The sequence below is a fragment of the Acinonyx jubatus genome, chromosome A1 (assembly GCF_027475565.1).
Source record: "Acinonyx jubatus isolate Ajub_Pintada_27869175 chromosome A1, VMU_Ajub_asm_v1.0, whole genome shotgun sequence".
In the NCBI taxonomy this organism is placed as follows: domain Eukaryota; kingdom Metazoa; phylum Chordata; class Mammalia; order Carnivora; family Felidae; genus Acinonyx; species Acinonyx jubatus.
Window position 1 is genome coordinate 81,959,302 of NC_069380.1, and position 144,179 is coordinate 82,103,480.

The following is a 144,179-nucleotide window of genomic DNA, read 5'->3' on the forward strand; positions in this document are numbered from 1 at the left end:
TCCAGGCCTATCTCCAGAAACAAGAAAAATCCCAAATACAAAATCTAACAGCACACCTAAAGGGGAAAGAAGCAGAACAGCAAAGACAGCCTAAAGCCAGCAGAAGAAGAGAAATAATAAACATCATAGCAGAAATAAACAATATAGAATCTAAAAAAGCTGTAGAGCAGATCAACGAAACCACGAGTTGGTTTTTTGAAAAAATAAACAAAATTGATAAACCTCTAGCCAGGCTTCTCAAAAAGAAAAGGGAGATGACCCAAATAGATAAAATCATGAATGAAAATGAAATTATTACAACCAATCCCTCAGAAATACAAGCAATTATCAGGGAATTCTATGAAAAATTATATGCCAACAAATTGGACAACCTGGAATAAATGGACAAATTCCTAAACACCCACATGGGAGGAAATAGAACGCTTGAACAGACCCATAACCAGCGAAGAAATTGAATCAGTTATCAAAAATCTCCCAACAAATCAGAGTCCAGGACCAGATGGCTTCCCAGTGGAGTTCTACCAGACGTTTAAAGCAGAGATAATACCTATCCTTCTCAAGCTATTCCAAGAAATAGGGAAGGAAAACTTCCAGACTCATTCTATGAAGCCAGTATTACTTTGATTCCTAAACCAGACAGAGACCCAGTAACAAAAGAGAACTACAGGCCAATATCCCTGATAAATATGGATGCAAAAATTCTTAATAAGATACTAGCAAATCGAATTCAACAGCATATAAAAAGAATTAATCACCATGATCAAGTGGGATTCATTCCTGGGATGCAGGACCGGTTCAACATTCGCAAATCAATGTGTTTCATCACATTAAGAAAAGAAAAGATAAGAACCATATGATCTTGTCAGTCGATGCAGAAAAGGCCTTTGACAAAATTCAGCAACATTTCTTAATAAAAGCCCTTGAGAAAGTCGGGATAGAAGGAACATACTTAAAGATCATAAAAGCCATTTATGAAAAGCCCACAGCTAACATCATCCTCCATGGGGAAAAACTGAGAGCATTTTCCCTGAGATCAGAAACATGACAGGGATGTTCACTCTCAACGCTGTTATTTAACATAGTGCTGGAAGTTCTAGCATCAGCAATCAGACAACAAAAGGAAATCAAAGGCATTCAAATTGGCAAAGATGAAATTAAGCTTTCACTTTTTGCAGATGACATGATATTATACATGGAAAACCCAATAGACACCACCAGTAGTCTGCTAGAACTGATACATGAATTTAGCAAAGTTGCAGGATACAAAATCAATGTAGAGAAATCAATTGCATTCTTATACACTAATAATGAAGCAACAGAAAGACAAATAAAGAAACTGATCCCATTCACAATTGCACCAAGAAGCATAAAATACCTAGGAATAAATCTAACCAAAGATGTAAAAGATCTGTATGCTGAAAACTATAGAAAGCTTATTAAGGTAATTGAAGAAGATTTAAAGAAATGGAAATACATTCCCTGATCATGGATTGGAAGAATAAATATTGTCAAAGTGTCAATACTACCCAAAGCTATCTACACATTCAAAGCAATCCCAATCAAAATTCCACCAGCATTCTCAAAACTAGAACAAGCAATCCTAAAATTCATATGGAACCACAAAAGGCCCCTAATACCCAAAGTAATTTTGAAGAAGAAGACCAAAGCAGGAGGCATCACAGTCCCAGACTTTAGCCTCTACTACAAAGCTGTAATCATCACGACAGCATGGTATTGGCATAGAAACAGACACATAGACCAATGGAATAGAATAGAAACTCCAGAACTAGACCCACAAACGTATGGCCAACTAATCTTTGACAAAGCAGGAAAGAACATCCAATGGAAAAAAGACAGTGTCTTTAACAAATGGTGCTGGGAGAACTGGACAGCAACATGCAGAAGGTTGGAACTAGACCACTTTCTCACACCATTCTCAAAAATAAACTCAAAATGGAGGAAGGACCTGAATGTGAGACAGGAAACCATCAAAACCTTAGAGGAGAAAGCAGGAAAAGACCTCTCTGACCTCAGCCATAGCAATTTCTTACTTGACACATCCCCAAAGGCAACTGAATTAAAAGCAAAAATGAATTACTGGGACCTTATGAAGATAAAAAGCTTCTGCACAGCCAAGGAAACAACCAACAAAACTAAAAGGCAACCAATGGAATGGGAAAAGATATTTGCAAGTGACATATCAGACAAAGGCTAGTATCCAAAATGTATAAAGATCTCACCAAATTCCACACCCGAAAAACAAATAATGCAGTGAAGAAATGGGGCGAAACACGAATAGACACTTCTCTAAAGAAGACATCCTGATGGCCAACAGGCACATGAAAAGATGGTCAACGTTGCTCCTCATCAGGGAAATAGAAATCAAAACCACACTCAGATATCACCTCATGCCAGTCAGAGTGGCCAAAATGACCAAATCAGGAGACTATAGATGCTGGAGAGGATGTGGAGAAACGGGAACCCTCTTGCACTGTTGGTGGGAATGCAAATTGGTGCAGCCACTCTGGACAACAGTGTGGAGGTTCCTCAGAAAATTAAAAATAGACCTACCCTATGACCCAGCAATAGCACTGCTAGGAATTTACCCAAGGGATACAGGAGTACTGATGCATAGGGGCCCTTGTACCCCAATGTTTATAACAGCACTCTCAACAATAGCCAAATTATGAAAGGAGCCTAAATGTCCATCAACTGATGAATGGATAAAAAATTGTGGTTTATATATACAATGGAGTACTATGTGGCATTGAGAAAGAATGAAATATGGCCCTTTGTAGCAACGTGGATGGAACTGGATAGTGGTGATGCTAAGTGAAATAAGCCATACAGAGAAATACAGATACCATATGGTTTCACTCTTATGTGGATCCTGAGAAACTTAACAGAAACCCATGGGAAGGGGAAGGAAAAAAAAAAGAGGTTAGAGTGGAAGAGAGCAAAAGCATAAGTGAGTCTTTAAAACAGAACAAACTGAGGGTTTATTGGGGGTGGGAGGGAGGGGAGGGTGGGTGATGGGTATTGAGGAGGGCACATGTTGGGATGAGCACTGGGTGTTGTATGGAAACCAATTTGACAATAAACTTCATATACTGAAAAAAAAATAAACCCTTATTTTGGGACAGAGAAAAAAAAAAACTATATGTGATCCAGTAATCTAACTCATGAGTATATATCCAAGGAATTTAAATCATGATCCCAAAGAGATATCTGCATGTTTATCACAGTATTAGTCACAACAGCAAACACTTGAAGAAACCTAACTTTCTCTCCATGGATCAATGAATTTAAGAATGTGATTATCTATCTATCTATATATCTATCTATCTATGTATCTAATATAAGAAGAAATCCATAACTTTTGTGACACTGACTTTGTGGGAATTATACTAAATGAAAAGTCACACCAAATAAGAAAACTTATATAAGGAATGTCAAAAAGAAAAACTCATTGAATGAGAAAGTAGATTGGTAGTTATCAGTGGCTGAGGAGAGGAGAAATGTGGAGATGTTGGTCAAAGGGTACAAACTTCCAGTTATTATATGAATAAGTTTTTGGGATCCAATGATATTATTGTAGCTGTACTTAACAGCATAGTATTGTATACTTGAAGGTTTTTAGAGTAAATGTTAAATGTTCTCACCACACACACACACACACACACACACACTCATACACAAGCATGAACACAAAAGGTAACTATGTAAGGTGATGCATGTTTTAGCTAACCTTATTATGTTATCATTTCACAATATACAAATAAGCATATCAAATAATCTTGTGTTACACCTTAAATTTACACAATGTTATATGTCAAGCATATCTCAATTAATACAGGGAAACTAAATGAAATTTATACAGTAATGCAAAATACCAAATATAGTCAGGAAAACAATGAAGACAAAAATAAAAAACAGATTATTATCAAAACCTGTTTTAAGGTTACAAAAATCAGCACAATGCGTTATTTTTGCAAAAATAGAAAAATAGACAAAGAGAAGAATATCACCAGTCCATTAATTGTCCCACACAGATACCTGATTTATAAAATGCCACCACTGGAAGTTTTATCAATAAATAGTTCTAGATCAATTGCAATGATTTTACACAACATGTGCAAAAATAATTTTAAAGGAAATATAAAGCTAACATGGCATAATATCTTCATGCATTTGTATAGGCAAATATTTCTTATGGAAGACCAAAAGTAAAGCTATGAAATAAAGGATTGAGAAATTTGTCTTTATAAGAGAGAAAAATTTTGGCTTACCAGCAAAAAGGAAAATACTATCTGCACACAGGTAGATGTTTGCATTACGTGTTTTGGGAAAATGGTATCCAAAATATGCAAATAATTCCTAGCAAATCAATAAGTAAAGAATGATCTCTGCCTTCTCACCCTAAAAATTATTGTCAAACACTTGATTATACAATATCCAATGTCTGATAAACATTAAAAACATGGTACAGATCACACTTTCTAATACAGATACATTAAAACTACAATGGAAACACATTGCAGTGGCTAAAATTAAAATTTCTGCTAATATCAATGTTGGCAAGAATGTTGAACAACTGGCATTCTCAACTCTCAACTAAACACCACAATAGAGTATAAGCAGGCATAAAAATTCTGGGTAGGTTTGGCATAATTTAGTACCATCCATCAAATTACAACCCATGAACCAATAATTCCACTGTGTTTTATTTACCAAAAAGAAATGGAAGATGAGTCCCTAAGGTAACAAGTAGAGAAATGTTAACAAGCAGTTTAATTCACAATAGTTCCAAACAGGAAGTAAATCAAATGGCCATCAAGAAAAGAAGTGATAAATGTAGTATAGTAATATAATGAAATACAACATAATATTGAACAGGAAGTTTCAATAAAGGACAGGCACAACAATGTGAGTGAATCTCCAAAACTGGTGTCAGCAAAAGAAACATGGCAGATTTAACAATGATATGTTAGAATAGTGGTTGCCTTTTTGGAGGTATTAATTCAAAGGAAGCAAAAAGGAGAATCTAAGTGTATTATAAATATTCTAAATCTTGATCTTTATTGTAGTTACACAGGCATACACATATATAAAATTCATCAAGCTATGAACTTGAATTTTGTGTTAACTTCATTAACTAAAATTTGTATTAACTGTAAGTAAATTATTCTTTGAAAATAATATATTTCAGCTAATCTTCCATTTCAAATTTTCTTACTATTCATGACCTTTTACACACTTTATTTACATTTCACTCCTTGATATTTAGATGCTGGTGTATTAGTTGCAGGTATACAAAATTATGATTCAACAATTCTGTATATTTCATGTTGCTCCTCAAGAGAAGTGTACTCTTTTTAAAGTTTTAATTTAAATACGAGTTAGTGAATAGTGAGTTTTGTTTCAGGTTTACAATATAATGATTCAACATTTATGAACAACACCCAGTGTTCATCACAGTGAGTGAACTCCTTAATTCTATGGCCTATTTATCCCAACCCCCTACCCACCACCATTCTGGTAACACTGAGTTTGTTCTCTGTAATTAAGAGTCTGTTTCTCTTGTGCTTTTTTACTCCTTTGCTTCTTTGTTTTGTTTCTTCAACTCCACACATGAGTGAAATCATATGTTATTTGTCTTTTACTGACTATTTTGCTTAGCACGGTACTCTCTAGCTGTCTCCATGTTGTGGCAAATTTGGCTGAGTAATATTTCATTGTATATATGTACCACACCTTCTTTATATATTCATCAGCTGATGAACACTTGGTCTGCTCCATAATTTGGCCATCATATATAAATTGCTATAAATATCAGTGTGCACGTACTCTTTTGAATTCGTATTTTTTATTCATTGGGTAAATATCTACTAGTGCAAATGCTGGATCTAGGTTAGTTCTATTTTTATCTTTTTGAAGGAATCTCCACATGGTTTTCCAGAGTTGCTGCACCAGGTTGCATTCCCACCAACAGAGAGACAGTGTTCCTCTTTCTTCACATCCCTGCCAATACTTATTTATTGTGTTCTTTTAAGGACTAGCCTTTTTTTAATGTTTATTTATTTTGGGGAGAGAGAGAGAGAGCAAGTGGTGGAGGGGCAGAGAGCTAGGGAGACATAGAATCTGGAGCAGGCTCCAGGTTCTGAGCTGTAGGCACAGAGCCCAACGTGGCGCTTGAACTCACCAGCTATGAGATCATGACCTGAACTGGAAGTTGGACACTTAACTGACTGAGCCACCCTATTGTGTCCTTGATTGTAGCCATTCTGATGGCTGTGAGGTAATATTTCATAGCAGTTTTGCTTTGTATATTCCTAATGATCAGTTAGGTTGAGCATCTTTTCATTTGTCTGCTGGCCATTTGTATGTCTTCTTTGAGAAAAAATGTTTATTCTTGTATTCTGTACATTTTTAAATTGGATTATTCATTTTGGATGTTGAATGTCATTAGATATTTATGTATTTTATATTAATCATGTATCAGATATATCATTTGCAAACATCTTCTCCCCTTCCATAGGTTACTTTCAATTTTGTTGTTTCCTTCCCTATGCAGAAAGTTTTAATTTTTATGAAGTCTGAATATTTTATTTTTGCTTTAGTTTCTCTTGCCTCAGGAGACATATCTGTAAGAAGTTGAGATGACCAATATCAAAGAGGTTACTGCTTGTGTTATCTAGGATTTCTAGGATTTCATGTCCCATATTTAGCTCTTTAATCCATTTTGAGTTGATTTTGTGTATGGTGTAAGAAAGCTTTCCAGATTCATTTATTTGCATGCTGCTATCCAGGTTTCCAAGCATATTTGTTGAAGAGACTGTCTTTATCCCCTTGAATATTCTTTCCAGTTTTGTCAAACATTAATTAACCATATAATTGTTGGTTCACTTCTGGGTTATATATTCTACTCCAACAATCTCTGTGTTTATTTTTTGCCAGTATCATACTGTATTTTTTAAGTTTAATTTATTTATGAAAGACAAAATATGTCAATTCAAATTACTTAAAAAAATTTTTTTTAAAGTTTATTTACTTTTGAGACAGAGAGAGACAGAGCATGAATGGGGGAGGGTCAGAGAGAGAGGGAGACACAGAATCTGAAACAGGCTCCAGGCTCTGAGCGGTCAGCACAGAGCCTGACGCGGGGGTCGAACTCACAGACCACGAGATCATGACCTGAGCCGAAGTCGGACGCTCAACTGACTGAGCCACCCAGGCGCCCCTCAATTTACTTTTAAAAAAACTATTTGTATTTCCTTATTATTTTCAGCTTAATTATTTTCCATAACTTTATGTTCTCTGTCAACTACTATCTTCTCTGCTTCTTTAATTCTTGTTGTTACTATACACAGTTTTGCATCTCAGTTACAGCACTTTTTATTTCATATTGACCAGTATTTCTGTCTTTTATCTCTGTAGCAAGGGTTTCTATGTTATTTTCTATGTTTTTTCCCAAGTCAAGTTAGTAGCCTTATAATTATTGTTGTAAATTCTTGTTCAGATATATAACATATCAGGTTTGAGTAAGTCCCTGGCTGTGATTTCTTCTTGACCTTTCTTTTGGGGAGAATTCCTCCATCTTGTGATTTTTACTAAGCATCTGTCTTCTGCAAGCATTGAAAGCTTGCTATGTTTCCTGAATCTGAGAGTGATGCTATATTAAAAAGGTATCATATACTGTCCAGGACCTGGAACTTCAGGAAGTGTTACTGGTGTAGGTTGTGTGCACTTTTCTGTTGTGTTTTGGCTACTCTTTACCACTAGCCAGTCCCCTACAAATTTCTCCTTGCTTGCAGTGGGGAGTGTTAGGAACTTTAACTATGTGTGCTTATTCATGTTTCTTAAAATAAGTCTTGAACTTTCCATTCTGTTTCAACTCTAATCATGCAGATTCTGTTACCAGTCCCCATATCAATTTCTTGGGTGTTCCAAATGTTCTCACCTCACTACAGTTGTGCTTGAGTTTTCAATAATTATCCAGAGGTATAAATAAGTGGTATAGAATATAAAATTGTGGAAAATAATGAAGTAGAAATCAGAAGGAAATAAAGGTGATGGTTCATGAAGGGAGACTGAGGGAACTCAGTGACTCCAAAACCCAAAACAATATCTCTGTCATTGGAGTCCCAAGAGAAGAATAGTGGTAAAAAAGAAGATTTATTTGAAAAAATTAGAGCTGAGAACTCCCCTAATCTAGGAAAGAAAACAGGCATTTAAGTCCAAGAGACACAGAGAACACCCCTCAAAATCTACAAAAAAAAAAAAAAAAAGGTCAACACCAAGGCATATCACAGTAAAACTTGCAAAATACAAAGATAGAGAGATTTCTGAAAGAAACTAGTGACAAAATGTCCTTAACCCACAAGGTTAGACACATAAGTTTAGTAGCCGATCTGTCTACTGAAACTTGGCAGTCCAGAAGGGAGTGGCAGGAAATATTCAATGTGATGGATAGGAAAATATGAAGCCAAGAATCCTTTATACAGCAAGGCTGTCATTAAAAATAGAAAGTGAAATAAAGGCTTTCTCATAAAAAAAACAGTCTGTGAACACTAAGCCAGTTTTGTAAGAATTTTTATTGGGACCCTCTGATTAGAGGAGAAAAAAAAAGACCAAAGCAACAAAGATTACAAGTGAACAGAAAACATCACCAAAACCACCAACTCTACAGTTAACACAATAACACTAAATTCATATCTTTTGAAAATTACTCAATGTAAATGGATCAAATGCTCCAATAAAAGACATAGGGTATCAGAATGGAAAAAAAAAAATATATATATATATATATATATATATATATATATATATATATATATATTCTGCCTACAAGAGACCAATTTTAGACCCAACGATACATACAGATTGAAAATTAAAGGATGAAGAACCATCTATCATGCTAGGGACATCAAAAGAAAGATGAAGTAACCATACTTATATCAGAAAAACTATATTTTAAAACCGAGACTGTAACAAGATATGAAGAATGGCATTTCATCATAATTAAGGGGGTTATCCATCAAGAACAGCTAACAATTATAAATATTTATGGACCTAACTTTGAGGAACCCAAATATATAAATCAACTAATAACAAGCATAAGTAAACTTATTGATAATAATACCATAATATTGGGGGACTTTAATACTTTACTTACAACAATGGAGAGATCTTCTAAGCAGAAAAGCAATGAGGAAACAATGGCTTTGAATGACACATTGGACTGGATGGACTTAAGAGATAGGTTCAGAGCATTCCTGCCTAAAGCAGTGAGATACAGTTTCTTTTCTACTGCATAAGGCACATTCTATAGAATAAATCACATACTGGGTCACAAATCAGCCCTCAACAGCTGTAAAACTAGCAAGGTCATACCATGCATATTTTGGGATCACAACACTGTGAAACTTGGAAGTCAACCAGAAAAAAAAAATTGGAAATCCCTGCAATACATGGAATTTAAATAACATCCTACTAAAGAAATAATTGTTTAACGAGTAAGTTAAGGAAAAAAATAAAACTACATTGAAGCAAATGAAAATGAAAACATTACAGCCAAAATCTTTAGTATGCAACAAAGGCAGGCATAAGAGAAAAGTATACTGCAATCAGGCCTATCTCAAGGTACAGGAAAGGTCCATAACACAAAATCTAACCTTACATCTAAAGGAACTATAAAAGGAAAAGCAAGTAAAGACTAAAGTCAGCAAAATAAGACATTAGATTAAAGATTAGAGTAGAAATAAATGATATAGAAGCAAACAAATGAACAAAAAAACCAAAAACAAACAAACAAAAAAAAACCAGTAGGACATATCAACAAAATGAAGAGCCGGTTCTTTGAAAGAATTTAAAAAAAATTGTAGATGACACGACACCCTATGTAGGACCACCCCCCGCCAAAAAAACACACACAGAAAATTTCTAGAAATGATACATGAATTTAACAAAGTCACAAGATATAAAATCAACACGCACAAATCTGGAACAGATCCATGTGCAAATGCACCCAAGAAAAAAAAGTACATAGGAATAAACTAACTAAAGAGGTAAAAGATCTATACTCTGAAAACTATAGAATAGTTACAAAAGAAAATGAAGAGGACACAAAGACATGGAAAAGCATTCCATGTTTTTGGATTGGAAGAACAAATATTGTTAAAATATCTATACTACCCAAAGCAATATACATATTGAATGCAATACCTATCAAAATACCACCAACATTTTTCACAGAGCTAAAACAAACAATACCAAAATTGTATGGAACTCAAAAAACATCCTGAATATCCAAAGCAATCTTGAAAATGAAAAACAAAACAAAACTGGAGGCATAATGATTCCATATTTTAAGATATAGTACCAAGCTGTGGACATTAAGACAGTATGATACTAGCACAGAAACAGACATATAGGTCAATGGAATAGAATAGAAAATCCAGAAATGAGCCCACAGCTATATGGTCAACTCATCTTACACAAATCAAGAAAGAATATCAAATGTAAAAAGACAGTCTCTTCAACAAATTGTGTTGGGAAAATTTGACAGCAACATGTAGAATAAATCTGGACCACTTTCTTACATCATACACAGAAATAAATTCAAAATGCATGATAAACCTAAATGTGGGACAGGAAACCATCAAAATCCTAGAGGACAACAAAGGCAGTCATCATTTTGATCTTGGGTGTAGCAGCAACTTCCTAGACAGGTCGTGAAAGGCAAGGAAAGCAAAAGTGAACATGATCTATTGGGACTTCATCAAAATAAAAAGCCTCTGCACAATGATGGAAAAATCAACAAAACTAATAGGCAGCCTATAGAATGGGAGAAGATATTTGCAAATGACATATCTGATAAAGGGTTAGTATTAAAAATCTAGAAACAATATATCACACTCAACACCCCCCAAAAATAATAATCCAATGAAAAAATGGGGAGAAGACATGAATATGCCCTTTTCCAAAGAAGACATCCAGATGTCTAACAGACACATGAAAGATGTTCAACGTCACTCATCATCAAGAAAATGCAAATCAAACCCATGGTGAGATGTCACCTCACACCTGTCAAAATCATTAAAGTTAACAACACAAGAAACTAAGCATTTGGCATGGATGTGTAGAAAGAGGAACTCTCTTGCACTATTTGTGATAATGCAAACTAGTGCACCCAATTTGGAGAACTGTATGGAGGTTTCTCGAGAAACTAAATATAGAACTACCATATGATCCAGTAATTGCTGTATTAGGTATTTAAGCAAATAAAACAAAAATGCAGATTCAGATGTATACAAGCACCCTATATTTACAGCAACATTATCAACAATAGCAAAGATATGAAGACAGCCCAAGTGTCCATCAACCTTTGAATAGATAAATATATGTTGTATATATACTATGGGATATTACTCAGCCATCAAAAGAATGAAATCCTGCCATTTGTAATGACATTGATGGGACTAGAATGTATTATGATAAGTGAAATAAATCAGAGAAAGACAAATACCATATTATTATACTCATAGGTAGAATTTAAGAAACAATACAGATGAACATATGGGAAGGGGGAGAAAAGAGGGAAACAAACCACAAGAGACTCTTAATGATAGAGAAGAAACTATGGGTTGATGGAGGGAGGTTGGTGGGAAATGGGCTAGATGGCTGATGTAGGCTAAGTAGGGCACTTGTGATGAGCACTGGGTTCTGTATGCAAGAGAAGAATCATTGAATTCTACTCCTGAATCAATATTGCACTGTAAGTTAAGTAACTAAAATTTAAATTTTAAAAACCTAAAAAAATAATAAACAAAATTGATAAAACCCTAGCCAGATTTATCAAAAAGAGAAAAGAAAGGATCCAAATAGATAAAATTATGAATGAAAGAGGAGAGATCACAGCCAACACCACAGAAATGTAAACAATTATAAAATAATACTATGAAAAGCTATATGCCAACAAGCTGGGCAATCTGAAAGAAATGGACAAATTCCTAGAAACCCACAAACTACAAAAACTGACACAGGGAGAAATAGAAATTTTGACCAGACCTATAACCAGCAAAGGAATTGAATCAGTAATCAAAAATCTACCCACAAACAAGAGTCCTGGGCCAGATGACTTTCCAGGAGAATTATGCCAGACATTTAAAGAAGAGCTATACCTATTTTTCTCAATCTGTTCCAAAAAATAAAAATGGAAATAAAACTTCCAAACGCATTCTATGAAGCCAGAATTACCTTGATTCCAAAACCAAAGACCACAGTTAAAAGGAGAATAAGGCCAATATCCCTGATGAACCTGGATGCACAAATTCTCAACAAGTTACTGGCAAAACAAACAGTACAGGAAAATAATTATTCACAACAATCAAGTGGGATTTATTCCTGGACTGCAGTGCTGGTTCAATATTTGTAAATAAATCAACATGTGACAACGCATTAATAAAAGAAAAGATAAGAACCATATGATACTGTCAAACAGATGCAGAAAATGTATTTGAAAAAATACAGTATTCATTCTTGATAAAAACTCTCAACGAAGTAATCATTATGGAACATACTTCAACATCATAAGGCCATATACAAAAGACCCACAGCTAATATCTGATTAACTGATAGCCTTTTCCCTTTGGTCAGGATAAGGGTGTCAACTTTTACCATTATGGTTTGACAAAGTACTGGAATCAGCCTCAGCAATCAGAAAACAAAAAGAAATAAAGGACATCCAAATCAGGAAGAAATCAAACTTGCACTATTTGTAGAAGACATGATACTTTATGTAGAAAGCCCAAAAGACTCTACCGAAAATTTTCTAGAACTAATGCATGATGAATTCAGCAAAGTCACAGGATGTAAAATCAAGTGCAGAAATCTGTTGTATTTATATACATCAATAACTAAACAGTAGAGACAGAAATCAAGGAATCTATCTCATTTACAACTGAACCAAAAACAATGATATACCTAGAAATAAATTTAACCAGAGAGGTAAAAGATTTGTATCCTGAAAAGTATAGAACACTTATGAAAGAAATTGAAAAGGACACAAAGAAATGGAAAAACATTCCATGTTCATAGATTGGAAGAACAAACATTGTTAAAATGTATGTACTACCAAATCAGTCTGCATTTTTAATTCAATCTTTATCTAAATACCAACATTTTTCACAAGGCTAAAATAACAACCATAAAACTTGTATGGAACTACAGAGATGTTAAATAGCCAAAACAATCTTAAAAAAGAAAAGTAAAGCTGGAGGCATCATAATTCCAGACTTCAAGTTACATTACAAAACTGTAGTCTCAAGATAGTATGGTGCTCACATGAAAATAGACATATAGATCAATGGAAGAGTTCAGAAACTCCAGCAATGAACCCATACTATATCAACTAATCTTTAACAGAGTAGTAAAGAATATCAAATGGAAAAAATACAGTCTTCTCAACAAATAATGGTGTGAAACCTGTACTACAACATGTAAAAGAATGAAACTGGACGTCTTTCTTACACCACACACAAAAATTTATTCAAATGGATGAAAGACCTAACTCTGAGACCTGAAACCATAAAAATCATAGAAGAGTACACAGGTAATAACTTCTTTGACATTGGCTGTAGCCATATTTTTCTGGATATGTCCACTGAGGCAAAGAAAACAAAACCAAAATAAACTATTGGGACTACCTCAAAATAAAAAGCATCTGAACATCAACAGAAAAGTTCAATGAAATTCAAAGCAAACTAGGATAGGAGATGTTTGCAAATGATATATTTCATAAAGTGTTAGTATCCAAAATATATAAAGAAGTTCAACAACTCTCACCCCCCTAAATCCATTGTAAAAATGGGCAAAAGACTTGAACATTTCCCCAAAGAGTACATGCAGATGGCCAATAGACATACAAATAAATGTTCACTATCAATTTGTCATTTGTGAAATGTAAATCAAAACTACAATGAGATATCACTTCAAATATTTTAGAATGACTAAAATCAAAGACACAAAATTCAACAAGTGTTTTTGAAGATGTTGAAAAAAGGAATCATTTTAGACTGTTGGTGGTAATGCAAACTGGTGCAGCAACTGTGCATAAAATTATGGAGGCTCATCAAAAAGCTAAAAATAAAATTGATCCAGTGATCACACCTCTATGTATTTTCCTCCAAAATACACAAACACTAATTCAATGGGATCCATGCACCTCTATATTTATGGCAGCTTTATCTACAATTGATAAATGGATAAATAATAAGTGTGGGATATCTATATCATCTATCTATCTATCTATCTATCTATCTATCTATCATCTATATATATCTATGTATCCATATAATGGAATGTTATTCAGCCATAAAAGGGAATGAAATCTTGCCATTTGCAATGACATGGATGGAACTATAAAGTATAATGCTTAATGAAATAAATAAGTCAGAGAACAACAAATCTATCATTTCACTCATGTGTGGAATTTAAGAAACAAAATGTATAAGCAAGGGGGGTGGCCAAAAGAGAGAGAGGGAGATAAATCAAGTAAAGGACTAAATTATAGAGAACAAATAGATGGTTACCAGAGGGGAAGGAGTGGGAGTTTGGGTACATAGGTGATGGGGATTAAGGAGTGCATTTGTCTTGATGAGCACTGTGTAATAAATGGAATGGTTGAATCACTGTATTGTACACCTGAAATTAATATAACAATGCATGTTAATTAACTTTAATTAAAATAAAATGGGAAAAAAGATATAATTCTAAATTTCTTTTGAGAATTAATAATAATGTAATTAGGGTCATATTTTCAGTAACAACCAGTAAAATAGCATCAAGATTTACAATAATGCTGGGTTTTTTTTCACATAAAACCAATAAATTCCAAAAGATGAAACAATGCCATCAGTTCATGTCCCCAAACCAAAAGTAGGATGTAACTGTTTTGAGAGAATGAAAAGAGAATAAAAGGATGAAGGTGACAATGTAGAAAGGGTCAGCATTCCATGCACATTAGCCTGATTTACAAATCATACACTGGTATTTGGGATTGAGGAATCAAGCATTAGGAGATAAGTATACTGTTTACAATATAAAGAAACTATTCAGACAAACTCAAAAATTTGAGTATTTGTCTTGAGTGTCAGGAAGAATGAATTATGGAACCATCATTTTCCCCTGTTGTTTTTTGATGCCATGCCTATGCATTATATAAATGAAATATTAAAGTAATATACACATTATTGTACAGTTAATAATTTACATATACTCAAATTTCCCCCTATGTAAATCTCCAAATCCGTTTTAAAAAAAATACAGCAGGGTCCTGGGTCTATATGGAGCAATTGATTTTCAAATTTTTGGGTGGCTATTGACAAATTGCAAGTGAAAAACTCTTTTCTTAAATTGGTGTTTGGATAAGTATGAGACCAGCATACCAGGCAGATATAGGAAATAATTTAATTTCAGAATTTCAATTACTGACAAAATTGATAATGTATTATTTGCAATTAACCATTGAATTAACATTGCTAGTACTCTTATCATTTGTATTTTATATAGGGCTTACATAATAAATATTCCATTAGGTAGTTAATATTATAACAGTTTAAACATGAGAAAAAAACGCAGCATGAAATAATAAAATGTAAGTCATATTTGTGCTTTGATGCCATCCCACATGACTTTCAATGCAGCATCTTTTTGATTATCTATATTTTCCTGTTTTTGTGCTAATAACCTATATCTGATATCATTAAATAAGCATTGCATCTGAAATGGAAGCAATAGCAGAAATTGAATGTCTGTTTCAAGGTCTAAAATACTAAGATCTTTTTTATTTGTAAAAATAAATTAGAGAGATGCCCAGTGGGTGGTTTGGTCGAGTGTCCAACTCTTGATGTTGGCTCAGGTCATGATCCCAAGGTTCTGGGATCGAGCCCTGCATCAAGCTCCATGATGAACATGGAGTCTGTTTGGGATTCTCTCTCTCTCTCTCTCTCTCTCTCTCTCTCTCTGTCAAAATAAACTAACTAGATGTTTTCCCTTTCATTTTCCTTTTGTTCAGTGAAATAACAATGAGTAATCTATTCAGAGACCATTTACAAAAAGATTTTCACTTATCTTGATTTTTTAATTACATTAAACATACACTGACAAATAAACTAATTAATTAATTAATCAGGTGATTTCTTACTAAGTTGGAGAAAAAAATCTTGAACCTGAACAATGTCCATACATGGCAAAGGAATGAGGCACTATCAACTTTTACTGGCTATCTCCACTGGATGAAACCTGACTTGTGACAAGATCTGTGCCAGGATTAAATTAAAGTGTATTTTATCCTGACCAATGATTCTTGATGTTAAAGTAACCTCAACATTTTATGATGTTAATCTTGATGATAAATCAAGATTCAGATTTGAAATGACTTTCCCTGGTTCCCCTGCTAGTAACTTAGGTTCTAAATGAATAGATATTGATATTTATATGTTAAAAGTGCATTTAGAGAAACTGTCTTATCCTTCAAAATGTAATTCTAAAGTTACTGGATATCCCTTTTAACTGCTCAAAACTTAAATAAATAAATAAATAAATACACAGATAAGATGAGCGCTATTAAAATGGAAATTCACTATAGATAAAAGAGGGTCAAGAATGTATATGAGAAGTCCTTTATGCACAAATAAATTGCTTTAGTATTTAAATTTTGGTTATTTTAACATCTTCTGTTTCCTCTTATTCTGTGGATACCTCATTGCCACTTGTTCCCTGCCAATATCCAACTCTAATAAATGGTTTAGAAAAATACAGACATCATTTCCAGATCCTCTGAGTGAACTGAGATTCATGCTTGCTCCTTTACCAGTGTCCCTAGGTGATTTTGATTATTCAAAAAAAGACCAATATATTGTTTCCTCTGTAAACTGAGCTGTAAAATATATATTTGAGATATATAGTTTTCCCTACATCATGATAAGGAAATTTTTCCAATTATTGTCCAATATCAAAGTAATGTGCAAATTACCATCACAGAAATTCAATATCCATTATTTTATCTGCATAAATATCTTTTCTTTATGATTTTATTCAGTTGAAAACAAAAACTGAAAAAAGCCTCACATTATCACTTTATATATTTATAGAAGAAATAGAATTTTAAAACTATCATTATTATAGTGATGAAAAGCTGATTCCTACAGATTTTAAGTGAATTATTTAAGACTGTGTGATAATACAGTGGTAGATCTTGTGGGGTGACCTTTAGAAGCTTGAAAATGCAGTTTTACCCTGAAGCACATGTATTTTTTTTCTAGACCACTTTTCCTTTGGTCAAAATCAATCCCAAATAAATATCTTTCTGATTTGTAAATAAGTTTGGTCACTTTTGATCTGATCATTTGCAAAGGAATAGAAAGAATGTAAAGTTACCAAAGAAGCCTTGAGTTGGATTTCTTGGAAATTTTGTAAGGAATCTCATATTAAAGATTTTAATACCATCTAGTTGTGAAAACTCTCCACTGGATTTCCAATCAATTTGGGTCACTCCCTCTATTCTCAAGATCCTACATAAAATTGCACATCCCTGCAAGTGTTTTTAGTCTAGATTCTACTAAAAACAGACAGGCTAATTCTCAGTTTCTTTCATCAGTGTTTTATAGTTTTCAGAATACAGGTATTTTACCTCTTTGGTTAGGTTTATTCCTAGGTATCTTATAGTGTTGATGCAATTGTAAATAGGATCCCTTTCTGCTGCTTCATTATTTAAGTGAAATGCTACAGATTTCTGTACTTCGATTTTGTATCCTGTGACTTTACTGAATCTGTGTATCAGTTCTAGCGATTGTTTTGAGTGGAGTCTTCTGGGTTTTTTAATATAGAATTATGTCATCTGCAAATAATGAAAAACTTGATTTCTTCCTTGCTGATTTGGTTGTCTTTTATTTCTTTATGTTGTCTGATTTATAGGCTAGGAACTCTGGTACTGTGTTAAATGAGAGTTCTGGGAGTGGACACCTCTGTTTTGTTCCTCTCTGTAGAAGAAAATCTCTCAGTTTTTTAACATTGAGAATGATGTCATCTGTGGATTTCTCATATAGGGCATTTATTATATTGAGGTATGTTCCTGCTACACCTATTTTGTTGAGAGTTTATGTCAAGAATGGATGCTGTACTTTGTCACAATGTACTGCTGAATTTAATTTTCTAGTATTTTATTGAGAATTTTTGCATCCCTGTTCATCAGTTTAATTGGCCGGTAATTCTCTTTTTTTAGCAGTATTTCTGTCTGGTTTTGTAATCAAAGCAATGCTGGCCCCATAGAATGAGTTTGGAAGTTTTCCTTCTATTTCTAGTTTTTTGGAATTAATTCAAAAGAATGAGTATTAACTCTTCTTTAAATGTTTGGTAGACTTCTCCTGTAAAGCCCTGGATTTTTGTTTGTTGGGAGATTTTTGGTTAGTGATTCAATTTCTTTACTGGTTATTGGTATGTTCAAGTTTTCTATTTATTCCTGTTTCAGTTTTGTTAGTTTATGTTTCTTGGAATGTATCCATTTATTCCAAGTTGTCCAATTTTTTGGCATCTGGTTTATTATAATATTCTCTCATAATCATATTTATTTCTGTGATTTTGGTTGTTATTTCTCCTCTCCAATTTGTGATTTTAGTTATTCTGGTATTTTTTACTTTTTGATACATATTCTTATATATCACTTTTGCTGCATCCCAAAGGTTTTTGGCAGTGTGTTTTCATTTTTATTTTTTCCATGCATTTTAAAAAAATTTCTTCTTGATTTCCTAGTTGATCCACTCGTTTAATAGCATATTGTTTAACCGCCATGTGTTAGTTGTCTTTCCAAATTTTTTTCTCATGATTGACTTCAAGTTTCATGGTGTTGTGGTCAGAAATTATGCATGATATGATCCTAATCTTTTGGTAATTGTTGAATTATGTTTTGTGACCTAGTAGTGATCTATTATGGAGAATGTCTCATGTGCACTTGAAAAGAATGCATATTCTTCTGCTTCAAGATGTAATGTTCTTAATATATATGTAAAGTCCATCTTGTACTGCATGTCATTCAAAGTCATTATTTCCTTGTTGATTTGCTGTTTATATGATCTGTCCATTGATGTAAGTGGGGTATAAAAGTCCCCTATTATTATTATCAATAGGTTTCTTTATGTTTGTTATTAATAGTTTTATATATTTGGGTGTTCATGTTGAGGGTATAAATATTTACAGTTGTTAGATCTTGTTGAATATTCCCCTTTATTATGATATAACCCCTTCTTCATCTTTTGTTACTTTCTTTGGTTAAAAATCTAGTTTGTCTGATATAGGTATGGCTACTCCAGCTTTCTTTTGATATCCATTTGCATGATACACATTTCTTCATCCCCTCACTTTCAATCTGCAGATGTCATTAGGTCTAAAATGAGACCTTTTTGGCAGTGTAAGATGGATCTTATTTTAAGTCCATTCTGAAACTCTGTCTTTTGATTGGAATACTTAGCCCATGTACATTCAGAGTGATTATATATATGAGTTAAGTGCCATTTTATTACTTGTTTTTTTTTCTGTAGATTTTCTCTGTTTGTTTTGTTTTGTTTTATTTTTTTTCTACTCTCTCACAGTTAGTCTCTCCTGTGCACTACAAGTTCCTTTTAATATTTCCTGCAGGAGTGGTTTAGTGATCATGAACCACTTTAGGTTGGTTTGTCTGGAAAACTATAACTCCTTCTATTCTGAATGATAGACTTGCTAGATATTGTATTCTTGGCTGCAGGTATTTCCTATTCAACATGTTGAATATATTGTGCCAATTCCATCTGTTTTGCCAAGTTCCTGTGGAGACATCTGCAACTAACCATATACGTCTTCCCTTGTAAGTTAGGAAATTGTTTTGTCTTGCTGCTTTTACGATTGTTTCTTTATCACTATATTTTGCAAATTCAATTACAACATGTCTCGACATTGGCCTCCTTCTTTTGCTCTTGATGGGAGTTCTCTGTGTCTCTTGGATCTGGATGTTTATTTCCTTTCTCATTTTAGGAACGTTTTCAGCAATTATTTTCTCAAATAAGTTTTCTGCCCACTCTTCAGTCCTCAGCTTCTTTGGGAATCCTATAATAAGGATATTAGTAGGTTTGAGTCATTGAAGTCCCTAAGTTTATTCTCATGTTCCATAATTCCCGTTTCTCTCTTTTGTTCTGCTTCATTATTTTCCATTATTTTATGTTTTATATCACTTATTTGTTTTTCTGCTTCTTCCATCCTTTTTACTTTTTTTATGTTTATTTACTATTGAGAAACAGAGAGAGACAGAGCACGAGCAGGGAGGGGTAGAGAGAAGGGGAGACACAGAATTTGAAGCAGGCTCCAGACTCTGAGCCATCAGCACAGAGCTCGAAGCAGGGCTCGAACTCACAAACTGCGAGATCATGATTTGAGCCAAAGCCGGATGCTTAACTGACTGAGTCACCCAGGCGCCCCTCTGCTTCTTCGATCCTTATGTGCACTGCATCCAGTCTGTTTTGAATCTCTCTTATTGGATTTTTCATTTCTGACTATTTGTTTTAACATTTTTGTTTGTTTCTGCTGTAAGAACCTCCCTGAAGCCTTCCATTTTTTTATCTCAGGTCCAGTGACTATCTTTATTATTGTTTTAAATTGTCCATCAGATATATTACTTGTATCTGTTTCATTTAGTCTCTGGTTGTGACCTTACCTTATTTTATTTAGGATGAAATCCTCTCTCTTGGCACTTTGCATAAGTCTCTGTCTTTATTTCTGTGTTGGAAGACTGTTCTGTTTCCTGCCCCTGAGAGAGATGACCTAATGAAGAAGAGGTTGTATAGTGTCTAGGTCCTCATGCTTCAGGGACTCTCTGGTGTATGCTTCATGCACTCTGCTGCTGTTTTTGCTGCTCTATCTCTCAGGTCAGTCATCTGTGGAAGTTCTCCCTGCCTGCAATGGGTAGTATTTCATCCTTGGCCAGAGTTGGGAGGTTTACTACATGGGCTCTGATCTGCTTTTTAAATGAGACCTAATGCTATTTCTATTAGAATTGGAGCCTTATAGATCTCTCTGGTAAGTATACTTGGTGTGGGCAAGATCTTACACTCTGGTCTTGTGAAGGAGGGGCCACCATGCTGTGACTGAGGCAAATTTGACAAGAAAGGGCAGTAGCATCAGAGCATAGGAGTGTGGGACCCAGCGTGAGAAGCTTAAGCAGCCAGTGTAGGCCTTGTACTGTTTATCTCAGGTTGTTTACACTAGGGGTGGAGAGGGAAATTGCTCCAGCCAGCACCTTTGTCTCTGGAGGAGGATCTCCCTGCTTGCTGCTATCAGGGAAGTACTCCAAGAAGTGTGAATAACCTCCCCCTTGTGTGTCCCAGGCATTTTGTCAGTCACTGTTTTCATCCTGTCTTACACCAGGTTGGTTGCCTGTCTTTTCTCCATGAGAAGTGTAGTGCACTCAGGCTCTATCTCAGCTAAGCCTGCTGACTTTTAAAACTCCAGGATCTGGGGACATGTAGACATGGTGCACCAGATCTCTTAGAGGGGAAGATATCCCTGCACTGGGATTGAATCAGGTTTGACCCAAAAAGTGCAGTTGTGCCAGAGTGCAGCGGCATAGGATTTAGAGCATCAGGCTAGGCAGCCAGTGTTGGGGTGAAGTTGCCCTGATCAGGTGGCTCTCCATTTTTGCTGAGAGGCAGTGGAGGGAAATGGCACCTGCTGGCTCCTTGGTCCCCAGAGAGATGTCTCCATGAACTCTACCTGTCATGGACATGCTCCAATAAGAGTGAATAATCTACACACACACACACACACACACACACACACACACACACACAAACACACACACACCACTGTGTGTCTCTAATCAGTCTTCAGATACTGCTGTCTGTCAATGGGTTGCTTACCTGCCTTTTCTCCAGCAAAGCAGTGCTATCAGGGCTTTATCTCAGCCAAGCCTGCACACCTTAAAAACGTCAGTGTTCAAGCACCACTAGTTGCAAAAACTTGTGAAAATCAGTCCCTCTCATTTTCCTAGCTAGTGATTTTGGGAAAGTGTTCTCTTTGTGCTTTGCCCTGTGTGCTCCTTTCTCTCTCTTTCCTTTCTCTGTGACCAGGGCTCCCTCACCTCTGCAACACCTGTTTCTCCCCCAAACCAAGTCTCTGCACTTCCTATTTTCTCTTCTCTTCTCTCTCTTTGGCCTCTTCTCTCCTTCTATGTGTGATATTTGTTATATCAGTCCTCATCTTGATTTATTGGGTATTCAGAAAGATTTGATAGATATCTAGTTGTGTTCAAGGAATGAGGCCAGCCTAGGGTTCTCCTACTATGTTGCCATCTTAGCTCCTCCCTCAGTCTTTTTAATGTAGTATTTTCTGCTTAACTTAGACTGAATTTATTTTTGTTAAGAAATAAATTCCCTTCAGTTTAGAACCTTAGGTAATCACATTTTAAATCCAACTTATTTCAATTGTAAACTTTTCCTGTAAAGACAAAGACTAAATGCTTAATGATAATTTGGCCACTGAAGCAGTGAATGTCTTCCTTTTATTCCAAATTTGAAAATTCAGTTACGTGATATGTGGTAAATCTTTCATCTTAAGCAAATGCTTCCTTTTAAAAAGTATTACTATATTATTGTAGTTTCTTGTGATGAGAATATTTTCCACTGTATATTTGAAGAAAAGCCATACTTTTGTCATTCCCAAATCAAGTTCTTAATCAAGTTCTTAATAGTCTATAAATCTCTAAAAGCTCACTTAGATTAAGTATAAAAATATACAAACTTATATGATACCTTCTGAAGTGCAGATCTTTTATTTTGGAAAAAAATAACTATTTCCCTTCAAATGCATCAGTCATCTATTACTATCATGCTTGGGGTAATACTTCTTATATGTTTATTCTAGCCTCCGTATTTACATCTGATTTCAGAAAATAAAGATTATAACTGAATTATCCCATAAACAAACACTGATGACCATTCATTGATAGCGTTCAGGAGTAGAGTTAAGCTGGATATAATGGTAGGACTTTTGTAGTCTAGTGACTAAACAGATATATCTATTTTAAAATGTGGTAGAGAAAGGCTAACTAAAATCAATCCCTCAATCCTGGTTTAGTAGAATTATGACAATGCTAAATGTATAATGAAATGTCCATAACAGAAATTATCATATAAAACAGTAATAATGGCTTGGCTTTTGGGAATGTAAAATTTGAATGTTTTGAGGAATGATTTGCAATTGGCTCAGATTGATTACTCATCACTTAATAGTGTGTAATTCCCATCAATATTTTTTATAAAATGGCTCTGATTCTTTAATTTGCCTCTCTCCAGTCATAATTATTTTTCCTGGGATAGACCTGTAATAAAATTGTTTTCTTTTGATTCATCTAGATACTTTCAGGCTCCCTCTCATAAAAGATATAAAATTTCCTCTCTAACGGTGTGAAGGCTTCTAATTCCATGCAGATTTTTATGCCTAGTCTCTACATCTATCACCTTCCCTGAAAATTGGGAAACAGAAAAACCAGTATTCACTATTTTAGAGTATATATATATATATATATATATATATATATATATATATATATGTATATATATATATATATATATATATATATATATATATATACATATAATCAGTAAAATCTTGGTTTGTGAGTACAATGTGTTCTGGAAACATGCTTATAATCCAAAGCACTTGTATATCACAGCGAATTTCAGGAACCATTGCCTCAGTTGTGATCATGCAACATTCAGAGTCATGTACTACTCGTATTGCAAGACATTGCTCATTTATCAAGTTAAAGTTTATTTGAAATCTTTGCTTCTCTTTGTTTATTCAAATATACATTTATTTAAAAACATTTATTTAAATAAACAGAACAGGTATTGCATTTATTGTACTTTTGTCCTTTGTCTTGTTTTCCCATTTTGGGGATGTATCTAAGCATTAAAACTATTATACTGAATAATTCCATTAAATTTGACTGTTTCCAGTATCATTTCTACATATCAGTAAAGCCTTATTGGGGGTTCTTGGATGGTGCAGTAGGTTAAGCATCTGACTTCAGCCCAGTCATGATCTCAAGGTTTATGGGTTTAAGCCCCACATTGGGCTCTGTGCTGACAGCTCAGAGACTGGAGCCTGCTTCAGATTCTGTGTCTCCCTCTCCATGCCCCTCCCCCACTCACACTCTGAGGGTCTCTTAAAAATAAATAAAACATTTAAAAAATTAGAAAAAAAACTTTATTGCCCACAAATTAGGATAAAATATATGGCCTTTATCTTTATTGAAAAAATTACCGCAAAGAAAACAAAAAGAGTGATCAGTAATATACAATTGTTTGGTCAAATCTCAATTATTTTAATCTTCTAGGTTATTTTAGTCCTTGTCTTCAATCCTGAAATAATATTGCCCTTAAGGTGTAAAAAAGGTGAAATTGGTCTTCTTATGAGACTGCAGGACTGAGAGTTTCCTCTATATTTTTGCAGAACAGATCCTCTCAATTACTCTTCCCATGGTCCCTATCACCTCTTTTTTTCTTTTTCAAGGCTGTAGATTGAGCATTTGGGTTGAACATTTGGGTAAGCATGGTGTAGAAGACAACAAGAACCTTGTTGTCTCTTGGAGATTGGAGAGATCTTGGGTATAGATAAGTGTAAACAAAAGGTGCATATTAGAAAGTCACCACAACGAAGTGGGTGCGGTGTGTCAAATAGGCCTTCTTCCTCCCTTCTGCTGAGTGCATGCTGTAGATGTCAAGGAGAATGTGGCCATAGGAACATGTAATGCCAATTAAAGGAAACACAATCAATAGTGTGGTGCTTCCAAACACTGTATTCTCAGGCTGAGATGCCCATGCAGGCCAGTACCATTGGCCGGGCTCATGCAGGCCAATATGTCCAGTACATCAAAGAAGAAATGGTTGCCAGTTCTGGATTGACAGTAAGGTAAATGGAGGGCATATACAGTGTGGGCACAACAGTTGATTGAGCCCATTATCCAGGATCCCATTATCATCAACACACAGACTCTTTTACTCATATGAACGGGATAGTGGAGAAGAAAGCAAATAGCCACCTAGTTATCATATGCCATAGTGGTCAATAGTAATCCTTTTGCACCTACTAAAGTCAAGATAAAGAAGCTCTGAATCCCTCACCCAATGAAAGAAATAGACTTGTTTTGAAAGAGATAATTGGACACCATCCTGGGGACAATGGTGGAGATGTAGTTCAGGTCCACGAGGGAGAACTAAGTACAAAATGCATGCATGCATGGAGATAGGTGTCCAGGAGGATGAGGATGATCATGGACAGGTTGTCAAAAAGAGAAAATAAGAGAATGAGAAAAATTAGAATGAATAACTGTTCAATTCTTCCTATATTACTATAATTTATCTCAAGAATATTTTAAGATCTCTTGTTTAGGTGATAGTGAGAATTATCAAATAAACTAACACCATGTTTTATAGTACCATTATATATTATATATGTAACCAATAAATTCTAATGATGGAACAATGCATGTCCCCAAACATAAAACATAACTATGTTGAATGGGGAGAGAGGGAAAGAGGAAAAAGTCGGTGATGTAGTGAGGGGCAACATTCCATCCACAGTGGCCTAAGGTACAAATTATGGTCTCATATTTGGATTTATGAGTCAACCATTAGAAGATAAGCATATTGTTTACAATATCAAGAAAGTACTGGGAAAAATTATGAAATAATTTGAAGTATTTTCCTTAGGGGTCTGGAGGTGTGGGTTATGGGAATACCAGTTTACCCTGTAGTTGGTTGATGCCCTGTCAATGCATTATTTGAATAAAATATGGAAGTTATATAAAAAGTCTTTCCATTAATAAATTGCATGTACTCAGATTATTGGATATGTCAATGCCCAAATCCACTGTGAAAAAACCTACAGCATTTCCCTGGGTCTATTAGGAGCAATTAATTTTCAATTGTTGTGCAATAATTGTCAACATTCAGAGGAAAAATTGAGAGTGCTAGTTTTGTTTATAAGTTGTCATTTGGATGAGCATAAAATCAGCATATTAGACTAGTATCATAAAGTAATTTACATTATTAGTTTCAGTTATTGACAAGATTAAAAATGTAATATCTGTAATTACCAAGGAAATTAAAATTGCTAGTACTTATATCATTTTGATTATTTTTTTAATTTGTTTATTTAAATTCATGTTAATTGATATACAGTGTAGTATTGGTTTCAGGAGTTGAATGTAGTGATTCATAATTTCCATATAACACCCAGTGCTCATCCCAAAAAGTGCCCTCCCTAATGCCCATCACCCATTTACCATATATACCACTGACCTCCCTCCAGCAACTCTCAGGTTGTTCTCTGTATTTGAGTTTTTTATGGTTTGTCTCCTTATTTGTTTTTATCGTATTTCTCCTTCCCTTCCCCTATGTTCATCTGTTTTGTTTCTTAAATCCCACCTATGTGTGAAATCATAGGATATTATGTCTTTCTCTGACTGACTTACTTTGCTTAGCATATTACACTCTAGTTCCATCCACATTGTTACAAATGGCAAGATGTCATTCTTTTTGATCACCAAGTAGTACTCCATTGTACGTATATACCACTATACTTTATCCATTCATCAGTTACTGGATGGCTCTTTCCAGTGGGCTCTTTCCATTTGGGCTCTTTTGACAATATGCCTATTGTTGATAGTGATGCTATAAACAATGGGGTGAGTGTGCCCCTTCGAATCAGCATTTCTGTATCCCTTGGATAAATACCTAGTAGTGAAATTCCTGAATCATAGGGTAGTTCTATTTTTAATTTTTTGAGGAACCTCCATACTGTTTACCAGAGTGGATGCACCAGTTGACATTCCCAATAACAGTGCAAAGGGTTCCTCTTTCTCCACTTCTTTGCCAACATCTGTTGTTTCCTGAGTTGTTAATTTTAGCCGTTACGACAGGTATGATGTGGTATATCATTGTAGTTTTGATTTCTATTTTCTTGAATTTGAGCTGATGTTGAGTATCTTCTCATGTGTTTGTTAGTCATCTGGATGTCTTCTTTGGAAAAGTGTTTATTCAAGTCTTCTGCCTATTTCTTCACTGGATTATTTGTTTTTTGGGTATTGAGTTTGATAAGTTATTGATAGATTTTGGATACTAATCCTTTATCTGATATGTCGTTTGCAAATATCCTCTGTCATTCCATTGGTTACCTTAATTTTATTGATTGTTTCATTCACTTTGCATAAGCCTTTTTATCTTAATGATGTCACAATATTTCATTTTGCTTTTACTTCCCTTGCCTACAGAAATGTGGCTAGTAAGAGGTTGCAGCAGCCAAGGTCAAAGAAGTTGCTATCTGCTTTATCTTCTAGAATTTTGATGGTTTCCTGTCTCACGTTTAGATCTTTCATCCATTTTGAATTTCTTTTTGTGTATGGTGTAAGAGAGTAGTCCAGTTTCTTTCTTCTATCTGTCGTTGTCCAGTTTATTCGTGTATGGAAATGCAACTAATTTCTGTATTTAATTTTATACCCTGTGACTTTGCTGAAATCAAAATCAGTTCTAGCAGTTTTTTTGTTTTTTTTTTTTGGTGGAGTGTTTCAAATTTTCCATGTAGATTACCATGCCATCTGTGAAGATTTAATGTTTTATCTCTTCTTTGCTAATTTGTGTACATTTTATTTCTTTTTGTTGTCTGATTGCAAAGGCTAGAACTTCCAGGACTATGTTGAACAACAGTGGTGTGAGTGGACATCCCTTGTGCTCCTGACATTACAGAGACAGCTGTCAATTTTTCCCCATTGAAGATGATATTAGCTGTGGGCCTTTATTCTATGGCTTTTATGATGCTGAGGTATGTTTCTCCAATCCCAAATGTCTTAAGGTTTTTTATCAAGAAATAGTGCTGTATTTTGTCAAATGCCTTGTATGCACCTGTTGTAAGGATCATATGGTTCTTATCCTTTCTTTTATTATTGATTGATTGATTGATTTTCTATTATTGAACCAGCCCTGCAGCCTAGGAATAAATCCCACTTGATCATGGTGAATAATTCTTTGGATGTACTGTTGAATTTGATTTTCTAGTATTTGTTAGGAATTTGTGAATCCAGGGACATCAGGAATACCTGTCTGGTGTCTTTATTGGGTTTTGGAATCAAGATAAGTCCCTCTTCATAGAATGATTTTGGAAGTTTTCCTTCTCTATTTTTTGGAATAGTTTGAGAATAATAGACATGAAGTCTTCTTTAATGTCTGGTAGAATTCCCCCAGAAAGCCATCTGGTCCAGGACTCTAGTTTAGAGATTTATTATTACTGATTAAATTTCTTTCCTGGTTATGGGACTGTTCCAATTTTCTACTTCTTCCTGTTTGAATTTTGGTTTTGTGTGAGCTTCTAGGAATTTGTCCATTTTTTCCAGGTTGTCCAGTGGGTTGGCATATAATTTTTCATAATATAATTTCTCTTATAATTGTTTGTATTTCTGTGGTGTTTATCTCTACTCTTTCATTTGTGATTTTATTTATTTGGGTCCTCTCTCTTTTCTTTTTGAGATGTCTGGCTAGGGGTTTATCAACCTTTGTATTCTTTCAAAAACCCATGTTTTGTTTCATTGATCCTACTTTTTTTTGTGTATATATATATATATATATATATATATATATATATAATTTATTTCATTTCTAATCTTTATTGTTTCATTTTTGCTGGCTTTGTGCTTTATTGTCTGCTCCTTTTGTAGCCCCTTTAAGTGTAAGTTTAGGTTTTGTTTCAGACCTTTCTGCCTTCTTGAGATAGGCCTGAATTGAGTTGCAATGTAATTTCTTCCAGGACTGTTTTTGCTGCATCCCAAAGGTTTTGGACTGTCGTGTTTTCATCTACATTTGCTTCTTTGTATTTTATCTTTATTTCTTATTTACTTTGTTTGTTAAACCATTAATTCTTTAGTGGGATGTTCTTTAACCTCACTGTATTTGAGCCCTTTCCATTTTTTTTCCTGGTTTATTTCTAGTTTCATAAATTTGTAATCTGAAATTTTTCATGGTATGATCTCTATTTTCATATATTGAGGGCTAATTTCTGACCTAGTATGCAATCTATTCTGGAGAATGTTCTATTTTCCCTTTAAAGGAATGTTTATTCTGCAGCTTTGGGATGAAATGTTCTAAAAAATAAGTTAAGTCCATCAGGTACAGTGTGTTATTCAAAGCCATTTTTTCCATTGTTTCTTTGTTGATTTTCTGCTTAGATGATCTGTCCATTGTTGTATGTGGGGCATTAAAATCTTGTACTCCTATGCCCATGAATTTCTTTATGCTTGTGCTTGGTCGATTTGTATATTTTAGTTCTCCAAGTTGAGGCATAAATATTTACAGTTGTTAGATCTTTTTGATAAATAGACTACTTAATTACGATATAATGCCCCTCATTATCTCGTTACAGTCTTTGTTTTATTTTTTTAAGTTCATTTATTTTAAGAGAAACAAAAATAGTGAGAGTGGGGGAGGGACATAAAGAGAGAGAAAGTTAGAATCACAAGCAGGCTGCACACTGCCAGTGCAAGAAGCCACAAACCATGACCTAAGCCAAAATCAAGAGCTGGACACCTAACCAAATGAGCCACCCAGGTGGCTCTACAGTCTTTGTTTTAAAATATACTTTGTCTGATATAAGTATAGATGCCCCAGCTTTCTTTTGATGCTCACTATCATGACAGATGTTTCTCCATCCCCTCACTTTCAATCTGAAGATGTCTGTAAGCCTATATTGAGTCTCTTATAGGTATCTTGCAGATGGATCTTTTCCATTCTGATACCCTATGTCTTTGGATTGGAGCATTTAGACCATTTACATTCAGAGTGATTACTGAAAGGTATGAATTTAGTGTCACTGTGTTACCTGTAGAGTTGGTGGTTTTGGTAATATTCTCTGATCCTTAGTAATCTTTGTTGCTTTGGGTTTTTGTTTTTGTTTTTTCCCCCACTGGAGGGTCCCCATTAAAATTTCTTGCAAAGCTGGTTTAGTGGTCATTAACTCCTTTAGATTTTGTTTTTCTGGGAAAGTCTTTGTTTCTCCTATTCTGAATGACAACCTTGCTGGATAAGGAATTCTTAGTTGCACATTGCTGCACATTAGCTGCACATTAGCTGTTCAGCACGTTGAATATGTCCTGCTACTCTTTTCTGACCTGACAAGTTTCAGAACTTGTCTACCCTCACCCTTATATGTGTAACCTTGCAGGTTAAGGACATTTTGTCCCCAGATGCTTTCAGAATTCTCTCTTTATGTTTGTATTTTGAAAATTTCCTTATGACATGTCACTATGCACTCTGAGGCCAGCCTCCCAGGAGTACACACCACAGCTCTGATATAGAGAAGGTTGCAGAGTTCCAAAATCTCAGCGTTCAAGCTCCAAACAGCATTTGAAAAAACAAAACAAAACTGGAACACTCAGTACTCCTCACTCCCCAGTCCATGGTCCAGAAAGGATTTCCTCTTGTGCTAACAATGCAACATAATTGCAACCCCTCTCTCTTTCTCCCTCTTTTGTCTCTCTACAGAAAGGGTTCCTTCCTCTCTGCAGTGCTACCATTTTTTTTCTCTCCTGGAATTCACATCTACACACCTTGCACTGCCAAGCTGTTTCCCCCTGTCAGACTCTAAGTCTAGAGTTCTTTCTTGTCTAGCAAGAGAGCGGGACGCAGGATTAAAATGCAAGAGATGACTAATGTCTGGGAAAAGACAAGAACACCAAATAAGGGTCTTTGCCCCATTTTTATTAGGAGCAGAAGTCTTACAAACATGGTGATGGACTTATACAAAGACACAATGAATCTGTGAACATTAACTCACGGACATGAGGGAAAGGGGATCTTGAAGATATTCAGGGTTAGGGTTTTGGGTTAATACAAAAAAAATCCTGCTGCCATGCAACTGGGCAGAAGGTTGTTTACAGGGGACATGAGGCACCACCTCTGTTTATCTTAGCTAGCCTAAGGAATAAGACAGATAGGACACTTGATCTCAGGGTTAACAAGGCACCTTTGTCGTGTTAATCATCTTCTCTCTGGGCAGCTTCACCAGCAGTGCAGTGCAGCCGTCTATAGCTCAGGCTACCTGCTTACCTAACTTGGTCCTCCCTTCCTGAGAAAGTAGCTTTCTGCTATAGTACTAAATGGTGGGGGGCACTTCCTCCCTGAATTCCTAATCTTGTTTATTTCATATACCTATATTCTATATTGGGGCTTCTGCCCTCCCTTCTCTATACTTATTTACCTAACCTTGTTTATCCAAACTTGGGTGTGAGCATCCCACCCATTGCAATTCTTTATGCCTTGTTAACCCATTGGTGTAAGCCCAGGAAATTTCTAAGCTTATTCCCCACACTTCTCCATTGTGTAGTCTTGGCTCCTATGCTAGACAATTGACAATATATGTAGGGTTTTATTTCTGGACTATTCTGCTCTATTGTTCTGTGTCACTTCATGCCAATACCATAACTCTTTTGATTACTGTAACTTTATAATATAGTTTGAAAGCAAGGGTTGTTATGACTTCAATGTTGTTCTGTTTTCTCAAGATTATTTTGCCTATAAGGAATTTTTTGTGGTTTCCTAATTTTAAAATTATCTGTTCTAATTCTGTGAAAAATGACATTGGAAGTTTTATAGGGATTTATTTGAGTCCATACATTGCTTTGGGTAATATGGATATTTTAACAACATTAATTCCTCCAATTCATGAGCATGAAATATGTTTTCATTTATTTGCATTTTCTTGAATTTATTTTACCACTGTCTCATAGTTTTCACTGCACATGTCTTTCATTTCCTTGGTTAAATTCATTATTAGGTTTTTTTTTCTTCTTTTTGAAAAAATTTAAAAATATTCTTTTTGACAGTCTGTAGTTAGTGCATTAAATGAAACTAATTTTTGTACATTGATTTTGGTAACTTTAACTTTATTATATCTAAGTTTTTTTTTTTAGAGTCTTTAGGATCTTCTATATATAAAATTATATCATCTATAAATAGTGACAATTTTATTTCTTTCCTTCCAATTTGGATGTCTTTTATTTATTCTTATCTAATTACTCTGGCTAGGTCTTCTAATACTATGTTGAATAAAACTGGTAAGATTGGCCATCTTTGTTTTGTTCCTGAACTTAAAGGAAAAACTTTCAGCTTTTTGTTGGGTATGATGTTAGACGTGGGCTTATCATATATGGTATTTCTAATATTGAGGTATGTTACATGTATATCCACTTTGTTAAGAGTTTTTTATCATATATATATGTATATGTATATATATATATAACATATATATTGTTATCATATATTTTATCATATATATGTATATATGTATATATATGTATATGTATATATATATGTATATATGTGTGTGTGTGTATGTGTGTGTGTTAATTTGTTTTTTACTTCTTTCTTGTCATCTACTAAGATAACCATATACATTTTATTCTTCATTTTGTTAATGTGGTGTATCATGCTGATTGATTTACAAATGTTGAAACATCCTACGTTCCTGTAATCAATGCCACTTGGTCATGGTGTATGAATATTTTAAGGTATTGTTGAATTCAGTTTGCTAATATTTTGTTGATGATATTTTGTACCTATATTCATCAGAGATATTGATCCCTAATTTTCTTTTCCTATGACATCCTCGTGTGTGTGTGTGGGTGTGTGTGTGTGTGTTTTAACAAGGTAATACAGTCTTACATAAGATGGGTTTGGAAATATTTTTCCTTTTTCAATTTTTGGAAGAGTGTGAAAGGGATTAGTATTTAACCTTTAAATGTTTGGTAGAATTCACCAGTGAAGATTGCTGGTCCTAGGCATTTGTTTTCTGAGGTTTACATTAAAAAAAATTATTACTGATTTAATCTCCTTCCTAGTGATCAGTAGATTCAGATTTTCTACTTTTTCATGGTTCAGCTTTGGAAGATTCCATGCTTTTAAAATATATCAATTTCTTTTAGATTGATAAATGTGTTGATGTATAATTATTTATACTAATATTTTATAAAATTTTGTATGTCTTTGTTATCAGTTGCAAATTTTCCTCTTCTCATTTCTACTTATTACAACCCTCTCTCTTTCTATCTTAGTGAGTCTAACTAAAGGTTTGTCAATTTTGTTTATCCTTCCAAAGAACAGCTCTTGGTTTCATTGCTCTTTGAAACTTTTCTTTTTTTACTCTTTATTTTATTTACTTCTCTGATCTTTGTTATTCCCTTCCTTCTCCTCATTTAGGCTTTGTTTGTTCTACTCTTTCTAGTTACTTTGGATGCAAAGTTTGATTGTTTATTTCAGTTTTTTCATGTTTCTTGAGGTAGGCCTGTATCTCTATAAATTTCTCCCATAGAATTGATTTTGTTACATTCTATAGATTTTGATATGTTTTATTTTATTTTCATTTGTTTCAAAGTAAAGTTTGATTTCTTCTGTGATTTATTTGTTGTCTCATTGTTCTGTGGCATGATTTCCAATCTCCACATATTTGTGTTTTTCAACTTTTCATCTTGTGATTGCTTTCTATTTTCAAATCATTCTGGTAGAAAAAAATATTTCAATAACCTTAAATCTATTGAGGCTTATTTTTTGGCCAAATATAATGTATACTGGAGAATGATTCATGTGCACTTGAAAAGAATATGTATCAAGTTTTTGGGGAGGGAATGTTCTGTGTATATTTATTAAGTCCATCTGCTTTAATGTATTTCCTATGGTCACTTTGTATTTAATTTCTGTCTGGATGGTTGATTAATGGAAGTAAGTGGGGTATTAAATTCCCTGCTATTTGTTGTATTTTTCTCATTAAGCTTCTTAATATTTGCCTTATATATTTAAGTGTTCCTATGTTGGGTGCAGAAAATTTAGAAATATTAAATATTTTTGTTGGATTGACCTCTTTTTCAGTGTGTAGGGAACATCTTTGTTATTGTAATCTTTGTTTAAGGTCTGTGATGTCTAAAAAATAAATAAGTAAAATCTATGTGGTCTGATATAAATATAGGTACCCAGGATTTTTGGTTTTTCATTTGCATGAAACTTTTTAGCTATCCCTTCACTTTCAGCATATATATATATATATATATATATATATATATATTCTTTTCAGAAATATAAAAGTGAAAGAAGTCACCACCGCCAAACTGGTCAAAAAAGAAATGTTAAAGGTATTTCTTTAAAGTGAAAAGAAAAGTACTAGTTAGTAGGAATAAAGTATATGAGAGTAACATTTCACTTGTAAAACTACATACATAGTAAATGTAGTGGGTCAATTACTTATAAAGCTAGTTTAAAAGTTTAAAGGCAAAGTAATAAAAATAACTTTAACTGCAAAAATTAGCTAAGGAATACACAAAATAAAGAGATGTAAAATATGATGGCCAAATTAAATATTGACAAGGAAAAATGTTCAGTTTTAGGGACACCTGGGTGCCTCAGTCAGTTGGGCATCCACCTTTTGGGTTTGGCTCAGGTCATGATCTCACAAGTTCATCGGATCAAGCCCCATGATAGATTCAGTGCTGACACTGTGGAACTTGCTTGGGATTCTCTCTCTCCCTCTCTATCTTTCCCTACCCACTCATTCTCTGTATCTGTCTAAAAATAAATAAACATTTTAAAGATGTTAAGTTTTAGAATGAACTCACACTTATCTTGCTATCAACTTAAATTAGGGTTTTATATGTGAGCCTCATTATGGCCACAAAGAAAATTCCTATTGTAGATACACAAAAACCTATGCATCACATTAGAGAAAGCCATCAAACCGAAAGAGAGGAAAACTAGACAAGAAGAAAGGAAAATAGAGGAACTAAAAACAGTCAGAAAATTGTTTGTAATTCATAAAATGACAATAGTTACACAAATATCAATAATTACTTTAAATGTAAATGAACTAAATTCTCTAATCAAAAGACACCAAATGGCTAAATAGGTATGCTGCCCAAAGCAACTCACTAATATTTAAGGATCTTAATGAAGCCTTCAGTTTTACTGAATTGATTTATTTGATATAAGATTTTTTTTGGTTGAATCTTTAGGATTTCTGTGTATAAGATTATGCCATCTAAAACACAGAAAATTTTACTTCCTTTATGATTTAGATGCCTTTCTTATTTTTTTTCTGACCAGATTGCTTTGGCTAGGATAAGAATAAGAATGATAAACTGTTGAATAAGAATAATAAACAGTATTATATCGAGAATTTTTGCATTTATATGATGTTTTTAAATGATTCTGTTCAAATCCCAGTTAGTTAAAATATAGTGTAATATTACTGTCAGGTGTACAATCAACATTGAATCAATACTGAGTCAGCACTTCCATTCAACATCCTGTGCTAATCACAGCAATTGCTCTCCTTAATCTCCATCATCTAGTTAATAGACACCCCCAACCACCAACTCCTCTTTGGTAGCCATCAGTTTTTTCTCTAAAGTTAAGAGACTGTTTCTTGGTTTTCCTCTCTCCATATATTTTGCCATATTATCATTAGTTTTGCTTCTTAAGTTACATAGATAAATGAAATGATCTGGTATTTCTGTTTCTCAGATTGACTTATTTTTGTAGACTCTGGGTCTGGAGTTCTTTCTTGTCCAGCAAGAAAGCAGGATGCAAGATTAAAAATACAAGAGATGGTTAATGTCTGGGAGAAGACAAGAACCCTGATTAAGGGTTCTTCCTACGTTTTTATTAGGATCAGAAAGCGTAAAAACATGATGATGGACGTGCACAAAGATATAATGAAACTTTGAACATTAACTCATGGGCATGAGGGAAAGGGGGTTTTGAAAGTATGCGGTGTTAGAGGTTTGGGTTAATACAAACAAAACCCTGGCCCTGGGCAGAAGATTGTTTACAGCAGATGTGAGGAACCACCTCTGTTTACCTAAACTGGTCTAGTGGGCAAGAAAGACAGAGCATGTTACCTCAGGGTCAACAAGGCACCTTTCTTTTACTGATTAGCTCTGCTCTGGACAACTTTAAACCACAGCGGTCTATAGCCTTATTTACCTGTTTACCTAATTTGGTCCTTCTTTCCTGTGAAAGCAGTTTTCTGGTATAGTACTAAGTTGGGGGACGTTTCCACCCTGAATACCTAATCTTGTTTACCTCATATACCTTTGTCCTATACTGTAGTTTTTGCCCCACCCTATCTATACTGGGGCTTCTGCCCCACCTTACCTATATGTATTTACCTAATCTTGTTTACCCAAACTTGAGTGAGAATATCCTATGACTTTTTAATTCTTTATGCCTTGTTAGCCCATCAGGGCAGGCTCAGGGAATTTCTAAGCTTATTCCCCACAACTTATTTCACTTAGCATAATACTCTCTAGCTCCACCTTTGTCATTGCAAATGACAAGATTTCATTCCTTTCATGGCTGAGTAATATTCCAATGTATAGACATAAATAACATTTATTTATTCATTCATCAGTTGATGGACATTTGGACTGTTTGCATCATTTTGCTCTTGTAGATAACACAGCTATAAACATTGGGATGTGTGTACCTCCTTTGAATTACTAGTTTTATATTATTTGGGTAAATTCTTAGTAGTGTCATTGCTGTATGGTAGGGTAGTAGTGATTTAACTTTCTGAAGAAACCCCATAATGATTTCCAGAGTGGCTGCACAAGTTTGCATTCCCACCAATAGTTCAAGAGGGTTTCCTTCTGTCCACATCCTCACAATCACCTGTTATTTCTCTGATTTTAGCTATTCTAACAGGTGCGAGGTGATATTTCATTGGAGTTTTTATTTGAATTTCCCTGATGATGAATTATGTTGAGCATCTTTTCATGCATCAGTTGGCCATCTGTATGTCTTCTTTGGAAAAATGTCTATTCGTGACTTCTGCCCATGTATTAACTAGAATATTTGGTTTTTCTGGATGTTGAATTGTATAATTTATTCATATATTTTATTGGATATATCATTCAGAAACATCTCCTCCCACTCTGTTGCCTCTTAGTTTTGCTGACTGTTTCTTTTGCTGTGCAGAAGCTTTATATTTTGATATCCCAATAGTTTATTGTTTGCTTTGCTTCCCTTTCCTCAGGAGACATGTCTAGAAAAAACTTGCTCCAGCTGATGTCATAAGAGCTATTGCCTATGTTCTCTTCAAGTATTTTAATGGTTTCAGGTCTCATATTTAGATCTGTAACCAATTTTGAATTTATTTTGTGTTTGGTGTAAGAATGTGGTCCAGTTTCTTTTACATGAAGCTGTCCAGTTTTCCCAACACCATTCATTGAAGAGACTATCTTTTTCACACTGACAATTCTTTCCTGCTTTATCAAAGTTTAATTCACCATGTAGTTGTGTATTAATTTCTGGGTTTTCCATTCTGCTTCATTGATCCGTGTGTCTATATTTGTGACAGTACCATAGTGCTTTGACCACTACAGCTTTGAAAGAAAGGGTAATATTCATATGATCATTTCAATAGACACAGAAAAAGTATTTATTATGAACATCCATTCATAATAAAAAATCTCAACACAGTAGATTTAGAGGGAACACATCTCAACATGATAAAAATCATATATAAAAAACAAAAGTAAAGTTAATATCATCATCAATAGGGACAAACTGAGAGCTTTTCCTATATGACCAGGAAAGGGACAGGGATATTCACTTTGACCACTGTTATTAAACATATTACTGGAAATCTTAGCCACATCAATCAAACGACACAAAGAAATAAAAGACATCCAAGTTGGCATGGAAGCAGTCGACTTTAACTCTTTGCAAATCACATGATATTCTATATAGGAAACCAGAAAGATTCCACCAAAAACCTGCTAGAACTGGTAAATAAATTTAGCAATGTCACAGGATACACAAAGCACAGGGGCCCCTGGGTGGCTCAGTCGGCTGAATGACTGACTTCATCTCATGGCATGATCTTGTGGTTCATGAGTTCAAGCCCCACATCAGGCTCACTGCTGTCAGTTTCTCCACTCAGAGCCCCCTTTTATCCTCTGTCCCTCTTTCTTCCCCTTCTCCAAATAAATACATATAAAAAAAACAATTAAACACAGAATGTTATTTCATTTTTAAACACCAATAATGACAGAACATAAAGAGAAATGAGAAAACCAATCCCATTTACAACTACAAAAAAACAGTAAGATACCTATAAATAAACTTATCTAAATATGTGAAAAAACTATCCTTTGAAAATTGTAAAACACTGATGAAACAAATTAAAAATGACACACACACAAATTTCAAGATATGCCATCCTCATGGATTGCATGCACAAATATTGTTAAAATGTCTATACTACCCAAAAAAATCTACACATTTAATGCAATCTATATAAAAATAACAACAATTTTCACAGAGTTAGAACAAACAATACTAAAATTTGTATGGAACCACAAAAGACCCTGAAAAGCCAAACAACCTTGAAAAAGCAAAGCAAAGCTGGGGTCATAAGAATTATGGACTTAAAGTTTTATTATATAGCTGTAGTGATCAAAACAGTATGATAATTGCATTTATATTCATCAATGATATTTGTACTTGCTTTTATTGTTTTTCAATGTCCTTATACGACTTAGTGCCAGAGGAATACTGGCCTCATAAAAATAGGTTTTGTGATTTCCCCTTTTCTGCAATTTTTGAGAAAAGTTTGAGAAAGAGCAATGTTAATTCTATTATTATTTACTTGTGGGTTTTTTTGTTTTCTGGTTTTTTTTTTAGAATTCAAAAATGATATCATCTGCTCCAGGCCTTTGTTGTGTTGTTTCTTTAGATGTTAGGTAAAATATTCTATCTTTTTGCTCATTATTAGTCTGCTCAGAAATTTGATTATTGTATGATTCAGTTTTGGTATGTGTATATACCTAGGAATTTATCTATTTATTCTACGATATCTGTTTTTTGTCATGTAAATAAATTGTTAATAGTAGTCTTTTATAATCTCTTGTATTTCTCTGGTATCAAATATAATATTCCTTCTTTTGTTTATAATTTATCTGTTTACTGAATCTCTTTTTTTCTTGATCAATCAAGCTAGATCTCTTCAGTTAAGATGGTAGAGGAGTAGGACAACCCTAAGCTTGCCTAGCATTTTGAACACAAATGGATACATATCAAATGATTCTGAATACACAAGAAGTCTCTCTGAGTACTGAGAGAAAAAATTACACATCTAGAGGCAGACAAAAGGCCACATCATGGAAGGTAGGAAGTGTGGAGTTGTTTTGGGGGAGAAAAGAACTACAGGTGCTGCCAAGAGGAGTAATACTTGATCATGAAGAAAGAAGAATATGAGAGAGAGAGAGAGAGAGAGAGAGAGAATTATGCTGGGGCTCACACAAGAAAACACTTTCCTCAAAATGCCTGAATGGCTCAGGCTATTGAGTGTCACACTCTTGATTTTGGTTCAGGACATGATCCCAGGTTCATGGGATTAAGCCCTGTGTTGGGCTCTGTGCTGAGCATAGAGGCTGCTTAAGTTTCTCTCTCCCTCTGCCCCTCTCCCCCACTCACTCATGCTCTATCTCTCTCTCAAATTAAAAAAGAAAGAAGAAAGAAAGGAAAAGAGAAGGGTAGAAAGGAAGAAAGAAAATTTCCCTAAAACCATTAACTGAGAAAAAGAGGGGGACTGAATACTGTAAATTTTTTTATGCAGTAGAGTTCAATGTCTGAAATTTTAGGAGTCTGCGTCATCACCAGGGCCATGCCTAGCAGCTTAGTGGTACTTCTTTGGGGAAGGAGGTCAGAGGCCCAGGATGAGACAGCATTGGCTCAGGATCTTCTAGATTACATGTTGATAAATGTTTCCCATTCCTGGAGTGCATTTAAGACTCATGGCTTGGCATCTCTGGGGACAAAAGTGTCGGTGGTCTCCAACATGTTGCCTGGTTCACCAACATAGTACAGAGATAACTATTGAGGGCTGTAAACCTTGGTGCCAGCTTTTTGCTATGCTTTACCACAAACTCTTAACTTGTGCATGGTTGGATGACCATCTTCTGGGACAAACTGACACCTGACACAGCATGGTGAGACCCTCCTCCAGAGGATCAGAGTGGGTCTGAGCTGTGCCAGGTTCCTAAAATTTATGGTTTTTAAAAACACAGCTATATCCCTGAGATTAAAAAAAGGAGTACTGTGCTGCCTGGCATCCAGAAACCTCAGACATAGACAGGGTGGAGGCAGGAATCTGACAGAAGCTGGGAAAACAAGAGGAGGGAGTGTTTGCTCTTCTGTGAAGTCTTACTAAAGAAGGAGGGTGTAAAATATCTGCTCTGGGGATGAGAGACTGACGCAATGTCATTACCTTCCACACACCAGGACTGACCAACTTCCATGAGCAATAGATTGCACACTAGTGGAGGCTAGAGCTGTTTACAACAATCACCAAACCCTGACATCTTGCAGGTGTATCTTTATTATGCCAAGTTTACCTGAGAATCAGTGCAACAGGCACCTCACCCAGAAGACCAACACAAGCCCTTCAACTCACAAAGTTCACTGATCATAGAGTGCTGCAGTTTCAGCTCTAGGCAGAACTGGATCTAGCTTCATGTGGGTTTTTTGTTTGTTTCTATGTTTGTTTGCTTTTTATTTTGTTTTGTTTTGTTAGCTTCTGGTTTTCTTGTTGTTGTGGTTGTTGTTGTTTTCCTTTTCTTGGATACAGAAAGAGCAAATTTATTTTATTATTTTATTTATTTTATTTTATTTTTGTTTTATTTATCTTTTCTCTTCTTTTTTTCCAACAAGCTTCTTTTAACACCAGACTGAATCAAAACTAGGATCTATCTTCCTTTATTTGATGTTTTTAATTGTTTAAAAATTTGTAAATATTATGTTATTTTCTTCCTCCTAAAAGAAGAGAAAGAGGGATTAACTCCACAAAAAAAAAGAAATTAGGAATAAATAAAGTCTATGAATTTAATCAATAAGTCAGATGTCTAAATTAGAATTAAAAAAAACTATTATAAGAATTCTATCTGGGCTTGAAGAAAGCATAGAAGGCACTAGAGAATCCCTTACTGCAGAGATAAAAGAGACAAAATCTAGTCAGGCCAAGTTTAAAAATGCTATAACAAAGATACCAACTTGAATGGATGATAGTGAGGATGGACAAAGTAGAGGAACATAGTAGTGATGTAGAACATAATATTATGGAAAATAGTGAAGCTGAAAAGAAGAGGGGAAAAAAAAGTAATGGATGAGGAAGATAGACTTAGGGAACTAGGCAACTTATTAAACTGGAAAGCATTTGTATCATAAGAGTCCCAGAAGATGAAGGCAGTGGAAAAGAGGCAGGTTTATGTGAGAAAATAATAGTTGGAACATTTCCCTAATCTGGTAAAGGGAACAGACAAAAAAAAACCAAGAAGCACAGAGAACTCCCATTATATTCAACAAAAGCTGGCCATAACCAAGACATATCATAGTCAAATTCACAAAAAACACAGACAAAGAAAGAATCCTGAAAGTAGCAAAACACAAAAAGTCCTTAACCTACATAGGGAGACAGATCAGATTCACAACATATCTATGCATAAAAACTTTCCAGTCCAGAAGGGAATGGCAGGCTATCTTAAATGTTCTAATGGGGAAAATATGCAACCAATAATACTCTACCCTACAAAACTGTCATTCAGAATAGGAAAGATAAGGAGTTTTCCAGACAAACAAAAACTAAAGGAATTAGTGACCACTAAAATAGCTCTGCAAGCAATATTAAGGGGGACTCTATGAGTGGGAAGGAAAGACCAAAAGTGACAAAGACTATAGGGGAATATTATCAGAAACACCAACTTTACAGGTAACTTAATGGCACTAAACTCATGTCATTCAAAAATCACCCTGAAAACAAAAGGAATAAATTCTCTAATTACAAGACACAGGTTATCAGAAGGAATTAAAAAAAAAACACACACACACACGACTTAGCTATATGCTGCCTACAGGAGACTCATTTTAGACTTAAAGACATTGGCAGATTGAAAGTGAGAGGATGGAGAAAAATCTATAATGCTAATGAATTCCAAAAGAAAGCCAGTGTAGCCATACTTATATTGGACAAGTAGATTTTAAACAAAAGCCTGCCACAGAAGATGATGGCAGACATTATATCATAATTAAGGGGCCTATCCATCAAGAAGAGCTAAGAGTTGTAAATATTTATGCCACCTCCTTGGGGCCCTCAATACATGAAACAATAAGAAACTCATTGAAAATAATACAATAATTGTAGGGAATTTGACATGTCACTTACAGCCATGGACAGATCATCTAAGCAGAAAATAAACAAGGAAACAATAGCTTTGAATGAAACATTTGCCCAGATGGAATATATATATATATATATATATATATATATATATATATATATAAAACATTTCATCCTAAAGCAGCAGAATACATATTCTTTTCAAATGCACATGGAGCATTCTCCAAAATAGATCATACGTGAGGTCGCAAATCAGCCCTCAACAAGTACAAATAGATTAAGATCACAGCATGCGTATTTCCACACCAAAATGTTATGAACTTGAAGTCAATCACAAGAAATTCAGAAAGACCACAAAGGAGGTTATAGTTAAAGAACATCATTCTAGAGAATGAGTATGTTAAACAAGAAATTAAAGAGGAAATAAAAATTATCATGGAAATAAATAAAAATGAAAATACAACAATCCAAACGCTTTTGGATATAGCAAAGCAGTTCTAAGAGGGAAGTGTATTGCAATAAAGGTCTACATCAAAAAGCAAGAAATGTTTCAAAAGACATAACATAATCTTAAACCTAAAGGAGCTAGAAAAGGAACAGCAAAAAAAAGCCTGAAGTCAGCAGAGGAGAGAAAATAATAAAGAATAGGGCAGGTATAAATGATATAGAAACATAGAAACAAAAATTGGTAGGACAGATGAATGAAACTAAGAATGGTTCTTCAGGAGAATCAATAAAATGATAAACCCTTAGCCAGACTTACGAAAGTGAAAAGGGAAAAGATCCAAATAAATAAAGCCACAAATGAAATGGGAGAGAGCACAACCAACAACACAAGAATACAAAAAAAAAAAAAAAAAACTATAAGAGAATATTACAAAAACTATATTCCAACAAACTAGGCAACCTAGAAGAAAGTGATTAATTACTAGAAATAGTCAAACAACCAAAACTGAAACAGGAAGAAATAGAAAATTTAAACAGACCGATAACCAGAAAAAAAAATTGAAACAGACATAAAAAATCTCCCAAAAGGAGCCAAGATGGTGGAACAGCATGGAATTTTGGTGTGTGTGTGTCTCACAACCATGAAATACAGCCAGAGCAACACTAAAACATCCTGCACACCTACAAAACTGATTAGAGGATTAACACAATGATATGCACAACTTGAACCACAGAACTCAGTGGGTTTGTGGTGCGGAAAGGGGAACTGGGGGAAAGAGAAGCCATGGAGGGCAGGGAGCTGTTTTGCTTTCAGAGAAAAGATGGAGATGGGGGGAATAATATGGGAAAAACATCCCCCCAAAAGCAGCAGGAGAGACAGTGGAAAAGTGGAAACAGCCATAGGGACTGAACTAAAAAGAAAGAAAGGAAAGGGTTTAAATTCCATTAAGACTCTATAAACGGGGAGTGCAGAGTCTGAAACTCCACAGCTCAATACCTGGTGGTGCTCTGGTGGGAAGGGCAAAGCCCCAAGAGCAGAGTGAAGTCCAGGGGTCTCTGGACCACACAGGGAGAGGTGGTTCCCCTGCTGGGAGAATATCTTGTAGAGGCTGTGTGACTCCCCCAAAGGAAAAGGCCCCAGTGGACTCAGGAGAACAACCACATTCACTGGTGTTGGAACAAGGTCATTGGGGGTGAAGTCTGGTGCCAGGTGCGTGTTGTGATTTGCCATAATACATAAAATACTGCTGCTACATGATCACGTAAACTTTTTCTGGGGTGGTCTGGCACCCAGCTGCAGTCTCTGGGCATTGGCAGCAGCACCTTCCCGTGAACATTCCTGGGTGCAGCCAGCACCTGGCCATTGCTCAGTGAGACCTTCCGGCATATGGGCAGAGCAGCTCAAAGCTTCAGTCCCTCAGAAGTACAGGGTCAGGAAACACAGCCACATCTTAGATAAAACTCAGGAAGGAGGTGCTATCTGGGAACCTGACGGCTTGGTCATGGACAATGTAAATGCAAGGAGTGCATGGAAGCTGAAGACAAAGGATGGGTGGGAGATTACTATAGGGGAGAACAGAGTTCTGAAACTAGAGACTGGGTAGCTGGGTGACACCATTTACACCGCTCCCGTGCATGCACATACACACCTACAAGGGCCATAACAATCCACCCCACTAAGCTAAGCAGCACCATCTAGTGGAGAACAGACTCATTACACCAAGCCCCACCCAATTGGGCTAACCTCACTCTTCAGGAACACAAGTCTCACCACCTGGTTAGTTTACCGACTATAAAGCACTTCACATTTTGACTTCTAGGGGAAAACGAAGTCATTTCAATCGAATTTCAGTCTGTTCCCTGGTCGATATATTCAATTTTTGTTTTTAATTTCCCTTTTTTTCTCTTTTTCACTTATTTTCTTTTTCTTGAATACAAAAAGAGAAAAAATATTTTTACTTTCAATTCTTATTAAAATATTTTTCTTTAATTTTTTCTAATATATTTTTTACTTTTGTGTATTTTTTCAAATTCTATTTTACTTCCATCATTTCCTTTTATTTTATTTCAGTGCATTCATTTTTTAAAATTTTCCAATGATATTCTCTCTTTTTTTTTCTTTCCCCTTTTTTCTCTCTTCTATCAAGCCCCTTTCAACACCCAGACCAAAAACAACCTAGGACCTACATCATTTATTTGATTTTTTAATGCTTGTTGTTTTAAATTTTATTTTCTTTTTCAATTTTACTTTCTTTAATTTTTTTAAACTCATTAAGTCATTTTCTCACTTGAAAATAACAAAATGAAGGAATTCACCCCAAAAGAAAGAGCAGAAAGAAACAACGGCCAGGGACTTAACTACCACAGATACAAGCAAGGCTTCTGAACCTGAATTTAGAATCACGATAGTAAGAATACTAGTTGGAATTGAAAATAGATTAGAATCCTTTTTGTGGAGATAATAGAAGTAAACACTAGTTAGAATGAAATAAAAAAATGCTATAACTGAGCTGCAATCTTGAATGAATGCTGCAGTGGCAAGGAAGGATGAGGCAGAACAGAGAATCAGTGATATAGATTATAAACTTATGGAGAATAATGAAGCTAAAAAAATAGGGAGACTAAGGCAAAAGAACATGATTTAAGAATTAGAGACCAGTGACTCATTAAAAACTAACATCACAATAACAGGGGTCCCAGAAGACAAAGAAAGAAAAAAAAAAAAAGGAGGGTAGAAGGGTTATGTGAGAAAATCATAGTGGAAAAATTTCCTAACCTGGGGAAGGACACATATACCAAACTCCAGGAAGCACAGAGGACTCCCATTAGATTCAACAAAAACAGCCATCAACAGGGCATTTCATAGTCAAAATCACAAAATAATCAAGCAAGGAAAGAATCATGAAAGCAGCAAGGGAGAAAAAAAGTACTTAACCTAGAAGGGAAGACAGATCAGGTTTGCAGCAGACCAAACCACAGAAACTGGCTTTGCAGGCCAGAAAGGAGTAACAGAATATATTCAATGTGCTGAATCAGAAAAATATGCAGCCAAGAATCCTTTATCCAGAAAGTCTGTCATTCAACATAGGAGAGACTAAAAGTTTCTGAGAAAAAACAAAATTAGAGTTCGTGTCCACTAAACCAGCACTGCAAGAAATTTTAAGGTATACTCTCTGAGGGGAGAAAAGATTAAATAAATAAATAAACAAATAAATAAGTACCAAAAGTAACAAAGACAATAAAGGGTCAGAGAAAACCACCAGAAACTCCAACTCTACCATAAACATAATCGCAGTAAATTAATATCGTTCACTACTCAGTCTAAATGTCAATGGAATAAATGCTCCAATAAAAAGACACAATATAATGGAGAAGAAAACAAGACCCATCTATATGCTGTTTACAAGAGACCCACTCTAGATCTAAAGACACCTTTGGATTGAAAGTAAGGGGATAGAGATTTATCTATCATGCTAATGGTCAACAAAAGAATGCCAGGGTAACCATACTTATAACAGACAATCTATACTTTAAAATAAAGTCTGTAACAAGAGATGAAGAAGGGCATTATACCATAATTAAGGGGCCTATCCACCAAGAAGACCTAACAATAGTAAACATTTATGCTACAAATGTGATAATACCCAAATATATAAATCAATTATTCACAAACATAAAGAAAGCCATTGATAATAATAGCATAATAGCAGGGGACTTAAACACCACACTTAAAGCAATGGACATATCATCTGAACAGAAACAAAACAAAACAAAACAAAACAAAACAGACAAGGAAACAATAGCTTTGAATGACACACTGGACCAGATCAACTTAACAGATATATCCAGAACATTTCATCCGAAAGCAGCAGAATATGCTTTCTTCTCCAGTGCACATGGAACATTGTCCAGAATAGACCACATACTAGGACACACATCATCCCTCAACAAGTACAAAAAGATTGAGATCATACTGTGCATATTTTCTGACTGCAACGCTATGAAACTTGAAATCAATCACAAGAAAGAAAAATTGGGTAGGTAACAAGTACTTAGAGACTAAAAAAATCCTACTAAAGAATGAATGGGCTATCTAAGAAGTTAAAGAGGAAATTAAGAAGTAAATTAAGAAATAAAAACAAGAGAATATTATGAGCAATTATAAACCAATAAAATGAGCAATCTGGAAGAAATGGAAAATTTCCTAGAAACATATTCACTACGAAAACTGAAGCAAGAAGAAATAGAAAGTTTTAACAGACCCATTGCCAGTAAAGAAATTGAATTAGTAATAATAATAATAATAAAAAAAAACCTCCCAAAACAAGAGTCCAGGGCCAGATGGTTTTCCAGGGAACTCTACTAAACATTTAATGGGGAGTTAACACCTATTCTCTTGAACCTGTTTCAAAAAATAGAAATGGAAGAAAACTTCCAAACTCTTTCTATGAGGCCAGCCAGCATTACCTTCATTCCAACACCAGACAGACACCATACTAAAAAGGAGAAATACAGACCAATTCTCCTGATAAACATGCATACAAAAATCCTCAACAAGATATTAGCCAACGGGATCCAACAATATGTTAAAAAAATTATTCACCACCACCAAGTGGGATTTATACCTGGGATGCAGGGGTGGTTCAATATCTGCAAAACAATCAATGTGATTCATCACATCAATACAAGAAATGACAAGAACCACTTGAGCCTTTCAATAGATACAGAGAAAGAATTTGACAAAATACAACACCCTTTCTTGATAAAATCTCTCAATAAAGTAGGTATAGACAGATCATACCTCAAGATCATAAAAGCCATATATGAAAGACACAATGCTATTATCATCCTCAATGGGGAAAAAACTGAGAGCTTTCCCCCTGAAGTCAGGAACAAGAGAAAGATGTCCACTATTCCCACTGCTATTCAACGTAGTACTGGAAGTCTTAGCTTCAACAATCAGAAAACACAAAGAAATAAAACGCATCCAAATCAGCCAGGAAGAGGTCAAACTTTCACTCTTCGCAAATGACTTGATACTCTATATGGAAAACCTTAAAGATTCCACCAGAAAACTGCTCGAACTGATTCATGAATTCAGCAAAGTTATAGGATTAAAATTAATGCACAGACATCCGTTGCATTCATATACACTAACAATGAAGGAACAGAAAAAGAAATCAAGGAATCGATCCCATTTACAATTGCACCTAAAAGCATAAAATACCTAGGAATAAATCTAACCGAAGAGGTGAAAAATCTATACACTGAAAACTATAGAAAGCTTCTGAAAGAAATTGGAGAAGACACAAAAAAAGGAAAAAAAAAACATTTCTTGCTCCTAGGTGGGAAGAACAAATATTGTCAAAATGTCAATACTACCCAAAGCAATCTATATATTCAATGCAATACCTATCAAAATTACACCAGCATTCTTCACAGACCTAGAACAAACCCTGCTAAATTTTGTGTGGAAGCAGAAAATAACCAGAATAGCCAAAGCAATCTTGAAAAAGAAAACCAAACAGGAGGCATCACAATCCCGGATTCAAGCTGTATTACAAAGTTGTAATAATCTAGATAGTATAGTATTGGCACAAGAAAAGATACTCAGATCAATAGAACAGAATAGAGAATCCAGAATGGACCCAGAAACATATGGCCAACTGATCTTTGACAAAACAGGAAAGAATATTCGTGGAATAAAGACAGTGTCTTCAGCAATTGGTGCTGGAAAAACTGGACAGCAACATGCAGAAAAATGAACCTGGCCACTTTCTTACACCATACACAAAAATAAACTCAAAATGGATGAAAGAGCTCAATGTAAGACAGGAAGCCATCAAAATCCTCAAGGAGAAAGCAGGCAAAAACCTCTTTGATTTTTGCCATGCCAACTTCTTACTCAACATATCTCCAGAGGCAAGGGAAACAAAAGCAAAAATGAACTATTGGGACCTCATCAAAATAAAAAGCTTCTGCACAGTGAAAGAAATAATTAGCAAAACTAAAAGGCATGTGGCAGAATGGGAGAAGATATTTGCAAATGACATATCAGCCAAAGGGTTAGTATCCAAAATCTATAAAGAACTTATCAAACTCAACACCCAGAAAACAAATAATCCAGTGAAGAAATTGGTAAATGATATGAGTAGACACTTCTCCAAAGAAGACGTCCAGATGGCCAACTGACACATGAAAAAATACTCAACATCACTTGTCAGGGAAATTCAAATCAAAACCACAAAGAGATACCACCTCACGCCTGTCAAAATGGGTAGCAGTAACAACTCAGGCAACAACAGATGCTGGCGAGGATGTGGATTAGAGGATCTCTTTTGCACTTCTGGTAAGAATGCAAACTGGTGCAGCCACTCTGGAAAATAGTATGGAGGTTCTTCAAAAACCTAAAAATAGAACTACCCTATGATCCAGCAATTGCACTACTAGGTATTTATCCAACGGATACAGGTATGGTGTTTCAAAGGGGCACATGCACCCCAATGTTCATAGCAGAACTATCAAGAATAGCCAAAGTATGGGAAGAGCCCAAATGTCCATCGATGGATGAATAGATAAAGAAGATGTGTCATACACACACACACACACACACACACACACACACACACACAGTGGAGTATTACTTGGAAATCACAAAAATGAAATCTTGCCATTTGCAACTACATGGATGGAACTGTAGGGTATTATACTAAGCAAAATTAGTCAGTCAGAGAAAGACAAATATCATATGACTTCACTCATATGAAGACTTTAAGACATAGAACATATGAACACAAGGGATGAGAAGCAAAAATCATATAAAAAGAGGGAGGGGGACAAAACATAAGAGACTCTTAAATATGGATGGAGAACCGAGGGTTACTGGAAGGGCTGTAGGAAGTCGGATGGGCTAAATGGGTAGGGGGAATCAAGGAATCTACCCCTGAAATCATTGTGGCACTATATGCTAACTTGAATGTAAATGAAAAATTAATTAATTAATTAATTAAAAAAATCTCCAACAAACAAAAGTCCAGGGACAAATGGCTTCCCAAGACTTTCCCAAGGAAATTCTATCAGATATTTAAGAAGCATAATACCTATTTTCCTCAAACTATTCAAAAAAGAAACAGAAACGGAAAGAAAACTTCCAAACTCACTATGCAAGGTCAGCATTACATTTATTCCAAACCACACAATGATCCGACTACAAAGGATGACTACAAGCCAATATCCCTGATGAACACAAATGCAAAAATTCTCAGGAATACACTAACAAATTTAATTCAACATTACATTAAAATGATTATTCACCACAATTAAGTGGTATTTATCCCTGGAATGCAGGGCTGGTTCAATATTCACACATCAATCAACGTGATACACCACTAATAAAAGAAAGGATAAGAACCATATGGTCTTGTCAATAAATGCAGAAAAAGCATTTAACGAAGTACAGCATCCATTCTTGATAAAAGCTCTCAATAAAGTAGAGATAGATGAAACATACCTCAACATTTAAATGCCATATACGAAAGACATATAGCTAATATCATTCTCAATGGGAAAAAATAAAACCGGAAAGCCCTTTTCCCATAGCTAAGAACAAGACAAGGATGCCTATACTTACTATTGCTTCTTAGCATAGTACTGGAAATATTAGCCTCTGCAATCAGACACAAAGAAATAAATGGCATACAAATTGGCAAGGAAGACGTCAAACTCAAATTTGCAGATTACATGATACTTTGTGTAGAAAACCTGAAAGATTCCACCAAAATATTGCTAGAACCAATGCGTGAATTCAGTAGAGTCACAAAAAGTAAAATAAATGTGCAGAAATCTGTTGCATTTCTATATGCAAAGAACAAAGCAGCGAAAAAAGAAATCAAGGAATCATCCTATTTACAATTGTACCAAAACCAACATACTTAGGAATAAACCTAACCAAAAAGATAAAAATATTGTACTCTGAAAACTATAGAAGACTTATAAAATAAATTAAAGAGGACACAAAGAAATGGAAAGCATCCCATGCTCTTTGATTAGAAGAACAAACTTTGTTAAAATGTCTATAGTACTTAAAGCAATCTACACATTTAATACAATTACAACCAAAATACCACCAGCATTTATTTTCTCAGAGATAGAACAAACTATCCAAAAATGTGTAAGGAACCACAAAATACCCCAAATATCTGAAACAATCCTGAAAAATAAAAACAAAACTGGAGGCATAACTGTTCTGGATTTCAAGCTATATTATAAAGCTCACAAAGTGTGAGATGAAGTCCTGCATTGGGCATTATGCTGAGCATGGAGTCTGCTTGGGATTCTCTCTCTTTCTCTCTCTCTGCTCCTCCCTTGCTCGAACTCTCTCTCTTTCTCTCTCAAAATAAATAAATAAACAAACATTAAAAAAAACAAAAGGAATTAACATTGGGGAATTAAAAGAGGCAAATCAAGAAACACTCTTAAATGTACTGAGCAAACTGATGATTACTGGAAGGAAGGTGGGCAGGGGGACGGGTTAAATATGTGATGGGTATTAAGGAGGGCACGTGTGATGAACACTGGCTTTTGTATATAAGTGATGAATCAGTAAATTCTACACTTGAAACTAATATTACACTGTAGTTAACTAATTTAAATTAAAATTTGTAAGAAAAATGTTAATCAAAATGTAAGATTTGTTACTAATATAGGCCTCAGTCTTATATGAGCCTGAAGTAAATAGTGAATGTGTAGACTAACCATCCTTAAATACCAATGGTAAGTTACCAAATGACTAGATTTATTAATAAAATCCCGTCACATGACAGAACCTGTGAACATTATAATAAAAACTCGCTAATTCAAACTGTGGGAGAACATTAATCTAACGGAGGAAAAAGTTCCAATTCTGTTGTATTTAAGAAGAAATATCATTTTATCTTTTTCAAGCACAATGAATTGCCATTTAGTTAAAATAATTAAGGAGTTTCTGGATTTGCTTAATTAAGAGTTGTGTAACATGTATGAATTTGTCAGCTTTCGTGGAATTAAATAAAATGATATGTATTTAAAACTAATTTAATTAATTAAAATTTGGGGAAAAATTTTAAAAATTTAAAAATAAATAAATCAGGAAAATAAAGAGTAAAAAGGAAAAAAAAAAGATTCCCCAATGATTATAAGCTATATAACCAAAGTACATTATCCAACTCAGAAAACTGACTTTGGTAGTACACTATTATACCTCATTTGAGTATCACCACTTCTCTTATGCAATTGTGTGTGTGTGTGTGTGTGTGTGTGTGTATAATATAGAGTTCTATAAAATTTTGCCACATTGTTAATGCATATAAAGATTACTGCAATCATGATAAAGACTTTTCACGACAAAAATACTCTTTTGTATTACTTCCTAATAGTCACACCCTTTCCTTAGTGCTAATCACTAATCACAGGAGACCTCTGATCTATTTTTCATTATTATAATTTCATCTCTCTCTCTCTTTCTCTCTTTCTCTTTCTCATACATATGTGTATACATATACACACACACATATATGTGCATCTATATACATGTATAAATATATACATATGGATACACTATATATATGCATATACTTTATAGTCTGAGATAGTCTTGTTAACTTAGCACAATGCCCTTAAGAGATCTACCAAGTCAATAGCATGTATCAAAAATTTGTTTACTTTACTTCTGAGAACCATTATATTGTATGGTTGAGTGAAGGTTTTAAAATATATATATTAACATTCAATAATTTTTAATATTATGCTAACAATCATCTTTATCATCATTATCATCACCATCATTGTTATCATCATCATTTGTATAACATGTTTATATTGGCTTTTAACATTTAGGGAGAAATTTGCTGCACTGTTCATTAATATTTTCATTTTACCTTTTTTCCTTACATTTTGATTATGTTTAATCATTTTTTCCACCCCCCCCCCCATCCCCTGCTTCAGGCAACCGCCAATCTGTTCTATTTGTAAGCTTGTTTTACCTGGTTTTTAAATTCCACCTACAAGAAAGATCATATGGAATTTGTCTTCCTCCAAATGGCCTGTTTCTCATGCATAATAACTTCAAGTTCCATCCATATTGTCTCAAATAGCAAAATATCATTTTTATGGCTGAATAGTATTCCATTGTATAGATATACCCATTAATGGACACTTAGGTTATTTCCATATCTTGACTATTGTAAATAATGCTGCAATGAATATAAAAGTGCATATGTCATTTCCAGTCAGTGTTTTTTATTTTATTTGGATAAATACCCAGAAATGGAACAATAGGGTAGTTTTACTTTTTGCTTTTTTTGAATAACTTCCATACTCTTCCATAGTGACTGCACCAATTTACATTTCCACCAATAGTGCAGAAGTGTTTCCTTTTCTCCACATCCTAATCAACTCCTGTTATTTCTTGTCTTTTTGGTAATAGCCATTCTGAGAGATGTGAGTTCATATCTCATTGTGGTTTCTATTTAAATTTCCCTGATGAAAATACTTTAAGCATCACTTCATGACTATGGGCCATATGTGTGTCTTCTTTGGAAATTTTCTATTCAGATCTTCCTTTTTTTAAATCAAACAGTTAATTTGCTTTTGAGTTTAATGAGTTCTTTATATATTTTGTGTATTAAACTCTTATCATGTACATGGTTTTCAACTATTTTGTCCCATCCAATAGGTTTCTTTTTCATTTTGTTAATGGCATTCTTTGTATGAAAGCTTTGTAGTTTGATTTTATCCCACTTGTTTATTTTTGCCTTTATTACTTTTACTTTTGTACCAAATTTAAATAATGATCACCAGTATCTATGTCAAGGGGTTTTTTGCCTATATTAAAGTCTTTAATTAAGACTTAAATTTTGTTTGTGGTGTAAGATAGTGATCCAGTATCATTCATTTGCATGTACCTCTCTATTTTTCCCAACTGCATTTAGTGAGGAAACTTTCCTTTCCCCATTGTATATTCTTGGTCACTGTGTCCTAAACTAATTTACCATGTATGCTTTGGTTTATTTCTGAGTCTCTATTCTGCTTCATTGATCTATGCATATGTTTTATGCCAATGAATACTGTTTTAATTACTATGGCTTTATAATAGAGTTTGGAATCAGGAACATGATGCCTTCAGCTTTGTTTGTTTGTTTTTCTCAAAATTACATTGGGTATTCGGGGTCTTTTGCTGTTCTATATATTTTTTTTGATGATTTGTTCTATTTTTGTGAATAATATTAGAATATTGATTAAGATTTCATTGAATTCATATATAACTTTGAAGAGTATGGACATTTTAGCAATATTGACTCTTCTAATCCATGAGCACAGAATATTTTTCCACTTGTGTCTTCTTTAATTTCTTTCATTATTGTCTTTACAGAATACAGGTCTTTCACCTCCTTTGTAAAATTGCTTTCTAGGTGTTTTATTATTTTTGATGTGTTATAAATGAGAATTCTTTTTAATTTTTTTGATATTTTGTAGTATATGCTATGTAGTGTTGGCGATGGTTATAGCCAACATGAAACAACAAGTGTTTTGATTTAAATTTTGTATCTTGCAGCTTTACTGGATGTGTTTATTAGTTATATTGGCCTTGTTGGTGGAGTTTAGGGGTTTCTATATATAAAATCATGTAATCTGAAATAAGTGACAGCTGTACTCTTACTTTTCAGTTTGGAGGTATTTTATTTTTCTTTTGTAATGAGTCTGGGTAAGACTTCCAATACAATGTTGAATAAAAATGGCTTGAGAGGGCAACCTTGTCTTATTTCTGATCTTAGAGGAAAAAAGTTTAACTTTTCCTTGCTGAGGATGGTGTCACCTGTGGATTTATCATTTATGGCCCTGATTACATGGATGTATACTCTTTCTATACTTATTTTGTTTAAAGTTTTTATAATAAATGTATGCCAAATTTTAAAATGATTTTTCAGTATGTATTGAGTTGATTATACACGTTCTATCCTTTATTTTGTTAATGTTGTGTATCACATTGACTGATTTTCCAATGTTGAACAATGCATGCATCCTTGGAGTAAATCCCACTCAATCATTATGTATGATATTTTGAATGTAGTGTATAATTCTATTTGTTACTATTTTGTTGAGGATTATTGCATCTATATTCACCAGGGATGTTGATCTGTAATTTTATTTTCTTTAAACATTTTTGTGTGGTGTTGTCATGAAGGTAACTGTGGTTTCATAAAATATGTTTAGATTTTAATTCTCTTCTATTTTTTGGAAGAGCTTGAATGTTGTTACAATTCACCAGTGAAGCCATCTGGTTCCAAACTTTTCTTTGAAAAAATTTTTGATTATTGACTTAATGTCCTTATTAGTAATAAACCACTGAGTATTTCTTTATAGTTCAGGCTTGGTAAGTTGTATATCTCTAGGACTTATCCACATTTTCAGTTTGTAAAATTTGTTGCTTCATAATTGTTCATAGACTTTACATAAACCCCCCACCATTTTTTTGTATTTTTATGGTAACAGTTGTAAAGTTGTAACATCTCCTGTTTTAATTGCCATTAAAAGTCTCATCTTTTTTTTTTCTTTTTTAGAGTCTAGGTAAATATTTGTCAATTTTGTTTATGTAAAAAAAACTTGTAGTTTTTTTTTTTTTTTTTTCAAGTAAGCTTCATGCTTAGCGTGCAGTCCAACATGGGGCTTGAACTCAGGACTCTGAGATCAAGACCTGAGCTGAGACCAAGAAGAGCCCAGACACTTAGCCGACTGAGGCACCCAGGTGCACCGATTTTATTGATGCTTTTATATTGTCTTTTTAATATCTATTTCATATAGTTTTCCTCTAATATTTGTTTTTTCTCCTTCCACAAACTTTGGACTTCATTTGTTCAGTTTTTTTTCTAGTTTCTTAAGATGCAATGTTGTTTATTTTAGACTTTTCTTGTTTATTCAGGTAGGCATTTGCCACAATAAACTTTCCTTTTAGAATTGCTTTACCTGAATGTCATAAGTTTTAATACATTTTATTTTTATTTTCATTAGTACCAACATATTTTAATTAATTTTTAAATTTCTTATTTGATCCATCAGTTGTTGGGTAATATGTTATTTAATTTCCACATATTTCTATTTCTGAAATTTTCAATTATCTTTATGTAATTTCTAGTTTCATACCATTGTGGACCAAAAATAGATACCTCATATGATTCCCATCCTTTAAAATTCACTAAGGCTTGTTTTTTTGCTGAACATATAATCTATCTTGGAGAGTGTTCCATATGCAGTTGGGAAGAAAGTGTATTCTCTTGCTTTTGAATGCAGTGTTCTGTATATATCTAAGTTGTTAATACTCTCATTTTAAACCTCAACAAAAAAACTTTGAAGAAACCAGTTGCCTAAAATTTTCAATAATAAAATTAATAATGGAAAGTTCAGTGACTCTCTTTCTGGTAGTTAAATAATGTACAAATTTATTCAACTCCATTCATTTGCTATTTATCATCTATTTCATTTTCTTATGTTTTCAAGCACATTTGGAGAAAGCCTACAATTTGTCAATGCCATATTCATTCTCCACATCTTATCTTTTAACAACGTCTCTAGTCTTGTAGAACAAAAAATATACTCAGGATGAAAAAAAAATAAGGTTTATCTTAATTATTTCCTTCCGCCAGGGAAAGATGATCAGTTGAGGCTCTTTCGAACTTTTGAAAAGGCATGATATAACTAGTATTACCTTTTGTCTTATTCTTCTTTAAAATAAAGGGATGATGTGTGACTGCAGCAGCCATATAAAAACAAAGGAGAAAGAACAATAGAATTGCATATAACACTTAGTTCTGCCATCTGTGAGCCACTGAATCTGTGCTAGCAAAAGAGAAATTCTAGAATTCTGTTTTATGCTATCTGACATAGTCATTAACTGATACACATTTTTTTCTCTCTAGTATTGTTCAAATACATGGTTACCATATTTTAAGTAAAATATTACAAAATTTATTTGTTGATATGTGTTGCTTTTGTTTTTTGCACTGATGATATGTCTATACAAAAAGCAAGAGCCATATCATTAAATAATCAGGTCTACTTTTGTTTTCTTTTTTTTTAAATTTTATTTATTTATTTTGAGAGAAAGAGAGAGAAACAGAGCACAAGTGGGGGGAGGGGCAGAGAGAGAGGGAGACATAGAATCTGAAACAGGCTCCAGGTTCTGAGTTGTCAGCACAGAGCCTGATGCGAGGCTCAAACCCATGAACCATGAGATCATAACCTGAGCCAAAGTCAGATGCTTAACCAACTAAGCCACCCAGGCACCCCTCTGTGTGTGTGTGCGTGTGTGTGTGCCTGTGCCTGTGTGTGTGTGTTTGTGTGTGTGTGTGTGTGTGTTTAATCAGGTCTACTTTTAATAAGACAATTCATAAATCATTTAAAAACTACTCTATTTTTAAGTTTGAACCTAAAACATGAAGATTGTTTTCACTTTTTCTGTCATTTAATAAAAATGTTTATATTTTATTTTCCCATTCTGCAAATCCTCTAGCATACTGACACACTTAATAATGTTAATAATTAACCATGGCTAATAATTACAAACAAGGGATTTTCCATAATTGTCTTATATAATGACAATCAACTGTTTGATTTTTTATTTTTTTCGAGTAAACATATATATTCAGAGGATAGAGACTACAGCTAAATATTAATTGACAAACTAATGGGATACACTAGATATTTTATTTCAAATCTGATTATAAAATGACCGGTGTAAATAATAAATTTTACATAATAAGCTAACAAAGAAGAAGAGAGAACAGACAGGGCAGAAAAAAATATTTAAAGAAATACTAGTTTAAATTTTTGTCTAATTTGGGGAAGAAAACACACATCCAGGTGCAGGAAGTAAGATAACACTTAACAAGATAAACTAAATGAAGGCCATGATGAGACACATACTAATTAAAATGGCAAAAGTTAATTAGAATTTTAAAGGCACCAAGACAAGAATTTAAAAGCAGTTACACATGAGCAAACTTCATAAGGCTATCAATTGATTTTTCAGCAGAAATTTTACAGACCATAAATGAATACCATTATATATTCAAAGTATAGGAAAAAAAAAAAAAGAAAAGAAAGACAAAAGAAAGAAAGAAAGAAAAAAAAGAAAGAAAGAAAGAGAGAGAGAGAAAGAAAAAAGAAAGAAAACAAATTGGAACCAAGAATACTCTACCTGACATGTTACCATTCAAAATTGAAGAGAAATAGAGTTTCTCAGGTAAAGAAAAGTAAAAGGAGTCAATCAGCACCAAACCAACCTTCATAAAATGTAAGAGAATTCTTTAAGTGAAAAGAAATGGCTGTAGCTAGGGCTAAGAAAATTATTAAAGCAAAAAATTTCAGACACAAAAAGGAAACATATGTTAAAAGTAATAGATTCATCATTTATAAAGCCAGTATGGAAGTTAAAAGAGAAAAGAAATAAAATCAATCATATCTACAAAAGTTAGTCAAAGGACCAATAAAATTAAAAAATGTAAATTATGTATATGTAAAATGTATAAGGAGTCAGTAAAAATTTAATGCTTTTAGAATGTATTTTAACTTAAGAAACCATCAATGTCATATAGACTATTATACACACAGAGTGTTATATATAAACCAAATAGTAACCACAAGTCAAAAACCTGTAATAGATACATTACAAATAAAGATAAAGGGATCAAAACACAAAAATAAATAAAACCATCAAACCACAAGGAAAGAGAGTGAGAAAAGAAGAAATGAATAGAGAACTATAAAAGCATACACAAAGTAGTAAACAAAATGTCAATAAGTACAGACCTATCAATAATCAATTTACATGGAAATGCAGTAAATCCTCCAATCAAAAGACATAAGATGACAATGGATTAAAAAAATACCCATAGGAGCATCTGGGTGGCTCAGTCGGTTAAGCAGCCAATTTAGGCTCAGGTAATGATCTCACAGTTTGTGGGCTCCAGCCCTCATTGGGCTCCAGGCTGACAGCTCAGAGCCTGAAGCCTCCTTTGGATTCTGTGTCTCCCTCTGTCTCCGTTCCACTCCCCTTCTTGCCCTCTGTCTCTAAAATAAAAAAAACATTAAAAAAAATAAAAAATACTCATCAATATGCTCCTTACACGTGACTCACTTCAGATCTAAAGACACAGAAAGACTGAAAGTGAAGGAATGGAAAAAGACACAATGCAAATGGAAGCATAAACGTGTCAAGATAGCACTACTTAGAAAAAATATGCTTTAAAACAAAGACTCTAGCAGAAGATAGAGAAGGATATTACATAATAATAAAAATATCAAACCAATAGCAGGGTATGACAATTGTAAATATATATGCATCCAAAATTGGAACACCTAAATAAAGTAAATATTAACAGATATTACAAAATCTTCAGTAATACAATAATAGTAAAGTTTTAACACCACCCTCTATCATCAGATAAGATTATCTAAACACAAATCAGCACTAACAAAATAACAACAAAACAACAACAAAAAAACAACACAGCAAGAACAAACAGTAGCTATGAATGACACGTTAAATCAAATAGGCTTTACAAATATGTATAGAACATTTCATCCAAAAATGGCAGAATACATGTACTTTTCAGGTGCTCATGGTATATTCATGATAGATCACATACTGGGCCACAAAAATCTCAACAAATTAAAGAAGAATGAAATCATACCAAGCATATTTTCTGAATTGAACAGTATCAACTAGAAATCAGTTACAAAAAAGGAGGAAAAAACACGAGCATTTGACGGTCAGCAATGTTACTAAGCGAAAAATGGGGGAGCTTGATTGGCACAGTCAATAGAATATGCAACTGTTCATCTCAGGGTTGTGATTTTGAGCCCTATGTTGGGTGTAGAGACTAGTTTAAAATAAAATTTTGGGACACCTGGGTGATTCAGTCAGTTAAGTGTCTGATTCTTGAATTCAGCTAAGGTTATGATCTCACATTTCATGGGTTGAAGCCCTGTGTTGGGCTCTATGCTGACAGTGTTGAGCCTACTTGGGATTCTCTCTCTCCCTCTTTCTCTTCCCTCTCCTGCTCACACTTGTGCTCTTTCTTGCCCTCAAAACTAAATAAGTAAACATTTAAGAAATAAAATGTAAAAAAAGAAAACTAGTGTGTCAAAAAGAATGTGAAATAGAATGTACAAAAATATGTAGAGACAAATTAAAATGAATAATTCTGTGGATACAGCAAAAGCTGTCCTATGACAGAAGTTTCTAACAAGACTAACTCAGAAAAGAATATCTCAAATAAACAATCTAACCTTACATATAAAAGAACTAGAAAAAATAAGAACAAAGTCAAAAGCTAATAGAAACAAAGAAATACTAAAGAGCATAGCAGAAATAAATTAAAGACAAAAAATGAAAAAGATAAAGGAAAATTAAAACTTTTTTTAATAATAAACTCTTAGACTCATCAAGAAAGAAAAAGAGACTGTACTCAAAAAAAGCAGACATAAAGTAGAAATAACAACGGACACCACAGAAATACAAATATTAACAAAATACTATAAAATACTTATATGCCACTTATATGTCAGTATTTATGCCCAGGCTGTTCAGTGGGTTAAGCATCTGACTCTTGATTTTGGCTCATGTCATGAACTTGCAGTTTATGATTTCGAGCACAGTATTAGGCTCCGTGCTGATAGTGTAGAGCCTGCTAGGGATTCCCTTTCTTTTCTCTCTGCCCCTCCCCTACTCTCTCTCTCTCTCTCTCTCTCTCTCTCTCTCAAAATAAATAAATAAACATTTAAAAAATTTAAAAATATACATGCAAACAAATTGGACACAGTAGAACAAATGGATGAATTCCTAGAAATGTATGATGTTCCCAATTTGAATCAGAAATAGAAAATGTGAACTTCCAAATTAATTCTACATGTCCAGCATTGCCCATATAACAAAACCAAATATACCAGAAGAAGAAGAAGATGATGAAGCAGAAGAAGCAGAAGTATTAGGATGAGGGGAGGGAGGAGGACAAGGAGGAAATTATAAACCAGTATCTCTGATCTACATAGATGAACGTGAATATAGAATAGAAAAGAAGAAATAGCATTTCCCATTTTTAAAGATAGTGTGATGTTCTTTATTAAAAAATAATTTCAGGGGCACCTGGGTGGCTCGGTCGGTTAAGCGTCCGACTTCGGCTCAGGTCATGATCTCACGGTCTGTGGGTTCGAGCCCCGCATCGGGCTCTGTGCTGACAGCTCAGAGCCTGGAGCCTGTTTCGGATTCTTTGTCTCCCTCTCTCTGTGACCTGCCTCCGTTCATGCTCTGTCTCTCTGTCGCAAAAATAAATAAACGTTAAAAAAAATTAAAAAAATAATTTCAAGGGTCTGCAAAACACATCCAGCAAAATTAAAGAATTCAGCAAGGTGAGCTAGTTCTAATCTAAAGACATAGGGTGTCAGAATGGATAAAAATAACAAGGCCCACCTATATATGCTGCATACAAGAGGTTCTTTTCAGAGTAAAAGACACCTGTGGATTGAATAAAGAGATGGAGAAACATTTATCAAACAAATTAGTATCAAAGGAAAGCTGGAGTGGAAATATTTATATCAGAAAATAACTATATTTTTAAACCAAAGATTATAAAAGGGTTCAATAAAGCACCTATCTTCTCATAAAAGGGACAATCCACAAAGATCAGACAATTGTAAACATTTATGTCTCTAACATGATTTGGGAGTACCCAAGTATATAAAACAATTTGTAACAAACATACAGGAACATATTGATAACAATACAATAATAGGGCACTAGAACACACCACTTACAGCAATGGACAGATAATCCAAGAGAAAATCAAAAAGGAAACAATGGCTTTAAATGACACACTGGACCACAGAGAATTAAGATACATTGAGATTATTCCATCCTAAACGAGCAGTATGTACATTGTTTCAAGTTCGCAAGGGACATTTTTCAGGTTAGATCACATTGGGCACAAATAAAGCTTCAACAAATACATCCTTTCTGAATACAACACTATTAAACTTAACGTCAACCACAACAGCAGTGTGGGAAGACCATAAACACGTGAAGGATAAACAGCATGCTATTGAACAAAACAATGGGTCAACAAGAAATCAAAGAAGAAATAAGAAATTATTTGGATCAATTGTAAATGGGTTCTATTGTTTGATTTCTCTTTGGTTGCTTCATTGTTGGTGTATAGGAATGCAACCGATTTCTGTGCATTGATTTTATTTTACCTTATTTTTTTCAATATATGTAATTTATTGTCAAATTAGTTTCCATACAACACCCAGTGCTCATCCCAAAAGGTGCCCTCCTCAATACCCATCATCCACCCTCCCCTCCCTCCCACCCCCAATAAACCCTCAGTTTGTTCTTAGTTTTTAAGAGTCTCTTATGCTTTGGCTCTGTCCCTCTCTAACCTCTTTTTTTTTTTCTTCCCCTCCCCCATGGGTTTCTGTTAGCTTTCTCAGGATACACATAAGAGTGAAAGAATACGGTATCTGTCTTTCTCTGTATGGCTTATTTCACTTAGCATCACACTCTCCAGTTCCATCCACGTGGCTACAAAGGGCCATATTTCATTCTTTCTCATTGCCATGTAGTACTCCATTGTGTATATAAACCACAATTTCTTTATCCATTCATCTGTTGATGGACATTTAGGCTCTTTCCATAATTTGGCTATTGTTGAGAGTGCTTCTATAAACATTGGGGTACAAGTGCCCCTATGCATCAGTACTCCTGTATCCCTTGGGTAAATTCCTAGCAGTGCTATTGCTGGGTCATAGGGTAGGTGTATTTTTAATTTTTGGAGGAACCTCCACACTGTTTTCCAGAGTGGCTGCACCAATTTGCATTCCCACCAACAGTGCAAGAGGGTTCCCATTTCTTCACATCCTCGCCAGCATCTATAGTCTCCTGATTTGTTCATTTTGGCCACTCTGACTGGCGTGAGGTGGTATATGAATGTGGTTTTGATTTGTATTTCCCTGATGAGGAGCGACGTTGAGCATCTTTTCATGTGCCTGTTGGCCATCAGGATGTCTTCTTTAGAGAATGTTTAGAAAACATTCATGTTTTCGCCCCATTTCTTCACTGGATTATTTGTTTTTCGGGTGTGCAGTTTGGTGAGCTCTTTAGAGATTTTGGATACTAGCCCTTTGTCCGATATGTCATTTGCAAATATCTTTTCCCATTCCGTTGGTTGTCTTTTAGTTTTGTTGGTTGTTTCCTTTGCTGTGCAGAAGCTTTTGATCTTCATAAGGTCCCAGTAGTTCATTTTTGCTTTTAATTCCCTTGCCTCTGGGGATGTGTCAAGTAAGAAATTACTACGAGGTCAGAGAGGTCTTTTCCTGCTTTCTCCTCTAGGGTTTTGATGGTTTCCTGTCTCACACTCAGGTCCTTTATCCATTTTGAGTTTATTTTTGTGAATGGTGTGAGAAAGTGGTCTAGTTTCAATCTTCTGCAAGTTGCTGTCCAGTTCTCCCAGCATCATTTGTTAAAAGGACCTTTTTCCTTTGGATGTTCTTTCCTGCTTTGTCAAAGATTAGTTGGCCATACATTTGTGGGTCTAGTTCTGGGGTTTCTATTCTATTCCATTGGTCTATGTGTCTGTTTCTATGCCAATACCATGCTGTCGTGATTATTACAGCTTTGTAGTAGAGGCTAAAGTCTGGGATTGTGATGCCTCCTGCTTTGGTCTTCTTCTTCAAAATTACTTTGGCTATTCGGGGCCTTTTGTGGTTCCATATGAATTTTAGGATTGCTTGTTCTAGTTTCGAGAATAATGCTGGTGCAATTTTGATTGGGATTGCTTTGAATGTGTAGATAGCTTTGGGTACATTTTGACAATATTTATTCTTCCAATCCATGAGCATGGAGTGTTTTTCCATTTCTTTATATCTTCTTCAATTTCCTTCATACATTTTCTATAGTTTTCAGCATACAGATCTTTTACATCTTTGGTTAAGTTTATTCCTAGGTATTTTATACTTTTTGGTGCAATTGTGAATGGGATCAGTTCCTTTATTTGTCTTTCTGTTGCTTCATTATTAGTGTATAAGAATGCAACTGATTTCTGTACATTGATTTTGTATCCTGAGACTTTGATAAATTCATGTGTCAGTTCTGGCAGACTTTTGGTGGAGTCTATCAGATTTTCCACGTATAATATCATGTCATCTGCAAAAAGTGAAAGCTTGACTTCATCTTTGCCAATTTTGATGCCTTTGATTTCCTTTTGTTGTCTGCTTGCTGATGCTAGAACTTCCAACACTATGTTAAACAACAGTGGTGAGAGTGGACACCCCTGTAGTCTTCCTGATCTCAGGGAAAAAGCTCTCAGTTTTTCCCCATTGAGGATGATGTTAGCTGTGGTCTTTTCATAAATGGCTTTTATGATCTTTAAGTATGTTCCTTCCATTCCGACTTTCTTGAAGGTTTTTTTTTAATTTTTTTAATGTTTCTTTATTTTTGAGACAGAGAGACAGAGCATGAACGGGGGAGGGGCAGAGAGAGAGGAAGACGCAGAATCAGAAGCAGGCTGCAGGCTCTGAGCCACCAGCCCAGAACCCGATGCGGGCTCGAACTCACGGACCGCGAGATCGTGACCTGAGCCAAAGTAGGACGCTTATCCGACTGAGCCACCCAGGGGCCCCATCGAAGGTTTTTATTAAGAAACGTTGCTGGATTTTGTCAAAGGCCCTTTCTGCATCGATTGACAGGATCATATGGTTCTTCTCTCTTTTTTTTTTTTTTTTTTGTTAATGTGATGTATCACGTTGATTGATTTGCGAATGTTGAACCAGCCCTGCATCCCAGGAATGAATCCCACTTGATCATGGTGAATAATTCTTTTTATATGGCGTTGAATTCGACTTGCTAGTATCTTATTGAGTATTTTTGCATCCATATTCATCAGGGATATTGGCCTGTAGTTCTCTTTTTTTACTGGGTCTCTGTCTGGTTTAGGAATCAAAGTAATACTGGCTTCATAGAATGAGTCTGGAAGTTTTCCTTCCCTTTCTTTCTTGGAATAGCGTGAGAAGGATAGGTATTATCTCTGCTTTAAACGTCTGGTAGAACTCCCCTGGGAAGCCATCTGGTCCTGGACTCTGATTTCTTGGGAGATTCTTGATAACCGATTTAAGTTCTTCGCTGGTTATGGGTCTGTTCAAGCTTTCTATTTCCTCCTGATTGAGTTTTGGAAGCATGTGGATGTTTAGGAATTTGTCCATTTATTCCAGGTTGTCCAATTTGTTGGCATATAATTTTTCATATTATTCCCTGAATATTGCTTGTATTTCTGAGGGATTGGTTGTAATAATTCCATTTTCATTCATGATTTTATCTATTTGGGTCATCTCCCTTTTCTTTTTGAGAAGCCCAGCTAGAGGTTTATCAATTTTGTTTATTTTTTCAAAAGACGAACTCTTGGTTTCATTAATCTGCTCTACATTGTTTTTAGATTCTATATGGTTATTTCTGCCTTGATCTTTATTATTTCTCTTCTTCTGCTGGGTTTGGGATGTCTTTGCTGTTCTTCTTCTATTCCCTTTAGGTCTGCAGTTAGATTTTGTATTTGGGATTTTTCTTGTTTCTTGAGATAGGCCTGGGTTGCAATGTATTTTCCTCTCAGGACTGCCTTCGCTGCATCCCAAAGTGTTTGGATTGTTGTATTTTCATTTTTGTTTGTTTCCATATACTTTTTAATTTCTTCTTTAATTGCCTGGTTGACCCACTCATTCGTGAGTAGGGAGTTTTTAACCTCCATGCTTTTGGAGGTTTTCCCGACTTTTTCCTGTGGTTGATTTCAAGCTTCATAGCATTGTGGTCTGAAAGTATGCATGGTATGATCTCAATTCTTGCATACATATGAAGAGCTGTTTTGTGACCCAGTATGTGATCTATCTTGGAGAATGTTCCATGTGCACTTGAGAAGAAAGTATATTCTGTTGCTTTGGGATGCAGAGTTCTAAATATATCTGTCAAGTCCATCTGACCCAATGTATCATTCAGGGCCCTTTTTTTCTTTATTGACTGTGTGTTTAGATGATCTCTCCATTTCTGTAAGTGAAGTGTTAAAGTCCCCTGCAATTCCCACATTCTTATCAATAAGGTTGCTTATGTTCGTGAGTAATTTTTTTATATATTTCAGGGCTCCTGTGTTTGGCGCATAGATATTTATAATTGTTAGCTCTTCCTGATGGATAGACCCTGTGATTATTATATAATGCCCTTCTTCATCTCTTGTTACAGCCTTAGTGTGAAGTCTACTTTGTCTGATATAAGCATGGCTACTCGAGCTTTCTTTTGACTTCCAGTGGCATGATAAATAGTTCTCAATCCCCTCACTCAATCTGAAGGTGTCCTCAGGTCTAAAATGAGTCTCTTGTAGACAGCAAATAGATGGGTCTTGTTTTCGTATCCATTCTTATACCCTATGTCTTTTGGTTGGCACATTTCGTCCATTTACATCCAGTGTTATTATAGGAACATATGGGTTCAAAGTCATTGTGATGTCCGTAGGTTTCATGCTTGTAGCGATATCTCTGGTACTTTGTCTCACACGATCCCCCTTAGGATCTCTTGTAGGGCTGGTTTAGTGGTGAAGAATTCCTTCAGTTTTTGTTTGTTTGGGAAGACCTTGATCTCTCCTTCTATTCTAAATGACAGACTTGCTGGATAAAGGATTCTCGGCTGCATATTTTTTCTGTTCATCACATTGAAGATCTCCTGGTATTCTTTTCTGGCCTGCCAAGTTTCAGTAGAGAGATCCGTCACGAATCTTATAGGTCTCCCTTTATAGGTTAGAGCACATTTATCTCTAGCTGCTTTCAGAATTTTCTCTTTATCCTTGTATTTGCCAGTTTCACTATGATATGTCGTGCAGAAGATCCATTCAAGTTACATCTGAAGGGAGTTCTCTGTGCCTCTTGGATTTCAATGCCTTTTCCTTCCCCAGATCAGGGAAGTTCTCAGCTATAATTTTCAAGTATACCTTCAGCATCTTTCCCTCTCCCTTCCTCCTCTGGAATAACAATTATGCGTATATTATTTCTCTTTAGTGCATCACTTAGTTCTGTAATTTTCCCTTCATACTCCTGGATTTTTTAATCTCTCTTTTTCTCAACTTCTTCTTTTTCCATATATTTATCTTCTAGTTCACCTATTCTCTCCTCTGCCTCTTCAATATGAGCCGTGGTCATCTCCATTTTATTTTGCAGCTCATTACTAGCATTTTTTTAGCTCCTCCTGGCTGTTCCTTAGTCCTTTGATATCTGTAGCAATAACTTCTCTGCTGTCTTTTATACTGTTTTCAAGCCCAGCGATTAATTTTATGACTATTACTCTAAATTCACTCTCTGTTATATTGTTTAAATCATTTTTGATCAGTTCATTAGCTGTCGTTATTTCCTGGACGTTTTTTTTTTTTAAGGGAATTCTTCCATTTCATCCTTTTGGATAGTCCCTGGAATGGTGTGGAACTGCGGGACCCTTCCCCTGTGCTGTCTTGAATATCTTGAGTTTGTGGGCGGGTCCGCAGTCAGACCTGATGTCTGCCCCCATCCCACCGCTGGGGCCAGAGTCAGACTGGTGTGTGCATTCTCTTCCCCTCTCTTAGGGGCGGGATTCACTGTGTGGTGGAGTGGCCCATCTGGGCTACTTGCACACTGCCAGGCTTGTGGTGCTGGGGATCTAGCATATTAGCTGGGGTTGATGGGCAAGTTGCACAGGGGCTGGAGGGGGAGGCTCAGCTTGCTTTTCCTTCAGAGATCTGCTTCGGGATGGGCCCTGTGGCACTGGGATGGAGTCAGACCAGCCTGAGGGATGGATCCATAGAAGCACAGCGTTGAGTGTTTGCAGGTGCAAGCAATTTCCCTGGCAGGAACTGGTTCCCTTTGGGATTTTGTCTGGGGGATGGGCGAGGGAGATGGCGCTGGTGAGCGCCTTTGTTCCCCGCCAAGCTGTGCTCTGTCATCTGGGGCTCAATAACTCTCCCTCCCATTGTCTTGCAGCCCTCCCGTTCTCCAAGCAGAGCTGTTAGCTTATAACCTTCCAGATGTTAAGTCCCGCTTGCTGTCAGAACATACTCTGTCCAGCCCTTCCGTTTTTGCAAGTCAGAATCAAGGCTCTGCTTTGCCAGCCAGCTGCCCCTCCACCCCGGCTCCCTCCCACCAGTCCGTGTAGTGCTCACCACCTCTCTGTCCTTCCTACCCTCTTCCATGGGTCTCTCGTCTGCACTTGGCTCTGGAGACTCGTTCTGCTAGTCTTCTGGCAGTTTTCTGGGTTATTTAGGCAGGTGTAGGTGGAATCTAAGTGATCAGCAGGACCCGCGGTGAGCCCAGCGTCCTCCTACGCCGCCATCTTCACCCAACAATGATCTGTGCATTGATTTTATATCTTGCAATTTGCTGAATTCATGAATCAGTTTTAGCAGTTTTTTTTGGTGGAATCTTTTGGATTTTCTATATAGAGTATTGTGTCATGTGTGAAGAGTGAATGGTTGACTTCTTCCTGGCCGATTTGGATGCCTCTTATTTCTTTGTGTTGTCTGATTGCTGAGGCTAAGACTTCCAAAACTATGTTGAATAACAGTGGTGAGAGTGGACATTCCTGTCTTGTTCCTGACCTTAGGGGGAAAGCTGTCAGTTATTCCCCATTGAAGATGATATTAGCAGTGGGTCTTTCATAGATGGCTTTTATGATCTCAAGGTATTATCTTCTTCTCTCCCTACATTCTTGAGCATTTTTACCAAGAAAGATTCTGTATTATGTCAATGCTTTCTCTGCATCTATTGAGAGGATCACATGATTCTTGTCCTTCTTTTATTGACGTGGTGAATTACATTGATTGCTTTGTGGATATTGAACCAGCCCTGCATCTCAGGTATAAATCCCATTTGGTTGTGGTGAATAATTTTTTTTAATGTATTGTTGGATCCAGTTTGCTAATGTCTTCTTGAAGATTTTTGCATGCAGGTTCATCAGGGAAATTGGTCTATAGTTCTCCTTTTTAATGAGGTCTTTGTCTGGTTTTGCAATCCTCATAGAATGAGTTTAAAAGTTTTCCTTCCAATTGTATTTTGCGGAAAAGTTTGAGAAACCAAACTGTTTTGGTTTGGAACCAAAAACCATAAAATACCTAGGAATAAATCTAACCAAAAATGTGAAAAATCTATACACTGAAAACTATAGAAAGTGTATGAAAGAAATTGAGGAAGATACACACACAAAAAGGAACAAAATATCCCATGCCCCTGGATAGGAAGAACAAATATTGTTAAACATCAATACTACCCAAAGCAATTTAAATATTCAATGCAATACCTGTCAAAATTATACCAGCATTCTTCACAGACTTAAAACAAACTATCCTATAATTTGTATGGAACCAGAAAAGACCCTGAATAGCCAAAGCAATCTTGAAAAAGAAAACCAAAGCAAGAGTTATCACAATACCAGACTTCAAGCTGTATTATAAAGCTGTAATCATTAATACAGTGTGGTACTGGCCCAAAAAGAGACACTCAGATCAATGGAAGAGAATAGAGAACCCAGCAATGGACCCACAAATGTATGGACAACATTCTTTGACAAAGCAGGAAAGAATATCCAATGGAATAAAGACAGTCTCTTCAGCAAATGGTGCTAGGAAATTGGACAACAGCATGCAGAAAAATGAATGTGGACTATTTTTTTACACCATACACAAAAATAAACTCAAAAGGGATGAAGGACCTCAATGTAAGACGGGAAGCCATCAAAATCCTCGAGGAGAAAGCAGGCAAAGACATCTTTGACCTTGGCCGCAGCAACTTCTTAGTCTATGAGTCTCCAGAGGCAAGGGAAACAAAAGCAAAAATGAACTATTGGGACCTCATCAAAATGAAAAGCTTCTGCACAGTGAAGGAAATAATCAGAAAAAACTAAAAGGCATCTAACCGAATGGGAGAAGATATTTGCAAATGACATATCAGATAAAGTATTAGTATCCAAAATCTATAAAGAACTTGTCAAACTCAACACCCAGAAAACAAATAATCCAGTGAAGAAATGGGCAAAAGACATGAATAGACACTCTCCAAAGAAGACATCCATATGGCCAACTGACACATGAAATAATGCTCAACATCACTCATCATCAGGGAAATACAAATCAAAACCATAATGAGATACCACCTCAAACCTGTCAGAATGGCTAACATTAACAACTCAGGCAACAACAGATGTTGGTAAGGATGCAGAGAAAGAGGATCTCTTTTGCACTGCTGGTGAGAATGCAAACTGGTGCAGCCACTCTGGAAAACAATATGGAGTTTCCTCAAAAATTTTAAAATAGAACTACTCTATGACCCAGCAATTTCACTACTTGGTATTTATCCAAGGCATACAGGTATGGTGTTTATGTTGTTTCAAAGGGGCACATGCACCCCAATGTTTATAGCAGCACTATCAAGAATAACCAAAGTGTGGTAATAGCTCAAATTTCCATTGATGGATGAATGGATAAAGAAGACGTGGTATATATATATATATATATATATATATATATATATATATATAATGGAGTATTAGGAATAATGAGTAAGAATGAAAATTTTGCCATTTGCAACTACATGGATGGAACCAGAAGGTAATATGCTAAGCGAAATTAGTCATAGAAAGAAAAATATCATATGACATTTATCATATGAGGACTTTAAGATACAAAACGATGAACATAAGGGAAGGGAAACAAAAATAATATAAAAACATGTAGGGGAACAAAACATAAGAAACTCTTAAATATGGAGAAAAAACAGACTGTTACTGAAGAAGTTGTGGGAGGGGGGATGAGCTAAATGGGTAAGAGGCATTAAGGAATCTACTCCTGAAATCATTTTAAATGTACTATATACTAATTAAATTGAATATAAATTAAAAAAATAAATTAAATTGAAAAAAAACATTTGGAAACAAATGAAAATGAAAGCACAATGGTCCAAAACTTTAGGATGCAGTAAAGCAGTCCTAAGAGGGATATTTATAGCACTACAGGTGTACTTTAAGTAGTAAGACAAATCTCAAGTAAACAACGTAACCTTACTCCTAAAGGAGGTACAAAAAAGAACAATCAAAGCCTAAAGCCAGCAGTAGGAAGGGAATTATGAAGATTAGAATAGAAATAAATGATACAGAAACAAACAAATTGCTGCCAAAACCATAGAACAGATCAGTGAAGCCAGGAGCTGGTAATTTGAAATTTTTAATAATATTGACAAATCCCTTAACAACAGTTACAGAAAAGAGAAAGGATCAAAATAAATAATTCATAAATGAGAGAGGAGAAATAACAACACTACAGAAATACAAAAAAAATATGAGAGAATTTTATGAAAAGATTTATGGCAAAAAATTGGACAACCTAGAAGAAATGGTTGAATTCCTAGAAATATATAAACTACCAAAAGTGAATCAGGAAGAAATGAAAACTTGAACTAACAAATAACCAGCCAAAATATAAAATGGAATTAGTAATAAAAATTTCTCAAAAAACAAAATTCCAGGGCTTGATGTCTTCACAAGTATATTCTATCAAACATTTTAAAAAGAGTTAATACTTATTACTTTGAAAGTGTTCCAAAAAATAGTAAAGGAAGAAATTGCAAATTTATTCTATGAGGCCAGAATTATCCTTATAACAAAACCAGATACTCTAATTAAAAGAGTGTGACAGGCAAATATTCCTGATGAACATGGGTGAAAAATTCTCAACAAAATAGTAGCAAATGAAATCCAACAATGTATTAAAGGAATCACTCACCAGGATAAATAGGGTTAATGCATTTATTGCAAGTGTGGTTCAGTATTCACAAATCAATCAACGTGTTATACCACATTAAAAAAAGAAAGGATAAGAACTGTATGATCATTGTAATGGATTCAGAAAAGACAATTGACAAAGTACAACATCCATTTATGATAAAGATCCTCAACAAAGAAGATTTAGAGAAAACATATCTCAACATAATAAAGTCCATATATGAAAAACTCACAGCTAATATTATCCTCAATGAGGGAAAAATGAAATTTTTTTTTCTCTAAATTTAAGAATGATACAGGGCTGTCCACTCTCACCACTGTTATTTCACATCATACTGTGAGTCCTAGCCTCAGCAATCACACAACAGAAAGAAATGAAAGGCATCCAAATAAGCAAGGAACAAGTCAGATTTTCACTATTTGCAGGAGACATGAAACCTATATAGAAAAGCCAAAGAATCCACCAAAAAATTGCTAGAACATGAATTCAGTAAAGTTTCAGGATACAAAATAAATATATTGACAACCATTACATTTCTATACACCAATAATGAAGAAGAAAGAGAAATTGAGGAATCAATCCCATTTATAATTGCACCAAACCCCGTAAGATACCTAGGAATAAACCTAACTAAAGAGGTAAAAGATATGCACTCTGAGAACTATAAAAGACTATCAGTTTCTTTATAAGTAAGACTCTTTTTCTTGATTTCCCTCTCATTCTCTTTTTGCCCTTTCCTCATTTACTCTGTTTCCTGAATTCCACATATCATTGAAATTCTATGGTATTTGTCTTTCTCTGGCTGACTTATTTTACTTAGCTCCATCCATGTCATTGCAAATGACAAGATTTCATTATTTTTATGGCTGAATAATATTCCATTGTATACATAAACCACTTCTGTTTTCATTCTTTAATTGATGGACACTTGGACTGCTTGCCTAAGTTGGCTGTTGTAAATAATGCTGCTATAAACATTGGGGTGCATGTGTCATTTGAATTAGTGTTTTTGTATAGTTTGGGCAAATAGTAGTGCAATTGCTGGATGTTAGAGTAGTTCTGTTTTAATTTTTGAGGGATTTCTGTACTCTTTTCCACAGTGGCTGCATGAGTTTACATTCCCACCAACAGTGCAAGAGGCTTCCTTCCCCCCCCCCCCCCGCCCACCCCGCATCCTCACCAACACCTGTTGTTTCTTATATTGATTGTAGCCATTCTCACAGGTGTGAGTTGACATCTCATTGTAGTTTTGACACGTTTCCCTGATGGTAAGTGATGATGGACATCTTTCCATTTGTATATTGGCCATCTAGAGTTCTTCTTTGTAAAAAATGTTCATATATTCTCCCCATTTTTAAAAGTTTTTTTAATGTTTATTTATTTTTGACAGAGAGACAGTGTGTAAGTGGGGGAGGAGCAGAGAGAGAGGGAGACACAATATCCAAAGCAGGCTCCAGGCTCTGAGCTGCCACCACAGAGCCCTATGTGGATCTCGAACTCACCAAAGGTGAGATCATGACCTGAGCCGCAGTCAGACGCTTACCGACTGAGCCACCCAGGCTCCCCTCCCCATTTTATTGTGTTAATCTTGAAGGTATTAAGTTTTCTTATTTCTTGATAGATTTTGGATACTAATCTTTCATCATATATGTCATTTGCAAATATCCTCTCCCCTTCCATAGGGTCACTTTTAGCTTTTTTGTTTGTTTCTTTCACTGTGCAGGAGCTTTTTATCTTAATAAATTCCTAATAGTTAATTTTTGCTTTTTTTTTCTTTTGCCTCTAGAGACGTGTCTAGTAAGAATTTGTTATGGCCGAGGTCAAAGAGGTTGCTGCTTGTGTTCTTCTCTAGGATTTTGATGGTTTCCTGTCTCAAATTTTGGTACTTCATCCATATGAAATTATTTTTGTGTACATTTTAAGTATGTGGTGCAGGTTCATTCTTTTTTTTTTTTTTTCTTACTGTCCAGTTTTCACAACACCGTCTGTTGAAGACACTCTCTTTTTCTCATTGGACATTCTTTACTGCTTTGTCCAAGATTAGTTGACCATACAGTTGTGTGTCCATTTCTGGGTTTTCTATTCTGTCCCATTGATCCATGTGTCTGTTTTTGTGCCTGTTCCATACTATTTTCTCACTACAGCTCTCTAATATAACTTGAAGTCTGGAATTGTGATGCCTCCAACTTTGCTTTTCTTTTTCAAGGTGACTTTGGCTATTCGGGGTATTTTGTGGTTCCATACAAATTTTAGAATTGTTTGTTAAATGTATGTGAAAAACACTGGTATTTTGATTAAACGTGTAGATTGTTTTGAGTAGTACACATATTTTAACAATATTTTTCTATCCAATCTATAACCATGGAATGTCTTTCTATTTTTTGTGTCATCTCCAATTTCTTTCATAAGTGCTTTATGGTTTTCAGAGTACAGACATTTCTCTTCTCTGGTTAGGTTTATTCCTGGGTATCTTATTGCTTTTGATGCAAATGTAAATGGGATTGATTCCTTGATTTCTCTTTTGCTGCTTCATTCTTGGTGTATAGAAATACAACAGATTTCTGTACATTGATTTCTTTCCTGCAACTTACTGAATTCATTTATCAGTCCTCACAGTTTTTCAATGGGGTCTTTCAGGCTTTCTATATTGAGTATCATGTCATCTGCAAATAGTGAAAGTTTTACTTCTCCATTACCAATTTGGAATCCTCTTTCTTCTTCTTCTTCTTCTTCTTTTTTTTTTTTTGTCTGACTGCTATGGTTAAGACTTCCAGTACGTGTTGAATAAAATGGTGCCAGTGGACATACTTATGTTGTTCCTGACATTAAGGATGAGGTTAGCTGTGCGTTTTTCAGGGATGGCCTTTATTTTGTTGAAGTATGTTCCCAGTAAACCTATGTTGTTGAAGATTTTTATCATGAATTGGTGTTATACTTTGTCAAATACTTTTTCTGCACTTATTGTTATGATCTTATGGTTCTTATCCTTTCTCTTATTGATATGATGTATCACATTTTTAGATTTTCAAATATTCAACCACCTATAAAAGCCAGGAATAAATCTCACTTGATTGTGATGAATGACTTTTTTTAGTGTATTGTTGAAATTTGTTTGTAGAGTTTTGTTGAGAATTTTGAAATCCTTTGCATTGGAATATTGGCTTGTAATGCTTTCCCCCCCCCCCTTTTTCCCCCTGTTTTTCTTTCTTTCTTTCTTTCTTTCTTTCTTTCTTTCTTTCTTTCTTTCGTGGTGTCATTATCTGCTTTTAGTATCAGGTCAATGCTGACCTAATACAATGGTTTTGGATTTTTTTTTCTTCCTTTCCTATTTTTTTCAATAGTTTGATAAGAATAGATATTTACTCTTCTTCAAATATTTGGTAGAATTCCCCTGTAAGGCCATCTGGTTCTAGATTTTTTCCTTGGGATTTTTTAAAAATAATTTATTCAATTCTTTGTTGGTTGTCATTCATTGTGGTTTTCTATTTCTTCCTATTAAGTTTGGTAGTTAATATGTTTCTAGGAATTTATCTATTTCTTCTATGTTGTCCAATTTGTTTGCATAGCTTTTTTATAATATTCCCTTATAATTATTGGTATTTCAATGGTATTGGTTGTTATTTGCCTTTTCTTATTTGAAATTTTATTTATTTGGATCTTTCTCTTTTCTTTTGAATAAGTCTGACTAGAGGCTTATCAGTTTTATTATTATTTTTAAAGAACCAGCTCATAGTTTCATTTTTTTTTAGTTTTCTATATCATTTATTTTTTTCTGTAGTTTTTATTAGTTACATCCTTCTGTTTGTTTTATGTTTTGTTTGTTGTTTTTCTACGTTCTCTAGGTGTAAACTCAGGTTGTTTATTTGAGATTTTTCTTGTTTCTTGAGGTAGGGCTTTATTGCTGTAAACTTCACTTTTAGAACTGGAATTGCTTTGGGTGCATTCCAAAGGTTTTGGACCATTGTGTTTTTATTGTCATTTGTTTTCGGGTACTTTTTTATTTCTTCTTTTATTTCCTGGTTGACTCGTTCATTGCTTAGTATAATGTTAGTTAACCTCCATGTATTTGTGCTCTTTCCAGGTTTGTTCTTGTGGTTGACTTCTAGTTTCATAACATTGTGATCAGAAATGATGCATGTCAGACTTTAATCTTCATGAATGTGTTAAGGTTTGTTTTGTGGCTTAATAGGTGATCTATTCCGTAGAATGTTCCATGTATACTTGGAAAGCATGTGTATTTTCTTCTGTTTTAGGATGTAATGTCATGAAAATATTCATCTGTTCCAGTGTGTCATTCCAATCCATTCCTTTCTTGTTAATTTTCTATTTAGATAATATGTCCATTGATGTAAATGAGGTGTTAAAATTTCTTCTTATTATTATAATATTATCAGTTAGTTCCTTTATGTTTGTTATTGACTCTTTTACATCTCTAGGTACTTCTATAGTGGGTGCATAAGTAATTACATTTGTTATATATTCTTTTTGGATCATTCCCTTTATTATTATCGTGTCCTTATTTTTCTCTTGTTACAATCTTTGCTTCAAAGTCTACATTGTCTGATAGAAGTATTGTTGCTCTGGATTTCTTTTGAAATCCATTTGTATGATAGGTCTTTCTCTATCCCCTCATTTTCAATCTGCAGGTGTCATTAGGTTTAAAATGACTTTCTTGTAGACAGCATGTAGATAGCTCTTGATTTTTTATCTTTTCTGCCACCATGTATCTTGGATTGGAGCACTTAGCGCATTTACATTCAAATTCATTGTTGATAGATATTTTAAACACCATTTTATTGTTTTGTGGTTGTATATGAATATTTTTTCTCCTTTTTCCCCCTTTTTCTCCTATTCATGGTTTGCTGATTTTCTTTACTGATATATTTGAAGTTCTTTCTCTTTATCTTCATATATTTATTGGTGGCTTTTAAAATATGGTTACCATTAGGTTTGTATTTAACCTGTTCTGCACATGAAGTCTACGTTAAGATGATAGTCATTAATTTTTAAACCTATTCTTTACTCCTATCCTCCCCACATTTTAGCCTGTATATTGTCAATCTAAATGCTCTTCTTTTATGAGTTCATTGAATAAAGTTTTACATAAATATTTATTTTTACTGCTTTTTTGTTTCCTACTTTTATACTGTCACTTTTGATATCTTTCCACTCAAAATGTTCCCTTTAATATTTCTTGAAGAGTTGGTCACAAACTACTTATTTTTTGTTTGTCTGATCTTGCTGAATAGTGTATTCTTGGTTACAAATTTTTCCCCTTCAGCACTTTCAATATATTATGCAGCTCCCTTCTGGCTTGGATAGTTTCTACTGAAGTATCCTCTGCCAGCCTTTTGGGTTCTTCTTTTTATGTTCCTGTTGTTGTTTTTTTTAATTAGCTGGTTTTAAAATTTTCTTTCATGGGGTACTGGATGGTTAAATGTTTGACTCTTGACGTGGGCTCAGGTCATGATCTCATGGTTTATGAGTTTTAGCCCCATTTCAGGCTCTGCACTGGCTGTGTGAAGCCAGTTTGGGATTCTCTCTCTCTCTCTCTCTCTCTCTTCCCGTCTCCTGCTCTCTATCTCTCTCAAAATGAATGAATAAATGAATTAATTAAATTTTAAAAATAGCCAATTTAATTGAAATATATATATATTTTTATGTGGATTAACTGTCCATCCTGGATCTGGATATATGTTTCCTTCCCCAGATTAGAGAAGTTTTCAGCTATTATGTGTTTCAAGTAAATTTTCTGTCCCATTTTTTCTCTCTTTTCTTCTGGGACTCTTAATACTATAAATGTTACTGTGTTCAATGGAGTCACAGAGTTCCCTAAGTCTATTCTCATTTTGCATATTTATTTTTCTTTTTTTTTCAGTTTGATTACTTTCCATTACTCTGTCTTCTAGATCATTCAGAGCTTCCTCTTCTAGCCTGTTGTTCATTCCATGAAGCATGTTTCTCATTTCATTTATCTGTATGTTGTTCCTTATCTCCATGTTAAGGTTCTTAGACATGTCTTCCACTCCTTTATTTATTTATTTTTAATTTTTTTTAATTTATTTTTGAGAGATAAAGAGACAGAGTGCAAGCAGGGGAGGGGCAGAGAGAGAGGGGGACATAGAATTTGAAGTAGGCTCCAGGCTCTGAGCTGTCAGCACAGAACCCCATGTGGGGCTAGAACTTGTAAACTGTAAGATCATGACCTGATACAAAATCAGACACTTAACTGACTGAGTCACCCAGGCGACCCTCTTCCACTCTGTCCTCAAGTGTAGTGTTTAGCTTCTTGATCATTGCCTCAAATACTCCATCAAGCATGTTTCTTATATTTTTTTCACTTAGATATCAGGCTATGGGCTTGTCCTCAATTTTTATTTGGGATAAATTTCTCTGTTTTCTCATTTTGTTTGAGTATCTGTACATGTTTATGTGTATTAGGAAAGTCATCGCTGTCTTTTGGTCTTGAGGGTAAGGAGGGCCTTATGAAAAAGAGTTCATGTAGCACACTGCTATGTAGTGTCCCCTGTTCTCCAGGGCCTGTTTCTTTCTATGTGTCTCCAATGTGTGCTGCATGTGCTCTGTTTTTGTGTCCTTGCCACTTTATCCTTCAGGTCAGTCATTTGCAAAGGATCTCTTTGCCATTTTTGTTCAGTGTTTAGTCCCTTGCATAAATATAATAAATTTTATCTAACTCTAGTGTGGTTCCTCTGGATTTTCGTGGGAGAAGGCAGGGTTTCATGTAAGCACTTAGGTAAGGAGTGAGGGCACTGTGTTGGTTCCTGCAGGTTGCGCTGTGCTTATGTTGAGGAGGGGGGAGGGGAAGAGATAGTACTGGCCACTTTCTTTGTTCATGGAAGGGTCTCTGTGAATACTGACTCTCTAGGATGCACTTTGATATGTGTAAATAACCTCCCCACTGTGTGTCCTAGGCACTCCAGATTGGTGCTTCCATGCTGTATATCCATGACTTGTTTGGCTAGGCCTCTCAGAGAATAACGTAGGCTCTATCCCAGACAAGCCTACTGACCATTAAAACACTAGGCTCTAAGGCTTGCGGTTTGCCAGAAGTCCACACGTCAGCCCCTCTTCTGTTCCAACCCAAGTCCTATGGGAAGTCTTCCCCTTGCATCCCTCTGTGTGTTATACTGTCTCTTGCCCTTCTCTGTAATCATGGCTCCCTCCCCACCACAGTGTCAATGATCTATCTCTCTCCTAAACTGCATCTGGACACTTCCTACCATTTTCAGATGTGGCCTCTTATCTACTTTTAGTTGTGAAGTTTATTCTTCCAGTTATCAGTTAAATTTCTTGGTTATATACGATGATTTTTTGGTTAACTAGCAGTATTCATGGAATAAGGCAAACCTAGGTTCCCCTACTCCACTGCCATTTTCCAAACTTGTCTTTTATAAGTCTTATGGCTTAAATATTTGATTTACATATTTAGGTATATAATCCACCTTGAAATAACTTTTAACTTGTGGAATGAGATAGGTTCAAGGTGTTTTTTTTTTAATATGTCTGTTCTGTTTATTTTTTAATTGAATTGATTTGAGCTTTTATTTAATAGAGCACATTGTATTTCCAGATTATCTGAAAAAAACATGTAGGGTAGAAAAATGTGTTCACCAAAATTCAAGTCATTTTTTTTCTTTTTCTTTTTTTAAGTATGTATGTATGCCATTTTAATGTTACAGTTTTTTCTTTCAATTCCAGTTAATTAACATACAGTATAGGGGAAACTGGGTGACACAGTTGGTTAAGTGCTGACTTTTGATCTCGTCTCCAGTCATGATCTCACAGTTTGTGAGTTTAAGCTCCACATCAGGCTCTGCACTGATGGTGCATTTCTTTCTTGAGATTCTGTCTCTCCTTCTCTGTGCCCCACCTCTGCTTTTGCTCTCTCTCTGTCAAAATAAATAAATAAAAATAAATAAACTTAAAAAAAAACTAATAGTATAATATTAGTATAATGTTAGTTCCAGTGTTAGTGATTCATCACTTACATATAATACCCAGTGGTCAGCACAACAAATTCCTACATTAATACCCATTATCTATGTAGCACAACCCGCTGCCACCTCCCATCCAGCAACCCTTGGTTTGTTCTCTATACCTAAAAGTGTATTTTATAATTTGTCAACTTCTCTTTTTTATCTTCAATGTTCATGTTTTGATTTATAAATTTCACATATTAGTGAAATCGTATGGTATTTGTCTTTCTTTACATGACTTGTTTAACTTAATATAATACACTCTAACTCCATCCATGTCATTACAAGTGAGAAGATTTCATTCTTTTTGATGGATTATATATATATATATATATATACACACACACATATATTAGCCACATGACAGGTGACAGGTAGTTTCTTATTGTAGTTTTATTTTGTATTTCCCTGATGATGAGTGATGTTGAGCATCTTTGCATTTGTCTGTTATCTATCTGCATGTCTTTTGAAACATTTCTATTCATGTCTATTCATGTGTCAAGTAAGAAATTGCTGCCTCTGAGGTCAGAGAGGTTTTTATTTTTTCTGCTTTCTCCACTAAGGTTTTGATGGTTTCCTGTCTCACGTTCATGTCCTTCATCCATTTTGAGTTTATTTTTGTAAACGATGTAAGAAAGTGGTCTAGTTTCATTCTTCTGCATGTTGCTGTCCAGTTCTTCCAGCACCATTTGTTAAAGAGACTGTCTTTTTTCCATTGGATATTCTTTCCTGCTTTTTCAAAGATTAGTTGGCCATACTTTTGTGCATCTAATTCTGGGGTTTCTATCCAATTCCATTGGTCTATGTGTCTGTTTTTGTGCCAATACCATGCTGTCTTGATTATTACAGCTTTGAAGTAGAGGCTAAAGTTTGGGATTGTGATGCCTCACACTTTGGTCTTCTTACTCAATATTACTTTGGCTCTTTGGGGGCCTTTTGTGGTTCCACACAAATTTTAGGATGATTTGTTCTAGCTTCAAGAAGAGTGCTCGTGCAATTTTGATTGGGATTGCATTGAATGTTTAGATAGCTTTGGGCAGTATTGACTTTTTCACAATATTTATTCTTCCAACCCATGAACACAGAATGTTTTTCCATTTCTTTGTATCTTCTTCAGTTTCCTTCATACACTTTATATGGTTTTCAGCATACAGATCTTTCACATCTTTGGTTAGGTTTATTCCTAGGTATTTTATGATTGTTGCTGCAACTGTAAATGGGATTAGTTTCTTTATTTGTCTTTCTGTTGTTTCATCATTGGTGTATAAAAATGCAAGTTATTTCTGTACATTAACTTTGTATCCTGCGACTTTGCTGAATTCATGTAATCAGTTCTAGTAGACTTTTGGAGGAGTCTATTGGATTTTCCATGTATAAATACCATTGGCAAAAAGTGAAAGCTTAACTTCATCTTTGCCAGGTTGGATGCCTTTGATTTCCTTTTGTTGTCTGATTGATGATGCTAAAACTTCCAACACTATGTTAAACAACAGCGGTGGGAGTAGACATCCCTGTCGTGTTCTTGATCTCAGGGGAAAAGCTCTCAGTTTTTCCACCTTGAGGATGATATTAGCTGTGGGATTTTCATAAATGGCTTTTATGATGTTTAAGTATGTTCCTTGTATCCCGACTTCCTCGAGGGTTTTTATTAAGAAACTATGCTGAATTTTGTCAAATGATTTTTCTGCATTGATTGATAGGATCATATGGTTCTTATCTTTTATTTTATTAATGTGATGTATGACATTGATTAATTTGTGAATGTTGAACCAGCCCTTCATCCCTGGAATAAATCCCACTTGATCATGGTGAATAATTTGTATCATATTCTGTTGAATTCGAATTGCTAGTATCTTGTTGAGAATTTTTGCATCCATATTCATCAAGGATATTGGCCTGTAGTTCTCTTTTATTGCTGGGTCTCTGTCTGGTTTGGGAATCAAAGTAATGCTGGATTCATAGAATGAGTCTGGAAGTTTTCCTTCCCTTTCTATTTTTTTGGAACAGTTTGAGAAGGATAGGTATTATCTATGCTTTAAGTGTCTGGTAGAATTTCCCTGGGAAGTCATCTGGTCCAGGACTCTTATTTGTTGGAGATTTTTGATAACTGCTTCAATTTCTTCGCTGGTTATAGGTCTGTTCAAGCTTTCTATTTCTTCCTATTTCAGTTTTGGAAGTGTGTGGTTGCTTAGGAATTTGTCCATTTCTTCCAGGTTGCCCAGTTTGTTGGTATATAATTTTCCATAGTATTCCCTGATAATTGCTTGTATTTCTGAGGGATTGGTTGTAATAATGCCATTTTCATTCATGATTTTATCTATTTGGGTTCTGTCCCTTTTCCTTTTGAGAAGACTGTCTAGACGTTTATCAATTTTGTTTATTTTTTTCAAAAGACAAACTCTTGGTTTCATTGACCTGGTCTACATGTTTTTTTCGTTTCTGTATTGTTTATTTATGCTCTGATCATTCTTATCTTTCTTCTTCTGCTGGGTTTGGGGTGTCTTTCCTGTTGTGCTTCTATTTCCTTTAGGTGTGCTGTTAGATTTTCTATTTGGGATTTTTCTTGTTTCTTGAGATAGGCCTGTACTGCAATGTATTTTCCTCTCAAGACTGCCTCCGCTGCATCCCAAAGCACTTGGATTCTTATATTTTCATTTTCATTTGTTTCCATATTTTTTTTCATTTCTTCTCTAATTGCCTGGTTGACCCATTCATTCTTTAGTAGAGTGTTCTTTAGCCTTCACGCTTTGGAGATTTTCCAGACTTTTTCCTGTGGTTGATTTCAAGCTTCAAAGCATTGTGGTCTGAAAGTGTGCATTGTATGGTCTCAATTCTTTTACACTTATTAAGGGCTGTTTTGTGGCCCAGTATGTGATGTATCTTGGAGAATGTTCCATGTGCACTCCAGAAGAAAGTATATTCTGTTGCTTTAGGATGCTGAGTTCTAAATATATCTGTCAAGTCCATCTGACCCAATGTATCATTCAGAGCTCTTGTTTTTTGTTTTTGTTTTTATTATTGATCCTGTGTCTAGATGATCTAACCATTGTTGTAAGAGGTGTATTAATATCCCCTGCAATTATCACATTCTTGTCAATAAGGTTGCTTATGTTTGTGATTGTTTTATATATTTGGGGGCTTCCATATTCAGCACATAGACATTTATAATTGTTAGCTCTTCCTGGTGGATAGACCCTGTAATTATTCTATAATGCCCTTCTTCATCTCTTGTTACAGCCTTTAATTTAAAGTCTAGTTTGTCTGATATAAGTATGGCTACTCGAGCTCTCTTTTGACTTCCAGTAACATTATAGATAGTTCTCCACACCCTCACTTTTAATCTCAAGGTATCCTCAGGTCTAAAATGAGTCTCTTGTAGACAGCAAATAGATGGGTCTTGTTTTTTTGTCCATTCGGATACCCTATGTCTTTTGGTTGGAGCATTTAGTCCATTTACATTGTGGTATTATTGAAAGATATGGTTTTAAAATTATTGTGATGTCTGTAGGTTTCATGCTTGTAGTGATATCTCTGGTACTTTGTGGTCCTTGCAACATTTCACTCACAGAGTTCCCCTTAGGATCCTTATAAGGCTGGTTTAGTGGTGATGAATTCCTTCAGTTTTTGTTTGTTTGGGAAAACCTTTATCACTCCTTCTATTCTGAATGACAGACTTGCTGGATAAAGGATACTTGGCTGCATATTTTTTCTGTTCATCCCATTTAATATTTCCTGCCATTCCTTTCTGGCCTGCCAAGTTTCAGTAGAGAGGTCTGCCACTACTCTTATGGGTCTACCTTTGTAACTTGGAGCCTTTTTTTCCCAACTGCTTTCAGAGTTTTCTCTTTATCCTTGTATTTTGCCATTTCCAGTAGGATATGTCATGCAGAAGATCCTTTGAAGTTACGTCTGAAGGGAGTTATTTGTGGCTTTTGGATTTCAATGCCTCTTTCCTTCCCCAGATCTGGGAAGTTCTCAGCTGTGATTTGTTCAGACTCACCTCCAGCCCCTTACACTCTCTCTTCTTCTTCTGGAATTCTTATGATAAGGATATTGTTCCATTTGATTGCTTCACTTAGTTCTCTAATTCTCCCCTCATACTCCTGGAATTTTTTTATCTCTCTTTTTCTCAGCTTCCTCTTTTTCTGTAATTTTATCTTCTAGTTTACCTATTTTCTCCTCTGCCTCTTCATTCCATGATATGGCTGCCTCAATTTTATTCTGCACCTTATTTATCGCATTTTTTAGTTCCTCATGACTGTTTTTTAGTCCCTTGATCTCTGTAGCAATAGATTCTGTGCTGCCCTCTATGCTGTTTTGAAGCCCAACGATTACTTTTATGATTATTATTCTAAATTCTTGTTCTGTTATATTGCTTAAGTCGTTTTTGATCAACATGTTGGCTGTCACTACTTCTGAGAATTTCTTTTGAGAAAATTTCTTGTTTTGTCATTTTAGGTAGTCCATGTGGTAGCTCCAAACTGCACTGCACTTCCCCTGTGATATTCAGAGTAACTTGTGTTGGTGGGTCGGGCCCAGTCAGACCTGATGTCTGCCCCCAGCCCACCACTGGGGCCACAGTCAGACTGGTGTGTACCTTATATTACCTTCTCCCAGAGGCAGGACTCACTGTGGAGTGATATGGCCCCTGTCTGGACTGCTTGCACACTGTCAGGCTTGTGATGCTGCTTCGATGGTATCTGGCCAATGGGGTATTAGACAGGGTGGATCTGCAAGGTGCACATGGGCAGGAGGGGCAGGATTAGCTAGCTTTGCCTTGGTGGTCCCCTGTGGGAGGGGCCCTGCAGCACTGGGAGGGAGGCAGGCCCATCAGAGGGATGGATCCATAGAAGCACAGTGTTGGTCATTTGCGCAGTGCAAGCAAGTTTGGTGAGGGAAACTGGTTCCCTTTGGAATTTTGGCTGGGGGATGGGAGAGAGAAATGGCGCTGGCCAGCAACTTTGTTTCCATGCCAATCTGAGCTCTGTCCTTCTGGTGTTCAACTCTCCCTTCCTGCGTCCTCTCACCCTCCCTGCTCTCTGAGAGCAGAGCTGTTGACTTTTAACATTCCAGATGTTAAGTCTCACTGGCTGTGAGAACTCACAGAGTCCAGCCCCTCCACTATTGCAAGCCAGACTTCAGGGAACTCTGCCTTGCCAGGCGTGCTGCCCCTCCACTGCCCTGCTCCCTCCCACCAGTCCATGTAGCACGCACTGCTTCTCCGTCCTTCCTACCCTCTTCTGTGGACCTCTTGTCTACAGTTGGCTCTGGAGAGTCCATTCTGCTAGTCTTCTGGCTGCTTTCTGGGTTATTTAGGCCGATGTGGGTGGAATCTAAGTGATCAGCAGGACGAGGTGAGCCCAGCATCCCCTACACTGCCATCTTCCCAGAATAGTGTCTCATTCTTAAAATTTTAAATTAATATTGGGGTGCCTGGCTGGTTCAGTGAAGTAAGTGTCTGACTGTTGATATCTAGGTCATGTGCTCGTGGTTATGGGATCAAGATCTACAACGGGCTCCATGCCGATCATGAAGCCTTCTTAAGATTCTCTCTCCCTCTCTGCCCCTTCCTCCCACCCTCATGTGGTCTCCTCTCTCTCTTTCTCGCTCTCTCAAAATAAATAAATAAACCTTTGAAAAAGAAATTTAAAATTAATACTATCACTATACACTAGAAATCATTCATCAATTTATGAACAGTTCGCAGAAGTTTAAACTTATAAAAGAAATATGCATTTAAAATAGTTGAATAATAAGAGACTTTAATAGTATTATAACATTTAGAGACTTTGAAACATGCATAAGGAAATTCACATATTCCTCTACTGCTTGTGGAATCAACTGAAATTCATATTAACATAAGAATTGGTAACAAGTCATGGTAGAAATTAATAAAACAAAATATAATTCCACAATTTATGTGAATGATGTGCAACTGCATCACTGCATGTATCTACAATATTAACCATTGTTTCTCTAAGTTAGAATTTCTTAATAAGGTGAATGACATAGGGGCACCTGGGTGGCTCAGTTGGTTAAGTGCTGGACTTCAGCTCAGGTCATCATCTCATAGTTCATGGGTTCAAGCCCCACATCAAGCTCTGTGCTGAAAGCTCAGGTCTGGAGCTTGTTTCAGATTCTGTGTCTCCCTCTCTCTGACCCTCCCTCCCTGCCACTTTCTCTCTGCTCTCTCTCTTTGTCTCTCTGTCAAAAATAAATAAACATTAAAAACATTAAGATGCATGATATATGTTTAAAGTATTGTTTCAAGTAATAGTAACCTTTTTGGATTTATTCATTTTTAGCCAAAACTGGAACCATTCATTTCTTTCCCTTCTACAATGATTAGTGCAGGAATCTAGGCAGAATGGTTTTTAGTAAAGGAATTTGGTGCCAAACATCTAAAGATTACCTCCATCCCACAGTCTCTGCCCCAACATGATTCAGAAGTGATGAGAACACTGTTCCCACTATGAGAACATTTTTTTTACAGGAAGGAAGGGAATGGATGCTGGCAGAGTGCTGTGGAGGATATGGCTGCTCCCATATGCAAAAAGTTGATTCACGGTGACAATGGGAAAATGGAGGCAGAAGAGATCTCTGGTCCAATTCCACATTTCAATTACTGGAGTGGACACCAAACTGGCCAAATAGTTTACACGTGTAGAAGATCAAGGAAACAAGAAGTCTGGGAATCATCTTTGTCATATTCCAACAAGAAGAATGATGAAATGGAGCTTGAATAAGAAAATCCATAGTACTTACCACACACAAGGATAAACTAATACTGATTTCATGCTATTGGTTACTGCAACCACAATAGAAAGTGGGAATAACAAGGAAGGGATTAGGAAAAGCACCACCAGGCCTCATTTCTATCTGTATTTCTTTTTTTGAAAAAGATCATGGGGCACCTGGGTGGTTCAGTAGGTTGGGGGTCCGACTTCAGCTCAGGTCATGACCTCACAGGTCGTGACGTCGAGCCCCACATCAGGCTCTGTGCTGACAGCTCAGAGCCTGCAGCCTTCTTTGGATTCTGTCTGTCTGTCTGTCTCTATCTGTCTTAAAAATAAACATTAAAAATTTTAAAAAGAATCATAAACAAATACCAAATTTAAGGAAGATTAACTCAGGTTATAGGTTTCTAAATGTGAATTATTTCTATTCTTATCTGTATATTTCAAATATTTCAAGCCATATTAAGCATTTTCTTTTATTAAAGCAGTCTAAATTTGAAATGTATACCTTCTGTCTATTTATCAGTTTGATAAGATGCTATAAACTTGGAGATAATTATCTAGCTGGATCTTTTGAATTCTTATAGACTATCCAGAAGAAATCCCTCTTCACAGAGGGAGAATAATCCACTATCATATCATGGACATAAAACATGACATGAAATGTGTTATCTCAACATATTTTTACTTTCTTAATGTTATAAAACACACTTTTATGATATTTCTGAAACATATGCCAGGTTCATTACAATGAATGCTATAGTGATCATATTCCAAAGTGAATATTTGTGCTTTTCTTTAATACTGATAAATCAGTCTAATTTTCATTTGTGAGCTTGAATGAACCCATTGTGGCTTCATGTCTTTATATTCAGACAGAAGGAGACAGTGTCATACTGTTAAAATCTTATCATATAACTGGTAATTATTATTTATCAAGCATATGCTGGCTATAGTTAACTGGTTTGGTGTACAATTCATACAGAGGACACTTTATTGCTTATGAGACTTATTCCTCTACCAAGTATTACCGTGGAAATCACACTGCTTTGTTTGAATTGTTAATAAAGGTTTCTTAATAATCTCAGAGAATTTTCCTCAATTCCCCCAATAAATCAAAGATCCAATTAACCATAACTTCTAAGGGGAAATATACAGTTTTAACACTTGGTAATTGGAGGCTATTTAACAAGTCTCTGTGGGTGCTTGATTTAGCTACTCATTAAAAAATTTTCACTTCGATGCCAAAAGCCTGATATAATAAGCCCCTGAACGCTGCTCTTTCAATTAAGGCCTTTCCCTTCCATGCTTAGAGCGCATAAGTGTCTATAAATAGTGCTTTGATGTCATTGTTAGTGAATATCTCATCCCCACTAATGTAAGAGGGGGAAAAAAAGGTGAGTTAAAGATCATAATTTGTCTAGATTTCCAGGCAGTTGGAAGCGCCCTTAAACCTCTGTTTACCAATTTCATTGATATATTGAGTAGCAGAATACTGCACAATCTTTCTCAACACATTTTTTAAACTGTGTCTAAATAAAATCACAGATATGTAACAGATTATATTATAAGCCCAACAAACCTGATATTGATTTGGAGGGCTTCTATGGCAATCTCCCAAATCTAGGAGGCCAGGGAAATTCCATTATTTCTAGTATGTTTTTGCTTCTTAATAATTTAATACGTGAAAACTTGAATGAATGAAACAAGAATCTCTTAGACAATCTTAGTCAATCATTTATTTTAATTGCACCATGTTTGTAAAAAGAATGGGAGAAAGAAAGAAAGGGAAGAAAGAAAGAAAGAAAGAAAGAAAGAAAGAAAGAAAGAAAGAAAGAGAGGAGACAGAAAGAAGAGAAAGAAAGAAAAGAAAGAAAGGCTATCAAACCAGTGTTCTTCTGAGATCCTTTTCAACTCTTAGGTGATTTACTATATTACGGATATATTCAGTAACAATGATAGGTAGGCATTGGTAGATAGAGTGGTAAAACATTGCAGATTAATTTAAATCGTGTAATAGGAATCCAAGGACACAGAACCTTGACTTTACTTTTTGGTTCTCCACAGCTAATCACATAAATGACTTCTCTGATAGAAATAGACACAATACTGAATGCTAGGCAAAAAAGACCTGCTCCCTTATGTTTATAGCAGTATTATTTACAATGGTCAAGACATAAAAGCAGCTTAAGTCCATTGATTAATTCATAAAGAGTAAGTGATATACACAATGGAACACAATTCTGCCATAAAAAAGGATGGAAACTTGCCATTTGCAATGACATGGATGGAATTAATTTCATGCCTATCAGTACACCAATCAGAAAAAGAAAGTTAATATATAACTTCACTTATATTTGGTATTTCAGAAACAATTCAAAGGAGCAAAGGGAATGATAGAGGCAAATAAAGAAACAGACCTTTATTTATAGACAAAAAACTGATGGTTACTAGTGGGGAGAGGTGTGGGTGTATGGGTTAAATAAGTGTTGGGGTTTAAGGCATGCACTTGTCCTGATGTGGTGTATGGAAGTTTTGAATAACTATATTGTACAACTGAAATCAATACAACACTGTATGGTAACTAGTAGGGATTAAAATAAGAACCTCAAAAAAAAAAAGGTCATGTCAAAAAATAGTGTTTTTTAATGTTTATTTATCTTTGAGAGACAGAAAGAGAGACAGAGTGTGAGTGAGGGAGGGGCAGAGATAGAGGAAGATACAGAAATTGAAGCAGGCTTCAGGCTCTGAGCTTTCAACACAGAACCCAGTGTGAGGATTGAAGTCACAAACCGTGAGATTATGACCTGAGACAATGTTAACAGATTGAGCAACCCAAGCGCCCCCCCCAAAGTAATAAAATTTAAAAATGATTATGTCATATGATGTTTTTCTTGCATTGTATATTTTTTATGTATCACATTCACTTATTTGAATAAATTAAATCATTTTTGAATCCCAGGGATGGATAACACTTTATCATGGTGTAAAATCTTTTTAATGTGCTATTGAATTCCACTTTGCTAGTATTTTATTGGGAAAAAAAATACATATATGTATTAGGCACTTTGCCTGTAGTTTCTTTTCCTATACTGTCCTTATCTGTCTTTGGTATCAGGATAATGCTGTCTTGGCAAAGTGAGTTTAGAGGTGCTCCTTCCTCTTCATTTTTCTTGAAATATTTTGAGAAGGATTGACATTAATTCTTATTTAAACATTTGGTAGAATTAAGGCATGAATATGTCTTGTCCTGGGCATTTTGTTGGGAGTTTTGTGATTACTGATTCAATCACCATATGCATTATTAATCTCTTCAGATTTTCTTTTTTTCATGACTTGGTAGTTTTTCTAGGAATTTATCCATCTTATTCAAGGTGGTATCTTTCAATGGACATATTATATTAGTTTTTATATTGTTCAAATGTGTTAATATATTCTTATGCATTACTCTTTATAACTTATTTGATAGATTTCTCTCAACTATGACATAAAAATAGTTGCCTATAACTTATAATAAATGTTTATTTTTTATTTGGAATAGGTCCTTTTAATCTAAGTTGATTTTATATATTGTTCACTAGGAATAAAGTTTATTTTTTCTTCTTATGGGTATTTTCTTCAGCATCCAATAAAGTTAAGTGCAGATATAATTGTATTCAAAAAGTTATATCATTTGAGGGGCGCCTGGGTGGCTCAGTCGGTTAAGCGCCTGACTTCGGCTCAGGTGGTGATCTCACGGTCTGTGGGTTCAAGCCCCGCGTCAGGCTCTGTGCCGACAGCTCAGAGCCTGGAGCCTGTTTCAGATTCTGTGTCTCCCTCTCTCTGACCCTCCCCCGTTCATTCTCTGTCTCTCTCTATCTCACAAATAAATAAAGGTTAAAAAAAAGTTATATCATTTGAATTAGGTTAATTATAATAAAAATTAGACACAATAATTTATAATATCTTACAACTAAATGACATTTGTTTATTTTTCATGTAGTAGTGCTGGAAGAGTGAGTAGGTACTTCTTAATGACATTTCAGGGGCCTAAGAAGATAGAGCCTCTCCCCAGGTTTTCATGCATCAATCTCAAATGCAACAGTTGCAAGGAGTACTATGTGGAGAGGAACACCACACAGAAGGTGTCCCCTTTCTCTCTCCCTTCTTCCTTCCTTCCTTCTTTCCTTCTTTCCTTCCTTCCTTTTTCCTCTATTCCTTCTTTTTTTCTCTTTCTTTTCTTTGTTCTTTCTTTCTATTTATATTCTTTCTTTTTTCTGAAGTTTAGCTATATTTTAATTTTCAGCAGAAGTTTTCAAATATAAGACAATTGTGTATAAAAAAGGAGAAACTAGCATAACCCACAAAATCTTGTTTCATATATGTCCACCCAACATTGTACACTTAAATGATATGGGGTATTTAAAGCAAATCTTGGACATCTTATATATGAAATTTATAACTCTTCCTTGTTTTACAAAAACATGGTACTTTATTATGATAAGAAATTTAATATTTCTATAATGTCATCTAATATCACAACCTTAATCATATTTCTCAATTGTCTTAAAAATCATGTGTTTTTCGTTTTGTTTTGTTTTTTTTTTGGCAGTTGGCTTATTTAGATCAGGATATAAAATTCACATGTTGCAATGGTTTGTTATGCCGTTTGATTCTTCCTTAGCTTGTTTGTTTTGATATAATAATTTCCAAATTATACCATCAGTCTCAAATACATCCCTTTGACTTCCAGGAAAGGTCACTGCATTCATGTGTACATAACCCTGAAAATCAAGGAATAAACACTCCTCCTGCCCCACCCCAGTAAAGAAGTTCTCAACCAACCTTTGGTGAGAGTCAGGATGTATGTCCATTCCCACTGGCAAGGATGATTCTAAGGAGGGTGTGCTTTATACACTTTTCCAGAAATGACTCATTGAATTAAGCTGCAGTCCCACACTTTTGTACATTGCTTCATGATTAGTTAACTCTCCTTATTTGTATCCATTCCTTATGCCTCAACTCTCAGTTAAACTTATATCAGATCTTCAACTTAGATCTGCTTCTGTGGAATCCCAACTAAGACAAAGTTGACACTCTCCAGTCTGGGATAATTTTATTTATTTCTTAGAGACATATAATCCTATAGAATGTTTCATATTTGTATTTGGCTGACTACACCATTAGTGTGTTTTTCAACTTGATTTGATCTTTATACTTTCTGAATTTTTGTTATAAATATTTTTATTTCTGTTAAATAATTGGCTTGAGTAGCTTCTGATTCAAATTTGCCATCAAATGTACTCTGAAATACATCAAATGTACTTCAGAGTCAATGCTGGGTACTTCCTATGGGATCTCATGAGGATCTGGTTTCCAATTCGCTCACTCTTACTGATACCACTTTTGATCAATAGATTAATCTATTATAACTTTGGTCAATAATTAGTAAATACCCCTCTTATAAATGCACTAATGATATGAAGAGACATAGATGGTTGTTGCCTAGATCCATGATTTAATCAATACAGCAAGATTATTTTTGCAAATTCTGTAACTTTTTCTGCATTTTATAATGAAAACTTTCTCTAACAATTATTTGGTCACACTAATAAAACACATGTGGTAAAGACAAGATATGTGTCCCCCAGTAGTGAATAATACTCCTAATTGGGGGAGGGAGGATCATTAGGAACTGTGACATTCATTAAAATTAAACTGCTATGATTATTATATTTGCATCATCATCAAATTATCCCATATTTGGCCAGTTGAATCCCTTCAAGTTGACTCCAGTTTCCTGTGACCTAACTTTGTTACTCTTTGGAATTGTTTTGCTTTCTGAAAAAGAAGGTGTTTTATGGTGTTTGTGAGCAATTTCTTAAAAACAGTAGTTGACGTTCCTAACAATTGCATCTACACATCACATTTTTGAAACTGTGCTCATTGTTACTGTTACTCATTGCAATGGCTTCTAAACTTCTGCAACAGAGAGTTTAAAATATGTATCATCTAGAAAAAAAGATACATCACGGTTTTACATTGTATTTCTAATTGAAATTAAGATTCTATAATTTCAAATAAAGTATTTGATTCTCCATGTGTGGTATATTTTATCTTACCTTGAAAAGTTTGCTTCTTAAAACTATTAGTGAGGCAACTGAATGCCCAGTCATTTAAGTGTCTAACTTTGGCTCAGGTCATGATCTCGTGGTTTGTGGGTTCAAGCCCCACAATGGGCTCTGTGCTGACAGTTCAGAGCCTGGAGCTCACTTCTGATTCTGTGTCTCCCTCTCCCTCTGCCCCTCCCCCACTCATGGTCTGTCTCTCTCTCTCACACACACAAATAAACATTAAATTTAAAAAAAATATTAGCATTAATTGCTTTTCTTTACAGTATGAGTGGTACTACTAAAAACAAGACTACTTAATGTAATGTATATTTGTTATTATTTTGTCTTTAGAATATATTTCACTAGCCTGTGTTTAGGATACTGAATTTGCAATTCTTATTTGTATTGATTTTGCCATCAACTTTTCTATTTCAGGTAAAATATCAAATGTAAAGCCAAAAATTACAACACTTATATCAAGATATTTTCTCATAAATGGCTGCTCATTTTATGGTTATGCATTATTTTGTTATTATATTTTTAACTTATCTTTTCTCTTTATTTTGATCAATCTCAATTTTCCAACCTTTGATTTTTTGGGAACCTTCTATTGTGTGTTTTCCTTAATTGCATGTTTCTACTCTTATGCTTGCTATTCCATTCCATCTTATTCTTTTGTAGATATTTTGCTGAATTTCCCATTATGCAGATTAATATTTATCTCAGGTTTATATTACTTTCCGTTTATAATATGTGTATGTAATTCTGTATAATTTCTGTTTAAAATTCCTTATTTAAATCACACGCATTTTTAAAAATTATATTATTTGTTGAAGTATACCAAATACAGGAAAAATGCACACTTTAGTGATGATTTTTCATAAAATGCACACATCTATATTAAAAAATATCTCACAATTTGTAAAAAGCAACAAGCATGTTTTCTAAAAATCAATAAACACCCATCCTCCCAAAAGAAACATTTTAATAAATTCCAAACAATGACAGACTCATATTGCTTATATTCAAATTTGCATTAGTAGAAAGATATACCATACATCCCTTTTTTCATGGACTCCTCAGGCAAATATTTTATTTGTCACAATCATTCATGCTTTGAAATTATCAGTTTCATTATTTACATTATTTTAGAGTAGCACCTACCACTGCTGTAAATATGAGACCCACAAATGCTAGTCACAAATATAAGGTTAATTATCTGTGCAACCACTTTAAATAAGAATAAAGCAATGGTAAGCGAATGTCATTAACTCCAATATATCCCAAACATTGCCATTTCAGTGCATAATTATTGCAAAGTTTTACTGAGATTTTTTTATATTATTTTTACATATGTAGTTTTAGCAGTGTAGTGTGAATTTTACACTGGTACTATATCTCAATTATGACTGATCATATTTCAATTTCTCAATAGTTTTATGATAATGGAGTGTGAAAACTCTACAATGTAAAAGTTAAGGGTATATATATGTATATACATGTACATATTTGGTAAGTATTTATATTTAATAAAAATTACAGTTAAAAAGTTAAATTCATATAACCAAAAAGTTCCATAATCTAAAACATTTTCAGTCACTGAATCAAATAATAAAAAGTATAACATTTCTTTATTGTTAGAATATTTGATGTTATTTTGAAGTGAAAGCATATCCACTTAAAAACTTTCCCTGTTGAAGTTAAGTAAATTAATCAATTCAGTATCATTAGCCCAAATTCAAAGTTAAAAGTAACTTTATTACTAAAGTTTTTACATAAATAACTCTAAATTTGTGGTACCTGGTGGCTCAGTTGGTTAAGTGTGAAACTCTTGATTTCTGTTCAGGTCATGATTTTACATTTCATGAGTTTGAGCCCAACATTGGGCTCCACACTGAGAGTGGGGACCCTGGTTGGGATGCTCTCTCTCTCCCTCTTTCTCCTCCTCTCCCTTTGAATGCTCTCTCTCTTAAAAATAAATTAATAAACTTCAAAAAGAAAAATTTTAAGTTTATTGGTGTAAAGAGTGCTCTTCAAATTTTTTTTGTAGAGTTTGCAATTTATATAACCCTGATGAAGAAAGTTAAATTATTCTTCATAAAAGATGTAAAATTATTAAATTTATATGATTATATTTATAAACTTTCAGGTTTTTCTATTTCTAGCCAGATCAAAAATAAATATTTCTTTTTTGGAGCTTCAAATTTAGCTGATGCATACATAGTATACTTCTGATAAAATATAAGCACTGTCATTTGTTATCTTAATTATTTATTTAAAAATAATGTTTATTTATTTTTGAGAGACAGAGAGAGACAGATCATGAGCAGGGGAGGGTAGAGAGAGAGGGATACACAGAATCCGAAGCAGGCTCTAGGCTCTGAGCTGTCAGCACAGAGCCCGAGTTGGGGATCAAACCCATGAACTGTGAGATCATGACCTGAGATGAAGTCAGACACTCAACCGACTTAGCCACCCAGACACCCCTGTTGTCTTAATTAATTAAATGTATGCTATATATTATAATATATACTTGATTTCAAGATCTTGGATTGGAGTAAAAGTACAGTAAATCTTTGTAAAACTCTTCAATGACTCAGTCATCAAACACCAACTAAAGACTCAAGATTTAATTTTTAATTTTTTTGGTCTCATGTTTTTATTTAAATTCTAGTTAGTTAACATTTATGGTAAAACTGAGTTCAAGTGAGAAATTTAGTGATTCATCAATTGCATGTAACATCCAGTGCTCATCACAAGTGCCCTCCTTAATAACTATCACCCATGTAACCCATCCCATGCCCACTTGCCTCCATCAACCTTCAGTTTGTTCTCTATAGTTAAGAGTCTCTTATAGTTCACTCTCTCTCTCTATCTGTGTCTCTGTGTCTCTCTGTCTCTGTCTCTGTCTCTCTCATTTTTTCCCTTCCTCTATGTTCATTTGTTTTGTATCTTAAATACCATATATGATTGTAATGATGGTATTTGTATTTCTCTGCCTGACTTATTTCACTTAGCATAATACACTCTATTATTTTCATGTCATTGAAAATGGCAAGTTTTCATTATTTTTTGGATGAGTAAGTAATATCCCATTATATATACCAAATATTCATTTCCCCAGTATTATTTAATTATCAATTCCTATTCTGATATTAAATTAATTGAATATTAATTTTAATTCATTGGTGAGGAATCATAACATTTACAAGTATAGACAATGAATTTAACACTTATATGCATAATACATAGATTATAATTCAGAAATTTGAGCATAAATATCTTAAATATGTATCACATAGAAGAATAATGGAAATAAGGAAATATTACCATGTTTTAAATTCCAACAAATCTAGAGTTTTTACTCTGACATGGCTCAAACAACTTTTGCTATGGTAAAAGCTTGTGTTTTTGTTTTGTTTAATTTGTTTTGTTTTGCTTTGTATTTCTTTTTGGCAAAAATTGTTTGTGGAAGAGAAAATCATCCTTGTTATAGTAATCTAAATTTGTCCACAATTTTTTAAATTAGAAAATATTTTCTTCTACAGATTTCTTCACTGGCTTGTTTTTTGGGGTATTAAGTTTGATAATTTCTTTACAGATTTTGGATACTAACATTCTATCTGATATGTAATTCGCAAATACTTTTTTCCCATTTCATCAATTGCCTTCTAGTTTGACTGATTGCTTCCTTCCTTGTGCAGGAGATTTTCTCTTAATGAAGATCCACTAGTTAATTTTTGCTTTTATTTCCCTGCCTCCAGAGACATATCTAGTAAGAAGTTGCTGCAGCCGAAGTCCAAGAGGTTGCTGCCTTTGTTCTCCTCAGTTTTGATGGTTTTCTGTCTCACATTTATGACTTTCATCCATTTTCTTTTAATTTATTGTATGGTGTAAGAAAGTGACCCAATTCCATTCTTCTGCATGTCAACATCCAGTTTTACCAGCACAATTTGCTTAAGACACTGTCTTTCCCATGATGGATCACTAACTTCTACTTCTGAAATGAGTAGTACACTGTGTTACCTAAGTTAAATATAAATAAATACTTTTTTAAAAAGGAAAATATTTTTGGTATTTCTGGGAGAAGTTAAAAGGGCAGAGAAACATGGATACCCCGAGCTTGTCTCATCCCTGAAATGAAGCTAGATCAGCAACAAACCATTTTGAATGCCTAGGAAATTTATCTGAGGGTTAGTACAACAATCTGCATAACTTGAGCCATGGAACTCTGCAAGTACATTGTGGAGAGGGATGAACTGGGGGAGAGAAAAGCCAAGGAGGGTAGGGAGCTGTTTTTGTGAAAAGAGGATAGAGAAAAAGAAAGAGGGAGAGTGTGGCACAATGGGATCCTGCAAGAAAAGCACTCCCCTGAAAGAATCTATAAAGAGAGATAAATACTGAAAACACTTGCAGGGGATTAGACAAGAAATCTGTTCCCCAAAACCATAATGAGAAAAAAGGAGAGGGTTTCTATACCACCAGAATTTTACAAACAGTGGATCCAAGAGTCTGAGGTTTCAGAGCTCAGTGCTTGGCAGTGCTCTGGTGAGGAAGTAGGGCAAATCCCCAGGAGCAGACAGTGGGGTCTGTGGGGTCCATATGCCACATGAGGAGAAGCAATCCCCCTGCGTGGAATGCATTTGGTAGAGGCTATACAAACTCCCCACAGGAAAAGTTCCCAGCAGAACCCAGAAAACAGCTACATTTGCTGGTATTGGGACAAAGATGCCAGAGTGTGGTGAAACCTGGTGCCAGAAGTGTGTTGTGAGTTGCCATAATCTTTGAACCTCTGCCACTGTGTGATCACCTGGTTTTCTGGGGCAAGCCAGCACCTGGCCATTGCTCAGTGAGACCTTCCCCAGAGAATCAGTGCAGGTCCAACCCGCAGGGGCCTCTGAAATGTGGAATTTTAAAACACAACATCTGATATAAAACTCTGGAGGGAGGTGCCACCTGTCAGGAGAACAGCTTGCACATGGGCAGGGTAGAGGCGGGGAGTGGAGGCCTGTGACAAAAGAGGGGCACTTGATCTCAGGCCACTGAGAGAATGAAGTTTTTGTGCCAGAAACTAGGGAGATCGGTGAAGACATTTCCACCTTTCCTGTGCACCCACATGTATGCACGTGCATCCCACTGGTCCACCCCAATAAGCTAAGCAGCACCACTTAGTGGAGAATGGAGCTGTTACACCAAGGCACGCCCAACTGAGCCCTCCAAGCACGTCCCCTAGAAGACCAGCACTAGCCACTCCACTTGCATAATTTAAGGACCATCAAGAACTTCATATTTTCAGTTTTGGGGAAACTTGATGTAACTTCATTCAGATTTCATTCTGTTGGCTGGTTTATTTATTTGTTTTCCTTGCTTCTGTTTTTGCTTAAATTGTTTTCTTCTTTTCTTTTTTTTCCTTTTCTTCCTCTTTCTGGGATACAGAAAGAGAAAAATTTATTTTTTTACTTAATTTTTTATTCCATTTCATTTTATTTATTTCATTTATTCTATTTTATTATGTGTATATATGTTTAATTTGTAAGTAATTTCTTACCTTTTTTTCCATTTACTTTCCATTTTTTCACTATTCTATCAAGCTTCTTTCAACAAGAAGACCAAACACACCTAGGGTCTAGCTTTCTTTAGTTGATTTTATGTTTCTTTTTAAATTTTTTTAAATTTTAATTTTTAATTTTATCTTTTCCTCCTCCAAAATGACAAAATGAAGAAATTCCCCCCTCAAAAAAAAATAAATAAAACAGTAAGAAATGACATCAGGGACCTAGTCAACACAGATATAACCAAGATGTCTGAACCAGAAATTAGAACCGTGAAAATGAGAATACTATCTGGGGTTGAAAAAATAATAGAATCCTTTTTTGGGGGAAGATAATAGAAATAAAATCTAATCAGGAAGAAATATAAAAATACAATTACTGAGATGCAATCTTGAATAAATTCCATGACTGCAAGGGTAGATGAAGCAAATCAGCAATATACAACACAAACTTATGGAGAAAAATGGAGCAGAAAAAAGAGGGGGAAAAGGCAAAAGAGGATGATATGGGACTTAGAGGACTAAGTGACTTATTGAAAAAGAATGAAAAAACATATTGAAAAGCCATAAAATACCTAAGAATAAAAGTAGCTAAAGAGATGAAAAATCTATATACTGAGAACATAGAAATCTTATGAAAGAAATTTAAGAAGACGTAGATGGAAAAACATTCCATGCTCATGATTTGGAAGAATAAATATTGTTAAAATGTCAATATTACACAAAGCAATCTACATATTCAATGCAATCCCTGTCAAATCAACACCAGAATTCTTCACAGAGGTAAAATAAATAATCCTAAAATTTGTATGCTAGCAGGAAAGATCTTGAATAGCCAAAACAATCCTGAAAAAGAAAAACAAAGCTGGAGACATCACAATTCTGGACTTCAAGCTGTATTACAAAGCTGTAATCAATAAGACAGTATGGTACTGGCATAAAAACAGACACAAAGATCAATGGATCAGAATAGAGGACCCAGAAATGGACCCACAAATGTATGGCCAATTAATCTTTTACAAAGTAGGAAAGCATATCCAAAGGAGAAATGGCAGTCTCTTCAGAAAATGGTGTTGCAAAAACTGGACAGTGAAACACAGAAGAATTAACCTAGACCACATTGCTACACCATACACAAAAATAAACTCAAAATGCATGAAACACCTAAATGTAAGACAGGAAACAATCAAAATCCCAGAATACAAAATGAACAACAACTTATTTGACCTTGGCTGCAGCAACTTCTTGCTTGATTTGTCTCTGGAGGCAAGAGAAACAAAAACAAAAATGAACTATTGGGACCTCATCAAGATAAAGGGTTTCTTCACAGTGAATTAAATAATCACGAAACTTTAAAAGGCAACTGATGGAATGTGAGAAGGTATTTGAAAATGATAATCTTATAAAGGGTTAGTATCTAATATCTATAAATAACTTATAGAACTCAACACCCAAAGAAACAAATAATCAACTGAAGAAATAGGCAAAGGCATGAACAAACACTTTTCAAAAGAAGACATCCATAGGGCCAACAGACACATAAAAAAATTCTCAGCATCACCAATCGTCAGGTAAATACATCAAAACCACAATGAGATATCACCTCTTACCTGTCAGCATGGCTAAAATTATCAGGCAACAACAGAGGTTGACAAGGATGGGGGGGGGGGGGGAAGGAACCCTTTTGCACTATTGGTGGAAATGAAAATTGGTGCAGCCACTCTGGAAAACATATGGAGGTTCATAAAAAAAGTAAAAAATAGAGCTATAATACAAATCAACAATTTCACTAAGTATCCAAAGGATATAGGGGTGCTGATCCCTAGGGGCACATGCACCACAATGTTTGTAGCAGCACTGTCTACAATAACCAAAGTATGGAAAGAGCCCAAATGTCCATTGACTAATGAATGGATAAAGAAGATTTGATATAACACACACACACACACACACACACATTGGAATATTACTCAGCAATCAAAAATAATGAAATCCTGTTATTTGCACCAACATGGATGGGATTAGACTTTATTATGCAAACCAAAATAAGACAGGTAGAGAAATACAAATATACGATTTCACCCATATGGGGAATTTAAAATGCAAAACAGATGAAAATAAGGGAAGAGAAAATAATATAAAAACAGAGAGGGAGAAAAGCCATAAGAGACTCTCAAATACAGAGAACAAACTGAGGGTTGCTGGTGGGGTGTTTGGTAGGGGGCGGAGGGAAGGGCTAAATGTCTGATGGGCATTAGGAAGGGCACTTGTTGGGACAAGCACTGGGTGTTAAATGTAAGTGATGAATCACTAAAATTTATTCCTGAAATCAGTATTACATTTTATGTTAACTTTGATTTAATTAAAAAGTAAAGGAAAGAAAATTTTAAGAAGGTAAAATAATAATAAATTATAAAATAAGTATGTGAATTTAATTACTAATTATGAATCTAGGGACCACTGTAACTCATCTTGTCTACATTACATATTCAAAGAAACACATTACATAATGTTACATTGGCAAATACAAAAACAACACATTTGAAGTGATAAGCATCCATTTGTGTTGATTAGATCAAAAGTGTATTTTAGTGTAATACTAAAAATGACCCTGCTGACACGCAGACTACAGTATACTAATGCATGTGTTGATGTAATTGTTAGAGTAAAATATGTCCCTACCAAAACAAACATTAAACTATGTTTTTATGCTTTTTAATATGAAATTTATTGTCAAATTGGTTTCCATACAACACCCAATGCTCATCCCAACAGGTGCCCTCCTCAATGCACATCACCCATCTCACTCTCCCTCCCACCAACCATCAACCCTCAGTTTATTCTCAGTTTTTAAGAGTCTATTATGGCTATTATCCCTCTTTAACTTTTCTTTTTTCCTTCCCCTCTCCCATGGTCTTTTGTTAAGATTTTCAGGATCTACATAAGAGTGAAAACATACGGTATCTGTCTTTCTCTGTATGACTTATTTCACTTAGCGTAACACTCTCCAGTTCCATCGTGTTGCCACAAAAGACCATGTTTCATTTTTTCTCATTGCCAAGTAGTATTCCATTGTATATAGAAACCACAACTTTTTATCCATTCATCAGTTGATGGACCTTTAGGTTATTTCCATAATTTGGCTATTGTTAAAATCCTGCTATAAACTTTGGGGTACAAGTGCCCCTACACATCAGCACTACTGTATCCCTTGGGTGAATTCCCAGCAGTGCTATTGCTGGGTCATAGAGTAGATCTATTTTTAATTTTCTTGAGGAACCTCCACACTGTTTTCCAGAGTGGCTGCACCAATTTGCATTCCCACTAACAATGCAAAAGGTTTCCCGTTCTCCATATCATCTCCACCATCTATAGTCTCCTAATTTGTTCATTTTAGCCACTCTGGCATGAGGTGATATCTCAGTGTGGTTTTGATTTGTATTTCCCTGATGAGGTGTGACGTTGAGCATCTTTTCATGTGCCTGTTGGCAATCTGGATGTCTTTTTTAGAGAAGTGTCTATTCATGTCTTCTGCTCATTTCTTCACTGGATTATTAGTTTTTCAGGTGTTGAGTTTGGTGAGTTCTTTATAGATTTTGATACTAGCCCTTTGTCAGATATGTCATTTGCAAATATCGTTTCACATTCCATTGGTTGCCTTTTAGTTTTGTTGATTGTTTCCTTTGCAGTGCAGGAGCTTTTTATCTTGATGAGGTCCCAATAGTTCATTTTTGCTTTTCACTCCCTTGTCTTTGGAGATGTGTCAAGTAAGAAATTGCTGTGGCTGAAGTCAGAGAGGTTTTTCCTGTTTTCTCCTCTAGGGTTTTGATGGTTTCCTGTCTCACATTCAGGTCCTTTATCCATTTTGAGTTTATTTTTGTGAATGGTATAAGAAAGTGGTGTAGTTTCATTCTTCAGCATGTTGCTGTCCAGTTATCCCAGTACCATTTGTTAAAGAGACTGTATTTTTTTTCCATAGGATTTTCTTTCCTGCTTTGTCAAAGATTAGTTGGCCATATTTTTGTGGGTCCAATTCTGGAGTCTGTATTCTATTCCAGCGGTCGATGTGTCTGTTTTAGTGCCAATACCATGCTGTCTTCATGATTACAGTTTTGTCATAGAGGCTAAAGTCTGGGATTGTGATGCCTCCCACTTTGGTCTTCTTCAATATTACTTTGGCTATTCAGGGTCTTTTGTGGTTCCACACAAATTTTAGGATGATTTGTTCTAGCTTCGAGAAGAATGCTGGTGCAATTTTGATTGGGATTGCATTGAATGTGTAGATTGCTTTGGGTGGTATTGACATTTTACAATATTTGTTCTTCCAATCCATGAGCACAGAATGTTTTTCCATTTCTTTATATCTTCTTCAATTTCCTTCATACACTTTCTATAGTTTTCAGCATACATATCTTTTGCATCTTTGGTTAGGTTTATTCCTAGGCATTTAGTGATTCTTGGTGTAATTGTGAATGGGATCAGTTTCTTTCTTTGTCTTTCTGTTGCTTCATTATTAGTATATAAGAATGCAACTGATTTCTGTACAATAATTTTGTATCCTGTGACTTTTCTGGATTCATGTATCAGTTCTAGCAGATATTGGTGGAATCTATCGGCTTTTCCATGTATAATATCATGTCATCTGCAAAAAGTGAAAGTTTGACTTCATCGTTGCCAGTTTTGAGGACTTTGATTTCCTTTTGTTGTCTGATTGCTGATGCTAGACCTTCCAACACTATCTTAAACAACAGCATGAGAGTGGATATCCCTGTTGTGTTCCTGATCTCAGGGAGAAAACTCTCAGTTTTTCCCCATCGAGGATGATATTAGCTTGTGGGCTTTTCATAAATGGCTTTTATGATGTTTAAGTATGTTCCTTCTATCCCAACTTTCTTGAGGGTTTTTATTAAGAAACGATACTGAATTTTGTCAAATGATTTTTCTGCATCGATTGACAGGATCATAATATTCTTTTCTTTTCTTTTATCAATGTGATATATCACATTGATTGATTTGCGAATGTTGAATCAGCCCTGCATCCCAGGAATGAATCCCACTTGATTGTGGTGAATGTTTCCTATTCTGTTGAATTCGAATTGCTAGTATCTTTTTGAGAATTTTTACATCCATATTAATCAAGGATATTGGCCTGTAGTTCTCTTTTTTTGCTGGGTCTCTGTCTGGTTTGGGAATCAAAGTAATGCTGGCTTCATAGAATGAGTCTGGAAGTTGCCTTTCCCTTTTTATTTTTGGAATAGCTTGAGAAGGATAGGTATTATCTCTGCTTTAAATGTCTGGTAGAATTCCCCTGGGAAGCCATCTGATCCTGGACTCTTATTTGCTGGGAGATTTTTGATAACTGCTTCAATTTATTCTCTGGTTATGAGTCTGTTCAAGCTTTCTATTTCCTCCTGTTTCAGTGTTGTAAGTGTGGGGGTGCTTAGGAATTTGTCCATTTCTTCCAGGTTGTCCAGTTTGTTGGCATATAATTTTCCATAGTATGCCCTGATTATTGCTTGTATTTCTGAGGGATTGGTTGTAATCATTCCATTTTCATTCATGATTTTATCTATTTGGGTTCTGTCCCTTTTCCTTTTGAGAAGCCTGTCTAGAGGTTTGTCAATTTTGTTTATTTTTCAAAAAAATCAACTTTTGGTTTCATTGATCTCCTCTACTGTTTTTTTTTTTACATTCTATATTGTTTATTTCTGCTCTGATCTTTATTATTTCGCTTCTCCTGCTGGGTTTGGGGTGTCTTTGCTGTTGTGCTTCTATTTCCTTTAGGTGTGCTGTTAGATTTTGTATTTGGGACTTTTCTTGTTTCTTGAGATAGGCCTGGATTGTAATGTATTTTCCTCTCAGGACTGCCTTCAGTGCATCCCAAAGCATTTGGATTGTTGTATTTTCATTTTCGTTTGTTTCCATATATTTTTTAGTTTCTTCTTTAATTGCCTGGTTGACCCATTCATTCTTTAGTAGGGTGTTCTTTAATCTCCATGCTTTTGGAGTTTTTCAGACTTTTTCCTGTGGTTGATTTCAAGTTTCATAGCATTGTGGTCTGAAATTGTGCATGGTATGATCTCAATTCTTTCACATTTATGAAAGGCTGTTTTATGGCCCAGTATGTGATGTATCCTGGAGAATATTCCATGTGCACTTGAGAAGAAAGTATATTCTGTTGCTTTGGGATGCAGTGTTTTTGCCCTTTATCTACTTCATCCATTTCCCTACCCATCTTCTCCCTGGTACCCACCAGTTTTTTTTTTCTGTATTTAAGAGTCTGGTTTTTTGTTTGTTTATTTGTTTTTGTTTGTTTTTTATTGTTTTATTTTTCTGTGTGTGTGTGTGTGTGTGTACACATACATATAATTTATTGTCAAATTGTCTTACATACAACACCCAGTGCTCATCCAAACAAGTGCCCTCCTCAATGCCCATTACCCATTTTCCTTCTCTCTCACCCCCCATCCACCCTCAGTTTGTTGTCTGTATTTAAGAGTCTCTTGTGGTTTGCTCCCTCCCTCTCTGTTTGTAATTATTTTCCCCCCTCTCTTCCCCCATGGTCATCTGTTTGTTTCTTAAATTCCACATATGAATGAAATCATATGGTATATATCATATCTCTATATATTTCTATATATCTCTATAATGTCATGTCATATCATATATCATATCTATCTACCTACTATCTATATATCACATCATATCTTCTTTATTCATTCATCTATGGATTGATACTTGGTATGTTTCCATTTCTTGGTTATTGTAAATAATGCTACAATAAACATACGAGTGCATATATCTTTTTATGTCTTTAATTTTGATTTGGGAGAGTGAGAGAGAGAGAGAGGCTGTAAGAAAGATGGGCAAAGGGAGAGAGAGAGAGTGACAGAAACAGAGACATACAGAAGAGAGAAACTTAAGCAAGCTTCATGCTGAGCACAGAGCCTGACACAGGGCTCTATCCAATGACCCTGGGGTCATAACCTGAAATGAGTCTGGAAGCTTTCCTTCTGTTTCTATTTTTTGCTACAGCTTGAGAAGAATAGGTATTAACCCTGATTTAAATGTCTGGTAGAATTCCCCTGGGAAGCTATCTGACCCAGGACTCTTAATTGTTGGGAGATTTATGAAAATTGATTCAACTGGTCTGTTTGAATTTTCGATTTCTTCCCTTTCAAGTTTTGGTATTGTGTGGATAGTCTAGGAATTTGTCCATTTCTTACAGATTGTCCAGTTTATTGGCATATAATTTTTCATAGTATTGTCTAATAGTTGTTTGTATTTCTAATAATTGTTTGGTGTTGATTGTGATTTCTCCTCTTTCATTCTTGTTTTTATCTATTTGGGTCCTCTCTCTTTTCTTCTTGAGAAGTCGGCTAGGGGTTTATAAATTTTGTTTATTCTTTCAAAAATCCAGATCTTATATTCAGTAACCTGTTCTAATTATTTTTGATTCTATATTGTTTATTTCTTATCTAATCTTTATTATTTCTCTTCTTCTGCTGGTGTTTGACTTTCTCTGCTGCTGTCCTTTATTCTTTTATGTGTGAGGTTAGGTTCTGTATTTAGAACCTTTCTTGTTTCTTGAGATAGACCTGGATTACAATGTATGTTTCTCTTAGGATTGCCTTTGCTAATACCAAAAGGGTTTGTACTGTTGTATTTTTATTTTCATTTGCATCCATATATTTTTGAAGTTCTTTAATTTCTGGTTAACCCATTCATTTTTAATAAGATATTTTTAAACCTACATATATTTGGGGAATGTAAGGTTTTTTTTCTGCTTAATTTCAAGTTTCATACTGTGACCTGAAAATATGCATTTATGATCTCAATCCTTTTATATTGGTTAAAGACTATTTTGTGACCCAATATGTGATCTGTTTTGGAGATTATTCCATTTGCACTCAAGAAGAATGTGTATTTTAGGGGCCCCTGGATGGCTCAGTCAGTTATGCATCCAACTTTAGCTCAGGTTATGATCTCACTGTTTACGGGTTCAACCCCAGTGTCAGGTTCTGTGCTGACAGTTTAGAGCCTGAAGCTTGCTTCGGATTCTGTGTCTCCCTCTCTGCCTCTCCCCCACTCATGCTCTGTTTCTATTTCTCAAGAATGAATAAACATTATTTTTTTAAAAAACATTAAAAAAAAAAGAATGTGTGTTCTGCTGCGTTTGGATGAAAAGTTCTAAATATATCCGTTAAGTCCATCTGGTGCAAAGTGTCATTAAGAGTTGCTTCCTTATTGATTTTCTGCCTTCATGATCTGTCCTTTGTTGTAAGTGGAATGTTAATTTTTTTTAACGTTTACTTATTTTTGAGACAGAGAGAGAGCATGAGTGGGGGAGGGTCAGAGAGAGAGAGGGAGACACAGAATCTGAAACAGGCTCCAGGCTCTGCACTGTCAGCACAGAGCCCCACGCGGGGCTTGAACTCACAGACCGTGAGATCATGACCTGAGCCAAAGTCGGATGCTTAACCGACTGAGCCACCCAGGCGCCCCAGTAAGTGGAGTATTAAAGTCCCCTACAATCCTGGTATTATTATCTATATATTTATTTATGTATGTGATTAATTGATTTATATATTTGGAAATTCCACATTGGGGGAATAAACATTTACTGTTACCTCTTTTTGGATGTTAGACCCCTTAATTATGATAGGATGTCCTTCTTCATGTCTCGTTACAGTCTTTGTTTTAAAATCTGGTTTCTCTGACATAAGTATGGCTACTCTAGCTTTCTTTTGGCATCCAGTAATGTGATATTTCCATCACTTCACTTTCAAACTGCAGGTGTCCTTGGGTCTAAAATGAGTCTCTTGTATGCAGCATATAGACAGATTAAAAAAAAATCCACTCTGCTCTCCTGTGTATTTTGATTGGGGCATTTAGTCCATTCACATTCATAGTGATTATTGAAAGATGTGGATTTAGTGTTATTGTGTTATCTCTAGGTTCTGTGCTTATGGTGATCTCTGGTCTTGTGTAGTCTTTGGTGCTCTCATATAATCCCTATTAGAATCTCCTGCAGGGATAGTTTAGTGGTCATAAACCCATTTAGTTTATGTTTGTCTAGGAAAGCCTTTATCTCTCCTTTTATTTCGAATGATAGCCTTGCTGGATAAAGGCTTCATGGCTGCTTTTTTTTTTCTATTCTGCATATTGAATATTTCCTGCCACTGCTTTATGACCTGCAAGTTTCAGTGGATAAGTCTGTTACTAACCTCATGTGTCCACCACCCTTTTGTTCCTAGCTGCTTTGAGAATTCTCTCTTTATTTTTGTAATTTGATACTTACACTATATGTCATGGTGTTAACCTGTTTTTGTAAATTTTGAGGGGGATTCTCTGTGCCTACGGGACTTGGATGTCTGTTTCCTTCCCCAGATTAGGGAAGTTCTCAGCTATAATTTGTTCAAATATATTTTCTGCCCCCCTTTTCTCTCTCTTCTTCTTCTGGAACTCCTATGATACAGATATTATTAGGTTTCATTGAGTCACTTAAGTCTCTAATTGTCCCCTTGTGATCTAGTAATTTCATTTCCCTCTTTTATTCAATTTCATTATTTTCAATAATTTTATCTTCTATTTCACCCATTCCCTCCTCTGTTTCTTCCATCCTTTTCACTGTGTATGATTTACTTTGCATCTCATTTACCGCATTTCTTAATTCATCGTGACTACTACTTGGGTATCTGATATCTGCAGCAATCAATTCTCTGCTGTCATCTATGCTTTTTTCAAGCCCAGCCATTAGTCTTATAACTATTATTCTAAATTCTTATTCAGATATATTGTTTATATCTGTCTTGAGCAATTCTCTGTCTGTCATTTCTTCCTGGAATTTCTTTTGAGGAGATTACTTCCATTTGTCATTTTGGCTAATTTTATGTCTTTTATGAGTTTTAATAGATTGTTATATATCCTGCACCTGTGAGTACTACTATATTTAAAAAGGGTCATACACTGTCCAGGGTCTGGCACTTTAGGAAGTGTTTTTGGAGTGGGTTGTATACACTCTGTTGTTGCATCTTTGGCTGCTCTATCTCACTGCTCATAGTGGTGGATTGGACCTTCCACTAGATGTGCTTTGATATGTTTGTTGAAGTAACCCTGAAAAAGAAGAAAAAAGGGGAAGAGAAACCTTATCCCATACAAAAAGAGAAATGAAAGTGGCAAGAAAAAAGACCAGGCAGAGAATCATGAAACTATAAGGCTTAATCCAGAGATAAAGAGAGGGAGGAAAATAAAGAAGAAGGAGAGGTGGAAAAGGTGTAAAAAATAGAGTAAAAATGCCTGATTAAACAAACAACCAGAAGAGAGAAAGAAAGAAAGTTAAAGAAAGAAAGAAAGAAAGAAAGAAGAACGATAGATATAGATTAGATATAGATAGATATAGATATAGATATAGATATAGATGATATAGATATAGATGATATAGATACACTAAAATTCCAAAGGGAAGAAAAGGAAAAAAAAAAAGGATGAAAGTAAAAAGAAAAAAAAAAGAAGGGAAAAGAGAAGAGAAGGAAAAAAGAGAGAAAATAATAATAGTAATAATAATAACAAAAGAGACTAACATACAAAATCACAGTCCCAGCCTGGGACTGGTGGCTGTGTGGATCTGGAGGAGAGGCCATTTAGCTTGCTCAGCATCAGTCCCATTCTGGTAGATAGGCAGTTAGCAGGCATGGAAGAACTGGGTTTTGTGTAAGTAGGTCCCGCCTCCACTGGGGGCTGCTGTCCTGTTTTCTGAAACCCCACTGTGTTGGTGATGGGGAGAAAAATGTGACATCCCAATCTCTCTTCCCCACACCAGGTCTCTCAGACCATACTGTTCAGGCAGCAGAGTAGCGTGGACACTCAGCCTGTCTTGCTCCACAGTCTCCCAGACCTCCTAGGTGCTTCAGCTGGGATTCAAAACCCATTGTCTTGAGGGATCCAAAACCATGTGGACCTGGTTCTGGGGTAGTGCTACTCCATGAAGCTGACAAAGGGCCTGTGACTGGTGCTGGAAACCATTGTCCTTGGTGGAGCGAGGGCGGGGGGGGAGGTGGGCAATAAACTCTTCCCACAGTACTTGAGGGAAGGGACTGTTGTCTCCCAGTGTGCCCCTGAGATCACTACCTTGACCCAGGCCTGGCTTCCATCCCCCATGCACACACAGGCAGGAGAAAGATGTGGTCAGGAGAAAGATGTGCATCCCTGAAAACTCCTGTTTTCAGCTGCTAAGGCTGTTTGCAAGTAGAAACTGGCTCTCTACGTATTTCTCATTCCCCAGTCCATGGTCTGGAGAGGTTTTTCTTTTGTCCAAATACAATACTACATTTCCACAGACTCTCTTTATCTTCTTGTCTCTCCACAAACAGGTACCCACTCCTAAATATGTATTTATTAATTTTGCTTTGTTCACATTTACATAGCTTTGATAAATATACATTTTTATTTTTTTTTAGCTTTTATACATCAAGTATTTAGATCATTTAGGTTTTAGTTTGCTAACTGACTTTTCTTTTTGATACAGTTCTATTCTTTCATAGGTGAAATTATCCCTATTGCATATTTTACCTCAGTTACATATGATTATAATAAAAATCAGCATTGCTAAAATACTGTATTTATAGTTTCTCATTGGGTTTTCGCATGTGATGCTTTATAACTGAAATCAGTCATAATTTACTGGGATCCTCATCCTTTGGAGTCATCTCCTTTCTTATTAGTTAGTCATTAATTCAAATATTCATTAAATGCAAACTAAATGATAAACAATGCACTTTTTTAAAGGGGCTACAAGTGAGCACTGTGGACCTTCTATGTAAGTTATGAATCACTAAATTATATTTCTGAAACCATTATTACACTGTGTGTTAACTAACTTGGATTAAAACAATAAAATAAAAAGAGGATCCAGTATAGAAACTCAAAAAATAACATAACATAACATAACATAACATAACATAACATAACATAGCATAACATAACATAAATGTATAATTGTGACCCTTAAATTAAAAAAAAAAGTGAGCACTATATTTTTTTCTGATTTCAATAATTTTTAATTAAGCAGGAGAGAAATAAATACGGCAGAAAAATTATAATGAATTTTATTTTATAATTTTATAATAATAATTTTAGAATAACTAAATAATTTTATAGTATGTAAATAATTTACAATTTTTCAATTTATAGCTTGAATATTCTTGCTTGATAAAATATAGTGTAGCCTATTAATTTTAAATATCAGACAACTAATAATCATTATTAATGTAAAATGCATGACACAATATTTGTGGCAAAGTTACACTAAAAAGTATTTGCTGTTTATCTAGTATTTAAATTTATCAGCTGTTCTGTGTTTTGATTTGCTTAATTTGGTAATTGGCAACATGTGCTTCTATGTAACCTACATAAGATGTAATTTGCTATGTGTTTGTTGTCTCTGCTATACCTTACATACAGAGATACATCTAAGGGGCTTGGAACCTTATTTATACTTTAGTAAGTGATGTTTTGTGACTTTGTGGCAAAGAGTTATACTTTTGTAACTTAATTTGGTGAAATAAGTAAAACTGAATTGATTATATGGTTTATATCTAAAAACATTACCAAATTCAATTGATAAATCTATTATATACAACATGACAGACCACATAAGGCAACATAAATTATTCTTGACTTTGCTCTGCTTCATGAGAGAACAACTAACAACTATACATAGACAAGACACCACTGAGACAATCCTAAAACACAAGAGGAAGGCCAAGGAACACCCCTGTGCCACAGAAACTAAGACAGACTGCACAAGAATAGTAACAGAGAGGGGTGCCTGGGTGGCTCAGTTGATTGAGTGTCCAACTTCGGCTCAGGTCATGATCTCAAGGTTCGTGGGTTTGAGCCCCACGTTAGACTCTGTGCTGACAGCTTGTTCTGAGCCTGGAACCTGCTTCAGGTTCTTTCTCTGACCTTCCCCCATTCACACTCTGTCTCTGTCTCTCAAAAATAAATAAATGTAAAAAAAAGTAAAAAATAATAATAATAGGGATGTCTACATCATGACCTCATTAATCCTTTCCCTGTCCAGCACACCCCCATGCAGATGAATTCTTCCTAAACCTACAGTTGTTCAGTGGGAAAAGAGAAACCAGGGATAATACCCATCCCCACCCTCACCATTGAAGATCACTTCATGGAAGCCTCCACTTTAGTTTCGTCCCTCAGTATAATGGAAATGTGCAGGGCTCAACCACTGGGAATCTGATTGTGATGGAGAAGGAGGGAGGGGATTCCAAAAACCACCACTCAATTCTTGGCAGACTAGGTTCTTACCTGCAGGGTCTAAGCAGAAGTTCCTACCAGTGGTTTCGCTATCTGCAGAAGTACAGAGATGCAGTATGGCCAGAGAATTTAGTAGGGTGCAGGTCTGTCTGGGTCAAGTGTTGAAATGAGAAGTATGGCTCCACACACACACTATAGAGCATAGCTCTTGGCTCATGCTGACTGAAAAGCTTATTGGGAAAGTTTGGGGATTCCCATAAGTGGGTCGTCCCAGTCCTGCCAAGGTAGGAGAGCTGACTCATAGTCCAGTGGCCAAAGAGTGTGGCCTCTGCCTTAGGTGAGAGGAAGGTCCAGTGAGAACACCTGGAAAATGATTAATGCAACAATGCTAGCATTGAAGGCTGAACATGCAGAGCATAGGGGACGGACTACAGGACTCTAAAAGAAACAAACAATACTCACATTACAAGAATTCCAGAAGGAGAAGAGAAAACAAGGACAGAAAATATATTTAAAGCTACAGAAAGTGAAGGAAATAGATCTCCATATCCAAAACGACCAAAGGATACCAAATCGATTGAGTCTGACTACAGCTACATCAGTACCCATTATAATTAAAATCACAGGTCAAAGACAATTAAGAATTTTGTTTATATTATTATTATTATTATTATTTTGCTCTGAATGATCTGTTTTTATTCATTACCAATTCATTTAGGTTCCTCTCCAACCATTGTATTCTCTGGTTGGATTTTATTTTATTTTATTTTATCATTCATTTATTTTATTTTTAATTTTTAATTTTTTTTTAAATTTACATCCAAATTAGTTAGCATATAGTGCAACAATGATTTCACGAGTAGATTCCTTAGTGCCCCTTACCCATTTAGCCCATCCCCTCTCCCACAACCCTTCCAGTAACCCTCAGTTTTTCTCCATATTTATGAGTCTCTTCTGTTTTGTCCCCCTCCCTGTTTTTATATTATTTTTGTTTCCCTTCCCTTATGTTCATCTGTTTTGTCTCTTAAAGTCCTCATATGAGTGAAGTCATATGATTTTTGTCTTTCTCTGACTGACTCATTTCACTTAGCATAATACCCTCCAGTTCCATCCACTAGTTGGAAATGGCAAGATTTCATTCTTTTTGATTGCCAAGTAATACTCCATTGCGTATACACACACACACACACACACACACACACACACACATATATATACCACATCTTCTTTATCCATTCATCGAATGATGGACATTTGGGCTCTTTCCATACTTTGACTATTGTTGATAGTGCTGTTATAAACATGGGGGTGCATGTGTCTCTTCAAAACAGCACACTTGTATCCCTTGGTTAAATTCCTAGTAGTGCAATTGCTGGGTTATAGGGTAGTCCTATTTTTAGCTTTTTGAGGAATTTTAAAAGCAATAATAGAAAACAAACAAAAAATACATATAACAGAACCCCATAAAACGATTGATGGATTATTCAACATGCATCTTTCATGACAGAAAATACTGGTTTACAAGTTCCAAATACTGAAAGAACAACTTTCTTGTTTTTATGTTTAGGTTATACTCAGTTTTATTTATTTATTTATTTATTTATTTATTTATTTATTTATTTATTTTTTACTATATGAAATTTATTGTGAAATTTGTTTCCATACAACACCCAGTGCTCATCCCAAAAGGTGCTCTCTTCAATCCTCATCACCTACCCTCCCCTCCCTCCCACCCCCCCATTAACCTACAGTTTGTTCTCAGTTTTTAAGAGTCTTTTATGCTTTGGCTCTCTCCCACTCGGTTTCTGTTAAGTTTAACAGGATCCACATAAAAGTGAAAACGTATGGTATCTGTCTTTCCCTGTATGGCTTATTTCACTTAGCATCACACTCTCCAGTTCCATCCACGTTGCTACAAAGGGCCATATTTCATTCCTTCTCATTGCCACGTAGTACTCCATTGTGTATATACACCACAATTTCTTTATCCATTCATCAGTTGATGGACATTTAGGCTTGTTCCACAATTTGGCTATTGTTGAGAGTGCTGCTATAAACATTGGGGTACAAGTGCCCCTATGCATCAGTGCTCCTGTATCCCTTGGGTAAATTCCTAGCAGTGCTAATTCTGGGTCATAGGGTAGGTCTATTTTTAATTTTTTGAGGAACCTCCACACTGTTTTCCAAAGTGGCTGCACCAATTTGCATTCCCACCAACAGTGCAAGAAGGTTCACGTTTTTCCACATCCTCTTCAGCATCTATAGTCTCCTGATTTGTTCATTTTGGCCACTCTGACTGGGATGAGGTGATATCTGAGTGTGGTTTTGATTTGTATTTCCCTGATGAGGAGTGACATTGAACATCTTTTCATGTGTCCGTTGGCCATTTGGATGTCTTCTTTAGAGAAGTGTCTATTCTTGTTTTCTGCCCATTTCTTCACTGGATTATTTGTTTTTCGGGTGTGGAGTTTGATGAGCTCTTTATAGATTTTGGATACTAGCCCTTTGTCTGATATGTCATTTGAAATATCTTTTCCCATTCCATTGGTTGCCTTTTAGTTTTGTGATTGTTTCCTTTGCTGTGCAGAAGCTTTTTATCTTCATGAGATCCCAATAGTTCATTTTTGTTTTTAATTCCCTTGCCTTTGGGGACGTGTCAAGTAAGAAATTGCTGCAGGTGAAGTCAGAGAGGTCTTTTCCTGCTTCATCCTCTAGGGTTTTGATGGTTTCCTGTCTCACATTCAGGTCCTTTATCCATTTTGAGTTTATTTTTGTGAATGGTGTAAGAAAGTGGTCTAGATTAATTCTTCTGCATGTTGCTGTCCAGTTCTCCCAGCACCATTTGTTAAAGAGACCGTCTTTTTTCCATTGGATTTTCTTTCCTGCTTTGTCAAAGTTGAGTTGGCCATACTTTTGTGGGTCCATTTTTGGAGGCTCTATTATATTCCATTGTCTATGTGTCTGTTTTTGTGCCAATACCATGTTGTCTTGATGATGACAGCTTTGTAGTAGAGGCTACAGTCTGGGATTGTGATGCCTCCTGCTTTGGTCTTCTTCTTCAAAATTACTTTGGCTATTCGGGGCCTTTTGTGGTTCCGTATTAATTTAAGGATTGCTTGTTCTGGCTTTGATAAGAATGTTGGTGCAATTTTGACTGGGATTGCATTGAATGTGTAGATAGCTTTGGGTAGTATTGGCATTTTGACAATATTTATTCTTCCAATCCATGAGCATGAAATGTTTTTCCATTTCTTTATATCTTATTCAATTTCCTTCATAAGCTTTCTATAGTTTTCAGCATACAGATCTTTTACATCTTTGGTTAGATTTATTCCTAGGTATTCTATGCTTCATGGTGCAATTGTGAATGGGATCAGTTTCTTTATTTGTATTTCTGTTGCTTCATTATTAGTGTATAAGAATGCAACTGATTTCTGTGCATTGATTTTGTATCCTGCAACTTTGCTATATTCATATATTACTTCTAGCAGACTTTTGGTGGAGTCTATCGGATTTTCCATGTAAAATATCATGTCATCTGCAAAAAGTGAAAGCTTGACTTCATCTTTGCCAATTTTGATTTCTTTGATTTCCTTTGTTGTCTGATTGCTGAAGCTAGAACTTCCAACGCTATGCTAAACAACAACGGTGAGAGTGTACATCCCTGTTGTGTTCCTGACCTCAGGGAGAAAGCTCTCAGTTTTTCCCCTTTGAGGATGATATTAGCTGTGGGCTTCTCATAAATGGTTTTTATGATCTTTAAGTATGTTCCTTGTATCCTGACTTTCTCCAGGGATTTTATTAATAAAGGATGCTGAATTTTGCCAAAGGCCTTTTCTGCATTGATTGACGGATCATATTGCTCTTATCTTTTCTTTTATTAATGTGATGTATCACATTGCTTGATTTGCGAATGTTGAACCAGCCCCGCATCCCAGGAATGAATCCCACTTGAGCATGGTTAATAATCCTTTTTATAAGCTGTTGAATTTGATTTGCTAGTATCTTATTGAGAACTTTTGCATCCATATTCATCAGGGATATTGGCCTGTAGTTCTCTTTTTTTGCTGGGTCTCTGTCTGGTTTAGGAATCAAAGTAATACTGGCTTCATAGAATGAGTCTGGAAGTTTTCCTTCCCTTTCTATTTTTTGGAATAGCTTGAGAAGGACAGGTGTCATCTCTGCTTTAAATGTCTAGTAGAATTCCCCTGGGAAGCCATCTGGTCCTGGACTCTTATTTGTTGGGAGATTTTTGATAACCGGTTCAATTTCTTCACTGGTTATGGGTCTGTTCAAGCCTTCTCTTTCCTCCTGATGGAGTTTTGGAAGTGTGTGGGTGCTTATGAATTTGTCCATGTCTTCCAGGTTGTCCAGTTTGTTGGCATATAATTTTTCCTAGTATTCCCTGATAATTGCTTGTATTTCTGAGGGATTGGTTGTAATAATTCCATTTTCATTCATGATTTTATCTATTTGGGTCATCTCCCTTTTCTTTTTGAGAAGCCTGGCTAGAAGTTTAACATTTTTATTTTTTCAAAAAACCAACTTTTGGTTTCACTGATCTGCTCTACATTGTTTTTAGATTCTATGTTGTTTATTTCTGCCCTGATCTTTATTATTTCTCTTCTTCTGTTGGTTTTGGGGTGTCTTTGCTGTTCTGCTGCTATTCCCTTTAGGTCTGCTGTTAGATTTTGTATTTGGGATTTTTCTTGTTTCTTGAGATAGGCCTGGATTGCAATGTATTTTCCTCTCAGGACTGCCTTCGCTGCATCCCAAAGCATTTGGATTGTTGTATTTTCATTTTCATTTGTTTCCATATATATATATTTTAATTTCTTATCTAATTGCCAGGTTGACCCATTCATTCTTTAGTATTGTTTTCTTTAACCTCCATGCTTTTGGAGTTTTTCCAGACTTCTTCCTGTGGTTGATTTCAAGCTTCATAGCATTGTGGTCTGAAAGTATGTATGGTATGATCTCAATTCTCGTATCCTTATGAAGGGCTGTTTAGTGACCCAGTATGTGATCTATCTTGCAGAAGGTTCCATGTGCACTCGAGAAGAAAGTATATTCTGTTGCTTTGGGATGCAGAGTTCTAAATATATCTGTCAAGTCCATCTGAACCAGTGTATCATTCAGGGCCCTTGTTCCTTTATTGACCATGTGTCCACATGATCTATCCATTGTTGTAAGTGGGGTATTAAAGTCCCCTGCAGTTACCACATTCCTGTCAATAAGGTTGCTTATGTTTGTAATTGTTTTCTATATTTGGGGGCTCCCGTATTCGGCACAAGACATTTATAACTGTTAGCTCTTCTTGATGGATAGACACTGTAATTATTATATAATGCCCTTCTTCATCCCATGTTACAGCCTTTAATTTAAAGTCTAGTTTGTCTGATATAAGTATGTCTACTCCAGCTTTCTTTTGACTTCCAGTAGCATGATAAATAGTTCTCCATCCCCTCAATTTCAATCTGAAATTGTCCTCAGGTCTAAAATGAGTCTCTTGTAGACAGCAAATAGATGGGTCTTGTTTTTTTATCCATTCTGATACCATATGTCTTTTGGTTAGCGCATTTAGTCCATTTACATTCAGTGTTATTATAGAATGATATGGGTTTAGAGTCATTGTGATGTCTGTAGGTTTCATGCTTGTAGCGATGTCTCTGGTACTTTGGCTCACAAGATCCCCCTTAGGATCTCTTGTAAGGCTGGTTTAGTGGTGAAAAATTCCTTCAGTTTTTGTTTGTTTGGGAAGATCTTTATCTCTCCTTCTATTCTAAATGACAGAGTTGCTGGATAGAGGATTCTTGGCTGCATATTTTTTCTGTTCATCACATTGAAGATCTGCCATTCCTTTCTGGTCTGCCAAGTTTCAGTAGAGAGATCAGTCACGAGTCTTATAGGTCTCCCTTTATATGTTAGGGCACGTCTATCCTTTTCTGCTTTCAGAATTTTCTCTTTATCCTTGTATTTACCAGTTTCACTATGATATGTCGTGCAGAAGATCGATTCAAGTTACGTCTGAAGGGAGTTCTCTGTGCCTCTTGGATTTCCATGCATTTTTCCTTCCCCAGTTCAGGGAAGTTCTCAGCTATGATTTCTTCAAATTCACCCTCAGCACCTTTCCCTCTCTCTTCCTCCTCTGGAATACGAATTATGCGTAGATTATTTCTCTTTAGTGTATTACTTAGTTCTCTAATTTTCCCCTCATACTCCTGGATTTTTTTTATATCTCTTTTTCTCAGCTTCTTCTTTTTCCATAAATTTATCTTCTAGTTCACCTATTCTCTCCTCTGCCTCTTCAATATGAGCCGTGGTCATCTCCATTTTAGTTCGCAGCTCATTAATAACATTTTTTAGCTCCTCCTGGCTGTTCCTTAGTCCCTTGATCTCTGTAGCAAGAGATTCTCTGCTGTCCTTTATACTGTTTTCAAGCCCAGCGATTAATTTTATGACTACCATTCTAAATTCACTTTCTGTTATATTGTTTAAATCCTTTTTGATCAGTTCATTAGCTGTCCTTATTTCCTGGACTTTTTTTTTAGGGGAATTCTTCTGTTTCCTCCTTTTGGATCGTCCCTGGAATGGTGTGGAACTGCACGGCACTTCCCCTGTGCTGTCTTGAATAACGCGTTGGTGGGCAGGGTTGCAGTCAGACCTGATGTCTGCCCCCATCCCACTGCTGGGGCCACAGTCAGACTGGTGTGTACCTTCTCTTCCCCTTTCCTAGGGCGGGATCCACTGTGGGGTGGCGTGGCCCGTCCGGGCTACTTGCACATTGCCAGGCTTGTGGTTTTGGGGTGGATTGGCAAGCTGCACAGGGGCAGGCGGGGCAGGCTCAGCTCACTTTTCTTTAGGAGATCTGCTTCAGGATAGGCCCTGTGCCCCCCAGAGGGAGTGAGACCTGCCACCGGAGGGGAGGGATGGATCCACAGAAGCACAGCCTTGGGTGTTTGTACGGTGCAAGCAAGTTCCCTGGCAGGAACTGGTTCCCGTTTGAGATTTCGGCTGGGTTATGGGCGAGGGAGATGGTGCTGGTGAGTGCTTTTGTTCCCCACCAAACTGTGCTCTGTCTTCTGGGGCTCAACAACTCTCCCTCCCCTTGTCCTCCAGCCCTCCTGCTCTCCTAGCAGAGCTGATAACTTATAACCTTCCAGATGTTAAGTCCCACTTGCTGTCAGAACAAACTGTGCCCAGCCTCTCAGCTTTGCAAGCCAGAGTCAGGGGCTCTGCTTTGCTAGCGAGCTGCCCCTCTGCCCTTGCTCCCACCCGCCAGTCCATGTAGTGTGCAGCACCTCTCCATCCTTCCTACCCTCTTCCGTGGGCCTCTCGTGTATGCTTGGTTCTGGAGAATCTTTTCTGCTAGTCTTCTGGTGGTTTTCTGGGTTATTTAGGCAGATGTGGGTGGAGTCTAAGTGATCAGCAGGACACGGTGAGTCCAGTGTCCTCCTACGCTGCCATCTTCCCGCCTTCTGAAAGAACAACTTCAACAAAGAATGCTATACCAAACAAAGTTTCCCTTAAGAAATGAAAAAAGATAGACAAACGCTGAGTGAAATCTTCACCACCAGACCACCAATACTTCATTTAATACTCATGGTAAGCTCAAAGGAAAAAATCTGTGGTAGTAGTATAAAAGAGCATGATGAAGTCAAAGCATACTGCTCCACATGACACCAAAATACAGAAATAGTTAGAAGGATAAATTACAAGGAAAAAAAAAAAGGAATACAAAAGAAGAATACAATTAACAAAATGCCAACAATAATTGCTCATTTAACAATATTTTCATTTGTAAATGAATTCAATCATCTAATCAAAAATACAACATGGTTTAAAGATTTGAAAAAGAGCAGGGGCTAATAATATGCTGCTTACAAGAGACTGACAATATTCTTACAGATACACATAGACCAAGAGAGGAGGGAGATATTTAAAGCACGTGGGAAGAAAAAGGAAGGATGGCTATACTTTTATCAGAAATAATAAACTTAAAACTAAAAATAATGGAGACAAATAAATTCTTTAAATAAGTATATATGGGACAATTAATCAAGAAAATAATTGTAATAGTTATACAATGCAACAATAGAGCACTTAAATAAACAAAGCTAAAAAAGTAACACAGCTAAAAGGAGAAATAAAACCCAACAAAATGATAGGAAGTTTAACACCACGTCCCCAACACTCAAAAGATCAATCAGACAAAAAAGAGATAAAAATAAGAATACCATGGATTTAAAAAACAGTGTACACAAAAGGACCTAAAATATATATACAAAATACTGAAAATAAGTGGATAAACACCTTTCTCAAGTACACATGATGTATTTTCTAGGATATACATATGTTGGATCATAAAAGAAATCTCAGCAAAGTCAAGAAGACTGACATACCAGGTGTCTTCTGTGAATTCAGTGTTATGAAACTAGAAATGAATAACAAGAAAACTGAAAAATTCACACTGATTATTTTTTAAAAAGAGGGGAGGGTGGGTGATGGGTAATGAGGAGGGCACCTTTTGGGATGAGCACTGGGTGTTGTATGAAAACCAATTTGACAATAAATTTCATATATTGAAAAAAATGAATAAATATTAACAAAATTTTAAAAAAATAAATAAAAGTCTTCTAAACAAATGATGATGTAATGAAATAAGACAAATTTTGAAAAAAGTATTTTGAAATAAATTAAATGGAAGCACAAAATACCAACCTTATGGGATGAAGAAAAATCATTTTGAAGTGTAAGTTTGGAGCAATACATGCCTACATTAAATACAAGAAAGATTTCAAATAAACATACTAACACTATGCCTTAAGGAACTAGAAAGGAAAAACACAATGAAAATAAAGTTAGCAGAAAAAAGGGAAATAATTAAGATTAGAACAAAAACAAATAAAACAGAAAATGGAAAAACAGGGTTCACCTGACTAGCAATTATTTCTTTGAAAACATAAACAAAATTGACATTTACCTCAACTAATCAAGGAAAAAAAGTGGATCCAAATCAATAGCATTATAAATAAAAAAGGAGATATTACACATGATACCTTTTCAATATACAAAGGATTATATGATGAAAAGGTCAGAAGAGATACTATGAACAATGAAATGCCAACAAACTAGACAACCAACAAATGGACAAATGCTAAGAAACATACAAACTAACATGACTACATAGTAATGTAATAAAATGTCTACATAGATATTTTACTAATAAGGAGTTTCAATTAGTATTCCAACATCTCTAAAGCTGAGTGAAGACCAGATAGTTTCACTGTTGAATTTTACCCAACATTTTAAGAAAAAATAAATCTGAAATTTGTTCACAAATCCAGAAGCTCTCGAAGCCCTATATGGTTGGAAATTTTATGGAGGCTACATCACACAGGCGTGATTGATTATTAACTTCATTTCCACTCCCTTTCTCCTTCCTATAGAATGCAGGGCAGAAATGAAATTTCTAATCGTCTAACTGAGGGGCCAACATGGCAGAGAAGTAAGGGGTTCCATATTCCTGCGTCTCTCAAACAAAAAAGCATTGAAGCCAAGAGACTTTCAACCCCAAGAGACTGGGAGGAAAAGAGACTGTGTCTACCAGGGAGACACCGGGAAAACCTGACAGGCTGTAGCTGGGTGATTTCAAACTGGGGGAGATAAAACAGGTCATTTATCATGGAGGGGAGGGAAACCCTTCTGCAGAGAGACAAAGGGAAGAGAGAAGGTGGCTGGGGAAGTGTAGGACTGTGTCTGGACAAAGGCAAAACCTCGGACTGGGATGGAGAAGGAGCCCATCTCTTACTGCCAGGCTTTTTTGGACTAGGGCCAGCTGCCCTGTTTGTGCATCTGGGGAAGAAGGGCACCACACCGAGGTTTGGTGGTAGGTAGGGGTGCAGTCTGCAGTAGGAGAAAGCTATCCCCTCCCTAGACTACTGTGGGGAAAAGCCTGCCACATATCTGGTGGTGCCTAGTGGCCCTTCCCCAGTACCTGGCTACACAGAGTGGGAGTTTGAATCCCAGCCAAGCACCTGGGCATGGAGTTGGTGGAGCAAGACAGCCTCATCTACACCCCCACACAGTAAGGACAGCTCAAACTGAGCGATTTGGGACACAGGTCCCTGGAGAAGAGACTAAGGGTTCGCCATTTTTTTTGCCACCACCACCAAGGCGGGGCCTCAGGGATTGGTCCTCAGGGCCCACAGTGGAGGCAGGACCTGCATATACCAAACCATGCCCCTCTGCACCTGGTGACTGTAAATCTACTGGAGTGGGATAGATACTGAGGAACCAGACTGCCCCATCTTCCAGACCAGCTTTGCTGCATTGTCTGGATGAAGTCTAGGACAATTCTTGTTACTTAGGTATATTCTTCCTTCCTTTTCTCCTTATCCTTCCCTCATCTAGCCTGGTTACTCTAGTTGTTGGTTTTTTTAAGCAGACATGTTTAATCCATTCTCTTGATACATGTCCTATACTCCTTTCCTTTTCTTTCTCTCTCTCTGGAATAATCAAGTCATATAGTTTCTCTGTCTGGGTAACTAACTTCTTTTCTTTTTCCCCACCTCCTTCATTATTTTCCTTTTTCTACTTCCAGATTAAGCTCTTTAGTCTCTCAGCATGGTCATTGTTTATTTTTTCTTTTTCCCTGCCCCTGTAATTTCTCTCTTTATATGTGCTAGTCCATCAGCACCATCTCCACCATGTTCTTGTAACTGGTGTTTCTGGTTTTATGCTTTTGGACTTGTTTGTTTGTTTACTTGCTTCATTTGTTTGAGTGTGTGTTTTTGTTTCCTATTTGTTTGCCTGTTTTTTTTTTTCCTTTCCAGGGCTACTTCAAGGAACAAATCAAAGCCCACCCGGTGGAGGGTCCAAAACATCACTACAAGTAAACAAATAGAATAACCAAAATCACAACAACAGAAATGAAGTAACACTCTCCAAAAAACACTTCGTGAAGGGCCTGGCCATGGACAGTGTACAGTAATATAGCAGTGCTTGCAGGTGCAGAGTACATAACAAGCTTTTAAAACTCATTAGGGACAGAAAACTAGCCAAAATGAAGACATGGAAGAGTTCTCATGAAAAGAAATTCCAGGAAGAAGTGACAGATAAGAATTGATCAAAAACATATTTAAGCAACATAACTGAACAAGAATTTAGAATAGCAGTCATAAGATTAATTTCTGTCTTGAAAAAAGCATAGAAGACAGTAGAGAATCTATTGCTGCAGAGATCAAGGAACTAAAAAAATAGTCATGATGAATTAAAAACTGTTGTAAATGAAGTGCAACATAAAATGGAGGTGGCCACCACATGGATTGAAGAGGAAGAGTGGAGAATAGATGAATTAGAAGATAAAATTATTGAAAAAGAGGAAGCTGAGAAAAAGAGAGATAGAAAAATTCAGGATCACGAAGAGAGAAGTAGAGAACTAAGTGATTCAATCAAACAGAACAATATCTGTATCATCGGTTTTCCAGAGGAAGAATAAGAGAGAGAAAGGGGCTGAAGGTGTTCTTGAACAAATAATTGCTGAGAACTTCCCTGATCTGGGAAAGGAAAGAGGCATTTAAATCCAAGAGGCACAGAGAACTCTCTTCAGATGTAACTTCAATCAATGACATATCATACTGAAACTGGCAAAATACAAGGAAAAAGAGAAAACTTGAAAGCAGCTAGGGATAAACAGGCTATAACTTACAAAGGTAGACCCATAAGAGTAGTGGCAGACCTGTCTACTGAAATTCAGCAGGCCGGAAAGGAATGGCAGGAAATCTTCAGTGTGATGAAAAGGAAAAATATGCAGCCCAGAATCCTTTATCCAGCAAGACTGTCATTCAGAATATAAAGAGAGATAAAGGTCTTCCCAAAGGAACAAAAACTGAAGGAATTTATCTCCACTAAACCAGCCCTACAAGAGATCCTAAGAGGGACTCTGTGAGTGAAATGTTGTAAGAACCACAAAGGACCAGAGACATCACTACAAGCAAGAAACCTACAGATGACACAATGACTCTAAACCTATATCTGTCAACAATAACACTGAATGTAAATGGACCAATACTCCAATCAAAATACATAGGGTATCAGAATGGATTAAACAAAAAAGCAAGATACATACATTTATTGTCTACAACAGACCCATTTTAGATCTCAGGACACCTTCAGATTGAAAGTGAGGGGAAGGAGAAATATTTATCATGCTACTGGAAGTCAAAGGAGAGCTGTAGTAGCCATACTCATATCAGACAAATTAGGCTTTAAATTAGATTGTACAAGAGATGAAGAAGGGCATTATATAATAATTACTGGGTCTATCTTTCAGGAAGAACTAACAATTATAAATGTCTGTGCACCGAATTCCAGAGCACACAAATATAAAAAAAATAATCACAAACATACCAACCTTATTAGTAAGAATGTGGTAATTGCAGGGACTTTAATACTCCACTTACAACAATGGACATATCTAGACAGAGAATCAGTGAAGAAACAATGGGCATGAATGGTACATTGGATCAGATGGACTTTACAGATATATTTAGAACTCTACATCCTAAAACAGCAGAATATATTTTCTTCTCAAGTGCACATGGAACATTCTCCAAGATAGAACACATACTGGGTCACAAAACAGCCCTCGATAAATGTAAAAGAATTGGGATGATACCATGCACACTCTGAGATCACAATACTGTGAAACTTGAAATCAACAACAGGAAAAAATCTGGAAAACCTCCAAAAGCATGGAGGTTAAAGAACATCCTAATAAAGAATGAATGGGTCAACCAGGCAATTAGAGAATAAATTTAAAAATATATATTTGGAAACAAAAGAAAATGAAAACACAACAATGCAACCCCTTGAGATGCAGCAAAAGAGGAAAATACATTGCAATCCAGGCTATCTCAAGAAACAAGAAAAATCCCCAATATGAATATAACAGCACATCTAAAGGAACTAGAAGCAGAAAAGCAAATACACACCAAACCCAGCAGAAGAGAAATAATAAAGATTAGAGCAAAAATAAATAATATAGAATCCAGAAAAAAAAATCCACAGACACAACAACAAAACCCCCACAAAAAACAGTAAAACAGATCAATGAAACTAAGAGATTGTTTTTAAAATAAACATAATTGATAAACCTCTATCTAGGCTTCTCAACAAGAAAAGAGAGATGACTCAAATAGATAAAATCATGAAAGAAAGTGAAATTATTAGAAACAATCCCTCAGAAATACAAGCTATTATCAAAGAAAACTATGGATAATTAGATGCCAACAAACTGGACTACCTGGCAGAAGTGGACAAACTCTAAACACGCACATATGTACACACACACACACACACACACACACTACCAAAACTCAAAGAGGAAGAAATAGAGAATTTGAACAGACCCATAACTAGTGAAATATTGAATCAGTTTTCAAAAATCTCCCAACAAAAAAGAGTACAGGACCAGATAGCTTCCCTGGGGAATTCGACCGGATATTTCAAGCAGAGATAATACCTATCCTTCTCATGTGGTTCCAAAAAAATAGAAATGGAAGGAAAACTTCTGGATTCATTCTATGAAGCCAGCATTACTTTGATTCCCAAACCAGATAGAGACCCATCAAAAAATTGAATTACAGGCCAATATCCATAATGAATATGGATGCAAAAATTCTCAACAAGATATTAGCAAATCTAATTCAACAGCATATAAAAAGAATTATTCACCATGATCAAGTGGGATTCATTCCTGATCTTCAGGTCTGGTTCGATATTAGCAAATCAATCAATATGATACATCACATTAATAAAAGAAAGGATAAGAACCATATGATCCTGTCAGAGATGCATAAAAATCATTTGACAAAATACAACATCTTTCCTTAATAAAAAACCCTGAGAAAGTCGGGATAGAAGGATCATACCTAAACATCATAAAATCCATTCATGAAAAGCATACAGCTAATATAATCCTCAATGGGGAAAAACTGAGAGCTTTCCCCCTGATATCAGGGACACTACAGGAATGTCCATTCTCACCGCTGTTGTTTAACATAGTGTTGGAAGTTCTAGCATCAGCAATAATACAACAAAAGGAAATCAAAGGCATCAAAATTGGCAAAGATGAAGTCAACCTCTAGCTTTTTGCAGATGACAGCATACCATACATGGAAAACCCAACAGACTCCACCAAAAGTCTACTAGAACTGATACATGAATTCAGCATAGTCTCAAGGTACAAAACTAATGTACATAAATCAGTTGCATATTTTACACAATGAAGCAACTGAAAGAGAAATAAAGAAACTTATCCCACTTACAATTGCACCAAGAACCATAAAACACCTAGGAATAAACCTAACCAAAGATGTAAAAGATCTGTATGCTGAAAACTATAGAAAGTTTATGAGGGAAATTGAAGTAGACATAAAGAAAGGGGAAAACATTCCATGCTCATGGTTTGAAAGAGTAAATATTGTTAAAATGTCAATACTATCCAAAGCAATGTATGCATTCAATGCAATTCCAATCAAAATTGCACCACCATTCTTCTCAAAGCTAGAACAAACAATCCTATAATTTGTATGAAACCACAAAAGACCCAGAATAGCCAAAATAATACTGAGGATGAAAACAAAGTGGCAGACATCACCATCCCAGACTTTAGCCTCTACTACAAAGCTGTACTAATGAAGACAGTATGGTACTGGCACAAAAACAGACACATAGAACAATGGAATTGAATAGACAGCCCAGAATTGGACCCACAAATGTATGGCCCACTAATCTTTGACAAAGCAGGAAAGAGTATCAAATGGAAATAAGACAATCTCTTTAATGAATGGTGATTGGAGAACTGGACAGCAACATGAAGAATGAAACTAGACCACTTTCTTACACCATTCACAAAAAGAAAATCAAAGTGGATGAGAGACCTGAATGTGAGACAGGAAACCATCAAAACCCTAGAGGAGAAAGCAGGAAACACCCTCTTTGATCTCAGCTGCAGCATTTATTTTAATATGAAATTTATTGTCAAATTGTTTTCCATACAACACCCAGTGCTCTTCCCTACAGGTGCCCTCCTCAATTCCCATCACCCACTTTCCCCTCCCTCCCATTACCCATCAACCCTCAGTTTATTCTCAGTTTTAAGGGCCTCTTATGGTTTGCCTCCCTCCCTCTTTAACTTTTTTTCCCCTCCCCACCCCCATGGTCTTCTGTTAAGTTTCTCAGGATCCACATAAGAGTGAAAACATATGGTATGTTTCTCTCTATGATTTATTTCACTTAGCATATCACTCTCCAGTTCCATCCACGTTGCTAAATAAAGCCATATTTCATTCTTTCTCATTGCCAAGTAGTATTCCTTTGTATATATAAACCACAATTTTTTTTTCCATTCATCTTACATGACACATATCCAAAGGCAAGGGAATTGAAAGCAAAAATGAACTATTGGGACCTAATAAAGATAAAAAGCTTCTGAACTGCAAAAGAAACAATCAACAACACTAAAAGTCAACCAATGGAATGGGATTACATATTTGAAAATGATATATCGCATAAAGGGCTAATATTCAAAATCTATAAAGAACTCACCAAACTCCACACTGAAAAACAAATAATCCAGTGAAGAAATGGGCATAAGACATGAATAGACACTTTTCCAAAGAAGACATCCATATGGTCAACAGACACATGAAATGATGCTCAGTGTCACTCATCATCAGAGAAATACCAATCAAAGCCACACTGTGATACCACCTCATGCCTGTCAGAGTGGCTACAATGAACAAATCAGGAGACTATAGATGGTGGTGAGAATGTGGAGAAACACTGCACTGTTGCACTGTTGGTGGAATGCAAACTGGTGCAGCCACTCTGGAAAACAGTGTGGAGGTTTCTCTAAAAAAAATAAAAATAAAAATAGAACTACCCTATGACCCAGCAGTAGCATTGCTAGGAATTTACCCAAGGGATACAGGAGTGCTGATGCATAGGGGTGCATGAAATCCAATGTTTATAGCAGCACTTTCAACAATAGCTAAATCATGGAAAGATCTTAATGTTCATCAACTGATGAATGGATAATGAAGATATTGTTTATATATAGAATGGAATACTAATTGGCAATGAGGAAGAATGAAATCTGGCCATTTGAAGCAATATGGATGGAACTGGAGGGTATTATGCTAAGTGAAATAAATCATTGAGATAAAGAGATACCATATGTTTTCACTCATATATGGATCTTGAGAAACTTAACAGAAGAATATGGGGAGGGGAAGGGGGGAAAAGTTACATACAGATAAGGAGGGAGGCAAACCACAAGAGATTCTTAAATACAGAAAACAAACTTAGGGTTGTTAGGGGGTAAGGGAAAGGGGAAAATGGGCGATGGACATTGAGGAGGGCACCTGTTGGGATGAGCCCTGGGTGTTGTATGGAAGCCAATTTGACATTATATTTTTAAAAAAGAGAATAAATCCTAATATTTCTCCATCTCTTCAAGAAAATAAAAAAGGAGATAAGACTCCTAAAATCATTTTATGAGACCCACCTAACTTTGAAACTAAAGACAGAAAAGGACATTACCAGGAAAGAAAACTACAGACAATATCCTTAATGAATGTCAGTGCAAAAATTCTACAACAGCAACAATAACAACAACAAAATTTGCTTTTTAATTCACAACACACTAAAAGAATTATTCACCATGATCAAGTGCCATTCATATGGGATATCAATATCATTGAAAATGGCAAGATTTAATTTTTTTTTTTTTATGGCTGAGCAAAATTCCATCAGAAATACAAACTTCTCGTTTATTCAGTCATCAGTCAATGGACATTTTTGGTATTTCCACAATTTGGCCATTGTAGATAATGCTGCTATATAAAGATAAGGGTGCATTTTCCCTTAGAATTACCGTTTTTATATTCCTTTGGTAATTAATTAGTAGTGTAATTGCTTAATCAAATGGTAGATCTATTTTTAACTTTTTTGAAACCTTCATACTGTTTTGCAGTTTACATTTCTAACAATAGTGCAGGGATTTTCCTCTTTCTACACCTCCTCACCAACACCTGTTATTTCTTGTGTTGTTGGTTTTAGCCCTTCTGACTAGTGAGAAATGATATCTCATTGTATTTTTTATTTGAATTTCCTACATTATCATCATATTGAGTATCTTTCCATGGGTCTTCTGGCCATCTGTATGTCTTCTTTGTAAAAATATTTATTTATCTATGCTGCCCATTTTTAATTGGATTATTTGAGTTTGGGGTGCTGAGTTTAATAGTTCTTTATACATTTTAGATAATAACCATTTACCAGATTTGTAATTTGAAAATATCTTCTCCCAGTGCATAGGTTGCTTTCAGTTTTGTTGTTTCCTTCACTGTGCACAAGTTTTTAAATTTGATGTAGTCCCAATAGTTAATTTTTTATTTTGTTTTATTGCCTCAGCAGATGCATCTAGAAATAATTTGCTACTGCCAAAAGGGACAAATTTATTGCCTATGTTCTCCTCCAGCATTTTTACCATTTCAAATCTCACATTTAGATTTTTAATCTATTTGGGCTTCACTTTTTTGTATGGTGTAAGTTTTCCAGTTTCATTCTTTTGAATGTTTCTGTCCAATTTTTCCAAACCATTGGGTGAAGAGATGGTCTTTTTCCATTGAATATTATTTCCTGTTTTGTCAAAGTCTAATTGGTTACATTGGTGGGGATTCATTTCTGGATTTTCTTTTCTGTTCCATTGATCTATGTGTCTGTTTTGTGCCACTTCCATACTGTCTTGATCCCTATAGCCTTATAGTATAGCTTGAAGTCTGCAGTTGTGATGTCCTCAACTTTGCTTTTCTTTTTCAAGTTTCCTTTGACTATCTCCATCTTTTGTGATTCTGTACAAATTTTAGGATTTTTTTTGTTCTAGCTCTGTGAACAGTGCTGTTGGAATTTTGATAAGGAATGCATTGAATGTGCAGGTTGCTTTGGAAAGTGTAGACGTTTTTACAATATCTGTTTTGATCCATGAGTATTGAATGTCTTTCCATTTCTTAGAGTTATCTGCAATTTTTTCATCAATGTGGCATAGTTTTCAGGGCACAGTTATTTTATCTCTTTGGTTAGGATTATTCCTAGATTTCTTATGGTTTTTTTTGGTGCAATGTGGTGCAACATGGGATTTATTCCTTAATTTCTCTTCTGCTGCTTCATTATTGGTCTATAGAAATGAAACACATTTATGTACATTGATTTTTTTCGTCCTGTGATTTTACTGAGTTTGTTTATCAGATACAGGAGTTTTTTGGGGGAGCCTTTCAGGTTTTCTATACAGAGTATCATGTCATCTGCAAGCAGTGAAAGGTTGGCTTCTATCTTCCCAATCTGGATGTTATGTATGTATGTATGTATGTAGGTATGTATGTATTTATTATCTGGTTGTTGCTTTTAGGACTTACAGTACTATATTAATAACAGCGGTGATACCGCATATCTCTCTCTTGGTTCCTGACTTCAGAGAAAAGGCTCTCACATTATCTCCTTTGAGGAGGATATTAGTTGTGGGTTTTTCATATATGGACTTTATTATGTAATGGTATGTTCCCTCTAAAAGTACATTCTTGAGGGTTTTTACCATGAATGAATGTTGGGTTTTGCCAAATTCTTTTTCTGCATCTATTGAAATTATCATATGGTTCTTATCTTTTTTAAAAAAATATGTTATATCATGTTGATTGGTTTTTAAATACTGATCCACACTTGCAACCCAGAAATATACGCCACTTGATTGTAGTGAAGGATTTTTTAAATGCATTTTTGGATACAGTTTACTAGTACTTTATTGATTATTTTTAAAATCTAAGTTTATCAAGGATATTAGCCTTTGGTGTTGTTGCCGTTGTTGTTGTTTTAGTAGTATAATTATCGTCATTTTCTGATATTGGTATCAGGTTAATCCTGGCCTCATAAAATGAATTTTGTGGATTTTCTTTGCATTTCTTTTCTTTTTCTTTTTCTTTCTTCTTTTTTATTTTTTAAACAGTTTGGCTATGGGTATCAAATCTTCTTTATATCTTTGGTAATATTTCCACTAGAAGCCGTTTTTTAATATTTTTAATGTTTATTTGTATTTTTAATTTTTAATGTTTATTAATTTTTGAGAGAGAGAGAGAGAGACAGAAAGATTGTGAGCAGGGCAGGGTCAGAGAGAGAGGGAGACATACAATCTGAAGCAGGCTCCAGGCTCTGAGCTGTCAGCACAGAGCATGACATGGGGCTCAAACTCAAGAATTGTGAGATCACACCTGAGCTGAAGTCAGAGGCTTAACTGACTGAGCCACCCAGGCACCCCCTTGGAGACATTTTTCATGAAATTTGTTCACTGGGAGTTTTTGATCACTTAATGTCTTTGTTGGTTATCATTCTTTGTTGTTCAAGTTTTCTACTTCTTGTTTTCATTTTGGTAGTATATATATTTCTAGAAATTTATCCATTTTTTCCAGGTTGTGTAATTTACAGGAATACAGTTTTTCATAAAACTCTCTTATAATTGGTTGTAGTACGTTTTGTATGTTCTTATTGCTCTTCTTTCATTTGTTATTCTATTGAGTTCTTTTGCTTTTGTTTTTGATAAGTACAGGTATAGCTTTTGCAATTTTATTGATTTTTTTAAGAACAAGTTTCTTATTTCATTCATCTGTTCTTTATTTTTCTTGTTTTCATTTTTATATCATTTAATTCTACTCTAATACTTATTATTTTATTTCTTCTGCTGGCCTTAGGCTTTGTTTATTGTTCTTTGCCTAACTCCTTTATTTGTAAGGTTAGGTCATTTATTTGAGATTTTTCTTACGTCTTGGAGTAAGCCTGTGTTGCTTTATGCTTCCCTTTCAAGATGGCTTTGGCTGCTTATGACACAGAGCCCAATGTGGGGATCAAACTCATGAACTGTGAGATCATGACATGAGATGAAATTGGGCACTTAACCGACTGGGCCACCCAGGTGGCTCTTTCTTATTTGATGCCTCCAACATAAAATTTATTACATTTGATAAACTCACTGAATTCCTTAATTCAATTCTCATGTTCCATATTTCATTGCTTTCCAGGCTTCTGTGTCATTAATTTGTTCCTTTGTTTCTTGTAGCTTGCTGCTCATTGCATCAAGCCTGTTTTTCATCTCTACTTTTGCATTCTTCCACTTTTTAATGTCTTTTATCTCTCTCTGGGAAATTTGCACTGATGTCTTTTATGATGTTTTCAAACACAACTAGTGTCTTTTGATCATTGTTTTAAATTATCCATCAGACATATTACTTACATCTGATTTATTTAGTTCTGTTCATGTTGCCTTATACTGTTCTTTCATTTGTGATAAATTACTCCATAATTACATTTTGTCTAATTCTCTGTCTTTTCCCCTGTTTTAGAAAGGGAGTTATGTTTTCTGCTCATGAAAGTAATGGCAATATGAAGAAGAGGTCATGTACTGCCCCAGATCTAGTGGTTAAGTAGTGCCTCTGGTGTGAGTTATATTCATTCTACTATTGTGTTTTGGCTACACTATCCTTCAAGCCAGCCATCTGCAAAAGCTCTCCTGGGATGATTTGTGGAGTTTTTGATCTATGGCTTAAAAGTGGTTTTAACTAGGTGTTCTCTGTTATGCTTGTGAAATGAGACTTGACACCACCTGCACTGGGACTCAGGCTCTGCAGAACTCTCTGGTCAGGAGACCTGGTGTGGGGAGATGTTTTTGCTGGTCTTCTGAACGAGGGGCTCACCATGTTGGTATTAGCCAAGCTTGACTGAGAAGGGTAATTCTATCACATATCTTGAGGGCAGGGCTTGATGTAAAAAGTTAGACAACCCTGTTTGGTCCTGATTCTTCCTGCAGGTGGCACTGTGTTAACACTAGTGGCAGGGAAGAGAAAATTGCCAACCAACTCTTTTGTTCCCAGAGAGTCATCTCAATGAAAGCTGCCACTTAGGGAAACACCTTGCAAAGAGCAAATAATCTTTACCCTGTGTTCCCCAGATATTCTTCAAATTGCTATTTTCATTCAATTTGCCCCCAGGTTGTTTGTCTGAGTCTCTCCAGGGGCAGGGCAGTGAGTGCACTCTGGGCTCTATCTGGTCATCACTTGCTGACCTCTATAACTGTATGCTTAGAAACAGAACAATCTGAGGGTTGATGGGGGGTTGGAAGGAGGGGAGGGTGGGTGATGGGTATTGTGGAGGGTACCTGTTGGGATGAGCACTGGGTGATGTATGGAAACCAATTTGACAAAAAAAATCATATTAAGAAAAATTAAAAAGAAAACACATATGTTGCTAAAACTCATGAAATTCACCTCCTCTAGTTTCCCAAGATAATGGCTTTGGAAAAAAATGATCTCCTTGTGCACGTCTCTGTGTACTGCTCTCTTTCTCTCACCCACCTCTGTGGCCATGACTCCCTGTCCTCCCTAGTTCCTGTGATCTGTTTCTCCCCTAAACTTGGTCTCCACACTTCCTACCCTCTTTGGTGTGGTCTCTTCTCTCCCTGTAGTTGTGAAGTTTGTTTTTTCAGTCTTCAGGGCTACTTTTGATATATGTGGGATGATTTAATAGGTACCTACTTGTGTTTATGGTATGACACCAGCTGTGTGTCCTCCTAGTCCATCACCATCCTCTGTATCCCTTATGATCATTTTAATAGATGGAGACAAATAGTTTGAAAAAAAACTTAACATCTGTTTGTGATTAAAAACTCTTAATAATTAAGTATAGAAATAATTAATATCTCAAAATAATGAAGACCATATATGACAAGCCCAAAACTAACATCATACTCAATGATCAACAACTGGAAACTTTTCTTTATGATCAAGGATAAGACAAGAGTGCATACTCTCATTGATCCTATTCAGTATTTTTACTGAAGTCCTTGTCTGAGTAATCAGACAAGAGACATAAATAAATGCATCCTAATTTGAAAAGGAGTAAAATTGTCTCTATATGAAAATGACATGTTTTTATTTACATAGAAAATCCTTAATACTCCACGAAAAAAACCTCTTAAGTGTAATCCATGATTTCAGTAATGGTGCTGCATACAAATCAATATACAACATTTAGCAGTACATCTCCACACTTATAACAAATTATCTGAAAAAAAGCAATAAATAAAAACATACAATTTACAAAAAAATAAAAATAAAATAATTAAAAGTAAACTTAACCAAAGGAGCAAAAGATCTTTACCTTGAAAACTACATTATACAGGTTGCAAAATTTAAGATAGATAAGTGGATATATAACTCATTTTCAAGAATTGGAAAAATTAATGTTGTTAAAATGTCAATACTATCAAAAGCCATCTATAGATTCAATGAAATCCCTGTCAAGATTTTAATGGCACACTTTGCAGAATAGAAAAAATAATCTAAAAATTTATGTAGAGCACAAATACCTGAAGTAGCCAAAGCTATCCTGAACAAAGATGAGGCACCATACTTCCTCATTTCAAGATATATTATAAATCATGCTAGTGAAAAGAGTATTGTCTTATTGTAAAAACAGACAGATCAATGCAATAGAATTAAGAGCTCAGAAATAAACCCAAGTATATACCTTCACCTAATGATTGACAAAAGAGTCAAGAATACTCAATGGAAAAAGACAATACCTTCAACAAATGTTGGTGGGAATATTGGATATTCACATATATAAGAATAAAATTAAACTATCTTATACCACTCACCAAAATTAACATGTAAAGAATTAAAAATTAAATCTAAAACCTCATATCATGAAGCCCCTGAAGGAAAATACAGAAAAATAAACCTCTTTAACTTGACTTTTAGATATGATATTTTTGGATGTAACATGTAAAGCTTAATGACTAAAAATTTTAAATATGAGATCATATCAAAGTAAAAGGCTTCCGCAAAACAACATGAGTAAACACAAAGTTAAAATCCAACCTACACAATATGAAATCTATTTTTTCATGCCGTATTTCTGATAAGGGTTGAGTATCCACCATGTATGCAAAAAAATAACTTCATACATATTAATAGCTAAATATATTTCAATTAAAAAATAAGCAAATTACCTGATTATAAATTTTTCCGAAGAATATATATTAATTACCAATGGATATATGAAAAGATAGCTTCAGCAGTATTTAAGAATAGGGAAATTATAACCACCATGACATTTTACCTCAAACCTATTATAAAGGTCATCATCAAAAGACAAGAAATGATAAAAAGTGGCATGAGTGTGAAAAGAGGGGAATTTTGGTGGGGTTGTAAGCTGGTAATGACACTGTGTAAAATAATGTAGAGGAACTTCAACAAATTAAAAAATAATAGAAGTACCATGTGTTACAGTATTTCTGCTTCTGAGAATATACCCAGAGAAAATGAAAATGCTAATTTAAAAATGTATCTGCAACCCTATAATTATAGCAGCATTATGCACAATATATAAGACATGGAAACAACGTAAATGTCCACAGATAGATGAATTGATAAAACTGTTGTGTTGTGTATATATCTATTGAAATATTTTTCAGCCATAATATGATGATGAAATTCTTTCATTTGTTACAGCACAAATGTAATTTGAGGACATCATTTATGTAAAACAATTAAGAAAAACAAAGTAATATTGCATGACTTCCCTTGTATGTGAACCAAAACACACACTCTTAGAAAAGAGATCAGACTCATATGAGGACTTTAAGAGACAAAACAGATGAACATAAGAGAAGGGAAACAAAAAAATATAAAAACAGGGAGGGAGACAAAACATAAGAGGCTCACAAATATGGGAACAAACAGAAGGTTACTGGAGAGGGTGTGGGAGGGGCGATGGGCTAAATGGGTAAGGGGCATTAAGGAATCTACTCCTGAAATCATTGTTGCACTATATGCTAACTAATTTGGGTATAAATTAAAAAAAATAAAATAAAGAGATTAGATATTTTTTTTCCAAATAAATATTAGGAATGCAATGTAATACATAATGACTTTAGTAAAAACTGTTGTACTGCTATGGCTATATATGAAAGTTAAGATGATAAAAAAGACAAAGAAAATTAAATGGGTGGATCCTAAGAATTCTCATTACAAGAAAAAAATAAGTCTCTTCTTTTGGTTTTTCTTTATTTCAATTTATACAAAAAGATAAATGTTAACTCAAATATGTGGTAATTATTACACAATATGTATGACTGAAATAACTATGCTGTACTTTTTAAACTTGTACAGTGCTGAGTTTGAATTGCGTCTCAGTAAACCTGAGGGGGGAAAAATGATGATGAATGAAATAAAAATAAAATGTTCTCAACATGGAAAAAAAGAAAGAAAGAAAGAAAGAAAGAAAGAAAGAAAGAAAGAAAAACTTGCTAGTTCTTGCTAAATAGGTTCAATGGGCATAATGTCATCAATAAGTGGAGCAGTGTGAGGATTTGTGCAGTATCAAAACAACAAAGATTTCAATGGGCAATGTTCTGGCAAAGAACTGATGCAGCCCTGAAGCAAAACTGTAAAGGTACATTGTTGACCAAAACAGGCAAAAAAAAACTGTTTCAGGCGGTATTTACAAAGTAGTATAGGAAGAAAAAAAGCATGTTAATAGATGTATACTAAATACCAGGAGTTGTGCTAATTGTCTCCAGCAGAGATGATATATCAGGACAGAAGCTATAATTAGATTTATCCCTTGATTAATTTTCTGATAATACATAGTTGTACTCTGAGATTCATCTGAGTCTGTACAGGCCAAACTAATTAATTACATGGGAATCTAGTAGTTATCACTAATTTGCATTTTTCATGTTTTGATGATGGTATTAATTTCTGCACTTCCCTCGGGGATGTAGTATTGTTTCTGTTTTACCATATGGGCTAAATTGGATAAAATGAAGCCTTTCACATTGCTCTTTTAACCATAATATCCTCATCCTATAGATTAAATATTGATCTAGGGATTCTCCTGGTTGTCAAGTATATTTATTCCAAGTATACATTCAGTACTGAAGGAACAACAGGAAGTATAGGTCATGGCCCCAAGAACACCATAAGACTTACTTTGACCTGCCAACCATATTGGTATTTGAGGTCATTAGAAATCAGAATTATTTGGAACCAATGTTTAGTAATCTTGAAAGGGTTGAGACTTCATTTTTTTATGTATAGTCACTTCAGACCAAATGGGGAATGGTTGAATTAAGATAGCATTGAGCCCATATAAATTAATTTAGCTATATCTAGTGTCATATTTTCCCCTCTTTTGTGTAGTACCTAGAGAATATAGGGCAAGCATGTCCTCCTGGAGTCTATCAATATATAATAGCTAGATCTTGCAATTTTTTTTGTTATATAAATGTTTTTTTCTTGGATCAGAATGTGAACCCAACTTCTTAGAATGTGATTGGTCTGACCCTCTGGTCCATAGGCAACTCCTTCCACCCTATAGCAGGGCTTACAGAGAAAATATGGATAGGCACCAGCATCCAGGATACACAGGGATCTGCTCTCCATTGTAAGAGGGTAGGGAATATTAGTGCCAAGCCAAAGATCTAAGATAATCAATGAACAAGATTGGAGACTTTTAAGATATAAGAAAACATAGAAGGAAGAAGGAAGAAAACAGGAAGAATTGTCATTTTCCACATATAGTACAGTGCGTTTGTTTGTTTGGGTTGTTTGAAAAAAAGGGACAAGAAAAAAATGAAAAAATCTATACACAATGTTAAGTATTCCTTGGCAATTAGAGCATAGGTTGAACGTGATTAAAGGATGTTAACCCACAAAAGACATAAAAAATTGGGAATGCTTATATATATTAGGTCCATTGTAGACTTTTCTATAAATATACTGCAGACTCACCGAAGACAATTTGGTTAAGAAGACAGAATAAACAGATAATTCAGGATCTCTTTTTCCATGACAAAACATTAGAAACAAGAGCAAAGATGTGTGAAAAGTCCTCAATTTTGTTCAAAATCTATGTGGTTACCATAATTGACTAGGAGTTATGAAGATTCATTGAAAGAAAGAAGCTGACATGAAATATATGAGAAAATATGTCCATCTATGATGATCCAGAATAAAAAAAAATACACATTAGTATGTGAGTATAATTGGATTTCTCATGGAAACAGAATCCCTCAAAATCCTGAAAATAATTCAACTAGGCATTACAGAAACCCAATTAACTCTTAACATTATTTTAAAAAGACAGTGTAGGGGCGCCTGGGTGGCTCAGTTGGTTGAGTGTCCAGTGTTGGATCAGGTCATGATTTCACGGTTCATGAGTTTGAGTCCCACAAATGGGCTCTGTGTTGACACCTCAGAGCCTGGATTTGGATTCTGTGTCTCTCTCTCCTTCTGCCTTTCCCCTGCTTGCACTCTATATTAAACATTGTATAAATTTAAAAATCCCAGTGTATGAAATCTTCACCTAAAATGACTCTAAAGTGACTGCATTAAGTTTTGGGTTTGCCACATGGTGAAAGAAGCTTTGTTTGTTACCCAGATATAAGTCACAACATTCCTGATAACGTTAAATCAACCTATAGTGTCCTTATTCAAGAAAAGGTCATAACTGTAAGGTCATAAACTGTATTTAATCATAATGTAATTAAATATAGAATAATAATAACAATTTGAAACAGTTTTATTTAAAATCAAGGATTTGTGTGTTGCCCATGAATGTGTTATTCCAAAAATGTGCACATAAGTGTCACATTTTACAACTGATGAAAATAAAAGGAGCACTAAAGAGATATTGGCAAAGCATGAAAGTAATTAAGCAAATTATTCTCTATACTTGGAAGAATTCTCTTTCCCCAACACCTTCATGAATAGTCTGGCCAATTATTCGTTGCAGAGGCTATAGATGACAGGATTTAGCATGGAAGTAAGGATGGTGTAGAAAACAGAAACAATTTTATGCTGAGTGGGAGAACAGTCTGAAGTGGACAACATGTATATGAACAAATTTGCTCCATAGTACATTATGACCATCATGAGGTGAGAGGAACAGCTGACAAAAGTTTGTGGGTATCCTCTCCAGAACCCATGCAAATGACAGACAGAATAACAAGCATAGGAAGCAATGATGATTGCTACAGGGAAAACAATCATTATGATACAACAGTAGAAAATAACTTCTTCAAATGTTGAAGTATCATTGCATGAGATGATTAGCATGGAAGGAAAATCACAGAAGTTGGCTATTTCCTTGAACCCACAATAGGAGAAGGAAAGTGTAGCTACAACATCAATGAGACCATCAGTAGAACCCAGGATCCAGAAAGACACAGTCATAAGTCCACAAATTTTAGAACTTATAAGATCAGTTTATCTTAGAGGGTGGCAAACGGCAATATAATGGTCATAAGCCATGACTGCCAACAGGAAATATTCACAACCTATTAATGATGCATAGAAGAAAATTTCTGTAACACCCTGCCACAGAAATGGACTTGCTGACAGATAGGTAGTTGAAAACCATCTTAGGTACAGTGGTGCAGATGAGCATGAGGTCCATGAGGGACAGTTGGCTGACAAGGAAGTACATGGGTGTGTGGAGTTGGGTTTCCAGGTAGATGAGGAGAACCATGACACTGTTTTCCGTGAAGGCCACTGTGAAGATGCCCAACACCAAAGAGAAGAGGAAGATGTGGTTGGGGCTGTGACTGGAGATTCCTAGAATGATGATATCAGTATTAAATATCTGATAGTCCTGTGCCATGATGAATTTTTTTTGATCAAATACAACAAAAAGTGACATTACTTCATTAATTTGATAAATATGTACCCAGGGCCTTACAAACCTTGTGATTGTGGTAAATTCTACAGGTCAATGATTAAGATGACTTCACCAGGATTAGGAAATTCAAAGTTCAAGAACTATAATATTGAAAAGAAATATGTCTGTTGGTATTGTCAGTCTGTAAAACTGTTGAACATTTGCTAAGTTCAGCTTCTAAGGACCCTTTGTCGCCCTTTGAGAATTAAGCAAATAATATACATTTTTACTTAATTTATAATGCATCTTCAAAAAGGAAACTTCCCCAAAGCTATTAGACAGTATGTGGAAATATCAAACGTTCTTTAAAGATAAGTTGATTTAAAAATTCAGCTTAAGTCAGCCTGTGGCAGAAAAAGTAACAGAGATAAAGAATACAATATGAACATTTGCTCTCATGATACTAGGCACTTTTTTTTACTAGTGTTAACAAAACATTTACATTTATCTATTACTTCACAGTTTAGAGTGTTTCATTTGTATTTATAGAAAATATTCTGTCCAGTAGTTGATGAATTGAGAAAGATTTTAATTATACAAATATGGAAGCTTTGTACTTAGTAAAAACTTTGTACTAAAATAGCCCAGTGTGATAGGGTGACTTGTGTTTCACCAAAACATATGTCAAGTCTTCAACCCCAGCACCTCTGAATGTAAACTAATTTGAAAATAATTAGTTAAGATGAAATCATACTGGATGGAGTTGGGCAAACCCCAATTCAATATGACTGATGTCCTTATAAGAAGAAGGTCAAGTAAAGACAGACACAGGTAAAATTAATGATAATAGAGGCAGATATTGGAAGAATTGATAGGCACCTGGGTGGCTTAGTCAGTTAAGGGTCTGACCTTGGTTCAGGTCATGATTTCACAGTTTGTGAGTTTGAGCTCCACAATGGGCTCTGTGCTGACAGCTTAGAGCCTGCAGCCTGGATTAGATTGTGTTTCCATCTCTCTCTGCTCCTCTCCCACTTTCTCTCTCTCTCTCTCTCTCTCTCTCTGTCAAAAATAAATAAACTTATTTTTTTAATAATACAAGCATTATATGAAAAAAATCATGGACTTTTAACAAACTGCTCCATCTGTGAGCTGAAGCAAATAACTTAACTCCTGCCACAATTCTTATATCCTTACAAACAGGGTACTACTATTTTCCTCAAAATAATATTGTACAGATGAAATGAAAGAATGATATAAAATGTTTAGGACAAAAATCATATAAGAAATTAAACCAATTATCTCTGTAGCTTCATGTTCAGCAGAAAATTTGACATTAATTTCCAAATATTCTTACCTGATTGTTTATACTGTCTCTTAGTATGAGTCTAAGTAGTATATAATTCCAATGAAATAGTACATTACTGCAAAGGAAAACTACATATATTGCATGTTTTTTTGTGTTTCCACAATAAAAAATAAAAGCAGCACCTAATACACAATTGGAAATTTTGTCATTATTCATAAATGAATGGAAAGATATACTAATGAAGTATAAACAAGATGCACATTTAAGGATAGTTACTCATAGTAATCATGAGAGGGATCAAAGTCTTCATATCACCATGTATTTAAATATAATTTTTCAGTTTATTATATTATTTAGCTTCCCAGAAAAAACATCAGTATTCTAATTATAGGGCTATGGTATATCCATTAATATTAATATGTATATAGTTCTGAGAATATAACTATCTTCTTAAAGATTTTAAGCTGAAATTATGAGTGTATTTTCAATTAAATTCTAGAAACACTCATAAGACCTTGTGTCATACCTGCTGTTAATTGTTTTATTGAAATCTCACCCTCTGTAATTTCGCAGGAAGACAAAAAGCAGCAGTATAAATGAAAACACTTTTTTGGTTTTTTAAATACTTACCCTGGGTAGATAATTACATCTCCTTCCTTAAGTACTAGAGGAGTACTGAAACTTCTGCTCCCCATCACTTACATAACAGTAAGAGAAAAAACATACTAAATTGGAACTGTGGCAAGCACATGTCTAAACTCACTGACACTTACAAACATTGCACGTGTCAGGTATTCTTATCGATAATTTTTTTGTTTAATTTCTTCAATAATAAAACTACTTAAGTAAATTGTCCAAAGTAATGGTTTTGAAAAGTAGGAGACAAGATATTCCAATGTTAACATCAGCTCCATTTTTCTGCTTTATTAAGGTATAATTATCCAATAAAAATTGCATATATTTAAGATATTCACCTTGATATTTTGATATATGTATACATTGTGAAATGGCATTCAAAATAAGTTAATATAACTAGAACCTCTAATAACATTATTCCTGTGTAGGGAGAACATTTGATATCTACACTTTTAGTAAATTTTAAGTATATAATACAGTTGTGTTAACCAACTTTGGTCACCATGCTATACATTAGAGATCCAGAAATTATAAAATGTTGCAACTTTACTCTCCTTTGCTTCCTGTCTTCCAATATAATACAAGATGTGAGTCTCTTAACTTGGGAAGAATTGACATTTTTTAATATCTTGAAGTTCCCTACATACTTCTCCATCCATCAATATTTTCCTCCATGTGTTTTACCACCCACAAAATTGCTGTTTTTAAAGTTATTCACTTTGTTGGATAGAAAAGCTCCTGAATGTTTTACATTTGATTGTTCTTTTGTATTTATTTATTTTTTTTATTTTTTTATTTTTTATTTTTACATTTTTTTTCTTTTTGTATTTTTCTATTACTTTTTCTTTGTTTTTGCTGAAACATATTGAGTGTTTTATGTTTGTTGATCTTTTTTTTTTCTTAAAATTCAAGTTAGTTAGCATAGAGTGTAGTTTTGGCTTAAGGAGTAGAACCAACCCAGTGATTCATCTCTTACATATGACAGCCAGTGCCCATCCCAAAAAGTGTCCTTAGTTTGCTAACCCAAAAGGTCTTAGAGTACACTTGCAATGAGCACAGGTGCTGTATGTAAGTGTTGAATCACTAAATTGTACACCTGAAAATAATATTACACTTTATGTTAAATAATGGAATTTAAATATTTTTTAAAAGAAAATAAGGTCCTGGAAATACCACCACCAGAGGATTTGGTGATTGTGCTCAAATCTGGGATGGATTAACGTGGGGTGCTCTGGGTTATGGGCATTTGACTACCTGGGGATCCCTATGTTGGGAACAGAACAATCACTCTAAACAGAATCAACCCACTGTACTAGAAATATGGGATGAATACCATGGGGTTGTGTAGTCATTCTGATATATTAAGGGAATATGACTTGTTTGGCACTGATTGATTGTAACACCTGTGTATTTATTGGATACCATCAAATGAAACCTCTTGGCTGTATGACACAAATCTTTGGCTGAGACTCCCATCTGGATAGTTGGGCCATTGTATATTTTGCTTTCCCTGGGGAGAGGTGAGAATCTGACTCACAGAAACAATGCTGCAAATATCTCTCTTCTCATGGTCAAATGGACCCATTCTTTAACTGGTATGATCATTCACCAGTTTAAGTACATTTCATACACTTGTGTTTTAGTGGTCCAATAAAGCCTATGCAATTAGAATTACATTATTCCCATTGAAAGAAATATGACTGCAACAGAGTTATAAATATTTTATACTTACTATTACATAATAATATTCTTTCTTAGAAAACAATAAGTTTATATCCTGAATTTCAACGTAAGACCTATAATCATTAATAAAATTTACAAGTATCCATACCTGATTGATGACCACTGGTATTTTTTCAATTCCTTTGGATCTGAATAGTAAAGTTGTTTCTTTTTTGAATTGATACATGGAGATTAGGTGAGTCTTTACCACTTGAAGGGGTGCCTAGGTGAATATCTCAGCTAAGCATCCAAATCTTGCTTTCAGCACAGTTCATGATTTCAGTATTACTGAGTTTCCAGTTCTGAACTGAGTTCTGTGTTGACTGGTGGAGTCTCCTTGAAATTTCCTCTTTAGCTTTTTCTCTTTGCCCTTCCCCTCAACACAGGCATGAGAGCTCTCTCTCTCTCAAAAATAAATCAATAAATATTAAAAAAAATTTAATAAAAGGAGTTTGGATCTGGAATGTTAAATAAAAATTTCATATTTGTGATGAAGAAAATAGAAAGTGTGATTTAAAAACATCATCTTCTTTCTTTTAAAAAAAATAACGTTTATTCATTTTTGAGAGACAGAGAGAGAGAAGGGAAACAAAGTATGAGCAGGGAAAGGACGGAGAGAGGGAGACACAGAATATGAAGCAAGCCCCAGTCTCTGAGCTGTCAGCACAGAGCCTGACATGGGGCTTGAACTCACGAACTGTGAGATTATGACCTGAGTCAAAGTTGGGCGCTCAAACAACTGAGCCACCCAGGCACCCCAAAAATAATCATCTTATTTCAAGTACTACATTGTTTTATTCTTCAAGCCTGGAAAAATGAAAATGAAGAATAAAAATAAAATATAAAACACTAAGTAAATGTAAAAAGCCCAGTGCACCAAATCTTAATCAAAGTGACTCCAAGTGACTGAATACATATTTCGGTTTCCAACACAGAAAAAAGAATATTTGTTACCTGGACATATGCCACAAAATTCCTGATACCTTTTAAACAAACTATAATGTCCTTATTCAAGAAAATGCCATAAATGTACTAATAAGTTAAATACAAAATAATAATAAATATTTATAATTTTCTTTAAATTAAAGAATTGAAAAAACCACCAGAAGACTAGCAGAACAGAGTCTCCGGAGCCAAGCACAGACGAGAGGCCCACGGAAGAGGGTAGGAAGGGCTGAGAAGAGGTGCATGCTGCAAGAACTGGCAGGAGGGAGCCGGGGTGGAGGGGCAGCCCGCCAGCCAAGCAGAGCCCCCAAGTCTGGCTTGCAGAAGGGGAGGGGCTGGACAGAGTGTGTTCAGACAGCAAGTGCAACTTAGCATCTGGGAGGTCGTAAGTTAACAGCTCTGCTGGGAAAGTGGGAAGGCTGGAGGACAAAGGGAGGGAGAGTTGCTGAGCCCCCGGGGGCAGAGCTCAGTTTGGCAGGGAACAAAGGCCCTCCCCAGCGCCATCTCCCTCGCCCATCCCCCAGCCCAAATCCCAAAGGGAACCAGTTCC

General features: G+C 35.3%; 2 pseudogenes; both read right to left on the reverse strand.

Annotated features, from left to right (window-relative positions):
- Positions 1–24,418: 24,418 nt before the first annotated feature.
- On the reverse strand, positions 24,419–108,639 carry LOC106974836 (olfactory receptor 2L3-like; annotated as a pseudogene).
- A 29,504-nt stretch (positions 108,640–138,143) lies between these two features.
- LOC106975076 (olfactory receptor 2M3-like) lies at positions 138,144–139,088 on the reverse strand (annotated as a pseudogene).
- Positions 139,089–144,179: the final 5,091 nt, after the last annotated feature.